General features: G+C 34.0%; 10 protein-coding genes and 4 pseudogenes across 12 annotated transcripts; 11 read left to right on the top strand and 3 right to left on the bottom strand.

The window, feature by feature from the left end:
- The first annotated feature begins 10346 nt into the window (after positions 1-10346).
- Positions 10347-12281, top strand: LOC107634059 (Pentatricopeptide repeat (PPR) superfamily protein). The gene has a single exon (XM_016337643.3). The coding sequence runs from the start codon at positions 10347-10349 to the stop codon at positions 12141-12143; it is 1797 nt and encodes a 598-aa protein (XP_016193129.2). The 3' UTR covers positions 12144-12281.
- Positions 12282-14171: 1890 nt separating this feature from the next.
- On the top strand, positions 14172-24021 carry LOC107628741 (ADP-ribosylation factor GTPase-activating protein AGD2). Of its 3 annotated transcripts, none has more exons than XM_016331324.3 (20): positions 14172-14377; positions 15133-15209; positions 15849-15949; positions 16081-16151; positions 16881-16943; positions 17068-17112; positions 17895-17960; positions 18735-18782; positions 18886-18981; positions 19067-19108; positions 19299-19514; positions 19652-19783; positions 20427-20645; positions 20958-21044; positions 21130-21393; positions 21699-21820; positions 21927-22005; positions 22474-22922; positions 23116-23241; positions 23662-24021. In XM_016331324.3, exons 1-19 carry the CDS (start codon positions 14324-14326, stop codon positions 23228-23230), a joined length of 2346 nt encoding a protein of 781 aa, XP_016186810.1. In that variant the 5' UTR covers positions 14172-14323; the 3' UTR covers positions 23231-23241; positions 23662-24021. The 3 variants fall into 3 exon arrangements, with proteins under 3 accessions (XP_016186810.1, XP_088364610.1, XP_016186811.1); XM_088508484.1 differs by having other exon boundaries at positions 14185-14377; positions 19299-19518; positions 19662-19783; XM_016331325.3 differs by lacking the exons at positions 14172-14377; positions 15133-15209 and having other exon boundaries at positions 15888-15949; positions 16868-16943.
- A 646-nt stretch (positions 24022-24667) lies between these two features.
- Positions 24668-26412, top strand: LOC107634060 (alkane hydroxylase MAH1 pseudogene; annotated as a pseudogene).
- Positions 26413-28689: 2277 nt separating this feature from the next.
- Positions 28690-29187, top strand: LOC107632233 (pathogenesis-related protein 1B-like). The gene has a single exon (XM_016335937.1). It carries the CDS (start codon positions 28690-28692, stop codon positions 29185-29187), a length of 498 nt encoding a protein of 165 aa, XP_016191423.1.
- A 3973-nt stretch (positions 29188-33160) lies between these two features.
- LOC107634062 (pathogenesis-related protein 1-like) lies at positions 33161-33658 on the top strand. The gene has a single exon (XM_016337645.3). The coding sequence runs from the start codon at positions 33161-33163 to the stop codon at positions 33656-33658; it is 498 nt and encodes a 165-aa protein (XP_016193131.1).
- Positions 33659-45500: 11842 nt separating this feature from the next.
- Positions 45501-46010, top strand: LOC107634063 (pathogenesis-related protein 1B-like). The gene has a single exon (XM_016337646.3). The coding sequence runs from the start codon at positions 45501-45503 to the stop codon at positions 46008-46010; it is 510 nt and encodes a 169-aa protein (XP_016193132.1).
- A 2370-nt stretch (positions 46011-48380) lies between these two features.
- On the top strand, positions 48381-48884 carry LOC107634064 (pathogenesis-related protein 1-like). The gene has a single exon (XM_016337647.3). The coding sequence runs from the start codon at positions 48381-48383 to the stop codon at positions 48882-48884; it is 504 nt and encodes a 167-aa protein (XP_016193133.1).
- Positions 48885-51027: 2143 nt separating this feature from the next.
- Positions 51028-51528, top strand: LOC107632234 (pathogenesis-related protein 1B-like). The gene has a single exon (XM_016335938.2). The coding sequence runs from the start codon at positions 51028-51030 to the stop codon at positions 51526-51528; it is 501 nt and encodes a 166-aa protein (XP_016191424.2).
- Positions 51529-58986: 7458 nt separating this feature from the next.
- Positions 58987-60123, bottom strand: LOC107632235 (uncharacterized). Its single transcript, XM_016335940.1, has one exon. The coding sequence runs from the start codon at positions 60121-60123 to the stop codon at positions 58987-58989; it is 1137 nt and encodes a 378-aa protein (XP_016191426.1).
- Positions 60124-65125: 5002 nt separating this feature from the next.
- Positions 65126-66655, top strand: LOC107632236 (alkane hydroxylase MAH1 pseudogene; annotated as a pseudogene).
- A 1026-nt stretch (positions 66656-67681) lies between these two features.
- LOC110269352 (uncharacterized) lies at positions 67682-68821 on the bottom strand. The gene has a single exon (XM_021117139.1). The coding sequence runs from the start codon at positions 68819-68821 to the stop codon at positions 67682-67684; it is 1140 nt and encodes a 379-aa protein (XP_020972798.1).
- Positions 68822-75023: 6202 nt separating this feature from the next.
- On the top strand, positions 75024-76553 carry LOC107632237 (alkane hydroxylase MAH1 pseudogene; annotated as a pseudogene).
- Positions 76554-102533: 25980 nt separating this feature from the next.
- LOC107634065 (alkane hydroxylase MAH1 pseudogene) lies at positions 102534-104273 on the top strand (annotated as a pseudogene).
- Positions 104274-109279: 5006 nt separating this feature from the next.
- On the bottom strand, positions 109280-112250 carry LOC148569785 (uncharacterized). Its single transcript, XM_088507896.1, has 12 exons — positions 112126-112250; positions 111806-111892; positions 111512-111577; positions 111333-111428; positions 111141-111208; positions 110584-111062; positions 110380-110496; positions 110153-110281; positions 109928-110062; positions 109703-109815; positions 109539-109632; positions 109280-109453 (listed from the first exon to the last, which is right to left on the bottom strand). The coding sequence occupies exons 1-12, from the start codon at positions 112248-112250 to the stop codon at positions 109280-109282; spliced, it is 1683 nt and encodes a 560-aa protein (XP_088364022.1).
- Positions 112251-128571: the final 16321 nt, after the last annotated feature.

Below are 128571 nucleotides of genomic sequence, written 5' to 3'. Positions count from 1 at the left end.
TTCTTAAAAAATAGATAAAGTTAATGTTAGTTAACAGAAAAATTTAAAATAGATTAAAAAGAAAATTTTTTTTAAAATTATAAAGGAAAGAAGTATATATTTTACAAATAAAAAAATAGAATGTTATTTAACATTTTTCTAAAAAAAAAAGTGAAATTTTCTCTAAAAATTATTTTAATTTGTCACTTCAATTAAAGTCTCAAACTAAAAAGATATACTTTAAAAATTAAATTTTATAGCATGTTTGACAAGAAAGAGAGAGTTGGGGTGGTTTGTTTGGTTCAAAGTTGTTACGGCCTGGCCCAAACCCCCCGCTGACTTGGGTCGACCCGAGCTCCACCCGACCCGAATGGTCAGGAGTAGGGCGCTCCATCGCCGACCCGGACACGCGTCCGTGACAGCTCACCCATAACTGTGAAGGAAACGTCTCAGGAATAGTGGGCCTGCCTTCACAGGGCCCACCTCTGGCAATATATAAGGGGAAGATTTACTCTTTCCCTGAGGTACGTCAGATATCACATCACCCTTTCCGCAGGCACATTTACTGACAAGGGCGTCGGAGTGTCTTTGCAGGTGGTACCCCCCTTTCACACGAAGTACTCGGGACCTCGCACACCCTTGACCGGCAGTCCACGACCTGACGAGCCCCTACCATCTCCCAGGATCTTCACCCGAACCGACCGGTAACCGACTTACCGAACACTGGCACCGTCTGTGGGGACTCGTCCATGGACTTCGTGCTACTCGAAACGGAGACAGGCCGCGAGGCCGTACCCGGAGGCGACGCCGCCGGGACGGAAACCCGACAACATCCAAGGTCACCCCCGAGGGACGCAACCCAATCACATGAGAGACGCCCCTTTGGGGGGACCGGAGACAACCACGCCAGAATAATGCAAGAGCTATGCCACAGGATGCAAGACTTGGAGCGCCGGCTAGCAGATAGGGAATGCGATCAACACACCCCAGAGCAGAGTCACTCCCGCTCTCGCTCCAGGAGTCGCTCCAGACGCACGCCTAGCCCCCAAGCTGAATCCGAAAGCACCGGGGGGAGAGGGCGCGCGAGAAGACGTCGTGACCCCGTCATTTATGCCAGACGTGAGGGAAGGCGTACCAGGAACCGCGGAGACGAGGACACTCGTCGGGAAAGCGACGAGGGAAGAACGACGGAAACACGGGGACCCGTAATAATGGGAGCGACCCCATTCCACCGTTCCATACTCGAAGTCCGGCTGCCAAAACACTTTGACAAGCCAACGGACATGAGGTACGATGGAACGCAAGACCCGCTGGAACACCTCACGGCCTTTGAGGCCAGGATGAACCTAGAAGGAGTGGGAGACGAGGTAAGGTGCCGCGCTTTCCCGGTCACCCTAGTGGGACCTGCAATACGGTGATTCAATAACCTCCCGCAGGGCTCGGTGACCCAATTCTCCGACATCAGCCACGCCTTCCTGCCCCAGTTCACGACCAGGATCGCCAAAGCTAAGCATCCGATCAATTTGTTGGGAGTGACCCAGAGAGCCGGGAAGCCGACCAGGAAATACCTAGATCGTTTCAACGACGAATGCTTGGAAATTGACGGGCTGACGGACTCGGTGGCGAGTTTGTGCTTAACGAATGGGCTCCTGAATGAAGACTTCAGAAAGCACCTTACCACAAGGCCGGTATGGACCATGCAGGAGATCCAGTGCGTGGCTAAGGAGTACATTAACGACGAAGAAGTCAGCAGGGTCGTGGCTGCCAATAAACGGCAACCCCCCTACAACCAAGCCCGACACTACGAGGGTGGAGAAAAACAGAAGGAACACGCCAGGGACGGCGGTCCGAGCAAGACGCCAAAGCCATTTCCCCAAGTCGGGAAATTCACCAACTATACCCCGCTCACGGCACCGATCACGGAAGTTTACTAACAGATAGCCGAGAAAGGGATACTATCGAGACCCCGACCTCTGAAGGACAGGACGGGGGAAACAAAAGCCTTTACTGCGAATATCACAAGGGATACGGGCACAAAACCCAAGACTGCTTCGATCTAAAGGATGCCCTGGAGCAGGCAATCAGGGATGGAAAGCTTGCCGACTTCTCCCACCTCATAAGGGAACCGAGGAGACAGAATCGGGATCACGATGGCGAGGATAGGTCCCAGGCGACAAGATGACGTCAAGAGCCCGAGGGGGACGACCACGGTCTCACGGTGGTGAACGTAGTAACAGCGAGGAATTCCGCCCCGAGGTCAAAATTGGCGCAGAAAAAAGACGCCAAGGTCCTGGCGGTCTCCTCCTCATCCGCTAGAAGTTCCCGAGGACTCCCATCCATCTCTTTTGGCCCCGAGGACCAATGGTTCGACGACGTACCGGAAAGTCCCCCCATGGTTATCACGGCCAGAGTCGGAACCGGACTCGTCAAACGGATCCTAGTAGACACGGGAGCGGACTCGAACATCATGTTTCGTAACGTTTTTGATGCCTTGGGACTGCATGATGCCGATCTGGTGACCCAACAGCACGGCGTGGTAGGGCTGGGAGACCACTTCATCAAGCCAGATGGGATCATCTCACTCCCGACCTCCCTGGGACAAGGACAAAGGCGAAGGATGGTAATGGCCGATTTTGTTGTCTTACGAGACTCCACAGCTTACAATATCATCCTGGGGAGAAAAACCATCAACGACCTTGGGGCAGCGATTAGTACGAAACTGCTCGTAATGAAGTTTGTTACTGATGACGGATCCGTAAGATCCATCAGAGGAGACTTGGAAACGGCAGTCGCTTGCGACCACGCCAACCTCACTCTTAGGAAAAAGTCCAAAGAAGCATCTGGGGTTTTCCTTGCCGACCTGGATGCCAGAATAGATGACAAGCCCAGACCTGAGCCAGAAGGGGACTTGGAAAAATTTAGGGTCGGTGATGGGGAGGAGAAGTTCACGTTCATAAACAGAAACATCCCCCATGAATTAAAGGAACCCTTGATGGAGATGATCAGAGCCAATGCCGACCTCTTCGCATGGATGCCAGCCGACATGCCAGGGATAGATCCCCAACTCATGTCATACCATCTGGCCATCAAGCCGGAGGCTAAGCCAGTAGCCCAGAGAAGGCGGAAGATGTCACAGGAAAGGGCAGAGGAGGTGGCCAGGCAGACGGCCAGCTTCCTTGAGGCAGGGTTCATCCGAGAACTTGACTACTCGACTTGACTGTCGAACGTGGTCTTGGTAAAAAAGCACAATGGGAGGTGGAGAATGTGTGTAGACTATTCCGACCTCAACAAAGCATGTCCCAAGGACTGCTATCCCCTCCCCAACATTGACGCACTCGTCGACGCGGCGGCGGGGTACCGGTATCTGAGCTTCATGGACGCCTACTCTGGGTACAACCAGATACCGATGCACTGTCCCGACAAGGACAAAACAGCGTTCATAACGCCATGAGGGACCTATTGTTACAAGGTGATGCCATTTGGTCTGAAAAACGCTGGCGCCACGTACCAAAGACTGATGAACAAGATATTTGGTGAGCTCATAGGCAAGACAGTAGAAGTCTACGTGGACGACATCCTTGCGAAGACCACACGTCCCGACGACCTCCTAAGTGACCTGGGGGGCGTATTCGCATCCCTCCGACAACACGGCATGAGGCTCAACCCGCTCAAATGTGCCTTTGCCATGGAGGCTGGAAAGTTATTGGGATTCATGATCACCCAAAGAGGAGTAGAGGCCAACCCCGAGAAGTGTCAAGCGATTCTCCAGATGAAGAGCCCGGGTTGTATCAAAGACGTCCAACGGTTGGCAGGAAGGTTGACGGCATTATCCCGCTTTCTCGGCGCATCAGTAGCAAAAGCCCTGCCCTTCTTCTGTCTGATGAAGAAAGGGATAGCATTTGAATGGACCCCAGCGTGTGAGGAAGCATTCAACCACTTCAAGCAGATTCTAGCAAAGCCTCCGGTGCTCGGGAAGCCCAAGGCCGGAGAGCCACTCTACCTCTACCTAGCAGTAACAGAAGAAGCGCTCGCAACAGTGCTCGTAAGAGAAGAAGGGAAAGCTCAGCAACCGATTTACTTCGTAAGCAGGGCTCTATAAGGAGTAGAGCTGAGATACAGCAAACTGGAAAAACTGGCGCTGACACTCCTAACCTCCTCCCGAAGGTTGAGGCATTACTTCCAGGGTTACCGTGTAGTCGTCAGAACGGATCAAGCAATTCATCAAGTACTCCAAAAACCTGATTTGGCTGGAAGGATGATGACCTGGGCCATCGAACTTTCCCAATATGATTTGCAATATGAGCCCCGGCACGCGATCAAGGCACAGGCAATGGCAGATTTTTTGGTAGAGGTAACGGGGGATCCCCTGAGAAAACGGGCACACGGTGGAGGCTCCACGTAGACGGGGCCTCCAACCAAACATCCAGGGGAGCCGGGGTCATCTTGGAAAGCCCGGCAGGAGTCATTTACGAGCAATCAACCAAGTTCGAGTTCCCTGTGTCGAACAATCAAGCGGAATATGAAGCCCTCTTAGGGGGACTAACATTAGCCCGGGAAGTCGGGGCAATAAGACTGGAAGTATGTAGCGACTCAAAGTGGTCACCTCGCAAGTAAACGGAAGCTATCAAGCCAGAGACCCCCTCCTGCAAAAATATTTGGAAAAGGTTAGAGAATTAACAAGGCAGTTTCAAGAGGTCACGGTCCAACACGTTCCAAGAGAAAGGAACACACGGGCAGACCTCCTGTCTAAACTAGCGAGCACGAAGCCGGGAGCGGGTAACCGGTCTCTCATCCAGGGCATGGTGAAGGAACCAACAGTCGCCCTCCATTTGACGGAGTCAAGCCCCTCTTGGTTGGACCCCATCACAAACTTCTTGGAACTCGGCAGGTTACCTGACGACGAGAAGGCAGCTAAAACATTGAGAAGGGAGGTAGCCAGATACGCAATCATACAGGGACAACTGTTCAGAAAGGGGCTGAGCCAACCCCTATTGAAGTGCTTGCACCCCGACCAGACGGACTATGTACTTAGAGAAGTCCACGAGGGATGTTGCGGCCATCACATCGGGGGCAAGGCCCTAGCGAGGAAGCTCATTCGAGCTGGATATTACTGGCCATCAATGATGAAAGACTCCAGGGAGTTTGTCAGAAAGTGCGTAAAGTGTCAACAAAATGCCAACTTCCACAAAGCGCCGGCTTCCGAGCTGAGTCTGCTGACGTCTACACGACCTTTCGCTCAATAGGGAGTTGACCTTTTAGGACCTTTCCTGGTTGGCCCAGGACAAGTCAAACATCTCATAGTCGCCATCGACTACTACACCAAATGGATAGAGGCTGAGCCATTAGCCAGCATATCTTCCTCCAATTGCAGGAAGTTCATGTGGAGACAGGTGATAACCCGTTTCGGTATCCCGGAGGTCGTCATTTTGGACAATGGGACGCAATTCACTGACAAGAAGTTCACGGAGTTCCTCACCGGCCTAGGGATAAAATAGAAGTTTTCCTCGGTGGAACATCCCCAGACAAACGGGCAAGTGGAGTCCGCGAACAAAGTCATCCTACTCGGCCTCAAGAAGCGCTTAGACAACAAAAAAGGTGCATGGGCCGACGAACTCGCGTCGGTCCTCTGGTCCTACCGAACAACCAAACAAAGCTCTACGGGGGAAACCCCTTTTCGCCTAACATACGGGGTCGACGCAGTGATACCCGTCGAAATCGGCGAACCAAGCCCACGGCTACTACTTGCAGGTGTAGACGAAGCGGTGGAAAAGGACCTGGTGGAAGAGACTAGAGAGATGACCCACTTATCAGAAACAGCATTAAAACAAAGAATAGCTCTGCGCTACAACACTAAATTCCTCAAGAAGGATTTTGAGGAAAGAGACCTCGTCCTACGACGCAACGACGTCGGTTTACCGACCCCAGGAGAAGGAAAACTGGCGGCAAATTGGGAAGGCCCCTACAGAATCAAAGAAGTGCTCGGGAAAGGTGCCTACAAGCTGGAAAGACTCGATGGCAGGGAGATCCCGAGAACTTGGAACGCAGGTAACCTGAGGAGATTCTACTCGTAGCTTGGGCTTACCGGCCAAGCGGCCTGATAAGTTGGGTAGAGTTTTGCCTTTATCAAATGTTAATTCCCAATTATTCACTTTTATCAAATGCCTAATATGTTCACAAACTTTTCTAGCTAGCGACTAATTCTTACTTGTCCAAATTCTTCCATCTTTATCTTCCAATGCGTACCTCACAAAATCATACTCGTAAACGGCAACCCGGGACTGATCACCCCGGGAAGCCAATGGAACCATAGCCATACCAAGCGGCTTCATAAATAAAACCACAATGGTTCTAATCGGGCTACCAACGCAAACGGCAAAACGGGCACAAGCAATAAGCCCGCCCCAAAAGACGGTAACGAAAATAAAACGCCAAACAAGATAAACAACAATAACGACAAGTCAACCAAGCGACCAACTAAGTATAAAAGTAATAAGTTCACAACGAAATTTTCAACAAATCCACACCAACCCAAAGTTACAAGAAATCACTTTCTAGGCATATCGACAATCTTACCGTCCTGGATCATCTTGAAGATCCCAATAGCCGATGTGTCGAAGTCAGGAGCCACGATCTTCACCTGGGCCTTCAGAGCATCCTCAGTCATGGAGATCGCGTTCTTCCCTTGCTCCTTGGTCACTTTAAGCTTCTTCCTGAGCTCCTCAACCTCGGCTTTAGCGGCTCTAGCCGACGAAACGGCTTGGTCACGCTCCTTCTCCAAGGCTGCCACCCGACCCTGAGTGGCATTCAGCTGGCTCTCCAAGGTCATCTCCCGCTCGGCTAAACGGGCCACCGTCTCATTGGAAGCCTTCAATTTCTCCACGGCAGATGTCGTTTTCTCCTCAGAAGCCTTGAGCTTCTCTCCCATCTCGGACAGCTGACTCTGGAGCAGATCGACTTGCACCTTGAAATCATTGTTTGCCTTGCCTGAAGATTCGAGTTTCCTCCGGAGAGCCTGCATTCCCGACAACTCGAACTCAGCCTTTCGGGCTATCACGGCCCCCCGGAGCAGAGTCCGGTACATCCACCTCGCCTGTCCGGCCAGGTCGGTTCCAAGAAAATGCTCCTCCGTCCCAGGGATCAGTTGGGAGTCAATAAACTTTGTAGCATCAAAATTTCTTTCCATAATGGTGAGAGTCCCTTCCGGGCTGGCAGACGCCCTCCGCTTCTTAGGGGTATGGATAAGTTCCACATCATCATCTTTCTGATGGGCAGAGGGCGAATGCCCACCAACGACCACCTTGTCGGGAATGGGGGAAGCTTGCACCCCGGCCGAGTTCTTCTCCGACATAGCGGTGTCCTGGGGAGAGGGCACAGCCAGATCATCCTTCTCCCCGGAAGGGCCCCCCGACTTCCCGGCATCTTTCTCTTCAGTTTTCTCTTCATTACTGTCCTCGAAGAAGGTCTTCATCAAATTTTTAAGCCCCGTTACTGAGGCAGACATCTCCACTGCAGCAAACAAACAAACACATCAGTCGTTAGATCAAGTAAAACAAGCAATGATAAACAAAACAAAGACAAAACAAAACGACTCACGGATATAGCTCCTGGCGGCCTCCCGTTCACCCATAAGGAGATGGGGATTCACGGGGTTCTTCCCAAAGATAGCAAACAACACATCACTATTTTCTTATTTACAGGTGACATCCCTTTGTACGTCACCTTAATAAAAGAATTAGATCCTGCCCCAAAACTCCAGTAAGTTGGGATGAGGCGCTCCCCCTCTAACGATAACCAAAAGGGATGGCGACCTTTAACGGGGCGGACCTTGAAAAATTTGTCTTTGAATCCGTGATAGGAGTCCTCAAACAAACCAAACACCCTCCGACCTTGCGCAGATCGGAAGGACAGGAACCCTTTTCTCGCCTTCCCTTGCTTGGAGGGGTTGGTAAGGTTGAAGAAGAAGAGGAAGACGTTCACCGACACCGGCAGCTCGAGGTATTCGCAAACCATCTCGAAACAGCGGATAGAAGCCCAGCTGTTCGGATGGAGCTGTGACGGCGACACTGATATCCGATTAAGAAGCGCCATCTGGAAATCAGAAAACGGTATCCAGACGCCTACCTGGGTGAACATGGCTTTGTAGAACCAAACCCAATCGGCAACCCGGGGAGCGTGGAAGTTGATCTCATACAATCGCTCACTGGGGGCAGGAACGAAGGTCTCGTAATTGAGCTCCTCGTCTGTCCCACCACAGAGGTACCTGGCTTGCCGAAACTCCGTCAGTTCCTCCAGATCCATTTGATTCGGGGAATCTTTCACATCGGAGGTCACCCATGCATAAGGGTCGTAATTCGCCGCAGAAGTAGAAGTCCGAGCAACGACGCGAGGCATACCTACAGTGGGGTACCACTCCGTTAGACTATGAGATCGGGAGCCCAAAAAACGCCCAGAAACTATGTTCATCCTACTGAGCAGTTAAAATCAAGCATGACCGAAGTTACACCTATCAAGCAAGCCACCTAAAAACCTACCCTGGAATGGTATCCCTCCCCTAACACATCTACCTAAGCACTGGAAGGTCACCCAGTGACAAAAACTAAACGAGACAGCAGGGAACACGAAAGCAAATGCAAGCAACAAACATTCAACAACAAGGTAAAGAAGAGAGAGGCCCAAGGGTTACCTAAATTTGTTGCGAGAGATCAAGAAGGACGAAGGGAAGATGCACGAGGATATTGCGACAATGCTCTGAAATCTTCGAAAGGAGAAGGAGGAGATAGCAAGGAAATAGAAGAAGCAAGAGTGTAAAGAAGAGAGATAAAGCGAAAACAAACCATTTAAAACTGCCTCCCAAGAAGCGCGAAAGACTGGGGGCAGAATAGTCTTTGCGTACGGGATTTCCCAACTCATTATGAGCATTCAATGCTCAGCATGGAGAACGAAGCGATGAACGGTTACCTCAGTAACCAAAAGACACGCGCGCAGGGGGCACGTCCACCCCACGAGCGGCCGATCTGACGACGACGCGTGAAGAAAGAAAAAACGCACCACCAATAGTCCTCACGGCTACCACCGGCGCGTGGGGGCACTGTTACGGCCTGGCCCAAACCCCCCGCTGGCTTGGGCCGACCCGAGCTCCACCCGACCCAAACGGTCAGAAGTAGGGCGCTCCATCGCCGATCCGGACACGCGTCCGTGACAGCTCACCCATAGCTGTGAAGGAAACGTCTCGGGAATAGTGAGCCTGCCTTCATAGGGCCCACCTTTGGCAATATATAAGGGGAAGATTTACTCTTCCCCCGAGGTACGTCAGATATCACATCACCCTTTCTGCAGGCACATTTACTGATAAGGGCGTCGAAGTGTCTTTGCAAGTGGCACCCCCTTTCACACGAAGTACTCGAGACCTCGCACACCCCTGACCGGCAGTCCACGACCTGACGAGCCCCTACCATCTCCCAGGATCTTCACCCGAACCGACCGGTAACCGACTTACCGAACAAAAGTATTTTTCTATGATTTTTTAATTTCTACGTTAATTTATGAAAAATTATGTTTCATTTTGTCATTTTAACTCGTCAAATCTATACTATTGCATATCTTAGATAATTTTCTAAAATTATGTTAATTAATAGGCAAAGGCTCACGTGTGGTTGCATTTATGTAAAGTTAATAATTGAGAATCGTTAAATAATAATTTAGTCAAACTTATCAAATTATTTAACGATGTTCAAATATCAACTTTACATAAAAGTAATTGTATACAATATACACATTTTCTCCAAATTAATATATTTTTCTTCTCATATTTTAGTATAATATTCATTTGGTTTTTTTTCTCATTATACTAAAATAAAACATAAACATACCAACAAGAACACCAAAATTCTTAATAATATTTAAAAAATTATATAAATAGACCAAATTAACTTTATATAAAATGATAAATTTTAATGAGTATTAATATTATTAATAATTTAATTTTAATATAAAATATAAAAAAATTTGTACATACATTCAATTATATATTAATAATAATTATATTTTAAATATTTATATAAATAATTATCTAAAAAAACTGACGTAATTAAATAATTTGGTAAAAGATTTTATATTAACAATATATCAAAAATTAAACTCTTAAAACTATATTTATCTTATTTTCTTCTTCAAATTATATTATATTACAATTATTAAAGATCATGAAGACGACCAAAACATTACAAACGAGATAAAAATTTTAAGAAAATCAACAAAAAGGAAATACAAATAACTGAATAAGTTAGATGTCATGTAAAAAAAAAATCCAAAGGATAAATAAAAGCCGAATCTAGTACTAGGTTATTTATTGTCGTAGGAATCCAACAATGTTGTTAAACATAGCTTCATTACGCAACAGAGTTGTGTCCCTTCTAAACACACACCAAACCTTACAACAATCGAAGCAGATTCAATCCATCATCCTCACTTCTTCTCTCTCACAAGACACAATCTTCCTCTGCAACCTCTTTCATCTCCAATGTCAAAATTCCCATCTTGCCCTTCCCTTCAACACTATCCTCCATGCTCCCACCACTCGCCTCCTCAACAAAATGATCGCAACCTTCTCCCACCTCCCTCAAACCACCTTTCTCTGCTACTCCTCATTGCGATCAAACGGCGTCGTTCCGGACAAACACACCTTCCCTTTGCTCCTCAAGGTTTTCTCTAGCCCCAATATTTTTCGTCAAGACCCATCTATGCTTTTTGCTCAAGTTATCAAATTTGGCTTCAACCTTGATCAATTCGTTTGTAACGGTCTTGTTTCGGCGTTTGCGAATTCTGGGTTTCTTGAGAGTGCACGCAAGGTGTTTGATGAAAGTTCCAGTAGGGACGTTGTTGCTTGGACTGCGTTAATCAATGGGTATGTGAAGAATGAGTATCCTCGGGAGGCACTAGAGTGTTTTGTGAAGATGAGATCTTTGGGGATTGGAGTTGATGGGGTCACTGTTGTTGCCATTCTTCGCGCTGCGTCGTTTGCTGGTGATGCTTCGTTTGGAAAGTGGGTTCATGGATTCTATGTTGTAGCAGGGAGAGTGTGTTTAGATGCTCATGTTTGCAGCGCCCTTGTGGATATGTATTTCAAGTGCGGTCTTTGTGGTGATGCATGCAAAGTATTTGATGAATATCCTTATAGAAATGTAGTATCTTGGACTGTGCTTATAGCTGGTTATGTGCATTGTAAGAGGTTCAAAGACGCGATTCGAGTATTTTGGGACAAGGTTTGGGATGATATTGTGCCTAATGAATTCACGCTAACGAGTGTTCTTAGTGCTTGTGCTCACATAGGAGCATTGGATCACGGAAAGTTGGTTCATCAGTACATAGAGAGTAGTAATAAGGCAAATTTGAATTCAGCAATTGGGACGGCATTGGTGGATATGTATGCAAAATGTGGATGCATAGATGAGGCTTTGAGGATATTCGAAAACTTGCAAGTCAAGAATGTCTTCACTTGGACAGCAATGATTAATGGGATGGCTGTTAACGGGGAAGCCTCAAAAGCGTTGGAGCTCTTCTCGCGCATGTTGACGAGTGGCATTCATCCTAATGAAGTTACCTTCATTGGTGTCCTTGCTGCATGTTCTCATGGCGGTTTTGTAGAGGAAGGGAAAAAGTTATTTGAGTTGATGATCAAAGTGTATCATTTGAAGCCGAAAATGGACCACTATGGTTGCATGGTTGATCTGCTTGGTCGCGCAGGGTACTTAGAAGATGCAAAGCACATAATTGATAACATGCCAATGAAGCCTGGTCCTGGTGTTTTGGGAGCTTTATTTGGTGCCTGCATGATCCACAAGGATTATGAGATGGGTGAAATTATAGGTAAGTCTTTGATAAATTTGCAGCCGAACCATAGTGGAAGATATGCACTTCTGGCAAACTTGTATTCAATGTGTCAAAACTGGGAAGGAGCTGCACTTATGAGGAAGCTCATGAAAGGAACAAAGGTAGAGAAAACTCCAGGGTGCAGTTGGATAGAAGTGAATGGTTTGATTCATGAGTTTAAAGCGTTTGATCATTCACATAACGAATCATCTGATGTATATTCGATGTTGGATAACTTAGTGTTGCAACTGAAACTGGTTCGAGTGTGTGAAGATTTTAGCCTACTTGAATCTTAAAGACATGGTTGGTTAGAGCAACGGATTTTTTTTGGGCTGTGCTAAGTAAAAATGGGAGAAGTGGCTAGTGTTGGTTTAAATGTAAAGCAAAAACAAAGAAAAAGTGTTGACTGCGTAATATTTCTAATTGTTTTCTCATAATCTGTCAGTTGAAGTATAGTTATCAAATTCGAATCCCATTGATCGATTCGATCGAAATATCGGTGAGTTATATCTTAAATCGGTTCGGTCCAAGACCATAACTATTTCAAGTTAAGAACCAAAAAGAACCGGTCAAATTTAGTAAATATCGACCTAACCGAAGTATTCGGGTCGCATATGCGGGTGAACCTACGGCTCTCCAGTGCTTTGCAATAATAATAATTTTTTAATAAATATTTATAATATATAATAATATAATAAATATAAACTAATTAATAAATTATTAAAATTTAAAAATAATAAATATTTTTATAAAAAACAATAAAAATATTTATATAAATTTTTTTTATATAATTATTTAATTATACTGGGTTAACCAATTTAGTTAGTAATTTAACAAATAAATTAGTAATTCAATAATTTATATTTTGGTTGGGTTAATTATCGGTTCGGTTTTGATAATTATGGGTTGAAGAAAAGATATTACCATATTGGATTATATGATCTCCAATGCATATACTTGTTTTGACTTTTGAACAAAAATGATTTATGATTGAGTTAAATATTTGATTAAACTGATATATAATTTGATGATAGTTTCAACAAAAATCCTTAATGAAAGGTGGAATGAGAAGTTTTAACCAATGAAACACAGTTAATGGCCAAATTACAAACCATACTTAGTTAAATATAGTCAGTATCATAGACTTATATTTGATTTATTTTCAGAAGATAGGATTAGAAAACGGAAATATCACTATTACAAAGATAGCTGTGATATGAGGCAATCAATGTTGGTCCCGGATTTGGTTGGAAAAAAACAGATTATTCATTTGCTTTCATGCTTTTTCATAAATTAGTTAAATAATTCAAGTGCGCTGTCATTCTTGGCTTGTTAAATTAAGCGCTAAGCTTTTAGCTTTAATGTCATTATTATGTCACCTATCTCTACCCGTTATAAAATAGAGATTTTCTTATAGGGAGTGCGAGGTAAACAATGATCATTTTAAAGAATATAAATAACCACTAATTAAATAAAAATACATTACATCCTAATTTATTGTTATTAATTAAATTTAAAATTAATTTATTCTTTTAACTCTATTAATTCACATTATTCATACATTATTTAAAAATATTGTTGATTACCTATACTTTTCTTTTTCTTATTAGGCTCAGGCCAAGAGGAGATGCGTATCACATAACGTCATAACCAATGAAAATGACGGATTTAACTCATACTAAGTATATATGCTCATTGTATCAGAAAATGTAATCATACCTACAATGAGTAGTAGTGAAAGCTTAGTTCATGTATTCATGATACGGGTTGAAAAAGAAAAATGCAATCATATACCACGAGAAATGGTAGTTACACTTATATAATTAGCCATTATTATCTATTTAGAGAACATTTTTCTTTTTGTTGATTTATATACTAATATTATAGTATAGTATAATTAAAATTTATAACTATAACTATAACACACATTTTTTTCATAATAAAATCATTAAATATAAAAGTATAATTAAATTTATTACAGCTCTTGAGATAACTAACTATAAGAGAATTTTGTATATTTTCGGAACACATACAGATAAATAATCAACTAGATAAACAAATTCCAAGTGCTAACTATATAATAAGGAAAAGTTTTAGAAAAAAGGATTTTTTTTCTTACAAACATTTAGCTAACTTTATTTTTCTTTCTAAAAAAAAAATTATGTTTGAATTGTTTTATTTCTGTAATTAGTTTACACTTTACAGGGGTGTGGAAAAGGACCAAGTGGTAAGAACTAAGAAGCGAGGGTTTAAGTTTACGGCGGGACAAAATGGTCAATTGATAGAGAAGCATGTGATGTGATAATGAATCATGTTGGCATGATGGGGAAGAAAAAAAAAAAAAAAAAAAACAGTGTGGCATAAGATGGTGTTATTATGTTATGTTAATGTTATGATGCGATCTAACTAAGCCACATACATCGAAACACAACGAACACGAACACCGCAAAACGCAACTCAGAAACGAACACCATCAATGATGGCTTCGGCGTTCGTCAAGCTCGATGATTCTCCAATGTTCCAGAAGCAGGTAAACTATTACTACCTTTACCTGCATCCAGCCTCCATTCTAGTCCTTTTTTCACTTTCTCGCAATCCAATTCGTTAGTTGCATCCAGCTTCATTTCAGATTTGTTTTCATTTTCACTGTTGTGAAAATCTTTTTATGCTATGATTTGAAGGCATGTTGTAGTGTTTCGATTTGTTCTCTGAGATACTGTTTCATAGTGAACCACAACGATATGAGCTGGAATCTTGAATGGTTAGTTAGTTTAGGATTGAATTAGGTGTTGTGGTTTGTGGAAGATTGTGGAATGAGGATTTCGTTTAGGTCCTTTGGGATGAGCATTAGGTTTGCTTGCTCTGCTAATTTTGAAAATTTCTTTTTTAATTTCTATAGTTTTTTCCTTGATTTGGAATGAGTAAGCAAATGAGGATTAATGGAAGTTAATTTATGTAAGGATGGATGACTCTTGTCTGCTCTATGGTGTCAGCTATGTCTTAGTAGGCAATGGGATTGATTGGCTTTTATTAGTAGAAATAAATAAAGATTCATTATTTATTTTTTTTTTTAAAGAAAAAGAACTTGCCTTCTCTTCAATTTATGTGAAGGTAAATTGTCTGTTTCTCCCCTAAAGAAGTATGTGCACTTGCACTTCTCATGTATCGATGTTGATCAAGATTCTTTGATTCATGGATGCTTTAGAAAGGTTAATAGTCATGTACCGAAAGTAGAAAGAATGAAAGATGATTCCTTGCCAATAATTTAGTTTTCTTCGTGGACAGGTATTGTCTCTTGAAGCAAATGCTGATGAGTTAAAGGATCGGTGCCAGAAGCTGTTCAAAGGATGTAAGAAGTTTATGTAAGTTCTTTATGGTATTCCTATATTGGATCTACTATTTTTTTAAATCAATCATTGCCATTGTTATGCAAAAACAGTCTGCCCGAGATTTCAAAGATATAACTTTATACATGAGTGTTTTTTTATTTTTTTATTTTTTTTTTCATATAAGAAGAAATAGGATCTTTTTCTCCTCTGCTCATGATTGTTTCAAGTGAATTTCTATCAATCATATGCAAAAAAATTAAATGTTTTGTTGCATTTGTGGGTGTATAATCTTGGTGTTTTATTTTAATAATTCTTTTTGAGAAAATTTCTTATCCTACTCTCAGGTATCCTTGCTCATCTCTTTGTGAATAAGTGTGCATATATGTAATATGGATTTTGTAATTGTAAATTTGGTTGATGATGTATCGACTCTGTTTATCTATAGTGACATCGATTTTAAGAAAATTTAACTTGGCTTTTGATTTTAAGTCTTTTATGTAGCTTAATTTAGTAAACTGCTAGATCGTTCAGAATAATGACTTGTTGTATGGTCTTCCAAGTGAAAGCTTACTACTGAATGATTATGGTATCTAAAATACGTGGTTTAGCCCATCAGACTATTTTGGAATTGCAAATTAGAAAGTAGTTGATTTTTTATCTGTATCTCCTCAGGACAGCTTTGGGGGAAGCATATAATGGAGAAATTGGCTTTGCTGATTCATTAGAAATATTTGGCGGTGGCCTGGATGACCCTGTTAGCGTGTCAATTGGAGGTTGTTAAAAGTCATGATTTTACATATATTCTGTTTTAAAGGTTCATGTTCTGTATTTTATGTGAGTGCTATATTTTTGTAGGTGTAAGTATTATAGAATCTATTTGCTTTCTCTGTTATCTCTTTTCCAGGACCGGTCATATCTAGATTTGTTACTACATTACGTGAGCTAGCTACTTTTAAAGAGCTTCTTCGTTCGCAGGTAAGCCATTGAACATAATGCTGCACCTTTTTCATGAGGTTTCATGTAGCGATCAAAACTTCCCTTGTGCTAGGTGTATTTTATCATGAATGCAACGGTCTCTGGTCTTTTATTTACTAGCTTAGATCTTTTTTTCCCGCCTCCCCGCGCCGGGGGGGGGGGGGTGTTAGTGTGTGTGTGTGTCTATATATATATATATATATATATCATCTTTTAAATATCAAAGCAAAAACTTGCCATACACATTTAATCATAGTGAGTGTGCCAGGATGATAAGTTGGTTTGTTGTAGTGAAGTACCCATTTACTGATGGTATGCAAAGATCTTTATGGAAATTGTGTGGATTATATATATATATATATATATATATATATATTTTCCTGAATGTAGTAATAGTAAAATGGTTATGTTGCTTTGTTTTGTGTGAGATGCGTCATGCCAAAAGCAGGCCTCACTTGAAGATATAAAAAAATAAATGAAAATTCCTCTAAAAATTTGGAAAATAAATGAAACTTAAATGTTTACACAGAGACAAAATGTTTTGAAGGTTCAAGGAGTGTTTTGTTTGAAAAATAAATTAAAGTAGAGATTTGAGAATCCATTCTTTGTTTAAGTATACTTTTTCTTGAATATTGCGAGATCCAAAGCCGTTTTCCAATCTTCCCCTTTTTTGTTGACAATTGATATCGATTTTTTGTTTGGTAATTATTTGACAGATTTCTTGTATAGGTTGAACATGTGATGATTGACCGGCTCGCAGAGTTTATGAATGTTGATTTGCAAGAGGCAAAGGTTTTTTTTTTAATACCTTTTTGTCTCAAGCATGAATGTTTGCTTCTATGTTTTATTCTTTTTCTCCTTAATAATATGCATGCTGTATACTTTTGTTTAAATTATCCTTTGTTGGCTGTGTCAGGATTCTCGGAAACGTTTTGACAAAGCTATGCATTCTTATGATCAGGTATTTAGAAAATAAAATTATCTTTTATCAAATTGATGACTTTATTCGTCACATTGTTTATATATCAAAATATACAGTATGTTCTTGTCACCTTTTTCTAGCCAATTGTTTTCCTTTTTGTTTTAGAATTAAAAACATCATCATCTCTCTCTCTCTCTCTCTCTCTCTCTCTCTCTCTCTCTCTCTCTCTCTCTCTCTCTCTCTCTCTCTCTCTCTCTCTCTCTCTCTCTCTCGTGCGCGCCCCCCCCACACACAAACACACTTATAGAATTACAGTATATATATAACTAGAGCCTAAAAAAGAAATCTGTTTTCAGCTTTGTTGTGGAAACTGAAAAGAGCAGCTTTTTTAGCTCTATATAAATTGAAGTTATAAACCACTAATTTTAGAATCTGAGAAAAGGCCAGAGTTAGTAATTTCAGTGAATCATATCTATGTTGATAAGTCAATGTTTTGATTGTCCCTGCAATATATATATTCTTCCATTTCAGTGCTTGTGATCCACACTGTCAAGCTGATAATCATTTTCCGTTCTCGCTACCTGAATATTCTTCATGTGATGTCTACTTTATCCTTTTTATTTCACCCCTTTCTTCTTGTTTTAGTTGACTTCTTTTGGTTATATTTTAGCTTTTAGAATTCCTCGGAAGAGTGTTGCACATATGCTTGTAGTCCTTCCTATGGTTAAGCCTATTTGGACCATATTTGAAGTCATTTGTTCACAGTTGCTATTGATTGGTTTCTATTTCTAAAGGTACTCATGTATCTCTTCAATTTTCAGTCACGAGAAAAATTTGTATCTTTGAAGAAAAATACGCCGGAAGACGTTGTTGCTGAATTAGAAGAGGTTTGCCTTATCAATTTATAAATGATTAGATTGTGAAAAGTTGCTTTTTCTTCAAATTCCGTGCATGCATACTAAAGTTTCCGGCCAGAGTGTACATTGATAACTGGTGTAGAATGTATTTCATCACTTTCTGTATAAATCTAAAATTTATTATAGTCATCGTAATGAGTATATGTAAGTGGTTCTTATCTGATCGAAACTTTAGTTGTGTTTTGTGGCAAAATGTTGATAAAGTTATCACTTTTATTTTCTCATCTCTGCCCAAATTGTTTAAACTTATTCTTGGATAGTTCATTGTTCTTTCTTCAATAAGTGATTATTTCAGACGTGACAACCTAAAAAAGTGATGTTAGTTATATATTGTGTTAAACATATAGCTGGTGTACCATGAAAAGGGCAATATTAGTCTGTAATATCAGTCAGGTTGATACTGGCACACACTGAAAGGCAATATTAGTCTGTAATATCAGTCAGGTTGATACTGGCACACGCTGATATCTACATTCATCTGAATCTAAAAGGGTTGATCTGTTGTAATTTGAAGGAGGCCCGAACTTCATTTTTAAGTGTTGGTGTGTATTGCTTATATGACCATGTATCATTTGGAAATATGCATTGCTGCTAGATCTGAAATTTTGGCTTGATTCACAGATGACTCTACATATTTGCTCACATGGTTATCTAATTATACACTTTTATTGTTATATTTGGCATAGTCCTACTGACCGAGTGAAATTAGTTAATCAATTATCTCGCTGTTCTGGTTCATGACAGGATCTACAAAATTCGAAGTCAGCATTTGAAAAAAGTCGCTTCAATCTAGTATGTCTTGTACAATTATGTATCTTTTGTCTTTGTTATTTGTTGGCATCTCTACAATCTTTTTCATATTATGAACCTGGTTATTGGGTTTTAAGGAGTGCAGGTACACTCTCTCATGAATATCGAAGTGAAAAAGAAGTATGAGTTCTTGGAGTCCATTAGTGCGATAATGGATGCTCATCTAAGATACTTTAAGCTGGTCTGTTATTTGGTTTGCTAATTTTTCATTTGTAAACTTTCAGTTTCTTTTCCTTTTGTATTTGACAAGTTCTCTTATACTTTAGGGCTATGAGTTATTGAGCCAAATGGAACCGTATATTCACCAGGTACAAATGGGGTTTTGTTTCATTGTCCAAAAAGCCTTTCATTGAAAATGCGATTTACACTCCACATCTATTTGCAAAATTTGATTAACTTTGAAATAATCTCTTCAATATTTGCTTTTGTAATTTCAATGATTAAAACCCGATTGCACCATGAAATTTCACACAATCTTATATTTTGTCTTGAACATAGGTGTTAACATGTGCACAACAATCTAAAGAACTGGCTAATATTGAACAAGATAAGCTTGCAAAACGAATCCAAGAATACAGAACACAGGCTGAGTTGGAAAGCACACGAGCTTCTAACAACACGGAACCCTTGCCAGGTGCTGATGGCACACATGTTGTAGGTTTGAACACTTACAAAGGCTTTGAAGGAGGGATGCAGCCTGCGGCCAAAGGGGAGGCAAGTAAATGGCCTTTTTCTGGTTAAATATATGAAAGTTCTCCTGCACATGTTATATGCATTGTTACCTCTTCATTTATTTTGTTTATTATTTTTATTTTATGACTTGTAATTCTTTTATTCACCCTTGGTTTTAGGTTCAAACAGTTAAACAGGGCTATCTATTAAAACGCTCTTCAAGCTCACGAGGAGATTGGAAACGGAGGTTCTTTGTACTTGATAACCAGGGGAGTTTATTTTATTACAGCATGAAGGGACCCAAACCCAAGGTAGTTATTTATTTCAAAAACATATTTTGTACTATTAGTCTGGATACTTTGAATTTTGAAATCTATTTCATCCTTTCTTCATATCATTCCATTTGGTTTGTGTTTTCATTTTTTATTTTCAATTTCAATTTCAATTTCACTGTTTTCTATTTTTAAGATTTTGTAAAGAAAAAGTGAAAATAAGAAATAAAAATTGGAAACAAGATTTTATTGTTTTTATTTTTTTCTTCACAAAATCTTGAAAATAGAGAAAATTGGAAATAAAAACACAAACCAACCAAACCCAAGTCACTTATATTACTATTCATTCTAATTAGGGTGGGTCTGTGTATGTCTTCAAATTGTTTGGTGGAAATTGTCTCCTCTCATCAGTCAAAGAAGACAAACAAACAATATAGCTCAAAGCTAATAAGGCAATATATATAATCCTAACATTTTGAAGTTGACACCAGTTTAGCCTTAAAAGAAAATATGATATCTAGTCCGAATGCAGCTGAATTTTGACATCAATTTCATCTTACCATCAAATCATCAATAACTTCACTAACTTCTATTACTGTTTGTACTAATACATATTTGTTTCATATTTTTGTTTTTACCTCTTGATGAACTGTTAATTCTTTTCTTCCAATCTGTCCCCCAGGGTGCTCAGTCATATAATTATAATCGTCCTCCTGAACAAAATAGTGGCATGTTTGGTAGATTTCGATCAAGGCACAACAGGTCATCATCACAAAATGAGGATGCTTTGGGTTGTTGTTCAATTGATCTGTGCACATCCTCTATAAAGATGGATGCAGAGGATACAGATCTACGTCTTTGCTTCCGTATAATTTCTCCCTCAAAAACATATACTCTGCAGGTGACTGGTTGACTTATTTCTTATATTTGAAGTAACGAATCATTAGATATTCCTCTATAATAATGTGTGAGCTTATCATGGTGATAACAAAACATAAATTTCTCTTGCACTTACCTCTCATTCGTGTGAGATAAATTTTTTTCTTGTTTAGAACCTAACGTGGGGATTATGGACATTCTGTTTGTTAAAGTTGTACCATTGAATGTTTTAGGTTTAGTTTCTTCTCTATATCTTGCATCAAAGGCCGTGTGCTGGTTTATTGTAGTTCCATATTGGTTTTTGTTAGTTGACTCTGCATATTGTTTCTATCAGGCAGAAAATGAAGCTGATAGGATGGACTGGGTAAACAAAATTACTGGGGCTGTCACGTCGCTCTTTAATTCTCACTTTCTTCAACAGGTTATCTATTTGCACGTTTTGAAGCATAGCACTATGTATAATGTCCTTATAAGATTTTAACACTATTCCATTGTAATTTCTGCAGCCTCGTTATGATAGAGAAAATAGAAACTCAGCAACTGGTGCTTCGTCAACTAGTCAATCAGAGGATGGTGACAAATATTTGATGGATGACATATATCCAAAGGAAGTCCATAGTGTCTCTAAGATTTTAAGGGGAATTCCTGGGAATGATAAATGTGCTGAATGCAGTGCTGCTGATCCGGACTGGGCATCTTTAAACCTTGGCATATTACTCTGTATAGAATGCTCTGGAGTGCATCGAAATCTTGGAGTTCATATCTCGAAGGTGCATGCTTTAATATATAAAGGAAAACCATTTATTTTACTTCTACTTGGAAATGAGAAAAAATTTATAAACTGGGTGAAATTTGTTTTGAAGTTTACCTTTAATTTTCCTTAGTTTGTGATTTAAAGGTTTTACTTCTTGATCTTAGTTCTCTGGGATGGTCATATGGCAGTATTGCACTACAGTGCTAACATATTTTTGTAGAATCTCTTTCTTTCTGTCTGAAGGACACTTGTTTTCTTTTTTGGTATTAACAAACTGTTACCATTTTCTGAAGTTTATTATATTTTATCTGCCAACCACAGGTGAGATCTATAACATTAGATGTTAAGGTATGGGAGCCTACTATTTTGGAGTTATTTGATAAGTTGGGTAATGCTTATTGTAATTCGATATGGGAAGGCATGCTTCTACTTGGTAATGAAAGGTAAAATTTTGGCTCATTAACCAATGTACATTATGTGCTACATATCTGTTGATTTATTTAGTAGTTGAGCTTGTAATCCTTTCTTTTTGGGAACAATTATCTGCAGAGTAGGTGAATCAAATGGGCCAGCAAAACCATGTTTCATGGATGCCTTCCAAGATAAGGAAAAGTACATACAGGCAAAGGTAAGAATTTCAGTTCAATTTCACTTTTTATCTGCATGTGACTATGTATGTGGATTATGGTAGTAGGAGCAGCTTGATGTGTTAAAATGCAATTTTTATTTTCTCCGTGTAAGATAGGCACAATTTGTCTGTTTTATAAGGTTTTTTAATTTTATGCATTACCTGATTGGTTTTCTAGGCACAGGAAAAATTTTCAAAGAAATATTATTGTTGACTTTATTGAGGTATTTATAGATAATACATCCATAACCACTACCATTTTGGAATCTGTTATAATTGCTTTTGAATGATCCTAAGTCGTAGTTATGTCCAAACGTGTTAGGGAGTTATTATAGACGAAAGAGTGATACTGTTATCAGAACCCTTGCAGCTTGGCATTATGTTATGGATTGATGTACTAGATAAGGAACCCTATGCTTTCTTCAGTTTTTATTCTGATATAATTTTTTTTTTATTTTTTGTAATCAGTATGTACAGAAATCATTAATTATCAGAGAAGAGGATATTCCCGGGAATCCTTCAGTTTCTGTAAGACTCTGGCTAGCAGTTCAAGCTATGGATGTACGAGAAGTATATCGCCTTATTGTAATCTCAAACTCAAATGTAGTAAATACAAAATATGATGATGTGGTTTCCCATGCTGATGCTAAAGCCCTGGACTTAGAATGTATTATATTGGAAGGCCATGAGCAGGATTCTGAATCTTGCCTCAGCATTAAACAGACTAATGAGACACAGAAGTGTTTCCATGGTTGGTCATTATTACATCTAGCATGTCATTCTGAACATGCACTAATGGTTGAGTTGTTACTTCAATTTGCTGCTGATGTAAACATGCAAGACTATCATGGTAGAACTCCCTTGCACCATTGCATCACCGGTGGAAAAAATTCACTGGCGAAGTTTCTGTTGAGAAGGTAATAAACTAATACTTTTTGTTTAAGCCATTGTTTTACTGTGTTTCCATTATTCTCCTTTTATTCTGCCGAGCTTTTCATGTTTTATTTTGCATCAATTACATATACTTATGTGTGCGTGTGAGAGAGAGAGTTGTATTAAGCTTGCTAGTATCTTTATCCTACTTTCAAGACTTACATGCAAATTAATCAGGGGTGCTAGACCGTCAGTTAAAGATGCCGGCGGACTCACTGTACTTGAAAGAGCAATGGAGATGGGGGCAATAACCGACGAAGAACTATTCATCATGCTTGCTGAACACCAGTAAAGATGGAAACGGTATATAAATTGAGTTAACACTTAACGATGTTGAGGATAATCTTTTGTTTATCAAGCACAATGAGTTTATGTCTTATTTAAGTATGTGCCTATGTCTTAACTGAATTTCACCCGAGTCCCCATATTTCTTGCTATTATAGAGAATGCTTCTGATCATCCCATGAACACCTCTAATGAAAATCTTAATATATTCAAGTTACTTACAAAAAGTGTTGCTCTATTTTATGTTCACTTCTTATTTAGAAGAGTTCTGAACATAACATTGAAGGCCGTAGAACCAATAACTATATCTCGCTCTCAGGAAAAAAGATGAATATTGTAATTTATTGATCCCTGTTTATTAGCCTCAAAAAGTCATTTAATTGTGTTGAATTGACCCTTAACCTTTGGCTTCCCATCGGTTTTTCCAATATCTGGCAGGTGGCAGCTAAAACTTTGATATGGTGTGGAATTCGGAGACTAACAGCTCCTTCCTTTTATGAAACCGAACCTCTGCTGATTGCATTTTGAGACTCCAAAATCCAATTTACAAGACAAAAACTGCTTAATTGAGAAATGACAATTATTATAGTAATGTGCTATATCTTATTGTGTACTTTACATTCATTGATTTTTTGGTTTGAAGTTCAATCAGAAAAGCACGTGTACAGATGTGTAAACAAGGCACATTTTGATGCCTTCGTTGGATTAGATGTGAAAACCATTAATGTTTTGCCCTCACTTCAAATTCGAGGTGCTTGATGGAATTTATTAATGTGGAATTATATCGTGTGTGTATTATCTTGTACTTTCAAAAATGTGGAAGACATTTTATGTGGAAAATAAAAAATGCCTAAAAGTTAAAGCAACAAGCTATGCTACAAGCACATGCAAATATACTCCTAAAGTGAAAATTAGATGATCCAATGGTTGTGTTTTAATGTGTAAATGTAGTGAGTGTCTTGGCGCCTAATGGTTAACTTCTAACTTATCTTTCACGAGGGATGGGCTGATTGAGAATGCACATTAAATTCTAGTTAGGAGTTTTGATGGTCCAAGTTATATGTATATTGGTTTAATACTCTGGCCCAAAGTGCACTTCAGGTATTCTACGGTATACATCAGTTCTATTGTTCTGGAGAGCAATTTATTACTCTCATCCGAAAGAGCACTTTAATACACTGGTTTATTATTCGTCCGGCAGTGTAGGTATGTGCAATGGTTTGGTACCTTTAATAATCCTAAAGAGCATTGGGTTCTTTTTTTTTTTTTTTTTTTTAGTAAGGGATTAAATTTGTTTGGTACACTTGATTGTTACTCCTAAACGCTATTTAGGTAAATGGGGTGGTATACATTGGTTTTGTAGTTCAGGTGCAAACTGTTGGGGGTTTAATAGAACACTAATGAATTTACATTTATTCTCAGCGTTATCCTCATTTACAGAATAATGTACCTATATATATTCATCAGAAAATCCACCATTCATGTATCTCAGACACAACTTGAAACACAAGCTCTCAAGGCCACCAAGATGATGAGCTTGCTTGAGTTTGTTATTGTATTTGTAGCCATTCTCTTATTCTTTTTCATCCATCTTTGGAGGTGCAATAGAAATACCCCCCTCACATATTGGCCCTTAATTGGTATGCTACCAGGGATTTTGTGTAATTTGCCCAATATCCATGATCACCTTACCTCAGTCTTGAAACACCATGGAGGTACTTTTAAGTTTAGAGGACCTTGGCTCACAAACATTAACTTTGTCCTCACCAGTGATCCTATGAACGTGCACCACATTACAAGCAAGAACTTTGGCAACTATGGCAAAGGTTCTGAGTTCCACGAGATTTTTGAGATTTTGGGAGACGGAATATTCAATTCTGACTCCCATAAATGGAAGTACAATAGAGATATACTGCAATTATTGTTCAGACAAAACGTCTTTAAGAATGTTGTTCAAAAAGTTAGTCATAAGAAGCTGGAGAGTTGCTTGATTCCACTTCTCAATCATGCTTCAGAATCAGGAACTGTTGTGGACTTGCAAGACATGTTTCAGAGGTTAACCTTTGACAGCATATGCTCCATTGTGTTGGGATTCGATCCTAAATGCCTACCCAACAATCCCACTGAATTCCAAGAGGTTGCTTTTGAGAAAGCTTTCAACAAAATGGAAGATACAATCTTTTACAGACACATTGTCCCAAGGTGTTTGTGGAAGCTACAAAAACGACTCCGAATTGGACAAGAGAAGAACTCCAATGAATCCCAACAAATTGTTGACCAATTCTTGCACCAATGTATATCATCAAGAAATGAAGAGCAAAGCGGAGTCAATTGCGCGAAAGATGATGAATCAAACTTTGATATGCTAAAAGCTCTTGTGGAGGAACGAGGAATCGGACAAATAAACGACAAGTTTCTAAAAGACACGGCGATTAATCTCCTTGCAGCAGGCAGGGACACTATTAGTGCATGTCTTAGTTGGTTCTTTTGGCTTGTTTCAACTCATCCTTTTGTTGAAGCTAAGATCCTTGAAGAAATCAGAGAAAAGTTGAGAACCAATGATGAGAATTGGCTTGCTTCAGGGGTGGAAGATCTTAACAAGCTAGTTTACCTGCATGGAGCTCTATGTGAAACTCTGAGGCTCTTCCCTCCAGTGCCATTTGAGCACAAATGTGCCATCAAATCTGATATACTTCCTAGTGGAGATTCTGTTAGTCCAAATACTATGATATATTACTCTTTGTACTCAATGGGAAGAATGGAACAAACATGGGGAAAAGATTGCTTGGAATTCAAGCCAGAAAGGTGGGTTTCAGAAAAAGGAATCAATATACACATACCATCATACAAGTTCATAGCTTTTAATGCAGGCCCAAGAAGTTGTTTGGGAAAAAGTATAAGCTTCATTCAGATGAAGATCATTGCCATTGCTTTGCTGTGGAACTTTCAGTTTCAGGTGGTGGAAGGTCATAATGTTTGTCCAAGTGTTTCTGTTGTCCTTCACATGAAACATGGCTTGAAGGTCAATGTTACTAAAAGAAGCATTTGATGGATGGAAATGGAAGCATCAAGCATGCATGGGGCTTCATATGATTTATTTGTCTTATTGTTTTCATTTGTGATTGTTTTTAACTTCTTTGATAAATTATGCATTGTTTGATTTATTTATTTATTTATTTTTAAGTTTAACCGTGTGATTTCTTATCTTGAAATATAGTTAAAGACACAATAATAAATTCTATCTTTCTTTGTGAAGATGTTATTCTAATGTTTTCTTCTACTTTTTTTTAAATAATGAATAAATAAATATTTCTAACTATGAAAGATATAAATTTATTTTATACCCATCAAAGACTATAGTAGTTGCACAAAACTACATAACAAATTACTCGTTTTAAATAGTTCGTTTTATATATCAAACCCATTCAATCTTCAAATTAATTTACAAATTTCATTATTAAATATGTCATCATTCAAATTTTTTCAGTTAAAAATAATAATTTATTTAAGGATTTAATTAACTTATACGCTAAGAATACATTTTAAAATATAATAATAAAAAAAATTTAATATAACTGCTAGAACTTCAGAAGGGATTGAATCAAGTTAGCTCAAAATAGAACTTATTATGTTTTGTTTTTGCGAAAGTTAAATATGCAGGAGATTTTTTTGTTTTGTCTCATACTCAAATAGAAACAAAGAAGAAAAGAAGAGATAGAGGCCAGCATGTATCCTGGTTCGATTTCCAAGTGTCATGAAACCTACGTCCAGTCTCCACCACAACTATAGTAGAATTTTCACTATAATCAACCAAATTACAATCACCGATACTAATGAATTATAATCTAATTTATCTAGTATCTACCACTAAGCTTTTTTCACCAAAGCTCAACTTTTCAAGTGCTGTCCCAACTTAGAAGGGGAACCCAAACAGATTCAACACACCACCAAGTGCTCTCCCAACTTGGCAAGGAGAACTAATCCTAGTTCACTAAAACCAAATTACATAGAAACAATTCATTTGACTTTTTTCATGCATCTCTCTAACCTTTTCTCTCATGACTTTTTTTTTTGTTTTACTCACATTATTAGCTTTTTTCTCAATTACGGAAAGATGACACTAGATAAACATAACAATGAAAATCAGAAATGAAGCACAAGTAGAAGAAAAAGAATTCAGCTCAAATATGTTGAGATGATGCTCTTGAATTTTGCTCTATTTTTCTTGTTCTCCAATGGTGAAGTGAGGCCAGATTTATAGATGCATATTGATCTACATATTCTTCTTCATTGCCTCTTCTAATTTCTTGTACCATCTGCTTGTTGAAGCTATCTCCATTGGCATGCAATATTTTTTTCATTCTACTCCACTAACTCAGCTTGTTGAGGAGCTGCTCCACCACCTCTGCTCTTTATGAAATTTTTTCACTACTCTGTTGTCATTGTATTGCTTTTTTGCTTTTGCCTGTTTCATTTTGCTCTTTCTTTTCTATGAATGTTGATCCTCTGATGTCTTTGTAGTAGTGACGTTGTCCTTGTGTTTTGTTTCTTTCCTAGAACTCCAACTGTCTTTGTTATGTTGTTAATGTCCTTTTGTTCCAGAAATGAAGACAAATGCTCCTTTATCACTTTGTTACTTTGCAAATGCAGAACCTTCTTCTTTTGCATTTTTGCTTAACGATGCTTGTGAAAGGTATTGGGCTTATACATTGAATTGAAGTATGAAAGGAATATTCAGGCAATATTATTAGACGAGAAATGAATAATAGGCCTCAATCACTAAAACACATATTAATCCATAATTGGACTTTTAATCCGATAAATATTTTTGACGAAAAAAAAATTCAATAAATATTTGTCATCATAATTTATTTATCAAAATTAATCTAACCTTTGATGTATTCAATACATTAAAAACATAAAAAAAAAAATTAATTTTTATAATAATTTTTATAAAATATTTTCTTTTATAATATGTTCAATTTATACCCTAGGGCACAAATTAGCAAAAGTGCAAAACCCTTTTAATACAAGTTTTCGACATTTAACATTTTAAAATTGTCAGTAAAACACTTATTGACTAAATAATAATAATAATAATAATAATTAGAGAAGCGAATGGCGAAATGATCGAGCTGAAAGGTTAACTACATTTAAGTTAAGTAGTAAAATATATGAGGCTATGACCCTTGCCTTTACTTATTAATTTCACTAATGAATCGGTGGTTCAAAAGCCTTTTTGACCCTCCAAGTAATGAAAGAGTCAAGGTCGTTGGTTATTAATAATTATATGGATTCATAGATATATGCGTACAAAAATTGAAAAATATCAACAACTTAGTATATTAGTTAACTATTAGAAGAAAATCATCTGCCCTCTAAAATTTCTACGGTTATATATATCTGAATTCAAATCACATAACCCAAAGAAAAAAAAAAAAAAGAAAAAGAATGAAAGGGGAGAGAATGGGAAGGTTGCCGATTTTGGCAGTGGTAACAAGTTTTGTAAACATACTTCCATTATGTTTGTTGGCTCAAAACTCTCCACAAGACTATCTTAAAGTTCACAATGCTGCACGTGCAATAGTTGGAGTTGAACCTTTATTATGGGACTCTGAGTTAGAATCATATGCTAACAAATTATTGAGTAGGCATACAGTAGACTGTTTGAGGGTGGAACAGATTCAGTATACTCTCTATGGCCGGAACTTTGCATCATATGATTCCTCATTTGAAAACTTTTCAGGTGCAGATGCCGTGGCATCATGGGTGGAACAGAGACAAAACTATGACTACAAATCCAACTCTTGCATTGATGGTACCCCTACATGTCTTACCTACATTCAGGTTGTTTCCAAGGCATCTACTCATTTAGGGTGTGCTAGAGTCAAGTGCATCAATGGAGACACTCTTGTTGGGTGTTACTATCATCCTGCTCCTATTGCAGGTCAACGCCCCTACTGATTAATTAGTATTTATCAAAGGAGCCACTCAGATAATGATGTCAACAAAAATATTTTTTTTTTAAAGATATTTTTTTAAAAATTAAAATTTAACACATATAATCAATTAAACTGTATTATTTTTATTAAAATTAGATAGGATAAATCAGTTTAACAAAAAAATTAATAAATTAAATTTTGAACCGATATAAATTAATATTTTTTATAAAAAATTACTACAATATCCCTATTATAAAAACACAACTAAAATATCCCTATTTTATATATATATTTTTTGAAAACTTTAAATTCTAACTCTATAACGATAGAGAAGAAAAGAGCTAGAATTTAGGATTCTCAAAATTAATATATATAATAAAAGTATTTTAGTCATTTATATAATAGAGGTATTGTAGTCATTTTTTATAAAAAATAATATTAATTTAGACGGATTCAAAATTTGATTCACTGTTTTTCGGTTAAATTAATTTGTCTGACCTAATTTTGACAAAAATAACATAATTTAAATGATTATATGTGTTAAATTTTAATTATTAAAAAGTATCTTTAAAAAAAGACGTTTTCTACATCTTTTATGGGAGCATCCCCTTTACCAAATAATCCAAATTAAACTCAAAGACTAATACTTCAAATTAATCTTTAACAAATTTTAATTACCAAATCAGACTTTACATTACATTTTTATTTCTTAAACAAATTAATTCTCATATCAAATTGCTCGTATGCGTAATGCGTGGATGGAATTATTTAAGAATTTTTAAAAAATATTATGAGAGTTGGTATTTTTATTAAATAACGATGAAGAATGATTTATATTTTATTTTTTATCCAAGATATGAAGTGTGATTATTTTTTTAATAAAATAAAAAAATTGATGATTGATTTGGTAATTTAAATTTATTATTAAGACTATGTGTCCAATTAAATTCTTTTAAAGACTAATTTGGAGTGTGAATCTAATGTAATCTGGATATGATATATATAAGTTTGTTGCACTTGTACTGCGGTTGTTGGTCTTGCAGTTTTTTTATGGTTATTTTGGTTTACAGTTATATGGTTGTGTATGTTTGTTAAGCCTTGTGTTCTATTTCTATATATGCTGGTATACTTTTTCATGTAATAATTAGAAGAGTTTAATTTTGATACACAGTCATGCAATAACGTTTTTTTTTTTTTTAGATAAATTATCACGTGGTCAATATAAAAAGTAATTATTTTTATTGATATAATATTATGTAATTAAATGTACATGTAAAATTATTTTATATTAATAATGTATTAAAATTAAATTCTAATAATAATAAAAAGTCTTGAATTAGTACTAATAATTTCATGGCGGGGACATATATATACGTTCCACAATCAATATATAATTATTGCGTCAATTTACGATGAAAAGTAGTTTTGACGACCACACAAAACATATATATACATGCGTCAAGTTCATAAACTAGTAAAAACGGTAAGAAGATGGCAAAAGAAACCACTTAAGATTTAAGAATGTTTGGTAATTGGTATACATGGGGTTTGGTGATAGGTGATGATTGTTGAAATGGTTTTGGTGTGACTTATAAAAGTTAGTTTAAGTTATATAAATAGTTATATTTTTAATATATTTTTTTTGTTTGTGTAAATTTTGTATCAATATTATTTTTATTTGTCTTATGATATTTTTATTTTTTGAAATTTAATAAGGATTGAAGAACTAGACTTTTTTGTCATAGAAGATTTGATATTATATTTTAATATTAATTTTTTAAAGTTTAAATTAATAAAAAAAGACACAGAAAGTAGTAATTGTGGTTAAAATGTTGATGGTTATTATGTCATAGTTTTGAAATACCATACAAGTATTATTCGAAATTAATATCTGCTTATTTGTTCTCAGATTTGGTATTTTATAAATATGGAATAATTTATGTTCTGAATAATTTTGGGAGGTTCTCAATATAAGAAAAACGTTGAGTATCGTTAAATTTATTGTCAGAAAAATAAATTGTTACTATCAGATTTACCGTAAAAAAGAATCGTACGGTATAAATTTCGCCGGTAAATAACGGATTATCTGCACGAAAAACTATTCGATGAATTTTTTCGACGATAATATTGGCGCCACAATTAATTGTTTCCTGCACTATTATCATCGAATTATTCCATTAGTAAATCCGACGGTAATGTCAATTTTTTAAAAAAAAAATTGTGAACTAATGGTCAATTTTAATTTTTTATTTAAATTTATTTTTCACACAACTAATGGTCAATTTATAAATAATAGAAACCTATTATTTACAAATAAATTAAAAGTCAAGTAAATTAAATAAATATAATGAAACAATAAAATAAAGCACTAAATAAGTAAATACTAAAGATCCAAGTAGTCGTCCTCGTCGTCGTTTCTGTGGCCCTGATGAGGCGGCGCATAAGGCAGTGATGTTTGTGGGCCATCAATAGCGGTGCTGCCACCAACGAGAATGATGCCACCAGCGGCGCACATCTGATTCTAGTATATTTTTATCTGAGTCTCCATTTGCTGAAATCGCTCTAGCTGTTCCCTCCATTCCAGCCTGAGGTGATATGTGTCTATCACACATATAAAAGACATAATAATAAATTCTATTTTTGTTTGTGAAGATGTTATTCTAATATTTTCTTCCACTTTTTTTTTAAATAATGAATAAATAATAAATAAATATTTTTAACTATAAAAGATATAAATTTATTTTATATCCATGAAAGGCTATAATAGTTATACAAAGCTACATAATAAACTACTCGTTTTAAGTAGTTCGTTCTATATATCAAACCAATTCAATCTTCAAATTAATTTACAAATTTCATTCTTAAAAATGTCATCATTCAAATTTTTAAGTTAGAAATAATAATTTATTTAAAAATTTAACTAACTTGTACGCTAAAAACACATTTTAAAATATAACAATAGAAAATTTCTAATACTTTTGATGTATGCTGCCTTCTTGATCCTTTGGTTAACTAATACACTTACTCAAGTAAGCTGAATACCAACTATGGTATAATTGAACGAATAAAAATCTTGCTAACGAGAATCTTAAAAATATTTAATATTAAGGATATTTAAAATAAAAAATTTAATAGATAATATGATATATTAACAATATAAATCATTTTATATTATTGTCTAATTATGTTCATTCTTTTAATTTAAATGACTATTCATACATGTGTTAATTGTAAAATATAATTATTTTTACTGATATGACGATACGTAATTCATATTGATTATTTTTATATAACTACTTTACACATATTAAAATTAAATTCTATGAATAACTAAATTAAAACATTGCAATATTTTTTCTTTAATGAATGCCTTTACAACATTTTTTTACTAATCTAGAAATAAATATTGTGTATTATTATTATTAGAGTGATAGACGACTAACAAATTTTGTGATTTATAATTATTAATTAGCTATTATTAATATTTTTAATAATGTGAAATTTTATATATTGATATAAAATTACTCATTTTTCTTTTACTGGTTAAGTACTGATAAGATTTTAATAAAAATATTAAAATACTGCTCGTTAAACTTTTTCTTGTTATTATTATTATTATTATTATTATTATTATTATTATTATTATTTGAACTCGGCTAAGTAGATAGTAGTTTCGTAATTAACATAATAGCCCGTCCCTATAGGCTATAGAAGTGTTATAAAATATTAATAATTTATGTATGCACTCTTTATTAATCTGGTGTACTGATTATTCCGATTCATATATACATGTATGATGTATGTATGTAAAAATTGATAAAATATCAACAACTTAATATATTAACTATTAAAAAGAAATCATTTGTCCACTAAAATTTCTCTTACTATACACACACACACACACATATATATATATATATATATATATATATATAAGAATTCGAACACTCTTTTGCAATTATCACATAACCCAAAAAAAAAAAAAAGGAGAGAGAATGAGAAAGTTGCCGATTCTGGCAGTGCTAACAACAAGTTTTGTAAGCATACTTCCATTATGTTTGTTGGGTCAAAACTCTCCACAAGACTATCTTAAAGTTCACAATGTTGAACGTACAAGAGTTGGGGTTAAACCTCTAGTGTGGGATTCTGAGTTAGAATCACATGCTAACAAGTTTTTGAGTAACCACATTGAAGATTGTATGCGGGTCAAATATATCGAATCTAGTCCCTTTGCGCGGAACATGCTTACAAGTGGTCCGACAAAAACCCTTACAGGAGTAGATGCTGTGGCATGGTGGGTGGCACAGAAAAGAAATTATGACTACGAATCCAACTCTTGCATTGATGGTACCCTTCAATGTCTTACCTACACTCAGGTGGTTTCTAAGGCATCTACTTATTTAGGGTGTGCTAGAGTCGAGTGTAACAATAATGGAGGCACCATTGTTATGTGTTACTATGACCCTCCGGGTAACCATGGTCACCCCTACTGATGATTAATTAGTATTTACCAAATAATAATCCAAGTTAAACGCAGCTACATACATATCCCTTAATTACTAAATAAGTTTGTTACACTATGCAATATGGTTCTTGGTATTGCAGTTTTTTATGGTTATTTTGTTTTGCAACTATATGGTTGTGTATGTTTAATTTGTCAAACGCTTTTTGCCCTCTGTTCTATGATCTATATATGTGGGTATACTTTTTCATTTAATAATTAAAAATGTTCTCAATTAGTACTAATAATATCATGGTTCTAAGTTCTAACTTATATTTTCCACAATCAATTTATAATTATTGCGTCATTTTATGATGAAAAGTAGTTTTGACGACCACACAACATAAAGTTGTTTCGGGGTGGTCATTATGGACGGCGGGAAGTAGTAGCTGGTAGTGAATAGATAAAATTGTGATGTTAAAAGGATAGAGAAAAAGTAAAAAAATTAAAAACAATTTTAAAAAACAAGACGATAATGAATTATGTGTGTGTGTGTTTTTTTTAAGAATAGAGAGTTTTTTTTAAGTGATTTTGTAGTATTATGTGTTTTTTTATTTTTTATTTTTATTTTTGTTAAGAGAATAAATTAAAAAGGATTATGAGAAGGTAAAATAACAAAGAGAAGATGAACAAGAAAAAAAAAGAAGAAAAAGAACATAATAATAATGATGAAGAAGAGGAGGAGTTTTGAGTTATGCAAAATTTATCAGAAAATAATACTAAAATTTTGTAAGTGTGATACACAAAATTTTCAATTTTTTTACATCGAAACTTTTTAACCGTAACACAAATTTTCGTTAAGATGGTGAAACAAGAATTATGAAAATGTGAAACAAGAAAAAAAAAAGAAAAAGGAGGATGAAAGAATTATGCTGAATTTATTGAAAAATAACATCAAAATTTTTAATCGTGACACAAAAATTCTTAATTTTAACATAAAAAATTTGCTTGAGAAATTTATCGAAAAATAAAATCAAAATTTTTTAAACATAACACGGAAATTTTTTAATTTTGATATCGAAATTTTACTTAAAAAACACAAAAATATCTTTTTTTAATGCTGCATTTTTTTTTCTGCTTCTTATTATTCTTCTTTCTTTCTTTTTTTTTTCTGTTGCTCTTACTTCTTTTTTTAAGAGCATTGCTTCTTATATTAGACTTAAATGAATATGTTTGCACTATATTACAATCTTATTTAGTTGAATGAATGTATATTCACACTTATTGGATTGAATTCTTGTCAGAAATAAAAATAGTACCGAAATTTATTTAAATTGACATCGAAATTTAAATATAATGATACAGAATGTAAAAAGTAAATCCCATCCTAAAAGATTACTAGACTTTATAAAATAAAATAAGATAGTACTAAAATTATTTAAAATTGACACCAGAAGTTCAGTAATACGACACAAAAAATATTAAATATTTCCAAAACTATTACACATTCAATTAATTGAATGCTTATCTCTAGGGGTGTTCATGGATCGTATTCGATCCGCATATCCGAAGTGTTTATTCGAATCCGATCCGAAAATTGCGGATATGGATCCAATGCGCACACTAATAGGATCGTATTGCGGATTTTGTATAAGTATCCGCATATCTGCGTATTCGCAAAAATAAAGAAATAAATAAGTAAATATTCTTTTTATGTTTTATTTCAACTAATAATTATTATATATGTTGTATTATTTTCATTCATTATTAAGAAAAGTATGTTTAATATTATTTTAAGAGTAAACATATTTAAAAGAATATAAAAAATGAATTTTATTGATATTTTTTAATAAAAATAAACTTTTAAAAATATTTTTGTATTTTGCATATATATATATATATATATATATATATATATATATATATATATCCGATATCCGATCCGATCCGCAAATGTGCGGATCTGCAAATGTGTGGATCAGATCAGATCAGATCCAAACATAAAAAATACGGATATTAGATACGATTCTATGATTTTAGTGCGGATCGGATCGAAATTTTGGTCATATCTGAACTGATCCGCGTTCACCACTACTTATCTCATATATAAAACAACACATAAAAATTTAAAATATAATACCGAAATATCTTATTTAGTTGAATGAATGTAGATTCACACTTATTGGATTAAATTCTTGCAAAAACAAAAATAACATCGAAATGTGTTTACTCTAACACCGAAATACTTTCACTCTAATACCGAAATTTCTAACTAAATGAGGTGGTGGAACTAACAATTTATCTCATAAAGACTTGAGTTACAGATTTACAAATTTTGATTAAAAAAAATAAGTGAAAAAATATGTTGATAACGTAGCGAAATTAACTAGAACAAAGTGAAAAAATGCGACTATAACAATAGCGATAACGATAACGATAATGATAACAATATGTAAGGTTAATGTTCAAATTCGTCCCTGAAAGATCACGCGATCTTCATTTTCGTCCCCAAATGATTTTTTTAATCAAATTAGTCCCTGAAAGATAAACTATTAGTCAAATTAGTCCTTCCGTCAATTAGATGATGACGTGTTACGTTAAATGCCACGTGGCATGATGACGTGACATGCCACGTGTCACTTGATATATAAAAAAGTTTTTTATTAGTCAAAATAGTCCTTAAAAGTCTAGACGTAAGTCATTTTTATCCCTCAAATTTTAAAAATTAGTCAAACTAGTCCTTATATAATTTTTTTATAATATTAAATTTATAATATTTTTTTATACTACTAATTTTAATATTATTTTTTAAATCTTAATAAATAAAATTCTCTTTACATAAAATAATAAAAATAATTAAATTTTTATAAAGTTATTTTGTCATTTGTATTTTAAAATTTTACATTTTCAAATTATAATTTTTTATGTGAATTTTTTTAATTAAATGAGTTTATCAAATTATTGTTGATTATATATTTAAAAATTTTAAATTTTAAATTTTACTAAATAATATAGTAATTATTTTAAATTTTAAATCTTTTAATTTTTTTAAAATTATAACTTTTATTATTATTTAATTTATATAGTAAAACTCAATAATTGAAAAACTGGTTTATGAAATCACTTTTTGAATCTTAATATTCTAATATAATTTTTTAAATATTTCATTTAAAATAAAAGAAATTTTATTTTAATACAAAGCATATCTATTTATATAATGTACTAGTGTGGAGTAGCCTGTGTTATGCATAGGTATAATATTTCCTATTTCATTTTATCTCATTGATTTGTGAAATTAAAAGAAAAATTATATAATCTATCTCAAACATATGAAACACACAAAAATTTAGGGTTAAGTACTGAAATCGTCCCTAAGGTAAGTGGCGAAAATCAAATTCGTCCCCGACGTTTTTTTGCTATTAAAATTATCCCGAACGTTCAGAAACACTTTAAAATCATCCTCAAGCGCATTAAAAAAATTTTAATTCCAATTTTGCTCTTGGCCCAATTGACGCTTGGGGTTATATTCCCGCGAAAGATGTTCCTTCTCTGAGTAACGTTAACCCCAGGAAAACCGATCCTTCACCTTCAATGATGCCCTAACAGAGTGATAGCTCCCTTGAAGTAGAATCGTCACTGCATTTGCATTGCGTGGGAAAGAGTGGGAAAGGAGCTCATTCTCGTGTCAGCCATCTCGAATCAGCTATGTGTGCCGCATTTGTTTCGGTTTTTTTGAGCTTGGACTACATAATCACTCATGGGTATTCGTTAGTTTACAAATGGAATTTGGGTGCGATTTTTGTTTGCAGGGTTTAGGTGATGGGAACCTTTAACCTGAGTGTCTACCATGGTGGTAAATTTGGATATGACAATGGTACATTGGAGTATATAGGTGGAGAAAGGACAGTGATCAAAGATATCGATATGGATTGCTAGTCTCTTTTTGAGGCATATGCTGAGGTAGGACAGTTTGGGTATACAAAGGAAAAGATTTCAATAGTTTTTGGTATAAGGACCCAAATTCTGAATGGTTAGAGAAGGATCTGAAGTTATTTGAGGGAGACAGAAATGCCATTGAGATGTGTAAAATAGCGGGGAATAGTGGTCACGTTGAGCTCTATGTGGTCCATAAGGTTGATGATGCTGAAGATTTTTCTGAGGTAGGGTTTCTTGATGTTGGAGGCCAGAGTGAACATAATCAGGAGGTGGAGAAGGGCAATGATGAAGAGGTACATAATGAGAAGCAGTTGGTGATATTTCAGGGTGAACTGGGTCAGGAGGGGGAAATGGACAATGTGGAGAAGGTTGATGAGGGAGATAAGTATGTTGAGGAGCAGGGCAAATCGAATAGTGACGAGGATAGCGATGATGAGGATTTCATTCCATCTGCTGATGAGGTTGACAATGCAGATGATGTTGTGTTTACTGACAGTGAAGAGGAGTACGATGATGAGAGTGGATTTGATGAAGTAGGAGGTGGGACTGATGGTAATCGGGTTGATAAAGGAAAAGGGGTAGCAGGAGGTGATTTCAGTGATGAGGAAGGGTTCAATAGTGATGAAGTTGATTTGGAATATGAAGTTGGTGGTGGTTCAAAGAAAGAGGACAGTGAGGATGATGATAACCATGAAGCTAGTCGGTATCCAATACATAGGGATGTGAAAGACATGACAACTTACAAATTGGAAGTTGGAAATGTATATGCTTCAAGGGAGGAATTCAAGGACACTGTGACAGCTTATGCAGTGCAAACAAGAAGGGGACTTAGGTATGCGAAGCTGGACTTGGTGAGAGTAAGGGCTATTTGTCAAGAGGGGTGTCTGTTTTGGTTGTACGCAGCAAAAATGAGTGAGGAAGAGACTTGGCAGCTCAGGTCAATGAATCTTAAGCATACCTGTGGCCAGTCACACAGGGTAGGGATACTCCATACTGGTTGGCTGAGTAGGGTTTTTAGGAAGAAAGTGCAAGGTAACCCTAAGGTAAAGATAAAGGATCTGGTCAACAAGGCACAAAGGAAATGGAATTTGACAGTGACAACTTCGATGGCAGCTAGGTCTAGACAAGCTGCATTGGAAGAGATTCAGGGAGCTTACCGAAAGCAGTATAAAAGGATTGCTGACTACTGCTCGGAGCTGCTACGGGCTAATCCAGGGTCATCAGTCACACTCAAGGTCCAGCGGTCCCCTGATTTTGAGGTTGATGACCAGCACCAGAGGTTAAACAATTATTGCATCTTTCAAAGGGTATATGTGTGTCTAGCTGCTTGTAAGAAGAGCTTCCTGTAGTGTAGAAAGTTTCTGGGATTGGATGGCTGTTTTCTAAAGACACCTCAAGGAGGGCAGTTGTTGACAGCCGTTGGGTGAGATCCTAATGATCAAATGCTTCCTATAGCGTACGCTGTTGTGGAGGCAGAGACCAAAGACACCTGGAAGTGGTTTCTCAGGTTGCTAATTGATGATTTTAAAGTAGACATCATTGGGAAAACAATCTTCATGTCTGATCAGCAGAAGGTAAATTGCTTGATAAATATGTTGCTTGCTGAATATATTGATTGATAAATAAATTGTTTGATATGTAAATTGATTGACTGATTAGTTTGGTTACTAAATACATTGAAGATTGATTACATTGTTTGATAAATAATGGGATTTACCTGTTATCTTAGGGACTTTTGCCTGCATTCGATGAAGCCATCCTTGGAGTAGACCATAGGTTCTGTGTCCGCCATCTTTACAGCAACTTCAGGAAGAAATTTCTTGGCCTACAGTTGAAATAGCTGATGTGGAGGTTTGCAAAGGCTACACATTGGAAGGAATGGGAGAAAGAGATGCAAATCATCAGGACCATCAATGTGGATGCACACAAACATCTGAATGCTATTCCTCCAAGATTTTGGAGCAGATCCAGGTTTAATTTTCATTCTAAATGTGACACTCTTGTCAACAACATGTGTGAGAGCTTTAATGGTGCAATAGTAGAGTCTAGGGAGAAACCTATAGTGACAATGTTGGAGGACATCAGGGTTTATTTGATGATTAGATGGGCTGTTAACAGAGAAAGAATTAAAAACTTTAATGGTACACTTCTACCTCGCATTAGGATGAAACTAGAGAGGAGAGGCAGATCTGCTGGTGAGTGGAGGCCTTACTGGTCTGCTGCACAAACGTATGAGGTTGTTAATGGACTGAATAAATTTGCTGTTGATTTTTCTGCTCATGAGTGCTCTTGTAGGAAGTGGCAGCTTAGTGGTATACCATGCACACATGCTATAAGCTGCATCAATTTTAAGGGCCTTGACATAGATGCATTTGTTGATGACTGCTACAAGAAGGCTGCATATGTCAAGTGCTATGATTCAGTCATCAATCCTCTAAATGGACAAGATTTATGGGAGATAACCAAATTTGATGATGTCATGCCCCTCCCTACCGAAAGCCTAGCCACAGACCAGTTAAGAAGAGGAAGAGAGGACCAGATGAAGCCCGGGACAGCAGCCAGTCCCACTTGTCTAGGAGAGGACAAATCCAGCGATGTTTAAACTGTGGTGAATCTGGACACAAGAGGGGAGGATGCAAGAAGCTGTCCCTAGATGTAAGTGTGTGCATTTCATGTATGTTAGGGTTACATTATCATTTATTCATCAACTGCATTCTTTAATGTGTTTCAGGACCAAAATCTTAGTCAACCTGCTAGGAAGAGAACCAGAGGTGGGAGGAAGGCTTCATCCAGCAGACCCATGACCAGTTCTAAGGCTTCATCACAGCCTGTTATGCAATCTGAAAGTGGGGGTCTGTGGAGGTCCACCAGGTCTAGATCATCATCTTAGCCCCAACCAGCCACCACAACATCCAAGCCCAACTCAACCCAATCTGGGTCTAGGCCCACATCATCCTCAACTAGGCCCAAGACAAAGTCCACCAGAAGCAAGACACAGCAACCACCAGCACTAAAGGAGATGGGTGCAGCCAGCTCCAGCCAAGCAGATAGGACTGTCTCCTTCAGCCACAAATTTCCACTTCATGTTTCTCCAAGAAAGCTGAGTCTCATGGCAAAATTTCCTCCAAGACTTTGGGAAAAACTTTAGACTATTATGAAGATTTGTGTTCTGTGCTATTATTAATGTACTTTTGATTGAGTAGACTCAATGTGTGTGACACTTGTTTTGGTTTGTTTGAAACTTATATTTAATGGTTTGTGATACTTTCTTAGTGAGCAACAGTCTTGCTCTATGTTTCTAGATATCCTAGGAATCCAGCTTTTGTTGTTGTTTCCTTAGCTTACAGACTATATTTTGTTCTGTGTCCATGTAATGGAAATCATGGTGACTGAAGTTTCCACCTTTTGGTGTTATATTGCTATGCTTATTAATCAATTACCCATGATTGTGTTCTGGCTAGAATTATTCTGCTTCTGTTTAATCAATTTTCACCTTTAGGTTCATATGCTGTAAAGTTCATTAACACAACTCATCAATGAAAAATTGCAGGCTAACATGAAAAAATTATTCTCCAATTAATTGTCAAATTACAAGGACATCATTTCACTCACATAGTTAATCACCTAAACCCTCAACCAAACCCACATGTTCATTCAACATCCAGTAACACTCAATTTACATTACTCAGACCCAATCAGACAAATCCAAACTGCATCATAAATTCTCCCCTAATTTTATTAACCATACTTCAATGGCATCACACATGCTACCCCCTGTCTCTGACTAAACCAAATCTGCCACAAGAAGCAAAATAGGACTGCCCACCCAAAAATCCCTAACACTGCAGCAACCTTGAACTTCCACTCAACGTCCCTCACTTTTGCTTTCATGGCCGCAACTTTCCTCTTCATCCTTGCAACATGAGGATCGTCACTGTCTGTTTTTGGGTCTGTCCATCGGAAGAAATCACACTCCTCTTGGATTTGCAGCAACCCACTAGAGTCAGTGCCCAGAACGAACAACACATTGCCATCACCCACCTACAGAAACTTAAATCACTGACCTCATAGTAGACACACCCCCAAAATCGTTGCCCAGGGTTGTTCCTCGTTCCAGAAACTCTAAGCACGGGTCTCTCCCCATGCCGACACACAAGCTCCCTTTTCGGCGCAGATGATCTACTCTGACACGACCGTGAGCTCTCGGCAGCCATGGCTTCACTAACCTCCGCAAGCCCTATCTCCTGCACTGCTTCTTTGGTTAGGGATTACAGCTCTGATTTAATCCCAACCCAACCCTCCCCAAACCACCATTTAATATAAATATATAAATAAACAAATAAATTTATTTTATTCATTAAAAGCTGCAACAGACACTTAACGGCTACAAGGGCAAAACTGTCCAAAATATTTGTTTTAAGCAGCGAAGGATGATTTTAAAGTGTTTCTGAACGTTCGGGATGATTTTAATAGCAAAAAAACGTCGGGGACGAATTTGATTTTCGCCACTTACCTTAGAGACGATTTCAGTACTTAACCCCAAAAATTTATTATGATGTTTGCACGTATTACGCTTAAGAAACAATTCATTTATAATAATAATAATAATAATAATAATAATAATAATAATAATAATAATAATAATAATAATAATAATAATAATAATAATAATAATAATAATAATAATAATAATTAACCAACAAATTTTCAATATTTTGTAAAGTTTGGAATTGAAGCAAAATTTGTGGATCTTCTTGAATTTTGACTCTAAGTATCACTACTATTACATCCTATATATAAGTAATATCGTAATGGGGAAAAAAAGATGTAATAGAAAAAAAATAATGGTATAACTTTGTTTAGATTAAAGGATAAGAAAAAGGGTTTAGACTAGAAAAGAATAAGAGAGATTTTGAGAAGAATTAAAGGAGAGAGATAATTTTATGAAGAAAAAATAAAAAAAAAATTATATAAGGACTAGTTTGACTAATTTTTAAAATTTGAGGGATGAAAATGACTTACGTCTGGACTTTCAAGGACTATTTTGACTAATAAAAAACTTTTTTATATGTCAAGTGACACGTGTCACTGACCTGTCACGTGGCGTGTCACGTTATCATGCCGTGTGTCACGTCATCATCTAATTGACGGAAGGACTAATTTAACTAATAGTTTATCTTTCAGGACTAATTTAATTAAAAAAAATCATTCGGGGACGAAAATGAAGATCGTGTGATCTTTCAGGGACGAATTTGAACATTACCCCACAATATATATAAGAAAAAGACAACAATGAGAAAAAAGAAGGAAGAAAATATATTTAAATTAGAAAAGAAGACAAAAGAGATGGTAGTGGTGGTGGGTACGACGAAAATAATAATAAAAAAAAAGTGAAGAAAAAAGAGAAGAAGAAGGGAGAATCGCAGCAACAGAGATGAATAATAATAATAATAATAATAATAATAATAATAATAATAATAATAATAATAATAATAATTTTGGTAATAACTTAATTGGGTTTAGTTAGGTGATATTTTATTTAGTTGTAGAAGTTTATTCTAAGATTATAGAAATTCACTCGTTCAATTATTAATTTTCATTAATACACAAATGAGACTGATCATAATGACGATGAGGAAGAGGCATTCACAAGCCTTTTTGATCCTTCAAGTTATGAAAAGTCAAGGTTCATTGGTTATATATACTTCATCATTCCGTTGCTCTAATAATTAACATACATTAAATTACTTTCATTTCTTACTGCCTTCTCAATTCTTTGATATATTAATACACAAATAGTTTTGCCAGCAAATGTTTTGAAAATATTAATTGAAGATATTAAAAATAAAAAACTGTTTTAATATTGTCAATTATATATATCCAAAATCTATTGCAATATTATCTAACTCTAAACACACTTGCAACAATTATCACACACATAACGAAAAAAACAAAGAATGGGGAGGTTGCATATTGTGGCCGTAGTAACAAGTTTTATAACGGTAATCCCATTATGCTTATTGGCACAAAACTCTCCAAAAGACTATCTTGAAGCTCACAATATTGCACGTGCATTTTAGAAGCATTACTTCTTATTATTAATTTTTTTTTCTGTTGCTCTTACTTCTTCTTTTAGAAACATTACTTTTCATATTAGACTTAAATGAATATGTCTATACTATATTACAATCTTATTTAGCTAAATGAATGTATATTTACACTTATTGGATTGAATTCTTGTCAGAAACAAAAAATAGCACCGAAATTTATTTAAATTGACATCAAAATTTAAATATAATAATACAGAATGTAAAAAGTAAATTCCATACTAAAAGATTACTAGACTTTATAAAATAAAACAAGATAGTACTAAAATGATTTAAAATTGACACCAGAAGTTCAGTAATACGACACAAAAAATATTAAATATTTCCAAAATTACTACACCTTCAATTAATTGAATGCTTATCTCTAGGGATGTTCATGGATCGGATCTGATCCGCATATCCGAAGTGTTTATCCGATTCCGATCCGAAAATTGCGGATATGGATCCAATGCGCACACTAATAGGATCGTATTGCGGATTTTGTGTAAGTATCCGCATATCTGCGTATCCGCAAAAATAAATAAAATAAGTAAATATTCTTTTTATATTTTATTTCAACTAATAATTATTATATATGTTGTATTATTTTTATTCATTATTAAGAAAAGTATGTTTAATATTATTTTAAGAGTAAACATATTTAAAAGAATATAAAAAATGAATTTTATTGATATCTTTTAATAAAATAAACTTTCAAAAATATTTTTGTGTTTTGCGTATATATATCCGATATCTTATTGCGGATCGGATCGGATCAGATCCAAACATAAAAAATGCGGATATTGGATCTGATCCTATGATTTTATTGCGGATCGGATCGAAATTTTGGTCATATCCGAACTGATCCGCGTTCACCCCTACTTATCTCATATATAAAATAACACATAAAAGTTTAAAATATAACACCGAAATATCTTATTTAGTTGAAGGAATGTAGATTCACGCTTATTAGATTAAATTCTTGTAGAAACAAAAATAACATCGAAATGTGTATATTCTAACACCGAAATTTCTAACCAAATGAGGTGGTGGAACTAACATATCTCATAAAGACTTGAGTTACAAATTTACAAATTTTGATAGAAAAAATAAAGTGAAAAAATCTTTTGATAACGTAGCGAAATTAACCAGAAACAAAGTGAAAAAATTCGACTATAACAATAGCGATAACGATAATGATAACAATAATATGTATAAGAAAAAGATAACAATGAGAAAAAAGAAGGAAAAAAATAAATTTAAATTAGAAAAGAAGACAAAAGAGATGGTAGTGGTGGTTACGACGAGAATAAAAAAAATGAGAAAAAAAGAGAAGAAGAGAGAGCCGCAGCAACAAGAGAGATGAATAATAATAATATAATAATAATAATAATAATAATAATTTTTGGTAATAACTTAGTTAGATTTAATTTGGTGATATTTTATTTAGTTGTAGAAGTTTATTCTAAGATTATAGAAATTCACTCGTTCAATTATTAATTTTCATTAATACACAAATGAGACTGATCATAATGACGATGAGGAAGAGGCATTCACAAGCCTTTTTGATCCTTCAATTTATGAAAAGTCAAGGTTCATTGGTTATACTTCATCATTCCGTTGCTCTAATAATTAACATACATTATTAAATTACCTTCATTTGTTACTGCCTTCTCAATTCATTGATATATCAACGCATAAATATTTTTTCCAGCACATGTTTTAAAAATATTAATTGAAGATATTAAAAATAAAAAACTATTTTAATATTGTCAATTATATATATATATATCCAAAATCTATCGCAATATTATCTAACTCTAAACACACTTGCAACCATTATCACACACATAACGAAAAAAAACAAAGAGAATGGGGAGGTTGCATATTGTGGCGGTAGTAACAAGTTTTATAACGGTAATCCCATTATGCTTATTGGCACAAAACTCTCCACAAGACTATCTTGAAGCTCACAATATTGCACGTGCAGAAGTTGGGGTTAATCCTCTGTTGTGGGATAATGAGTTAGAATCACAGGCCAACACGTTTTTGAGTAAACACGTTGTGGATTGCCTTGATAGGGTATCTAAATCCCCTCATCCTATGTACGGTCAAAACATTTGGATTAGTCGTCCATCCAAAAGCTTTACAGTTACAGGAGCATTTGCTGTGGCATATTGGGTGGCACAAAAACAAAATTACGACTACATATCCAACACTTGCATTGGTGGTAACCCTGCTAATTGTTTTGCCTACACTCAAGTTGTTTCCAAGTCATCTACTTATGTAGGATGTGCTAGAGCCATTTGTTATAATGGTGGAACTCTTGTTATTTGTTACTATCACCCTCCAGGCAACATCTTAGGTACTCGCCCCTACTAATTAATTACTAATTAGTAGTTGCCAAATTTAAATTAAACTCACCATCCTCCTTTATTATTACGAAATAAATAAAAATGTTATTCGTATATTAAAATCAGTCACTAAAATTAGTTATTAATGTATTTATGTATAAATACATGTGTGATTTAATTTATTTTTTAATGTGTATTTATATTGCAACATATATATATATTATATACTTGTAGCTTACTTTGATGGTTGATTTTAGTGTATACGTAACATAATCGTAAAATAAATCAAAACGTTAGTTGTGTTATCAATTTTCGGTACAATATATGATAGAATATATTACGAAATTAATATTTTAATGATTAAAAACAGAGAATTAGTTATTGTTTATTTAAATATAAAACAAAAAATTTAAAAAATATTGGTTAGCTAACATTTTTATATATTAAGTATAAACTGTATTTTGTACTATGGTTGTTGGCAGCGTCTTGTAGTTTTTTTTTATGGTTATATTGGTTTACACAACTATGGTATTGTATGTTTGTCAAAGGCTTTTTGCCTTGTGTTCGAGACTTCTATGTGGGTATTTTTTCATAAAAAACTTTCAAGTGTATCCGTACACTAATATTTCAGTAATTTTTCTATGTAATACTTGTCAACAATTTTAGTTTGCCTGCTTGAGACGAGGGAGGAGGTGACAAGATTGGGTAGTGGTGTCTAACATCTTAATGGGGGCGGGGGTTTGTTTTTGGTGACGGTGGCTTATTGCTGCTGTGGTTCACAGAAGAAAAAATAATTAGTATTAGTATATAAAAATATTTGAAAGATAATAAAAAATAATATAAAATAATCTGAAATGATTTTATTTTATATTTTTATAAGTGTATAATTATAAATATTAAATTAAATAAAATAAATTTAAATTATTATCTTCTTGAGAATTACTAGCATCATTACTGTATACTATGGTGGGCTGATCATATTTCATATAAAAACCTCCGATTATATGGATTGATGAAGTGAACTAACCACTTGATTGATTATTATGGTTTGAGAGAAGTGAGTTTTCATTTGTAATTGCTATTAACTTCTTTGATAAATTATGCATTGTTTGATTTATTTATTTATTTATTTTTAAGTTTAACCGTGTGATTTCTTATCTTGAAATATAGTTAAAGACATAATAATAAAGTCTATCTTTATTTGTGAAGATGTTATTCTAATGTTTTAATAAATAAATAAATATTTATAACTATGAAAGATATAAATTTATTTTATATCCATCAAAGACTATAGTAGTTATACAAAACTACTCGTTTTAAGTAGTTCGTTCTATATATCAAACCAATTCAATCTTCAAATTAATTTACAAATTTCATTATTAGATATGTAATCATTCAAATTTTTTAATTAGAAATAATAATTTATTTAAAGATTTAACTAACTTGTATGCTAAAAACACATTTTAAAATATAATAATAAAATTTTTTTAATACTTTTGATGTATACTGCCTTCTTGATCCTTTGGTTAACTAATACACTTACTCAAGTAAGCTGAATACCAAATATGGTATAATTGAACGAATAAAAATCTTGCTAACGAGAATCTTAAAAATATTTAATATTAAAGATATTTAAAATAAAAAATTTAATAGATAATACAAATATGATACATTAATAATATAAATTATTTTATACTGTTGGTCAATTATGTTTATTTTTTTAATTTAGATGACTATCCAGGTATGCTTTGATTGTAAAATATGATTATTTTTACTGATATGACGATACCTAATTCATATTGATTATTTTTGTATAACTACTTTACACTCTTAGTATATTAAAATTAAATTCTATGAATAACTAAATTAAAACTTTTCAATATTTTTTCCTTAATGAATGCCTTTACGACATTTTTTGCTAATCTAGAAATAAATAGTGTATTATTATTATTATTTGAACTCTGCTAAGTAGATAGTAGTTTTGTAATTAACATAATAGCCAGTCCTTATAGAAGTGTTATAAAAAATATAATAATTTATGTATGCACTCTTTATTAATCTGTGTCTATTGTACTAATTATTCCGATTCATATATCCATGTACGTTGTATATATATAAAAAGGTGGAAATTTAGGTGTAGTCGACTTCACGTGAAATTGATAATTGAGAGCTGTTAGATGATTTGACTGATTTGACTAATTTTTCTAACGACTTAATATATATATCAACTTCAACATGTATGTATGTAAAAATTGATAAAATATCAACAACTTAATATATTAACTGTTAAAAAGAAATCATTGTCCTCTAAAATTTCTTACTACACACATATATATAAGAATTCGAACACTCTTTTGCAATGATCACATAACCAAAAAAAAGAAAAAAAGGAGAGAGAATGAGAAAGTTGCCGATTCTGGCAGTGCTAACAACAAGTGTTGTAAGCATACTTCCATTATGTTTGTTGGCTCAAAACTCTCCACAAGACTATCTTAAAGTTCACAATATTGCACGTACAAGAGTTGGGGTTAAACCTCTAGTGTGGGATTCTGAGTTAGAATCACATGCTAACAAGTTTTTGAGTAACCACATTGAAGATTGTATGCGGGTGGATTATATCGACCCTAGTCCGTTTGCGCGGAACATGCTTATTAGTGGTTCGACAGAAAACCTTACAGGAGTAGATGCTGTGGCATGGTGGGTGGCACAGAAACAAAATTATGACTACGAATCCAACTCTTGCATAGATGGTACTCTTCAATGTCTTACCTATACTCAGGTGGTTTCTAAGGCATCTATTTATTTAGGGTGTGCTAGAGACGAGTGTAACAATAATGGAGGCACCATTGTTATTTGTTACTATGACCCCCCGGGTAACGATGATGGTCAACGCCCCTATTGATGATTAATTAGTATTTACCAAATAATAATCCAAGTTAAACGCAGCTACATACATATCCCTTAATTACTAAATAAGTTTGTTGCACTATGTAATATGGTTCTTGGTATTGCAGTTTTTTATGGTTTTTTTTTTTGTTTTGCAACTATATATGGTTGTGTATGTTTAATTTGTCAAACGTTTTTTGCCCTCTGTTCTATAATCTATATATGTGGGTATACTTTTTCATTTAATAATTAAAAATGTCCTCAATTGGTACTCATAATATCATGGTTCTGAGTTCTAATAACGTATATTTTCCATAATCAATTTATAATTATTGCGTCATTTTATGATGAAAAGTAGTTTTGACGACCACACAACATAAAGTTGTTTTGGGGTGGTCATTATGGACGGCGAGAAGTAGTAGTTAAAAGGATAGAGAAGAAGCAAAAAAATTAAAAATAATTTAAAAAAAATACTATAACTATAATGATAACATCAATACTTATAAAAAGAAAGACAATGATGAGAAAAAAGAAGGAAGAGAATAAATTTAAATTAAAAAAAGAAACACAAAGGAGGTGGTGGTGGTGGTTACTACAACGATAATAAAAGAGAAAGATGAAGAAAAATGAGGAGAAGAAGAAGAAACGTCAGCAACAACACAGGTGAATAATAATAATAATAAGAGAAAATTTCACTCCATTTTCATGTGAGATGCTAAAATGATATTTTTCTTTCCTCTATTTATAAAATATACATTTTACTCCCTTATAATTTTTAAAAAACATTCTCTTTAATCTATTTTAAATTTTTTGTGTTAACTAATGTTAATTTTATCCAACTTTCAAGAAAAAAATAAATTATTTTTTACAAAAATACCCTTTAACAAAAATTTTATTTTTTGTCATTAAATTTTACTTACCAAAATACTCTTTAATAAATTATTTTTTTATTGATTAAATTATATTTTTATCAAAATATTTTTTAAAAAAATTTAATAATTAAATTATTTTTTCTAAGATACCCTTCAATATCTTTTTAATTATTAAATTATGATTTTACCAAAATTTTTATTAATATTTTTTTATATTTTACTATTAATTTTTCGATATCAATATATATTATTTTTATATTAAAAAATCTTAATAAAATTATTTTTCAATATTAATATCAATATATATTAATTGTTATACATATTAATAATAGTAAATTTTTTTTATTTAATGTTAAAATAATATACATTGATATAAAAAAATTAATAATAAAATATAAAGAATGTTAACGAAAATTTTGGTAAAATCATAATTTAATAATTAAAAAATTATTGAAGGATATCTTAGAAAAAAATAATTTAATTATTAAATTTTTTAAAAAAATTTTGATAAAAATACAATTTAATCAATAAAAAATAATTTATTAAAGGGTATTTTGGTAAGCAAAATTTAATGACAAAAAAATAAAATTTTTGTTAAAGGGTATTTTTGTAAAAAATAATTTATTTTTCTTGAAAAATGGATAAAGTTAACCTTAGTTAACACAAAAAATTTAAAATAGATTAAAGATGAGGTTTTCTAAAAGTTATAAAGGAGGAGAATGTATATTTTATAAATAGAGAAAAGGGGAGTGTCATCTTAACATCTCGCAGGAGAGAGGAGTAGAATTTTCTCTAATAATAATAATAATAATAATTTAAAATATTTGATAATAACTTAGTTAAATTTAATTAGGTGGTATTTTATTTAGTTATAGAACTTTATTCTAAGATTATAGAATTTACCCATTCAATTATTAATTTTCATTAATACACAAATGAGACTGATCATACTGACGATGAGGAAGAGGCGTTCACAAGCCTTTTCGATCCTTCAAGTTATGAAAAGTCAAGGTTCATTGGTTATACTTCATCATTCCGTTTCTCTAATAATTAACATACATTAAATTACTTTCATTTCTTACTGTCTTCTCAATTCATTGATATATCAACACAAATATTTTTGCCAGCAGATGTTATAAAAATATTAATTGAAGATATTAAAAATAAAAAACTATATTTTAATATTGTCAATTATATATATCCAAAATCTATTGCAATATTATCTAACTCTAAACACATTTCCTTGCAATAATTATCAGACACATAACAACGAAAAAAACAAAGAGAATGGGGAGGTCGCATATTGTGGCGGTAATGACAAGTTTTATAACGCTAATCCCATTATGCTTATTGGCACAAAACTCTCCACAAGACTATCTTGAAGGTCACAATATTGCACGTGCAGAAGTTGGGATTAATCCTCTGTTGTGGGATAATGAGTTAGAATCACATGCCAACACGTTTTTGAGTAAACACATTGTGGATTGCCTTGATAGGGTATCTATATCCCCTCATCCTATGTACGGTCAAAACATTTTGAGTGGTCCATCCAAAAGCCTTACAGGAGCATTTGCTGTGGCAAAGTGGGTGGCACAAAAACAAAATTACGACTACAGATCCAACACTTGCATTGGTGGTAACCCTGCTAATTGTGTTGCCTACACTCAAGTTGTTTCCAAGGCATCTACTTATGTAGGATGTGCTAGAGCCAATTGTCTTAATGGAAGAACTCTTGTTACTTGTTACTATCACCCTCCAGGCAACATCTTAGGTCATCGCCCCTACTAATTAATTACTAATTAGTACTTGCCAAATTTAAATTAAACTCACCATCCTCCTTTAATTACTAATTAGTACTTGCCCCTACATACTCTTGTTGGCAGCGTCTTGTAGTTTTTTTTTTTTATGTTTATTTTGGTTTACACAACTATGGTATTATTGTAGGTTTGTCAAAGGCCTTTTGCCTTGTGTTCTATACTTCTATGTGGATATTTTTTCATGTATATGTAAATAATCTTAAGAATTATGCTACGTGTTAGCCATTAAAATCAGCTATCAGTATTGGTTCGTCTGAACACTAGGGAGGCCGAGCTTGAGCGCTTCCGAGTGAGTTGACATCAAAGAGGAAGAGCTTCACGTCGGCCGGAAGTCAAACACCGCGACGGGAATACCTGCATAAGATACTCCGACGCTCAAGTCAGTAATGATTCTCAGTGAGTGAGTTAAGAGTAAAGAGTAGAAAAATGAGAGTGATAGAACCTGAGACCTAGCCGAGCATATTAGCTAGGTTTTATAGGAGTTGTTTTTTACCCGTTAGTGGATAAGTCCTAGTTTGTAGGTTGGTTATGATATTCTGTTTTGGTGCTATAAACCAGCTGAGCACATTTCTTATTTTCAGTTGGGTGATGCTGCTTCGGTCCTGATCACGTGCTGAGATTTTCGGACGGCTGATACGGGACCGAGCTTTATGATGCACGTGTCTTTTTATTCGAATGGGTGAGGCCGAGCTTATCTGCTCTTGTTCCGAGCTTGTTTAATGTGACGCCAGCCTCAGATATTTACGTGCCGAGTATTCCGGGTGACCGAGGATACAGGTAACGTATCATAGCCCCCAAGCTTGCCTTGGTGTGGACAGGACTAAGGCGAGCTTTCGGACCAAGAGTACTGGATCCTCGGTTGCCGATTTTGTTTGTCGCATATGGTCCTTGTAGCCCCCAAGCTCGGCTTGGTTTTGTTTGGACTACGAAACGGTTTTTTATGTGTTTAATACTTGCTTCGTTCTTCGCGCCATTTGACATGATTGACGTGAAACGTGCCCCGCATCCCCAGGCACCCCTGTCCGTTGGATTTCGTGGTCATTAAATGCCTCTCTTTTTTGACGACGAGGATTTAATGCGGGGTTTTGTGTAACCGTTTAGGTTACTGGGCTTACTCCTTTATTACCTTTGCTTTTTGTAATTCCTATTTGCTGCTGTTTTTTGGAAAAAAAAGGAGTTTTGGTTTGGTTTCCTGTCTGAGAATGTCTAGCAAAGGTCAGTGCTGAATTCACATTTTCTTCTACCTTTTTGAGCTTTATTTTTCTTTCTTTGTCTGCAATGGAGAACTGTGATGTGGTTGATCCGTGTGGGTGGGTTGATTCCAGGGTGAGGGAATATGCATCTCAGTTTGATGATGAGGAGTCAGTAAAGTTAATGGGGTCGGATTTGTGGGTTAGAAAAGGTAGTAACATTAGGATAGAGTTGTTGCCGTGTGGTAAAGAGGACCGAGTCTGTGACCAGTTGAGGGATTGGTCTTTCTTTTATATGTATAGCTGTTTGTTTACTGAATTGGGGGTCAAACTGCCTTTTACCGAATTTGAATGTGGGGTCTTATACTGGTTGAACTGCGCCCCTACCCAGCTGCACCCGAATTCTTGGGGTTTTGTACGGGCTTTCGAGGTATTGATGGAGTTATTAGATTACCCCCTTCTCTGAGGCTTTTCTTCTCGTTGTTTCAGGCTAAGGGGGTGGGACGTGGGTTGTGGGTAAATCTTAGCAGTTATCCGCGTCGGGCTATCTTTGGTCTGTATAAATCTTCGTTTAAGGATTTTAAGTCGATGTTTGTTAAGGTGAGGAGTGTACCCGAGGAGTTTCCCTTCTATTTGAATGAGCACTTGGTCGAAAAATTTCCCTTGTCTTGGTGTCCCGAACCTTATCAGGTATTAGACGTAGATGATAGGCATCCAGATGATGATATTATGATGAGCTTCTTATTTAAATCATTGGGTCCGAAGGGGTTGTTATCGATTGCCGAGATGTTGAAATGGGATACTAATAGACAGGCTGTTTATGATCACATAGGTAACTTAATTTGTCATGCTTCTGTCTTTCCTTTATAAGGTGCTCTTTCTGGTTTTTATTCGCTTGTCTTTGTTCTGCAGCCGAGAGGGCTCCTGCGATTACAACTGCGGGCCTGAAATCTTTCTTCAACCAGCGCAAGAAAGGTGAAAAGGAGGTGTCTTCGAATGCTGGGAAAGGTTTAGCTGCCTTGATTCATCATGGGCCGAAACATAAGAGGAAGAGGGGACAAGCCCAGGGCAGCCTTGCCGAGGTTTTGGAGGGTAAGGGGGAGTCTTCTATGATTTTGGAGAAGGTTGAGTCTGCATATGAGTCGCAGAAAAGGCTTCACGGTTATGACGAGAATGAGCACGCTAGGTCTCTGTGGGCAAAGTTGTATCCTTTCAGTACTATGGCTGACGAACTGTGTTGCTTTCCGGACGATATGAAAATGATTGAGGAAGTTGGCCGAGCTGGTGTTAGTCGGTTTCTACAGGTATAGGTTATTTTGTTTGAGGTTGTGGCCTTTTGTTGATGTCTCTTATTTCGTTATTTTATTTTCGTAGGTGATTGGTGCTCGGATTGTTGCCATTGGCCGAGCACAGGAGCTTGCCCTGGATCGGGAGCAGACTGAAGTTTCCCGTGTAGAAGAGCTGTCTGGGATCATTCAGGAAAAAGATCAGAAAATTGCTGAGCTTGCTGCTTCTATGGAGAAAAAGGAGTTGGAGTTGGCCGATGAGAAAAAACTTCAAAAGTCCTCGTCTGAAAAATTGAAGGTTGTGGAATCTGAGAATGATCAGCTCTCTGCCCGGGTCAAAGAGTTGGAAGGCAGAGTTTATGAGGCCTTTGCCCAAGGGTTTGACCGTGCTGTCTCCCAGGTCAAGGTGGTGTATCCGGAAGCTGATCCTTCGAAACTTGATGTCATGAAAGTGGTTGTTAATGGTGAACTTGTCGAAGATGAAGGTGCTGCTGAGAGTGAGGGATCTAGCATAGGTGATAAGGCAGACTAGGCTTTTAGTATTTGATCTTGTTTATTTTGTATATTTGTAGCATGCTTGAAACTTGTGGCTGATTTATCTTGAACTCTGTTTTCGAATATTTGGCGATAACGTTTTGGGTACCGAGTATGTAATTCGGTTGCGATACTTTTGTTTTCCGAGCATATAGCTCGGCTTAGTTATGACTTTGTAAAAACTGATATTTTGGATGAATTCATGATTATGTGTTGGTGACAGTTGCAACTGTTTCTTGATTGTTGGTAAAGAGAGCAGTAGCTCTAATACAAGGGTTATGGCTGGTTGATCTCTTGGGACTTGTTTAAATATTTTGATGTTTGTTGTATTTTTTCCGAGTATTATGCTCGGTATGTGCATTTAGAATTCCGAGTATGAAGCTCGGACTAGTTTGTTCATTGGGAAAAACTTTGACTCGTTCTTATGATCGAGGTTTTCCGAGGAATAAGCTCGGCTCGTGATGTTAGGGTTCCGAGGATTATGCTCGGATAATTTGAAGTGTTTATGAACTGAAGTGTATGTTAACTGTCAGAATGAGAACTGTTTTGATTGCACATTGAGTTGTGTGGGTACAATGATTTGTTGCGTCTGGCCTCGTTAAAACCCTTCCCGAGTAAAACCCATATGTTTTGGGAAAAAACCTTCGGAGTGAAAAAAGAGTACCATCATTCGCTATTTTGCATACTATGTTATGACTGATATTTCTTTAGAGAGGAGAAATTCCATGTTCCCGGTAGCTGGTCTCCTTTGAGGGTTTCTAGTTTGTAAGCCCCCTTTCCGAGATTGTGAAGAACTCGGAAAGGACCTTCCCAATTTGCTGCTAATTTGCCATGTGCTGGTGGTTTCCGAGCATCTTCTATTCGTCTGAGTACAAGGTCTCCATTGTTGAAAGACCTGTGAATTACTCTTTTGTTGTGTCTTCGCTCTAGGTATCGTTTTCTGGCTCGTTGCTTTATGGCGGAAATGTCTCTGTCTTCTTCTACAAGATCCAATTCGGCTGTCCGAGCTTGCAAATTATTGGATTGATCGTAGAGGTCGGTCCTTAATGTTGGGACGCTGACTTCTACTGGAATGAGTGCTTCTGCGCCATATACCAGTTTGAAAGAAGTTTCTCCCGTGGCGGACTGAATGCTGGTATTATAGCTCCATAGGATTTCTGGGATGAGATCGGCCCACTCTCCTTTAGCATCGCCGAGCTTTTTCTTTAATCCCTGCAAGATAATTCTGTTAGCCGATTCAACCTGTCCGTTAGTTTGCGGGTGCTCTACTGAGCTGAAATGATGTTTGATGTTAAAGTTTGTTAGAAAGGTAGCGAGCTTATGATCTGTAAATTGTCTCCCGTTATCCGAGATTATCTCTCTTGGGATACCAAATCTGCATATGATATTTTTCCATAGAAAAGATCGCACTTTCTCTGCTGTTATGTGCGCTAGTGGTTGTGCTTCTATCAACTTAGAGAAATAGTCAATTGACACTAAAAGAAACTTTACCTGGCCTGGCGCTTTCGGAAAGGGTCCGAGGATATCCAGTCCCCACCTATCGAAAGGCCAGCTTACCTCTATGGTATGGAGCTCCTCGGCCGGGGTCTCTGAGAGGGTGGCGTGCTTTTGACAATTATCACATGCTTTGACTTTTGTGATGTAGTCTTGTTTTATCGTCGGCCAATAGTATCCTGTTCGCAAGATCTTTGCTGCTAATGCTCGGCCGCCGATGTGGTTTCCACAGACTCCTTCATGCGTTTCAGCCATAACCTCCTCGGCTTCCTCTCTGCTGATGCACTTGAGCAGTGGTTGTGAATGTCCTCGCCTGTATAGGGTGTTTCCGAGCACTGTATAGAAGCTTGCTCTTCTTCGGAAGAGCGGCAAGTTCGGTTCGTCATTTGGTATAGTGCCTGTGTTTATGTAATTGAGAAAAGGTGTTCGCCAATCTGGGACCTGTGTTATACTCAAAATTGTACCCTGCTCAAAACTCGGTTTGTCAAGTGTTAGCTGGGACAGTGTCGATGTGTTTTTGGCTTGCCGAGTCGTGGCCAACTTAGATAACACATCGGCCCTGGTGTTTTGTTCTCGGTTTACATGAATAATATCGAATTCTTTAAATTTTGAAATTAGATCCTTTGTTATGAGCCAATATTTCTCTAACAAAGGATCTTTTACCTGGAATTCGCCCTTTATTTGATGTACCACTAACGAAGAGTCGCAGTAGGCTGTTATTCGAGGTATCTGTAGTTGTAGGGCGAGCTTTAGTCCAGCAAGTAGGGCCTCATATTCTACCTGATTGTTGCTTGTGTTGAAGCGGAACTGTAGTGACTGTTCGGCCACCACTTTGTCTCCTTCTTTTAGTAGTATCCTTGCCCCACTGCCTTCTGTGTTTGACGCTCCATCCACATGTATGCTCCAACTGGCCTCTGTATTATGTGTGTCATTAGTCATCTCCGATATAAAGTCGGCTAGCACCTGTGACTTCAGTGTTTTCCTTGATTCGTACTGGATGTCGAACTCGGAGAGCTCGACCGACCATTTTATCAATCTGCCGGCGAGCTCGGGTCTGGTTAATATCTGCCTTAGCGGTTGGTCTGTTCGTACTATGATTGTGTGGCTCTGAAAATAGTGCCGCAGTCTTCTTACTGTGGTAATTAGTGCTAGCGCCAGTTGTTCTATCTTCGGGTACCTTGTTTCTGTTGGCTGTAGCACCCTACTGATGAAGTATACTGGGCTTTGCTTTCTTCCTGTTTCTGTTACTAAAACCGAGCTTATAGCATGGTTAGATACTGATAGGTATAAGTACAGTGGGTTACCTGTCTCTGGTCTTTGGAGGATTGGTGGTGATGTCAAGTGTTGTTTTAAGTTCGGTAAAAGCATTTTCGCATTCGTCTGTCCAGTTGAACTTCCTGCCTTTAGAGAATGTCTGGAAAAAGTGATAAGATCGGTTTGCCACTGCAGGTAGGAAACGTGACAGGGCAGCTATTCGTCCTGCAAGTTGCTGGACTTCCTTTACTGTTTTTGGGCTTGTCATGTTCAGTACGGCCTTGCACTTTTCTGGGTTGGCCTCGATGCCTCGAGATGTTAACATGAATCCCAGGAACTTCCCTCCTTGTACTCCGAACGCACATTTGTCTTGATTGAGTCTCATGTTATATGTTCGGAGTTGTCTGAAGATTTCTGCTAAGTCGTCGCAGTGTGACCTCTGCATAGGTGTTTTTGCTACCATGTCATCTACATAGACCTCCATATGGCGTCCTATCTGTTGTTGGAATACCTTGTCCATTAGCCTTTGATATGTCGCACCTGCATTCTTTAGGCCGAAGGGCATTACCTTGTAACAAAAATTCCCATGTTCTGTTATAAAAGCTGTTTTGCTTTGGTCTTCTGGGTGCATTAGAATCTGGTTATAGCCAGAGTATGCATCCATAAAACTCAAAGCTTTGAAACCAGAGGCGTTATCAACTAATTTATCAATGCAAGGCAGTGGATATGCATCTTTAGGGCAAGCTTTATTTAAGTTTGTAAAGTCGACGCACATGCGCCATTTACCTGAGCTCTTCCTTACCATTACCACGTTGGACAACCATGTGGTGAAGCGAATTTCTCTGATGAAGCCTGCATTGAGGAGCTTCTGGGTTTCTTCGAGTGCTGCTTGTTTTTTCTCTTCTCCGAGGTTCCTTTTCTTCTGTGCAACTGGTCGGATTGTTTTGTCGATTGCTAGCTTGTGGCAGATGACTTCTGGGTTGATTCCGGGCATGTCATCTGGTGTCCATGCAAAAAGGTCGGCGTTCTGACGCAGTATGTGAATGAGTTTTGCTCGGTCTGCCCCTTCTAATGCTTCTCCAACATATGTGCATTGTTTGTCGTCTGATGTCAGTGTTACTTGTTGAAGATTGTCCATTGGCCGAGGTTTTTCGCCGAGGTCTTCCCTTGGGTCGAGATCGGCTAGTGTCGTTGTGTTGGCAGACGTGTGGATTGCTTGAACCTGGGGCCGAGCTTCCTGTTTTGTTTGTACTGATTTTAGACCAGCGTTATAGCATTGCCGAGCTTCTTGATGGTCGGCATACACCGTAGCTATCTTGTTTTCCTGCACTGGAAACTTGACACACAGATGTAATGTGGAAACCACTGCCCTGAATATATTCAGGGCGGGTCTCCCAAGTATAATATTGTAAGGGCTGTAACAGTTTACTATTAGGTATTGAATATCAATCGACTTTGACATAGGAATTTCTCCCATTGTGGTCTTTAGCCATATGTGTCCCATGATGGGGACTCTCTCTCCGGAGAACCCAATTAGCTCTCCGGAGGAGGGTTGTATCAATTTTTCTGATAATTTCATTTTTGTAAAAGTAGAGTAAAATAAAACATCAGCACTACTACCTGGATCTAACAATGTTTTTCTTACCAACAGTTCTCTGACCTGGATTGAAATTACCACGGGATCGTCGAGGTTAGGGCTTGCCGATTTGAAGTCTGCTTGGTTGAAGGATATTGTGACATCTGGTTCTTTGTCCTTCTTTGGTTGTATAGTTCCTTCGATTGCCAGCATCGCTCTATAGCTTCGTTTCCTGGCCGAGCTTGTTTCTCCTCCGCCTGCGAATCCCCTGATATGTGGTTGATGACTCCTCTTGGTGGATCAGGAGTCGTCCTCTCTTTTTTGTCGTCGGCGATTGTTTGCTTATGTTCTACCCTGTCCAAGTTTCCTCCTCTGCCTTTCCGGGTCTCGATGTATTTGTCCAGGAGCCCTTGGCGTGCCAACCTTTCCAGGAGGTCCTTCGCAACGATGCAGTCATCCGTAGTATGACTGAACTTCCGGTGGAAGGCACAATGCTTCGTCTTGTCCACGAACCGTTGATCATGGTAGTTCCCTGCTCGGGCTGGTGGCTTTATGATTTTGGCGTTGAGGATTTCTCTGATGATGTTCTCTCTTCTGGTGTTGAATCTGGTGTATGTGTTGTACTTTGACGCGGGCTTAGAAGGTTTCTTAGTGTCCATGTTGCTTGGCGATCTGAAAGTCCTTTCTTCGTCTCTCCGATGTGGTTGTTTGTCCGACTTTTGGGCTTCTCGGAGCTCTTTGATCTCCATTTGACCTGCCGCCCTTTCTCGGAATTCCTCTAGCGTCTTCGGCTTTGTTATGGCAATGGTCTCCCGAAATTTTCCAAGCCTAAGGCCGGCCTTGAGAGCGTGCAGGTGAACGGCTGGGTCCAAGTCTTGGATCTCCATAGTGGCGTCAGCGAATCTGGTCATGTAGTCTTTCAGGCTCTCGTGCTGACCTTGTTTGATGGTGCCGAGATAGTCCGAGCCATGTACGTAGATTCTTGATGCAGCAAAATAATCAATGAATGATTTGGCGAGGTCTTCAAAGGAGGAAATCGAACCTGCAGAAAGTTTAGAAAACCAGAGTAACGCAGCACCATCTAGGTACGTGGGGAATGCTCGGCAGAGGACGGGCTCATTGTTAGGGCCGTTGAAAAACATCATTGATTGGAACTTCTTCGCATGGGCCCGAGGGTCGCCGAACCCCTTGTATGGTTCTAGCGCGGTGGGCAGCGTAAAGTTTTTCGGCATCTGGTAGTTTGTGATCTCCTCGGAGAAAGGGTTGTCAAGGGTGAGCTTCTCCTTTAGCGGGACGATGTTTAAAGGGTTCGCCGCACTTTGAGCCGAGCCTTTGGAGTTCTCTCCATTGTTCTGTGTTGAGAGCTCGGCTATTCTTCGTACCTCCGCTTGAAGCTCGGCGATTTGAGCCAGGAGGTCGTCCTATGAGAGTTGTGGATTTTCCTTGTCAGCCATGTCCGAGGATCGGGAATCCTACAAAATAAAGTAGAAGACTAAACGAAGGGAAAATGGGGTTAGATGTACTCCGGGCCCCACGGTGGGCGCCAAGTGGTTCGTCCGAACACTAGGGAGGCCGAGCTTGAGTGCTTCCGAGTGAGTTGACACCAAAGAGGAAGAGCTTCACGTCGGCCGGAAGTCAAACACCGCGGCGGGAATACCTGCACAAGATACTCCGACGCTCAAGTCAGTAATGATTCTCAGTGAGTGAGTTAAGAGTAAAGAGTAGAAAAATGAGAGTGATAGAACCTGAGACCTAGCCGAGCATATTAGCTAGGTTTTATAGGAGTTGGTTTTTACCCGTTAGTGGATAAGTCCTAGTTTGTAGGTTGGTTATGATATTCTGTTTTGGTGCTATAAACCAGCTGAGCACGTTTCTTATTTTCAGTTGGGTGATGCTGCTTCGGTCCTGATCACGTGCCGAGATTTTCGGACGGCTGATACGGGACCGAGCTTTATGATGCACGTGTCTTTTTATTCGAATGGGTGAGGCCGAGCTTATCTGCTCTTGTTCCGAGCTTGTTTAATGTGACGCCAGCCTCAGATATTTACGTGCCGAGTATTTCGGGCGACCGAGGATACAGGTAACGTATCAAGTATAAAATACATGTTGAAATATAAATACACATTAAAAATAAATTAAATTATATATGTATTTATATATAAATATATTGATGACTGATTTTAGTAGTTGATTTTGATGTATAAATAGTATTTCTGTAATCTTTTTATTTTCTTAAAAAGTCTACTACTGTAGTTAGTACTTGTGGCCTATATGTATATAGGTCATGGATCGATTACATAATCAAATTAAAATAATTAGTGCGGATTCTCTCGGAAATAGTTAATTTTTCACAACATAAAACATCAAATTTACAAAATAATAAAAACTATTAAAAAGCGATAATAAAAAGTCAACCACTAAATTAAAAAATGTTTGGCACAATGCTTCTTAACAATTTTAATTTGCCTGCTTGAGACGACGGAGGAGGTGACAAGATTGGGTAGTGGTGTCTAACAGCCTAATGGGGGCCGGGGTTTGTTTTTGGTGACGGTGGCTTACTACTGCTGTGGTCACAGAAGAAAAAATAATTAGTATTATTATACAAAAATATTTGAAAGATAATAAAAAATAATATAAAATATTCTAAAATTATTTTTTTCTATTTTTATAAATGTATAATTATAAATATTAAATTAAATACAATAATTTTAAATTATTATCTTCCTGAGAATTACCGGCGGTTACTATATACTATGGTTGGCTGATCATATTTCATATAAAAACCTCTGATTATATGGGTTGATCAAGTTAACTAACCACTTGATTGATTATATGGTTTGAGAGAAGTGAGTTTCAACTTACATTTATACTGACTACCATAAATAAATGATCCTCATCGATTTAAGATCTTCATTTGCAGAGTAGGTGCCTATAATAATGGAGCAGACAAAAGCTAAAGGTTAATTTTATGGTATTTTTGTTTGGTGTCTAATTTTTGTTTAAATTATTTTTTATAATAATTTTAAAATATTTAAAATTTTTTAATTTTTAAATTTAAAATTAATTATTTAACCTATTTTAGCCATTAAACAATATTTTTTACACACCATAATATAAATATCAAAGCTGAAATGTGTCCCTATTTATATTATATTTTTTTAATATAGGCAATTTGGCATGTGTCATTATTAGTTCTAGCATTACATAACTTTTTAATTGGTAGTTAGTATGATATTATCCAAGATACACAGGTGCTAAAAGTTATTCATTATTGAAAGTGATGAACAATCTAGTGAGTGGTTACTATTAATATAAGTAACTAATTAAATAAACTAATTATGGCTTATTGAATAGCTTTAATATAATACATTATTCTTTATTTTTTTAGAGCTGACCACTCAACTATAAATAACACATTTTTATAATAACAACTCATCTAGAATTTTTCATGACTCGCTTTGAGCATAGCTAACTTAGCTTTAACTTGAAAAAGGATATAGATTATATGAATACTTGGAAACAAACATCAATTTTGGACCGCCACAATTCCTCTCCAAATCTTTAATTTCTTATAATTCATAGCAGCTTTTCTTTTTCTCTCCTTTATATATATATATATATATATATATATATATATTTGGTGTCCAATCCTAAAGTAATAATGGATTGATAACCTAGAGACTTTAAAGTGGCTGGTACCCTACGTATAAACTCATTTATTGCTTCTCTGTATGCCATAGATAGATGAAACATATGTTCGATCGAATGCTAGAATAATTGATGTTTTTACTATATTATTAGACATTTGATTTATTACAATTACTATTTTTTATTTTTTTTTAATCCTACATTCAATTCAATAAATGTCTCAAATAAAAATTTATATCATGTGAGCAAATACATTACCAAAGTTAGAAATAAATAATTCGAATATAATTAGTTTCTGCTGTTTTTTTAATTCATAAAATTAAAAAATTCGGAAAATAAAATAGAAACACTTTACATGCAGTTCTAAGGGTGAATTCGTGCATACATGCAAGTGGATTTAATTATTATTGGATGTGCATAAGGAAATTTTTTATGAAAAGCGAATTAAGTAAAAAATGAAAATTTTTAATAAATTTATTAATTTATAAAAAATATATAACATTACACACATGACTTTTTGTGATTGTTTTTAATAAAAAAATAATATGTACTCTTTATTAAAAGATACAATAATACACCATACCATAATCGTCCTAAATTACGGTACTTTTCAATAATATTTGTGCATATGCATATCAAACATATCAAAATTTAAGAGATGATAATTGCATCTTTTACATTTTTTTAAATATTTTGTATAGTATAAAAAATAACCGCAACCAGTAATACAAGAATTCTCATTGAGTCTATTTATTTAAAGAGAAATACTAGATAATTATTAAAATTTATTATTTTTTGGTTATTGATTTTAGTTATTAATTCAATTTTTTTAGTTTAATAATCTAATAAAATACTTTAATTCATACGTTCAAATATTGATGTGTAACTACGGACCAAAAAAAAAAATAAATTTTAATAGTCTTTTAGTATTTTTTTTATTTAAACAAATATTAACATTGTTTTAGTTGATAATTAATAATTCATGAGCTAGTTATTACTATGTATATAACTTTATTATCTACAAGCTTAATTATATTATACATAGAAAGCTTAATTAGAATTATATAAGCTTATAATTATATTATACCAAATGTCAAAATGGTTTAGTTTTTGTCTTGAATGTGAAAAAAAAAATTAAAAATTTAAAGCAATGATCCTACTTATCAAAATATCTATAAATCAATGAGAGATTAATTAGTCTAATAGTCCCAATCACAATAAACAAAAAAGCATGTAATGAAGATTCAACCATATCACTGATTACTTTCATTAAAGATAAGTAATAATTGGCAAATTTTATGGATATACGGAAAGAGGGCTTGTTTTGGCATGTAAACCGTCACTATCATGTGGTGTGACTTTAAAGCTCTTCTGGATATTTTTCTTTAGATAATTTACATTATTAAACCAACATTCATTTAATTTTACGCAAAATAGATTGTTTTGAATGACTATGGCCTCATCTGCATGACTAAATCAAAACACTATCTTTAGATTTATTAGGATATCATGTATACATATATAAATTAAAGTATAAATTAAAATAAGTTGATTAGATTTATTAAGATATTATATAAAAATGTATATATTAAATTTGACTATTTTAATTTATGTAAAGACTTAATTAAATTTAATCTTTCTGTTTTGATTTGCATAAAGATGTGATTAAAGTGATTCACATTACGTTTTTTATTTTAAATGATTCGCATAAAATTAAATAAATGTTAGTTTAATAACCTAAATTACCCTTCCTCTTAGATAATATTTTCTGTCTCTTTTGTCTTTTTCTAGTATATAATATTAGAGAAATGTTATTTCAAAATTTATTGATTTTATTACTTACTCAACAACTCAATTATTTTAGAATAATTTTTTAATTTAATAATTAAGAATGAAAATAAGTCAGATAACTTAATAAGGACGTATAATCTAACTTGCATTTGGTTTAATCTAGTCTGACTTATCATAAAATAATTTTAAATTTAAACTAATTTAAAAACTTAATTTTGTTAATAAATCAGACTCAACACTAGTCACCAAAAAAAAAAATCAGACTCAACACTTATAAAATAGTCTAATAAGTTTATCAAATTTATTTAAGTCTGTTAAAATATAAATAAATATTTTTTTATATTTTAAATACTTTAAAAATTTAAATATTATTATAAAATTAAATTTAACATATTACATATAAATATTTTTTATTTTTTATTTTAATAAAAATTATATATATCAAATTTTTTATCAGGTTTTAAGTTAAGTCAACTCAAATTCTGTTATAAAGTTTGATTTAGTCTATTTTCACTTTTACTAACAACATATTTTATTTCATATTTTTAAATATTAATAACTAAGTGATGATATAAAATAATAAATTTTAATAATTTTTTAACATTTTTTATAATATTATTATCTAAAAAACTAATATAATTTATTATTACTAATTCTGCTCTGCTCATCTTATCTTCATCATTACAAACATTGTGCGCCTATATATAAGTATACGATCAGAACCTTCATCACGCATATATCACAGGTTATCACTTAAAACAAACCCAAAAAATAAGGCCATATATATATATCTTGATGGACTCCTTAGAGTTTATTGCTATTGTTGCTGCCATTCTCTCATTCTTCTTTATCCATACTTGGAGGTCTAATAGAAATAGCCCCGTTACTAATTGGCCCTTCTTTGGTATGCTACCAGGGGTTTTATGTAATCTTTCTGATATCCATGATCAAACAACAACCACTTTGAAGCAATGTGGAGGTACTTTTTTGTTCAAAGGTCCCTGCCTCACAAATCTCAACTTTCTCATCACCAGTGATCCTATGAATGTGCACCACATTACTAGCAAGAACTTTGACAACTACATCAAAGGCTCTGAGTTCTATGAGATTTTTGAAATACTTGGAGATGGCATCTTTAACACTGATTCCCACAAATGGAAGCATAATAGGAACATACTACATTCATTGTTCAGACAAAACTCGTTTGAGAGTTTAGTTGTGAAAACCATTCACAAGAAGCTTGAGAGTTGCTTAGTTCCACTTCTCAATAATACATCGGAACTAGGAACTGTTGTGGACTTGCAAGACATCTTTCAGAGATTCAGTTTTGACAACATCTGCTCCATAGTGTTGGGATTTGATCCTAACTCCCTTCCTAACAAGCTCAAAGAGTTCCCGGAAGTTGCATTCGAGAAAGCTTTCAACAAGATGGAGGATACAATGTTCTACCGACACATTGTCCCAAGATTTTTGTGGAAGCTTCAAAAACGGCTCCAAATTGGACAAGAGAAGAGCTATAGTGAATGTGAAAAAATAATTGACCAATTCTTGCATCAATGTATATCATCCACTTTCCAAGAGCAAAGTAAAGTCACCTGCACCAAAGATGATGATGAACCAAATTTTAACATGCTCAAAGCTATTGTGGAGGAAAGTGAAATGGAAAAAATAGATCGCAAGTTTTTAAGAGACAATGCTATTAGTCTCTTATTAGCAGGAAGGGATACAATTAGTTCAGGTCTCAGTTGGTTTTTCTGGCTAGTTTCAACCCACCCTGTTGTTGAAGCCAAGATCCTTGAAGAAATCAGAGCAAACTTCATAACCAATGAAGAAAATTGGGTCATCACTTCAAGGTTAGAAAATCTTAACAAGCTAGTTTACCTGCATGGAGCTTTGTGTGAAGCATTGAGACTTTTCCCTCCGGTTCCTTTCGAGCACAAATCTGCAGTTAAATCTGATATACTCCCCAGTGGGCATCGTGTTAATGCAAATAGTATGGTGATTTACTCTCTATACTCAATGGGAAGAATGGAACAAATATGGGGAGAAGATTGCTTGGAGTTTAAGCCAGAAAGGTGGATTTCTGAAAAGGGAAGCATCATACACATACCATCTTACAAGTTCATAGCTTTTCAAGCAGGCCCAAGAAGTTGTTTGGGTAAAAATATAAGCTTTATTCAGATGAAAATAATCGCCATTACTTTGCTGTGGAATTTTCAATTGGAGGTGGTGGAAGGGCATAATAATGTGTGCCCAAGTGTATCTGTTGTGCTTCACATGAAGCATGGCTTGAAGGTCAAGGTTACTAAAAGAGGTATTAATTAGAATATATTTAAGGGGTATCTATATATATATATGGGTCCATTATTGTTGTACGTTTTATATATCATCTTGTCATCTGTATGAGATAATTAAGTGAACAAGTAATAAGCATATTATCAGCTGTATTTCTTCGTCATCGATCTTTAACTTACAAACTTTGTATTTGATATATACATATACTAGTATTCAAAATAAAAGGCAAATAGAAGAGTTTAAAGTTTATAATATTCTTGAACCATAAGAAGAGAAACATGAAAAAATAAGAACATATATAACTGTAATAATAGTATGTCAATTTTATATTAAATTTTATATTAAAAGGCTAATAAAAATTTATCGACAATCTAGTATCTTACTAACTTCAATAGAAAAGCAATTGGCATATGATGTACTTCTTGTTACACATTTCATCTCAAATCTGAAAACAAAATTATAGATAAATTTGTTATATCTATAGTAAATATTTATATAAAAGTGTAAATCATAACATGCTATTAAAATAAAAATAATATTATTTATCTAAATATTATTAAAAACTTCTTTAAACACGACATTTGTTGTTGATGACTTTGGATTGCCATCTTTGTCTAGAATTAAAACCCTGAAGCCACTGCGACTCTTAACTCTTGACAAAGTAACATAAAGTTGTCCATAGGTGAACACTGATTTTGGCAAGTAAAGTCCTACATGTGATAATGATTGACCCTGACTCTTGTTAATGGTCATTGCAAAGCATATTGTTAATGGAAATTGTCTCCGTTGAAACTTAAATGGCAATCCTAAATTTAAAGGAATCAAGTTCATTCTTAGAATGTACACTTTATCTCCAATATTTCTACCGGTCACTACCGTCGCTCCAATTATGTTGCTGCCAAGTTCGTTAACTATTAATCTTGTCCCGTTGCATAAACCTGAAGTCTAGTCTATGTTTCGCAGTAGCATTACAGCGACTCCTGGCTTCAAAGTCAACTTGTGATTGGGTAGTCCTGAACATTTGATGTCATTTAAGAACTCTGGTGTGAACCACTCTTATTGTACATCTTCATTCTCATCAGCTTGACATGTATTAGAACTCAAATACTCCTTTTCCATCCCTGAAAAGATTGTCAAGATAAAATCGTTTACTTTCTCGACACTCTCAAGCGTGGGTGTAAGAATTGCCCTACTTTGAAAATACATGTAATCTGACATACTTTGCAACAAATTTGGATATGCAAAGTCTATCAAATGAAAGAGAGGGTCATCAATAGTTGTAATCAATAGATCATCTGAAATTTTAATTTCTGATTCATCACCAACAACAAAACCAATATTTCCATTTCTAACATCAAGTATCCAATTAACAAATCTCTTCATTTCACCTTCATCTTGATCTGAAGAAGACATTAGAAGCCTCATGTTCGTATGCAGTTTCAGAACCTTACAAAACGACCACAGATGGGATGAGTTAATAAATGATATTAATATATCGTGTCTACTCCCTTTCGGTATCACCGGAAGTATCTGTCTGAAATTACCTCCTAGAACAACAACCTTACCACCAAATAGTTGATGTGTCTTATGTTGATCGGTAACTGACATAAGATTCTTGAGCGTCCGATCAAGTGCTTCAAAGCACATTTTATTGAGCATTGGAGCTTCATCCCAAATTATTAAGCTACTTTGGATGAGCAGCTCAACCTTCAAACTGCTATAATTAATATTGCAAGTAAATTCATCAGTAATTGTAATGGGTATTGAAAATCTAGAATGAGCCGTTCTGCCACCAAATAGGAGTAAAGACGCAATTCTACTGGATGCGACATTTAAAACAATCTTTCCTCTAGACCGAATACCAGAAGAAAGTCCATTCCAAATAAATGTCTTACCACACCCACTATGCCCATAAAGGAAGTAAAAACCACCAGAGTCTGTAATAACAGCATTGAGTATCTCATCGAATACTAACCTTTGCTCATGAGTCATCTTTTGTTCCGTATATAAGTTTGTATGAGTCAACTCATTTGTGTCATATGCTAACTCCTCCTCTATTAGCTTATTCTGAAAAAGGCGAACATCAGACATCTCAGGATATGACATTGATTGATAATCTCTTAAAGATCTCGCATTGCTGTTGAGTATCTTCTCAATCTCAAAAAGGCAGAAGTTTTTCAATTTGTCATCAGTCATATTTAGTCCTAGTAAAAGCACATGGTGGTTTTATGAAATATTTAATAAGTAATTCCAAAATAAAACTATTAATATTATTAATAAAAATAAAAATAATAAGAGAATACAATCTTGATATTAAAAAAAGACGTAGTAAAATACCTTGATTTTTCAAAACTTTTCTCCTCTCATATAGTATTCCATCAGCTAATAACATTCAAGTTGCATTTCAAACACGCTCTGGATTGCTAATGCTATTAAATATCAGTAGTATTGTAAATAATTTTTTCAATTGATGACCAGATGCAAGTTCAGCTACCTCATTAATAGGTGTAATGAATTTTCTATCATCGCATAGTAGTCCCATAGAATATCAAGCATCTTGGAAGCTAGAATATGTAATTTCATTAACTGTCCTAATAGACTCATATGTTGTGCAACCTCTCTGAACAACTAACAAAATTCTCATATAATAAATATTACTTGTACCCGATGGAACATAGTTTAACCTCCCGATATAATACTCTTGTTTGCGTGGATGTCATTCCCTTGCTTCTCTATCATAAACAAATTGATTTGGAAATTCAGTATATGTCAAAATTTGACCTTATTCAAATTTTTTATTGGCCTCCATCCATGCTAAGAACATCGTACATTTTTTTTTCTCTTCTTCCACGATTTTCTGAAGATCATCATCGTCTTTAAAGATGATATTTTGCTCTCCAGGCAAATGAAAGGTTAATCTCATCACTGAAGACCAATCTAATTCAATTTGTGTGCTATAATGAATCTATAATAATTATATAGCATATACCAAAGATTGTTTTTAATAGACCAATTGAAAATTTAAATGTTTGATCTTTAGGTAATAAAAGCATATTAACATAAGCTGGCTTTGTAACTGGTCGATATTATTTAATGTTTGTTGAAGCTGTTGTTGACTTGTTTGATGACATATGCTATCATATACTCCACGTGTGATACCCGAATTACTAATACTATTAATATTGGTACATTGTTCTTTTTCACCTACAAAGTGTGGATTAGTAGTTGGAGATCTTGGTCGATATGGTGTTGGGTTATTACTTAAATAAGATAATTCGAGACATTAGTTTTGAACAGATTTTCTGTTAAAGTTTATAATTGAATAAATGGTAGGAAAATCAAAATACATAAAGTGGATGCATATTCACATAAGCAAGTTTTAGAAAAAAAATTCATCCAAAAATCAACCTGTATTGATGCTGCTATTTGTAATGTCCAACAACACCGATTCAAAATGCACACCATTGGAACTATCACTCGGATTTCCTGTAAATTTTTTATAAACAAATTTAATAAAATATTACGAAGACAATATAAACTAATAATTTATTACTTGTCAATAGCTAAATAATGTATAGAAAATATTGTAATTTTCTTTTCATTCTCATTTATTTAATTACGTAAATATATTTTACGAAAAATAATATATATTTTTTCACAAAAATTTCTTTTTTTAAATAAATATAAGTTTAATCTCCCAGTCAATAAATTCAACTAATAGTTAAAATCTTTTTATTCATTTCTTTGAATAAAGAAATTGAAAATGAATAGCTTATAATTAAAAAGAGAGAAAAAGATGAAAGCACCTCTATTGTTGTACAGAGACAATCTAAAAAATAACAATGTAAATAGAGTAAAGAGAAAGTTATAAATGTGACAAATAAAAAAATTAAATTTAAAAATCGAAACAGTTCACTTAATTAGAAATTAGTATTAGAATTTCAAATTTCAATTTTTTAAATAGAGTTTACTAATTAGCTAGTGCAAATTTTAAATTTTTAAATAAAATTTTTTAATTAAAATGTTCGTTGTTCATCAGGAATATAGAAATTTGTTAATTTAAAAATAATTTTATTAGTTTCATCATAAATAGTGTCAATCCTATTATTTGTCAATAAAAATAAATAAAATTAAATACAATCTAAAAATTAATAACCTTATAAATTACGTAAATTTAGAAAAAATATTTAAAAAGAGAAAAAAATGAAAGTACTTCTATTGTGCAGAAACAATTTAAAAGATAACAATATAAATTGAGTAAAGAAAAAATTTATAAATGTGGCAAGTAAACAAATTTAAATTTAAAAATCGAAACGGTTAAGAAGTCACTTAATTAGGAATTAGTATTAGAATTTCAAATTTTAAATTTTTAAATAAAATTTTATAAATTAATTCAATTTTGTCGGAGTAACATTAGAAACAGAATTAAATATAGAAAAATGTCAAATTAAAATTTTCTTTTAAATAGTATAAATAACCGCACATTTTAATAAGACTGGTAATTCTATTTACTTTAATATAATCTTTTGTAATTAGCATAATAACTTATAAATTATATAAAATTTTAAAAAATATTCTCAAACCCAATTGCTTACTTAAAAATTCAAAAAAAAAGTTTATTTGAATTTAAATTTAAAATTTTAAACATAATACTTTAATTAAAAATTATAATTAGATTTTTTTAAAAAATAAATACACATTAAAAATCAATAACTAACTTAATTATATCAATAATAATTCATATGAGAAATTTATAACTTTATGACATTAAATACTAAATTAGAAATTAATAGAATATCAACAGTGTGAATCGAATTAAAAATAAAATCATAAGTAATAACCAAATAACTTCAATTTATATTTAAAAAAATTCTAAATTCCGAACATAAAAATCCAAAAGAACCAAAAGAAAAATAACAACTCAAGAAAAGACAATGTTTCCACCAAAACAAACATATGCTTGGCATTATTTTATTAGATATACTCTAAAAGGGATTCTAAAACATGTGCATCCAAATTCTCAACTCTCAAGTTTCATTCTCAATCGTGATCTTCTTATAAGTTGAGGTATCTCCTTGCACCTTCGAATCTTCCGACTCCGAGTATAGTCGCTTGGTTGGTGTAAAAGCATTTTCCAATACTTCGAATTCATCATTGTCTGCAACTTCATTGGAGAATTTAAGTAACAAATTCTATACAAAATACTACGTTAAATTAAAGACTTCCTTCTCACCTTTGATTTTATCTCAATAATATTTTTTTAATAAAATAAAGATCTAACTTTGAGAAAATAAACAAACAAAAAATTCATTTTTTTAACAAATACCTCAACACTTTCTACTTTTTTCCCTTCAATGATTGATGAAGCCTTTGAAGTTGGAAACAAACCACCGGTGTAGTCAACATCCTAAAATTATAATTAGTTATTAATTATTATTTATAAATTAGATACTACTAATGATCAAGGAAGAGAAAAATAAACTTCTTTTTAACGGAGAGTACACTTATAGCTGTACTCACAATTTGAATAGAGTGAGTTTTTTTGAATTTATTTATAAGGTCCACATTATGAGTCATCTTCTTAACTTTATAAAAAGGTGAAAAATGTGGATTATCAGATATTTAAACTTCAACAATGAAGAGAAAGATCTTATCTATTAGATTGAGAAAAAGTGTAGGTGTATCCGATAGATCTCCTTTCTGCATGGTATTACATAATATATTAATAATAAATAATATAAAAATTAACATTAAAAATATTTTCACTAATATTTTTAGAAATAAATATTAGTTAGAACTTACCAATAGAAGTGGATCAAGTATCTCTACACAAAAATCAAAGCACAATTAGATGGGAATAAACAAACAAATTTAAAATATAAATAATATAAATTTAAAATAAAATAAAAAAATATTAGTAGAAAACTCACGTTTTCATCCAACCAAACCATCTCAATTGAGTATGACAACGAAGAATTATCGTAATTTTATAGCGTCCATAACCGTATCACTCGTATACGTACACACAAATTGTCGATTGTAGGTTTGATTTCTGCGATTTTGTAAATAGCATCCATTGGAATAAGTAGAGAAATTTTAGACTTTGGATGTATGTAAAGAAAGGGTTTGATGTACTTTAAATTGTGGTGCTACACATATCTCATAACTTATATTTTTATAGTTGACTCATAGCTAAAATTTTTTAAATTTGATTGATTTTAATTTAAATTTGAATTAAAGTAAATAAATATATTAACAATTTTTAAAATTCTAAATTAATGTAAATATATATTTAAATTTAGGTATGTAGCTGTAATTTTTGAAAAAAATCTATAAAAATTTAAAAAATAGTGCTAAAAAAATCAACAAATTTTTAAAAAATAGTATTAAAATTTAAAAAATAACAACTTAAGTAAAATAATTTAAAATTTAAAAAATAACAACCTAAGTATAACAACCCAAATAAATAATTTAAAATTTGAAAATAACAACCTAAGCAAATAATAATTTATAATTTATAAATATAAATCTAAAAATTTCTAGTGACGACACCTAAGCAAATAGACTTCCAGACTCAACGTATGAACACCACGTCAGCATATGAGCTCTCCATTTGTATTACTATAAAGATAAAGATAAAGATATAATTGGTGTAACTATCTACTTGTGTTGGAGGAATATGATGACGGGAGGCTTTAATCAGACAGGAGTGCTAGGTAAACAATGACTATTTTGAACAATATGAACAATCACCAATCAAATGAAAATACAATACACCCTAATTTAATACTACTAATTAAATTTACTTTTTTAATCTTATTAATTCACATTGTTTATACATTGTTCAAAAATATTGTTGGTTACCTATACTTTTTCTAATAAGATTTATATATTGTTGGTCATCCGAATTATATGTTGTTTTTGACCATTAGATCATTAATATTTTAAAATATAGAATAAAGTATGTTATTAAATTATTAAATTAAAAATATTAAATTAAAAAATTAAATTAATAAAAAATAATAAATTATGATGCTTCTAATATTTCTCTTAAGTAATAATGTGTTGGGTAAAATAAAAAAGATAATAATCTTTTATAATTTATAAAAAAGTTGAGTAATAGAAATAATGTTTCATAGGAGAAAAAAATACTATTACCAATAGAAAGAGTAATTGGTAAAAAAAATAAATTCTTTTAATATATATGTCTTTTTACAATGAATAAGTTATAAAATATAAAAATAAGTAAAATAAAAAAAAATTATATTTTTTTAATAAATTAAAAAAATATTTACGATTATATAATTGATGGTGGATATAACTATTAGATAATAAATTACAAAAAAATATTAATAGAAATATTAAATTTGATTATAAAATATAAAAAATATAAATAATAAATAAAAATTTAAAATTTAAAATCAAAATATTTAAGATAAAAAAAATAAAGAAAAAATTTTGGTAAATAACGACTTAAATATTAATATGATAAAAAAATTGAATCAAATTTGAATTAATTAAATTAAATCATTGATATAAAAAATTAGTTATAATTATTTGACTCAATAAAATAAGTTAAATAAATAAAAGATATCTTATAAATATGGTATGTAAAAATTATAACATTTTTAAAAATTATTAATCAAAATACATAAGAGACAAAAAAATTAATGCAAGTTAAAATAAAATAATTTATTTATTATAGTTAAATCAAATAATTAATATAATTGATTAGTTATAGTTAATGTCGTTAAATAAAATATTAAAAAATTTGATATTTATCTAAATCAAATTAAATAAATAATTAATTATAATATATATTTTTAAAAATTATTAATTAAAAAATATAAGGCAAAAAAATTAATGTAAATTAAAGCAAAATCAATTTATTTATTTCAGTCAAATCAAATAATTAATATAACTAATTAGTTATAGTTAATATGGTTAAATAAAATATTAAATAATTTGATATCTATCTCAATTAAATAAAAATTAATATAATTAATTAGTTATAATAAATAACTTAATGTGGTCAAAAAAATATTCAATAATCTAATATTTTTTCGATCAAATCAAATAAATCATTAATTGTTTTGGCATTTAAATCGTTGCTAATGTGGTATGAATTTTAAATTTCTTTCTATTCATATCTTCTGACTTCGATTGTATCTTTTTTTCGAGTTGTATATTAAAATTAATTATTAAAATAAAATAATATATTAAATATAAAATATACGTTAAAAATAAAATAAATAAATAATAAGTAATTTTGATAAGTAATTTTGGTGTATAAATATTTTTTTTTTCAGTATAATATTATCTTTATTAGAAGCATTGTGCGCCTATATAAGTTTAGCATTGTCAGAAACCTCGTCAATGGTCATGCATATAGATCTTGATGGACTTCTTAGAGCTTATTGCTATTCTTGCAGCCATTGTCTCATTCTTCTTTATCCACACATGGAGGTCTAATAGAAATAACCGCCTCACCAATTGGCCCTTCTTTGGTATGCTTCCAGGGACTTTATGTAATCTTTCCAATATCCATGATCACACAACAACCAATTTGAAGCAATGTGGAGGTACTTTTTTGTTCAAAGGCCCCTGGTTCACAAACCACAACTTTCTCATCACCAGTGATCCTATGAATGTGCACCACATTACTAGCAAGAACTTTGACAACTACATCAAAGGCTCTGAGTTCTATGAGATCTTTGAAATACTCGGAGATGGTATCTTTAACACTGATTCCCACAAATGGAAGCATAATAGGAACATACTACATTCATTGTTCAGACAAAACTCGTTTGAGAGTTTAGTGGTCAAAACCATTCATAAGAAGCTCCACAGTTGCCTAGTTCCACTTCTCAATGATGTATCAGAATCAGGAACTGTTGTGGACTTGCAAGACATCTTTCAGAGAATCAGTTTTGACAACATCTGCTCCATAGTGTTGGGGTTTGATCCTAAATCCCTTCCTAACAAGCTCATCGAGTTCCCGGAAGTTGCTTTCGAGAAAGCTTTCAACATGATGGAGGATGTAATGTTTTACAGACACATTGTCCCAAGATTTGTGTGGAAGCTTCAGAAATGGCTCCAAATTGGACGAGGGAAGAGCTACACTGAATGTGAAAAAATAATTGACCAATTCTTGCATCAGTGTATATCATCTACATTCCAAGAGAAAAGCAAAGTCAATTGCACCAAAGATGATGATGAACCAACATTTAACATGCTCAAAGCTCTTGTGGAGGAAAGTGGAATGGAACAAATAGATCGCAAGTTTCTAAGAGACAATGCATTGACTCTGTTAGCAGCAGGAAGGGATACAATTAGTTCAAGTCTCAGTTGGTTTTTCTGGCTAGTTTCAACCCACCCTGTTGTTGAAGCCAAAATCCTTGAAGAAATCAGAGCAAACTTTATAACCAAAGAAGAATATTGGCTCATCACTTCAAGATTAGAAAATCTTAACAAGCTAGTTTACCTGCATGGAGCTTTGTGTGAAGCATTGAGACTTTTTCCTGCAGTTCCTTTTGAGCACAAATGTGCAGTTAAATCTGATGTACTCCCTAGTGGACATCGTGTTAATGCAAATACTATTGTAATTTACTCTCCATATTCAATGGGAAGAATGGAACAAATATGGGGAGAAGATTGCTTGGAGTTTAAGCCAGAGAGGTGGATTTCTGAAAAGGGAAGCATCATACACATACCATCTTACAAGTTCATAGCTTTCAATGCAGGCCCAAGAAGTTGTTTGGGTAAAAATATAACCTTTATTCAGATGAAGATCATCGCCATTGCTTTGCTCTGCAATTTTCAGTTTGAGGTGGTGGAAGGGCATAATGTGTGTCCATGTGTTTCTATTATTCTTCACATGAAACATGGCTTGAAGGTCAAGGTTACTAAAAGAGGTATTAATAATTAGATTTAGGGGCATCTACATGTTATGGACTCCATTATTCTACGAACATTATATTTCATCTTACAAAAATGTTATTTGTACATTAAAGTCGGCTATTAAAATCAGCCACCAATATATTTGTGTATAAATACATGTATAGTTTAATTTATTTTCGAAATGTATTTATATTCTATATTTTATACTGTTGAGTCTGCAGCGGAATTTTGACTTCTAATAGCTACAAAGTAATATGAAATTGAACACTACTCACAATAATGCACTCGCTATATAATTACTAAAGAGAAAAAAAAAAGGAAAGAAAATGAATAATTGCTATGGATATGTGAATTCCTTTGATTTTTATTTTTTTTTTTTGAATTGAATACATTTTGATTTCACTCATTTATATAGTTTTTTAACTTCTATAAATAAAATAGTTTCCTATAAAAGCTCTTTAACTATCCACCATTTTCTCTCTTCCATCCTTTATTTGCCTCCTTTGTTTTCTCTCTTCCGTTCTTTTATTCTCACAATTCTCCACCTCGTTCACAATTTGAAATCTACTCAAATTTTGGACGATCAAAGTATAGTATTCATATCTGGTTGCGTCAATTTTACAGTGACTGCCTACGTACCCTTGTTCAGGATCAAACCAATCGTAGTTCCTCTATTTCTCCATGTAATGCCTAACATGAAGCAATATTGAGCAATTCCAAACAGTGTTGGAACTTGTTTCCTGACACTACTTTAGTCAACATATCAGCAGGGTTTTCATCTGTGTGTACTTTTATAAGAGAAATGTTACCTTTCTCTATAACATCGCGCACGAAGTGATATCTTACATCAATATGCTTGGTACGAGCATGATGAACCTGATTTTTAGCCAAATGAATTGCACTTTGACTATCACAACTCAGATTCACGCAATCTTGCTTCAACCCCAAATCATCTAGAAGACCCCTTAGCCACAATGCTTCTTTCACCCCTTCTGCTACTGCCATGTACTCAGCTTCTGTAGTAGATAGTGCCACTGTAGCTTGTAACATCGATCGCCAACTAACTGGAGCACCTTGTATTTTATATACATAACCAGTCATAGAACGTCTTCTATCTAGATCACCAGCATAATCAGAATCAACAAAGCCGCTAATTTGACATGATTTTCCACTAAAGCATAAACCTGTGTCAATGGTACCCTTCAAGTATCTTAATATCCACTTGACTGCTTCCCAGTGTGCCTTACCCGGGTTTGCCATGAACCTGCTAACAACACTGACTGCCTGTGAAATATCTGGGCGTGTACACACCATAGCATACATTAGGCTACCGACTGCACTAGCATAAGGTACATTTTCCATGTAAGCCTTATCCTCTGCTGTTGTGGGAGATTGTTTACCAGAGAGCCTAAAATGTGGAGCCAACGGCGTTACCACCGATTTAGCATTTTTCATTTCAAATCTTTCAATGACGCGCTCAATGTATCCTCTTTGGCTCAAGAACAATTTTTGGCTTGATCTCTCTCTTTTAATTTCCATGCCTAATATTTTTCGTGCAGCACCCAAGTCTTTTGTTTCAAATTCTTTACCAAGTTGAACCTTTAACATATCTATCTCTACCTTGCTCTTAGAGGCAATAAGCATGTCATCCACATACAATAGAAGATAGATATAATCACCTCCAGGAAGCTTACGAATGTATACACAACAATCATAATTACTTCTGGAAAAACCTTGTTTTAACATAAAGGAGTCAAATCGCTTATACCATTGCCGAGGAGATTGTTTTAATCCATATAGCGATTTCCTCAAGCGACATACCTGACTTTCTTTACCCTCAACCTTGAAACCCTCAGGTTGATACATGTAGATTTCTTCCTCTAAGTCACCGTGTAAGAATGCAGTCTTCACGTCTAGTTGTTCCAACTCAAGATTACCATGAGCGACAAGACTTAAAAGCACCCGTATGGAAGTGTGTTTCACCACAGGAGAAAATATCTCATTGTAATCAACACCTTCTTTCTGTGCAAATCCCTTTGCTACTAACCTAGCTTTGAATCTTGTACCATCTGACTTAGTAGGATCTTCTTTTCTTTTATACACCCACTTACAACCAATTGCAGTCTTTCCCACGGGCAATGGGACCACATCCCATGTCTTGTTCTTATGAAGAGATTGCATCTCTTCCTCCATAGCGACCAACTAACTTTCTCTATCTTTGTCTTTGATAGCATGTTTGAAGGTGACCGGCTCATCATCCTCCACTGAGAGTGCATAATCTACCAAGTTTAGCTGCCCATAATGTCTCAAAGGCTTGTCTGACCCGAACTTCTGAACAAATTTATAATTCCTCTTTGGCCTAGTAGATGCCAAAGAATCCTGCTGCTGCTGTTGTAATGCATGTGCATTTTCTCGCTGAATTTCCTCATGATCAAGTTCATCCTCTGCGTCATCTCGAGTAGCATTAGGATGCTCCACCTGAACATTATTAGAGTCTATTTGTTGGTATTTAGACTCTATCTCCACCACTTGAGTATTTGAACTTTTTCCAACATCACCATCATCTAGCACCACATCTTTAGACAAAGCTACCATAGATTGTTCATCAAAGGTAACATCCCTGCTAATTACAAACTTAGAATCATTTACACTCCAAAGGCGATAGCCTTGAACCCCTCTTGGATACCCCAAAAAGATTGCCTTCTTAGCTCTATCATCAAGCTTATTATCTTTGACATGATAATAGGCTGTGCATCCAAAGACTCTGAGTTTCTCGTAATCTGCATGTTCTCCTGACCATACCTTATAAGGTGTGTCTCCATCTAGAGAAGAATGTGGGGATCGATTCACTATGTAGCAAGCTGTAGCAACCGATTCTGCCCACCATTCTCTGCCTAACCCGGAATTAGAGTGCATACACCTTGCCTTCTCAAGTAGCGTACGATTCAGTCGTTCGGCGACTCCATTCTGTTGTGGTGTTTCTCTAACTGTCCAGTGTCTTGTAATGCCTTCTCGGTCACAGAACTCCTTGAAAGCCCCATCCGTGTACTCTGTGCCATTATCAGATCGTAGAGTTTTCAGCTTCCTACCTGTTCGGTTTTCAACCATTGCTCTCCATCGCTTAAAAGTATCGAATACCTCATTCTTATGTTTGAGGAAGTAAATCCAAACATACCTGGAATAATCATCAACAAAAGTAACAAAATACCTGGAACCACCCTTGGAAGTAACTTTAGCCGGGCCCCAAACATCAGTATGCACGTAGTCTAACAACCCTCTGCTTTTATGCTTGCTTGTAGAAAACTTCACCCTATGTGCCTTTCCATACACACAATGCTCACAAAATTTTATTTGTGGTTTCTTCATATTCTTCAGCAAACCTTGTCCACAAAGCAATGATAGACCTTTCTCTGACATATGTCCAAGCCGCATGTGCCATATTCTCGTGCAATCTGTTTGATCTCTACTTCCACCGATTCCAACTGCTAACTCACCTATAACCGTTGTCCCTAAAAGAGAATAAAGATTACCGTGACGAACTCCTTTCATCACTACCAAAGAACCACGAACAACTTTCAGTACCCCATTTTCCGCAACTATTTTGCAACCATTTTTCTCCAACAAACCTATGGAGATTAGATTTTTCCGCAAGTCTGGAATATGTCTCACATCCTTTAAGGTTCTTACGACACCATCATGCATCTTGATTCTTACAGTACCCAACCCCACAGTTTTACAAGCATGATCATTGCCCATTAAAACTGTGCCACCATTTATGCTTTCATAGGTAGTAAACCACTTCCTATTTGGACACATATGGTGAGAGGCTCCTGAATCAAGAATCCACTTATCGAAGATTTCATAAGATTGTTCTGTCACAGAGTAACAATCTTCCTCATCATTTGAGACGTAGCTTGCTTCTTGCTTTTCTTTTGGGTTTTCGTTGTTCTGTTTCTTGAAAGCTATCTTCTTATTTGGACAATTTGCTTTGAAATGTCCAGCTTCACCACATTTAAAGCATGTTTTCTCCGCGTGAGGTCTAGATTTTGTCCTAGACTTTCCACGGTTATTACCTTTTCCTCTTTCATTAGTCCTTCCTCTAGCCGCGAATAATCCTTGTGCTTGATCATTATACTCTCTTCCATTTGAAGATGACATTACACTTGTAGCAACCTTACGTAGATCATCTGCTAAAAGTGATGCCCTCGTCTCATCCATGGTCAGAGTGTCACCCACCAGCATCAATGTCTGCACCAGATTTTCATAGGACTTCGGTAATGAAAGTAACAATATGAGTGCCTGGTCTTCATCATCAACCTTCACATCTATATCCTTTAAGTTTGATATGATCCTATCAAACTTATTGATATATTCTCGGATTGAGGTGCCTTCCTCCATCTTGCATGTATACAATTTGGATTTTAAGTAGATCCTGTTAGTTAGAGTCTTTGTCATGAAGTTACTCTCTAACTTTAACCAGACGCCTGCTGCAGTTGCTTCTTCGTTCACCAAGAAAGCAACATCCCTCTCAAGGCATAAGATTATTGCAGCCCGTGCCTCAAGATCTAATTCTTCCCAATCCTCATCTTCCATTCCTTCCGGCTTTTTCTCTTTTCCCGCTAGTGCCTTGTGTAACTTTTGTGATATAAGCAGATTTTTCATCTGCATCCTCCAATAGGAAAAATCATTTTTTCCATTGAACTTCTCGATTTCATATTTGCCTACTTTGACATTACTACTAGTAGAAGCCATTATATTCAAAATTGAATTTTACCACTCAAATAATGAATAATATAATGTTGGCTCTTGATACCAATTGTTGAGTCTGCAGCGGAATTTTGACTTCTAATAGCTACAAAGTAATATGAAATTGAACACTACTCACAATAATGCACTCGCTATATAATTACTAAAGAGAAAAAAAAAAGGAAAGAAAATGAATAATTGCTATGGATATGTGAATTCCTTTGATTTTTTTTTTTTTTTTTTGAATTGAATACATTTTGATTTCACTCATTTATATAGTTTTCTAACTTCTATAAATAAAATAGTTTCCTATAAAAGCTCTTTAACTATCCACCATTTTCTCTCTTCCATCCTTTATTTGCCTCCTTTGTTTTCTCTCTTCCGTTCTTTTATTCTCACATATACTAATGACTAATTTTGGTGACTGATTTTGGTGTACACATAACATACCTCTTCATCTTATATTCTGTATAAGATAAATAACTTAAGAAGTAATTAGCATATCATTAGCTGATCCGGTCTTTCATCATGGATCTTCACAAAGTTTGTATTTGATATTGGTCATATATAATATGAAAAATACAGCAAGGTGCATATTAAAATCAATGACAAAAATCATTTATCAGTATAAAATATATATAAAAATATAAAATACAAACTTAAAAAAATAAACTATATATATATTTATATATAAATATATAATAATAAATTTTAGTAACTAATTTTAGTGTGCAAATAGCATTTTTATCAAGATTCTGAAAATTAGATCGGACCGGTCGGTTCGATTTGGTTAACCAAGAACTGATCATTTGTCCGGTTCGATTAATATCTAAAATCGACCTACAAATAATTGATAAAAAAAGGGCCAAACCGGTGATTAACCGGTGAACCAGACGAACCGAACGGTTTTTTAATGTCCGATTCTCCCACCCAGCTCCAAACGGCATCGTTTTGGTTTGAAAAAAACAAAAAACAAAAAACAAAAAACAAAACGTGCACCCCCAAATGCCTGAATCCTAGGGGTGTCCGCGGATCTGATCGGATCGGATATGGTCAAAAATTCGATCCGATCCGCACAATTTCCAGATTGGATCGGATATGATATCCACACTTTTTAGTGCCGGATCCGATCCGATCCGATCTGATCCACACATTTGCGGATCGGATCGGATATCGGATATATCCGCATAATTAAACATTCTCTTTTTAATCATATTTCTATGTAAAAGAATTCGATAAAAATATTTTTTTCATACTTTTAAACTTATTTATTCCTAAAATATTTTTAATCAAACTCTCTCTAAATAACAAAAATAAAATAATACAATATATGAATAATAATTACTAACTAAAACATACAAACAAGTAAATATAATACCAAACATATATATATTTATTTATTTTTTAATTATTATAGTGCGGATCTGCAGATCGGATATGCAGATGTAGAGCAGATATCCGCAATCCGATCCGCACCATCAATTTGCGGATCGGATCGTATCCGCAATTTTTGGATCGGATGCAGATATTTACCGCGGATCTGCGGATACGATCCGATCCATGAACACCCCTACTGAATCCCCTTTTTCTTCTCTCTCACTCTCAGTCTCACCAAAATGCTACATCCCTAATTTCAAAGGTGGCAGCTTTGAAGAGCAGCGGAAGAATGGTCGAAGCCCTTGTTGGAGACGGCAGTGGCGGAGGAAGGAGGCGGTGGAGCTGTCTCTGAAGGTTGATATGCATGGCTTCTTCCATTGTTGCAGTGTCTCTCATGGTTACTGCAAAACAAGCTACAAAATCCCCCAATCTCTCTCACTCTCACTCTCAGTCGCCGCCACTCTTCTCATCCTCACCGTCTTTGTGCTCGTCGTGAAGCCCGCTTCTGTCCTCGCCGTCGTCGACCGCCTCTTTCTCGTCGTAAAAAACGCCTCTGTCTCCGAGCTATCTCTCTCTCTGTGTCAAGCACCACTCTCTGTGCAACCTGTGCCGCCGTGGACGATTCGCCGTCGCCGTGAGTTTTTCAGTCTTCGCTGTCCCTCAACATCTTCTTCGTGGTCTTCTTTATTTTCACTGATTTCTTCCTTTTTCACTTTAGTTTTTTATTTGTTTCTTCTGTTGTGTGTGGAACGAGTCATTGATTATTCGTTATTTTTATTTATTCTGATTTCTGAGTTGCTTCACTTGCTTGTTGCTGATTTTTTTTATTGTCAGTTGATAGTACTATAATGCATTGCTTCACTGCATTGTTTATGGAAATTCGTAATCTTCTTTATGTTTCTGTTAACAGAATACAAGGGTATCAGGGTATAGAGAATAAATGTTGAAAACTAGTGATCACGTATTTTGGAATTCTATATTCTGTAATGTATTCTTCTAATAATCCTCCTAATTTTGATATAATTTTGAATTCTGAATTTTGAATGCTGAATAGAATTACCATAATAGAATATTAAAATATCAAGTATAAAAAAATAAAGTCTCACAATAGTTGAAAATGGATTATTTAATAATAAAAAATCATTAATTTAAAATTTTGGGTTAAAATGTGATGTCTAACACATTGTTATTTAAACTGATGTTCTATTGTTTCCGAAATATTTTTGTTATTTAATCTATTAGTTAGTTAAAGTCTCTCGGATTGTTAGTGCAACACAAGTAGTTGGACAATTACGCCAATTATATAATATAGTCATTTTTTTATAAAAATGTTATTGATACACTAAAATCAATTACTAAAATTTATTATTATTTATTTATATATAAATATATATAATTTATTTTATTTTTAGTGTGTATTTTATATTTTATTTTTATATATATTTTATATTGGTAAATAATTTATATATGATAATATCAAATACAAACTTTGTGAAGATCCACGCGATGAAAAACTACATCAGCTAATGATATGCTTATTACTTCTTCACTTATTTATCTTATACAATAGATGACAAGATGATATATAATGTCCGTACAATATATAATAGAGTCCATACCATGTAGATGCCCCTAAATCTAATTAATAATGCCTCTATTACTAACCTTTAAGCCATGTTTCATGTGAAGCACAATAGAAACACATAGACACATTTTTATGCCCTTCCACCACACCTCAAACTGAAAATTGCACGGCAAAGCAATGGCGATATGATCTTCATGTGAATAAAGGTTATATTTTCACTTATTCGCTTAAGTAGATATCGGAAGTTCAAATTTCGTCTTGTACATACAGTAATTCATTGACCAGCGACAAATTCTTAAATAGAGCTCAGATCTGCGACGGATTAGTCCTTAATCTGTCGAGTTAGGAGATACCGTGGATAACAAAAAAAAATATACATATAAAATAGTAATATATATATATATATATATATATATATATATTAATGATTTTAATTATTTTTTATATATAATTTTGATGTAAGACATAAATAAAAAATTTATAATTTATTGATAGATAGAGAATATATAAAATTAATCTTTTTAAATATTTTTTAAATATATAAGTTATAATTTATTAGTATAGAATTATAGATTATGTAGTTCTTATTATTTGAGCCAACTCGTGAGCTCAAGCTAGCTCATGAGCTTTCGGTGAGCCGAATTTGAGTTTAAAAAATAAGTTTGACTGTTAATGAATCGAGTCGTGAACCAAGCCCAAATTTTGTGTACCAAACTTAAACTTGATTCCTTATTAGCTCAACTCAATTGACTTCCAGTCCTAAATTGACAACGTAAACTCTTTTGCTTCGCAATTTAATTAAATAATTGACGACTTCTCAATAATATTACATGTAGTGACGCTTATAAATTTTGACATATATCTTGATTTTATTGCCACATTCTTTTGAAAATGTGTAAAAGTATATATATATATACAAATATTTATTAGTAATTGATTCGATGATTTGTTATTTATAGAGTATTTTATATTCCCTTGATACCTTAAATGAGATAGATTAAATATTCTATGAATTTAGACTGTTATATATGTATCCAAATATATTAAAAAAGACTTACCACAATAGAATATTAAAATATTAAGTATAAAAAATAAAGTCTCACAATAGTTCAAAATGAATTATTAAATAATAAAAAAATCATAAAACTCATTAATTTAAAACTTTGGGTTAAAATGTGATGTCTAACACATTGTTATTTATGCTGATGTTTTATCGTCTCTGAAATATTTTGTTATTTAATCCATTAATAGTTAAAGTCTTTCGCATTGTTACTACAACAAAAGGAGACAGTTACGCAAATTATATAATATAGTTCGTTTTTTATAAAAATCAACGAGAACCGAATCGGTCATTGAACCAATCAAATAATTAGTTTAATAGTTTAATGGTTTAATAGTTCAACCGTAATTAAACCGATTTTGTTAAATATAAAATAAAATTATTAAAGATACAATATAAATTTTTTAAAATTTAAATTCAATCATTCATGGCATAAAATTCTATATCCATATTCAATCAATAATCAACAACAATCAATAATAATGTCAACAATTACTTAATTAGACAAAACTCACTCAATTGATGCCAAATTACTAATTAGAAATACCTATGAACCAATCTCAACAATAAAAATTGATACAACCTCAAAGAAGAAAAGTCTAAAACCCAACTTCATATTTCAGTTGCAGTTACAACTTACAACATAGCATACCTTCAACGATCATAAAACAAAGGGACAAAACAGAACCAAATTACAAATGTACATACAGCAATTACAGCAAAATAAAACCTCAGCTATTACAGTAATTATAGAAAAATTCAGAATTACAGCAATTCAAAATCCAAAACTATATCAATTCTGTTCAACATTATAAAATTAGATCAAAATTCGGTAATGTTTTTTTTTATAGATTTGGATACTACGTAACGATCTAAATTCATAGAATATTTAATCTATCTCATTTAAGGTATCAAGGAAATATAAAATTCTCTATAAATAACAAATCATCAAATTAATCCTAAATATTTCTATATATTTATTTGTATTAGTATTTTTATCCGTAATAATATTACGGAAATATAAATATTTTAAAATTATAGTCTACTTTGTTTTGACAGTATAGATTATGCATGGTACAAAAGATTTATAAAATCAAACTACTTTTATAAAAAAAAAATCGTAGGTTGATAAAAGTCTTTGACTAAAAAGACCAAAGTATCTGTAGATAAAAAATTAAATAATAAGATTTTTAGTTATTATTTTTATATAAAAAAGTCTAATTTTTTATTAATAATTAATTTTAATATTCCTTATCTAAAATTTAAAACAATTTAACCTACATACTTTTACATTTAATTAGGTGTTAACTGTTAAGTCTGTTGCAAAATAGAAATAATTGATTTTTATACTTGCTATTTAAAAATAATATTTTTTCTCTCTATTTATATAAAAATATAATTAGATATTAGCATAAAAAAATTATACTGATAGTTATAAAATTAACTCAAAATTATTTTTTTAAATAATTGAATCTTGATTCTAACTTTTAATTATAATAACATTAGTATTCTCTCAAAATTATATGTAATAAATATTTGAAAGAAGAGAAATGAAAATATAGATTAAAAAGATAAGCGGTGAAAATTTAAAACTAAATAAAAAACTAAAAAACTATGTATATAATAACAATAATAATATTTTTATTTAAATTATATTATTTTGTTAATTTCGTTTTCTGTAGAAGAAAAAAATAGAAAAATAGAGAATGAGAGAAAAGAGAGAAATAAAAGATAAAGATGAAGAATTAGAGTGATAGTGAGAGTGAGAGTTTGTTAATTTTTGAAGAAAAATTTTTATTTTAATTGTAAAAAAATATCGAATGACATATTTTGAGTTGTCAAATTACTAATATAAAATATAAATTATATATAGAGTAAAAATAGTAGAGAGAAATAGAAAAATGGAGAGAGGTAGATGAGAGAATTTAGGAAGGAAGTTTATTAATTTTGAAAAAAAATATTTTCTCTCAATTTTAATAAGAGAGTATCATGTGACACATTTGATTATTAAATTAGATAGTAATATATGATACATAATATAGGTATATTTCAATTTCAATTTTAATATTTTAATTTCAATTTTAATGCGATTATAGAATGTCATGTTGCACATTTTGATTGTCAAATTAGTAATTAATCATTGATATTGATAAAGATATATAAAATAGATAGAGTGTTGAAGGAATGAGAGAAATAGAGGAAGGAAGAGGGAAGAGGGAAGAGGGAGGGGGGAAGAACTCTTTAATTTTGGAGTGAAAGATTTTATTTCAATTGCAATGAGGGAGTGACATGTGGCACATATTGGTTGTAAAATTAGTAAGGAGGAGGGAAGAATTCTTTAATTTTAGAGGGAAGGATTTAATTTTAATTACAATGAGAGTGATATGTGGCACATTTTGGTTGTAAAATTAGTAAGGAGGAAAGGAGAATTCTTTAATTTTAGAGGAAAAAGATTTGATTCCAATTACAATGAAAAAGTGACATGTCACATTTTGCCTCTAAAATTAGAGATATATAACAGATTTTACTATTTTACATATTTTCAAAAAATGTGACAATAAGATCAAGATATCATGGGTAAACGCAGATTGGATCGAATTAGATATGACCAAAATTTCGATCCGATTTGCATTAAAATCATCGAATCCAATATCTGCAGTTTTTAAATTTGGATCCGATCCGATTTACACATTTGCAGATCGGATATCAGATATCGGATATATCCGCAAAACACGAAAATATTTTTAAAATCTTATTTTTATTAATAAAATTCCTATTTTTTACTCTTTTAAATATTTTTATTTTTAAAATAATATTTAACATAATTTTTTAAATAATAAAATTAAAATAATATAACATATATGATCATTATTAGTTGAAATAAAACATAAGAAGAATATTTAATTATTTATTTGGGAGTCACTTAGATAAAGATCTCTAAATATTTTTTTTAAAGATGTTTTTTAATAATTAAAATTTAACATATATAATTGATTAAATTATGTTATTTTTGTCAAAATTAGGCTAGATAAATTGATTTAACCGAAAAAATGGTGAATCAAATTTTGAACTGGTCTAAATTAATATTATTTTTTTTATAAAAAATGACTATAATACTTTTATTATTATAGAAAATGATTAAAATACTCTTATTATATATATATATATAACCCTACGATAGAAAAATAAATGACTAAAATTTAGGATTCTCAAAATTAATATATATAATAGAAGTATTTTAGTCATTTTCTATAAAAAATAATATTAATTTAGACCAGTTCAAGATTTAATTCACCATTTTTCGGTCAAATCAATTTGTCTAGTCTAATTTTGACAAAAATAACACGATTTAATCGATTATATGTGTCAAATTTTAATTATTAAAAAATACCTTTATAAAAAGACGTTTTTAGCGTCTTTATTTGAATGGCTCCCTATTTATTTATTTATTTTTGCGGATCCGCGGATATGCCCATAAAATCCGCAATTAGAGCCTATAAGTGTGCGGGTTTGATCTGATCCGATCCGATAGCCTTGCGGATCAGATCTATATCTACAATTCTCATATTGAATTCAAATAAATACCGTAGATATGCAAATCGGATCCATGAATCCCTTGGATATATGTCAGGAATTTCAAAGCGTCAGTACATGTGATCCTCTCTATTCTTTTGAATACTTGAGAGAATACAATGTGATTTCTCACCTTTAATTTTATAAATGAGACCAAAATTAAATAAGAGAAAGAGTAATAAATGGTAGAATTAAACACTATACACAATCTAATTTTTTTCTCAATCCACTCCCATATTATTGAGAAGTCGGCAGTCATTCAATTAAATTGCGAAACAGAAGAGATTAAGCTGTCATGCAATATTTTGGGATGTGTAGATCAATTAATTTACCGATCCGTTATCGGAAAATTCCATTAAGAGCGAACCTGAAGAGGGTGAAAACATGAAATCCAGTTATTAAAAAGAGTGGAGGAAAGGCTCCAGGGTTGGAAGGGGAGGTACTTGACAAAAGCAAAAAAATTAAAAAACTAGTGCTGATTAAATTGGTTCTCAATAATTTGTCAATGTATTACTTGAGCATGTTTACAATTCAAAGGTAGTGGCGGCAATGCTTATGGCATTGCGATCAAGGTTCTTTTGGGTAAGTCGAACCGTGGGAGGGGAATGTCAACTATATGGGGTTTAACAAAGAATATGGGTGCTCGTGTTGAAGAATATGGGTCTTTTGCTTAAGAGGTGATAGAGGTTTAACAAAGAGGAGTGTTTGTTGTAAAAGAAAGTAGTGTGATCGTGTAATAACTTTAATGGAAGTAGGCCTATTGAAAATCAATTAATAAGAAAGAAAGGAGTGTGTGGCGGATATTGGTGGCTTGAAGCATAAAGAGGGTAGAGTTGTTTGAGTTATATAAAGTGGGTTTGTAGGTTCAGGTTGGTGATGGAATGAAAGTGGACTCTCTTGTTTGAAGACACCATTAAAAAAAAGTAATTTTTTTGTTAAATATTTTTTTTTATTAAAGATAGAAAATTCGAATCACTAACCTCTTAAATGAATATGAAAAGATTATACCATTTGAGTTATAATTGATTGGTTTATTAGATCTTTTTTACATGTGGTGTATAAAGAGTTATTAGGAGTGGAACCTAATATGTTTAGTTTTACCAAAAAGTTTTGAAAAGAGTTAGTTCCTCGTGTTGAGCTTCTTGTGTGGTTTGTTGTTTTGGAAAAATTGAACATTAGAAAAAGCTAAGACTTGCTATATTTGAAATTAATTTGTTTTTTGGATGTCATAAGCCTTGGGGAGTATTTTAAATCGCTGGAGGGTACCGTGTGTGGAAATGGATCATCTCCAGTTTTTTTAACACTTGATAAGATATAGTGTGATTTCTTACTTTTGATTCTACAAGTGCGACCAGAAATAAATAAGAGAGAGAATAATAAATAGTTAGATTAAGCACTGGATACCATCCAGTTTTTTTTCACTGGAGATGATCCACTCCATACCGTGTGTTGGGTGGGGCCGAATGATGTAAAAATTTGTTTTGAATTATGGATGGAGAGAAGTCTAAAAAGGGATGAAAAAGAGGTGCCCATGACATTGTTCTTCGCTGTTACATGATGTATTTGGAAGGTGAGAAATAATAAAACTTTTAGAAAAGGGGAAATTAACTTTGACCTATTGAAAAATGAGGTTATAAATTGTGTTGCATTATAGACTAGGGAAAGGACTGAACGGCGGTTTGAAGAGTATAAGGATATGAGTATGATGTATATTCCTGTATGTGGTTTGCAGCAGGGCACGAGGATGGTTCTCATGGAGGCTTTATGCTATGATAGTGATGTGATTTAGTATTATTCAGTTTCCTGTTCATTGATTGGTATCTTTGCTTTAGCTTTGTGTTGTTTTGTATTCTGTTCTTGGACTTGTTTGGTCTCACGTCCCTGTTCTTGGGAGTTTGTAAGTGTCATTCATATAAGAATTTGTTATTATTAGATTGGTTAGGTATGATCGTGAATTTGTTGATGGTCAATATGTGAAAGTGCAATTTGTTATTTGTTATCATCATAATAAGGAGTTATCGTTGAGAATGAGAACGGGGGGCTACAATATGGATCTCTATCTTGAGCTAATTAAGAAAGCGAACCACAACTATATAGGAGTGCAACTGCTGAGTGCAGAGGAAGGCATGGAATAATTGCTCGAATGTTTTTTGAGTTAGAGGAAAAAAAAACCTCAAAATTTGTTTTATTTAAGATTTATTAATTATTGTAATAATTAATAAATTTACAATAATTAATAAATATTAAATAAGATAAGTTCTAACTATTTTTGGTTGATTTTGTTTTATTATTTAATATTTCTATTTGGGTTATTGCATTTTATATGAGGGTAGTTTGGTGTGTTTTCGGTATGGAGTCACTTAGATAAAGACGCTTAAAATGTCTTTTTTTTTAAATGTTTTTCAACAATTAAAATTTAACATATGTAATCAATTAAATTGTATTATTTATATCATAATTAGATCGAACAAATCAATTTGACAAAAAAACCGATGATCCAAATTTTAAATCGGTATAAATTATTATTTTTCTTATAAAAAATGACTACAATGCTTCTATTATAAAAAATAATTAAAAAAATATATATATAATAAGAATATTTTGTCATTTTTTATAATAAGGATATTGTAGTTATTTTCTATAAAAAAATATTAATTTAAACCAATTCAAGATTTAGTTTATTGATTTTTTAGCCAAATCAATTTGTCTAATCCAATTTTGATAAAAATAATACGATTTAATTAGTTATTTATATTAAATTTTAATTACTAAAAAATATATTTAAAAAAGGGATAAGTATTGTTTTGGTCCCTGATGTTGAGGGTCCGAATCGAAACCGTCCCCATTATAATTTTGGATTTAAAATCATCCTTAACGTTTTTTTTTCGTATTAAAATCGTCTTTTTAATTTTTTTGGACAAAAATACCCTCACCACTACCAACACAATTACCTCCTCCACCACCACCACCACCAACACCACCACCATCACCACCACCAACACCACCACCAACACCACAACCACCACCACCAACACAAACACCACCACCAACACCAACCACCAACACCAAGAACACCAAACAACAGCAACAACACCAAACAACACCAAACCAAGAAGCAAAAACAGAAAACAAGAAAGCAGAAGCAAGAAAGCAGGAAACAGAAAGCAAGAAAGCAGAAGCAAGAAAACAGGGGGCGAGGTTGCAAGGCGGAGGCGGCGAGGCGGAGGCGGCAAAGCTGAGGCGGCGAGGCGGCGAGGCGGTGAGGTTGCGAGGCGGCCGCCGTCCCCCTCCCCCCTTCCCCTTCCCCCCACCCACCCCGCGTCCTTTCCCCTTCCCGCCACCCCGAACCCGCGTCCCCTTCCTCTTCTTCTCTGACTTCTTCCACTTTCCCTCCCCTCTCCTCCATCACCACCACCACAGAGCCGCCGTCGCCGTCCCCCCTTTCCCCTTCCCCCCACCCCGAACCCGTGTCCCCTTCCTCTTCTTCTCTGGCTTCTTCCACTTCCCCTCCCCTCTCCTTCATCACCACCACCACAGAGCCGCCGTCGTCGTCCCCCCTCCCCCTTCCCCTTCCCCCTTCCCCCTTTCCCTCCCCTTCCCCTTCGTATACCCTTTCCCTCCCCCATCCAAACGCGTTTTTTTTAATTTTATAATTTTTTTAATATAGTAGGGTTGTTTATGAATAAATTAAAAAATTTTATTAGAAAGGACGATTTTAAAATAAAATGCAATATTAAGGACGATTTTATGTCAAAAATTACATCAGGGACGGTTTTGATTCTGACCCTCAACGTTAGGGACCAAAACAATACTTATCCCTTTAAAAAAGACGTTTTAAACGTCTTTATCTGAATGGTTCTCTTTGGGTAGGGGGTATTTTGGTGTAATTGTTAGGACTTGTTAAAAATTTATGATCTATAATTTATTTTTTACGACAATATTAAAAGGGATAAATACGAATCAAATAATAATGTTTTTTCTTCATCTGATTAAATAGATCGACTCGACATACTTGATGCTATTTTAATTACCCTAAACGAGTCAGTTACAACGAAGAGAACATATTTTGGATTTAGAACACATATTATAAATATTTAAAGAATCACTAGATGTATTTAATTTGTTGTATTTCCCGTTTAATCAAATTTTTTTATTGAAAAATCTAACTAAATAAGCAACAAAAAAATAAAAAATATATAAATCTCATTTATATTCCTTTTCTAATTGTAATACTTGTTGATTATGTTATATGTATATTAAAATCAGCCACTAAAATCAGCCATTACTATAAAATATATGTTAGAATATAAATACACATTGAAAATAAATTAAATTACACATATATTTATGCACAAATATATTAGTGACTGATTTTAGTGGCTGATTTTAATATAGGAATAACATTTTGAATACTTGTATGGCATATCTTATCACACAAGCTCTACCAATGTCAACTAATTTAAATTCGCAATGTATAGAAAATCACAGTATATTTTATACTAATCTTATTTTTTCTATTGGTAATTAAATATAATCTCATCTAAACTATCATCACCATTTACTTCAACAACAATCTAGGAATAATCTAATCGAATAAATATGATGAAAATGCCTAAAATAGAAAAAATATCCGACATCTTCATTTTTGAAACATGCATGCCACATGAGAAATGTCATCTAACCGATAGAATGAATCTAGCTAAATGGATGCATGTTTCAGTGTCTTAGTGAAGATAATAAATTGCTACCACCTTTAGGGTTTTAGTGAGTTGAATATGTCTCTTACTATATTGTTGCAGGCTTCTACATTTAGTTGTTTGGCCTTTTATGCTAAATCATGGTGTGTCGTCTTTAATTAGTAGGCTAATAGCCAATAATCTGTGTTCCACAGCGCACGGTTTCATAGGCGTAATCCATTAAAACAATAAAACATCAGAATACCAAAATGTTATAGGTGACAACTATGTATCTGTATTCTGTAGTAATTTACATAAATAAGAAGAGGATAATTTATAATAAAAATTCTTTTGGAATAATCTAAAAAGTTTGTTTTCTAATAATTATTTTATATACTTAAAAAATCCTAAATTTCGCCATCTCATTTATTAATTTTCGTTAATATACACAAATGAAACTTATTATGTGGGTTGTGACTTGGGAGAGGCGAGTTTCAACTACTGATTTTAAGTATTTTTTTTCAGCATTGATGCCTATAATAATAGAGCAGGCAAAAGTTGGAATGTGTCACTATTTTATTGCAGTTCGACATGTGTTGGAATAACATTTGGATATTATTTAGATTAGAATTTATACTTAAATTTAAATTAGATAATTAGTTTTGTGATTTTATTTTATTTGTTTTACATATATAAATAAGTGGTACTTTTTATTTATTATATGCGACACATACTAAATACATAGTAAATATACAGATCCTTTCTCTAACATGGTATAATATGTTATTTAAAGGGTTAAGTACGATTTTGATCTCTAAGGTATAAGTTGAAAATATTTTGTTTTTAACTTTTTTTTTCATATAAAATCGTCCCTAAAGTTTAACGTGGTTTTAAAATCGTCTTTCGAACTAAAATACCCTTTTTCTTCACCAAAATACTTAATTTCTATTTTTTTTCTTTTTCTTCGTCACAGCAGCATCTCTCTTTTTCTTTTTTTCTTCTTCTTTCTCACAGCATTAACAACAACAACAATAAAATCAGAAATAGAACTAATGTAATAAACATAAAAAATAAAATCACAAAATAGAAATAGAAACAGAAGTGAAAAAACAAATCTGTATTTCAAATATTGAAGAATCAAAACACAATTCATTTCAACCAACTTGAGTTTGTCGAGTGGTCAGGGGTTTGAATCCCGCCTTGTGCATGCAGCGACCCATTGGCCAGCGGCAGACCCTTAAATGGAGCTCAGATCTACGACGGATTAGTCCTTGACCTATCGGGTTGGGACATACCGTGGAAAACAAAAAAAAAAAAAAGCACAATTCATTTCAACTAGCAGCAACAACAAAAGAGAAGAAAAGAGAAATCATTACCATCTCTCTCAACTCCAAAGAACACAACAAAAATAGAAACAGAAGCAAAAAAATTGGATCAAAGTCAGAATCAAAACCAAAAAATAACAAAATCAACAAATCAAAATCAGAATTAGAACTTTAGGGAGGAGCAGCGGCGAGCGGGGAGTGGCGAGGAGCAGCAGCAAATGGCGAGCTAGCGAGAAGGAGGAACAGAAACGGCGACGCGGCAGATGTATGTCTTTCCTCGCCGATCTGCTAGCGTCGACGTCCGTCCTCTCTCAGCGGCGTTGTTACCACCTTCCCTTCCCCCTTCTTCTTCTTCTCTTCTCCATGATTCTCTTTTTCTCTCTCAACGTCCGTTCTCTTTCTCTTTTATTTTTTTGTTAGAGATAATTTGGTCCTAAATTTTAAGATTTAAGTAAAAAAGACAATTTTAAAACCAAAATAAATTTTAGAGACGATTTTGTATGCAAAAAAAAAATTAAGAACGAAAAAATTGTTTAACCTATATTTTAAAGACCAAAATTATACTTAATTACTCTATTTGAAAATATTTGATAAATAATAAAAAATTAATTTAAAGTAATTTAAAATTATTTTATTTTATATTTTTAATTATTATCAGAATAATTGAACTAAATAACATAACTTTGAATACTATCTCGCTAACATACATTACGACATGTTAGTTATTATTATTTCTAGACTTCTAGCATTATACATTTTTCTAATTGCTAGGTAGTATTAGGTGGTTTTTCGCATACAAAATTTTTTATGCCATAATCATAATTAAGATATTTTTTGGTGACTAATTAAGATATAAACATATATTATGTTAAATATATTAAGTTATTTAATAATATCAATTATTATTTTTATATAAAGATATCTTTATATAAATAATTACGTTAACATTAATAACATTCAAATTTATTAAGAAACATAAATTTTTAACAAATTTATTCCAATAAAAATAATAAGAGAAAATGATACTTTTTTCTCTTGTGTTAAAATATATATTAAATAATAAGAGAAAAATAATTTTCATTTTTTTTATTTTTAAAATATACACCCTCTTTTCATACAGGAGTTAATATAACATACATTTTAATTTATTTGACTAAACTACTCTTCAATTTAATAATTATAATTATATATACAAATAAGTAATAATTATTTGATAATTTAAAAAAATAACATAATATATATTTATTTATTACTGTAATAAATTTAATTTATTTTCTAATATTTTATCTTGCTAAAAATATATTATTATCATAGAAAAATAATAATATAAAAATATATAAGTATTACTCTAATATGTTTTTAAAATTTTAAATTAATTATTTTTATAACAAGTAAAAATATTGTATATTATTTAATAGTATATATATATATATATATATACCCCGTTGAAGTGATAAATTTTATTTATTTTAAATATTTTACCATTAATCATGAAATATGTAAAAAATTTTAAAGTAAATATTTTTTGTAACAAGTAAAACGTACACACTCTGATCTTATCTTATAAAAATTAAATAACATATATTTTAGTAAATTTGACGAAAATACCCTTTAATAATTATTATAATTATATATAATAGTAATAATAATATAAAATATATTATTATAATAAAGAGTAAAATATATTTTTTATTTTTAAAATTTGTTAAACATTTTAAAAATAACCTTAAGTTTTATTTTGTTTTAATTTTAAAAAAGTATAGATAAATAATAAAAATACTAAACAATGTGGACAATAGATATATCAGATGTTTATTTTACTAGGTATACGATGGTTATTTTAATATTAAGATTTATGTGGGTAATTTGGTGGTGTAGTGTGTTTTTATTTGATTGGTGATTGTTCATGTTGTTCGAGATAGTCATTATTTACCTAACACTCCCCTTTAATTTTATCCTAAAAGTTTTCGATTTGCATCAAATATACTCCAGACAGTTAAATTTTCAGAAAGTTTAGGAACAATCTAACAATAATGCATGACATCTATGTCTAATTTGATTGTGTTAAAGGTTGTTTTTGTGAAATTATTGCTAAATTCATCCTAAATTTTCTGAAAAAAATTAACTGCCAGGAATATATTTAATGCAAAGTGAAAACTTTTGAGACAAAATTAAAACAACATAAAACTTAGAAATATTTCTAAACCCTTTAACAAATTTTAAGGACAAAAAATATATTTTACTCTTTATAATAATAATATATTTTATGTTCTGGACCCGATTTCTAGATCCCTAATCGGAGCAGCTACGACCCGGTTATCCGGGCCACCATCGCGGCCCAAACTGACCCGCTATCTATAAAATTCTATCCAATATTCAAATTCAAATACTTTCCTTATCTTATCCGACAAGATAAAATAACAACTTTAAACTATAAAAAGGAAGCCAAAAGCTCTCTTAGGTACGTTACATATTCCTAACTTTCACTTATACCTCTTAGATCCATTCTGACTTGAACGTTGGAGTGCCTTTGCAGGTATCACTCTCCGCCATTTCAAAAATATAGTCCTGTAACAGTGTCACCACCTTGACCGACGAGTCCCTAATCCATCTCACAATTCTTACTAGTGAAGTTTTATACATTTTATATTATTATTACTTATATATATAATTACAATAATTATTAAAAAATATCTTAGTCAAATTTACTAAAGTATATGTTATTTAATTTTGAATAAAGTATTGTTTTTGTTCTTAATGTTTGAAGTAAGTCCTAAAATTCTCCCTAACGTTTAAATCGTCCTAGTTAAGTTCTTGACGTTTTAAAATCGTTTCAATGTTGTTTTGCCGTTAATGATCTATTAATAGAATTGATGGTGGGATAAAATTGAGACGATTTTAAAATGTTAAGGACTTAAATAGGACGAAAATGTTGGGGATAAAAACAATACATTACGAATTCAAGATTTTTACTCATAATAAAATATTTGTAGAATGACTAGTAGTTAACTTTCGAAAAAAATGAATATGATACATAATAAAGTATAAATTATATCTTTTTGAAATAAAATTTAATTTTATCATTCAATAATATTAATTTTTTTATAATACATAGTTATTCAATTATTTTTTAATCACATCTAAGTAAATTACTCTTAATCACATTACTTTTATTTTAAGTAAATTTATCTTTTTTTTTTTAATTTTACTCTTAAAAATTTTTACTCATCATAAAATTTTTATAGAATGAATACGCATAAACTTACAGAAAAGAAAAAAAAGCAAAGTACTTATACAATAAAATATAAATGATACCCTTTTAATTAAGAAAAAAATTAAAAAATAAATTAAATAATTATCTATAATAAAAAAATTCAAATAATTAAAAAAATTAAAATTTATTTAAAATTTAAAAATAAAGTTTAATTAAATTAAACATTAAAGACGTTCAATATATTAAAGAGTAAAGGTATCAATTATAATTTATTATATATGTATCATGCTCTTTTTTTCCCTAAATGTTTATATATTAGCCATTTTATAAATATGAGTAAAAATCTTGAATTCGTAATATAATTCATTCCATTAAAATTTACTGTCATTTTATTTGATTTGATAATTCTTCTAAGAGTAATGTATCATTTTTTTTATGTAACATTTCTGTCCTATTTAAATTTATAACGTTTTAAAATCATCTCAATTTTGTCCCACCATTAATTCTGTTAACAGATCACTAACGGCAGGACAACATTGAGACGATTTTGAAATATTAGTTGGACTTTGCTAGGTAGACAATGACTTTTGTGAACAATATGAACTATAGACTCTAAAATTGGTCCAATAAAGTAAAACACACTACACCCCCCAAATTATCCACTTAAATTTTAATATTAGAATAACCATCTGCACACCTAATGAATTGAACATCCGATATATCCATTGTTCACATTGTTTAGTATTTTAATTGTGTACCTATACTTTTTCATGTTAAAACTTAAATAAGACAATTTAAATGTTATGGACAATTTTAAAATTTATCCTAAATATTTCGGACAAAACAATACTTTACTCTTTAATTTTTATAGGATAAAAGTGTGTATGTTTTAAAAATAAAAAGTATTATGTGTATACCAAAAAATTATATATAAATACATATATTATTTAATTTATTTTTAATATATATTTTATATTTTAATATATATTTTACATTAATAATTAATTTAGTGATTAATTTTTAATATAATATAATTATTTAAAAATAATAGAAGAAAAATTATCATTATGATACCCTGAAAGAAAAAGAAGAACGTCATTTTCTCAAATAATAATTACAAAACTAAAATAAAATAAAATTAAGATACATAATAAATTTATTATTAATAGAATATTTTAAATTTTTGTATTTAACATAGGTAAAATAAACACATTAAAAATTTAAATTTTTTGTATTTTTAATAAAATTAAAACTTTTTCAATTTATAAATTTAAGACCTATTCTTAAGATAAACTAAAAAAAAAAGAGGAATGCTAGGGGCAGCAATTTTGGTGTTTTGTAATTATTAACTGGCCATCAATAGTGTTTTTAATAGTGTGAGATTACATTTAATAGTAAAAAATCACTCACTTTTATTTTGATGGTTAAGTATTGGCCAAAAAATACAAAAATTGCTGTGCCCTAGACTTTTCCAAAAAAAAAAATCTCCCTATCCTAACGAAATTTCTAATCCCCCACTCCACCTTGCCTGGCCTCCACCCGCAAATCTACCCAACCTCCAACAACCCACCCCCTCATAGTGACCGTCAACCCCCAACTCCCAACACTAAAACCCTTATCTTGGAGCTTTGGTGAAACTTTATGTTCTCGGATTTACGTACTCAGAGTCCGACCATGATATGCAGGAAACCATCTTTCCACTTCAAATATGTTCCCATAACAAAGTATCACATATTTACATATATATATCAATACATACATTATTCACGTGGGTACTTAGTGCGTGTACGTGGAACCTGAATATGCAAATTAGAGAAAACCCACCATTTCTTCCTTCTAGAATCAATCCTATTTTTTGTCATTTCGATTCAAATTCTTAGATGGGAATGTCCCACACCTCATCGATCACGAAACCATCAAATTTGAGACTTCAAACTACAAGCTAATTAAGAAAGCTTGAAAACTACACAAAGCAGTAAACCCCACCGTTTCTTACATCCTAGAATCAGTACAATTTTTTTTTTTTTTTTCCATTTCCATTCCAGCCCTTAAATGGGAACGTTCCAGGTTCCACCACTTCGCTAAAACAGGCGGCAAAGCTTAAAACTTTAAGCTAATCAAAAGGGGGGCAAAAAAAAGAAGAGTAGAATTTTGCGACTTCTTCAAATCTTTTAATTATTTATTTATTTTTATTTCGGGAGCCATGGTTCATGAATGGTTTAGTTACCACTGAGTTATCGATTTTCACGGGAATTTCTGGCATGGCGAAGGAGGTTGAGGTGGCGAGACGCCCATTTGGCAAGGGCTTTGCGGAGCTTGAACGACGGAGAGAGCGGATGGTGAGGTTTAACTAAAGGAGGGATTTGTCAAAAAATAAAGTTTTTTAAGAGAATAACAGTTTTAAAAATTTATTATAGCAATAATTAAAAATGATTTTTAAAACAATTTTAATTTTTTTTAAAAATCATTGAATTAATATAACAATTTATTTAAGAGCCGATTATTCAAAATGGGTGATTCTACGTGACTAAATAATTTTGATAATTAAGTTTAACTAAATTAATTTAATAATTTACTGATACAATATAAATTAATTGAAAAAAAAAGGAAGAGATGCATATATAAAAGGAAGAAAAAATAATTTGATTAAACTTAGTTATAAACCAATCATGCTAGGTTAATTAAGGTATTAGTAAATAATAACTAACTATTAGTTGAGTTACAAATAAGTTAATAAAAATATTTAAAATTAGATGGAAAAAATATTTAAAATTAAAAAATATATATCTAAAATCAAATAAAAACAAACTTCTAAAATTATTATTGTAAAAAGAATATTCAAAATCTAACAAAAAAAAATATTTAAAATCTAAACATAATAAAAATGCTTTTAATTATGATAAAAAAAAAAAATCACTTTTGCAGGTTTCTTATACTTAAATTTCAAATATTTAAAGTTTAGATGTTTCAGATATTTTTTTTGAGGATGTACAATAAAAAATAAATAAAAAATATTTAAAAAAAACATCATTTCAAATATTTTTTATATCCAAATTTTGGATGTTTATATTTTAGAGGTAGATGTTTTTTCTCTAAGAATGTATCCATTGTTATTGTCAATGTGTCCACATGGTGTTTTATCATCCGTCACCGACCATTCTTTTGCCTCACTATTTAAAAGAAACATCCAAAAAAGCACGACAGATAACATCTAAAATTATTATGAAAAGAAAATACAAATAAAACATAGTAAAAAAGAAACTTCTAAAACTTAATAAAAATTGTAAAATATTAAAAAATTTAAAACTATTAAAAAAAGAACATCTAAAATTTAATAAAAGAAACATCCGAAACCAAATTAAAAAGAGATATCTAAAATTATTTTAAAAATATCCAAAATCTAATAAAATGAAAATCTAAAATTATTAAAAAAAATATTCAAAACATAACAAAGAATGTTTTAAAATATATAAAAAAGAAATATTTGAAAATTAATTTAAAAAATCATTAAAAATCTAAAAAAAAATCTAAAACAAAAAAGTCCAAAACCTATAAAAAAATTTAAAATTATTAAAAATAATAATTCAAAACTTAAAAAGAAGAAGAAAAAGAGCACGGAAATTATTTCGAAGAACAAGAAGACAAGAAATAGTGGTAAGAAGCAGCGAAAAACATTGCAACTTCAGCATTTTTTGGATAGAGGCGAAGGAGAATAGAAATGGCATATGTTTTATAGAATTTTAAAGTTAGAATCTTTTTAAAAAAATTGGCTGGTATATTAATAAATGGGCTGCATATAGAATTGATTTTCTATATTTTTTCGTTACTAAAATATCTTCTTCAAATAATATTTTTCGTACATATATTTTTTACAATTATTATAAAAAAGTAAATAATAAAATACAAAAATATAAATATTTTTAAATTCACACGTTTAAGTATGGAATTGATTTTACTTATTTTTTTAAGTAACTATTCAAATGAAGATGGTAAAAATATATTTTTATAAAGATATTTTATTTAAAAGTGTGACTTATTTATTTAACTACATTTTAAATAAAGACAACACTTTTATAAATATTAAAATTTAACCATACAATTCATCATCCAAGGGTCAAAAAGAAATATTTTCAGATGAAAATAATTATAAAATCTTTATTGTAATATCCACTTTTTTTTATATAATATTAAAAAAGTCTAGAGACTAGCAACTTTATTAAATTTTGGTCATCATATAACCAACAAAAAAAAAAGTGAGTAATCCCACACCATTGAATAAAATCTTACACCATTAAAAATATCATTAACGACTACTTAATACCTACAAATCATAAAAGTTGCTGAATCTAGCATTCCTCTGTACTATTATCTTCACCGTTAGAAAGCATCACGGACCTGTATAAATTTATGATCAAAGAAACCACATCATGCATATATCACACATCACTCAAAACAAGACCTCCAAATAAGGCCAAATCTTGATGGACTTCTTAGATTTTATTCTTATTTTTGTAGCCATTGCCTCATTCTTATTCATCCACACTTGGAGGTCTAATAGAAAAAATCCCATAATTAATTTGCGCTTCTTTGGTATGCTACCATCAGTTTTATGTAATCTTTCCAATATCCATGATCACGCAACAACCACTTTGAAGCAATGTGGAGGTACTTTTTTGTTCAAAGGTCCCTGGTTCACAAACCTCAACTTTCTCATCACCAGTGATCCTATGAATGTGCACCACATTACTAGCAAGAACTTTGACAACTACATCAAAGGCTCTGAGTATTATGAGATCTTTGAAATACTCGGAGATGGCATCTTTAACACTGATTCTCACAAATGGAAGCATAGCAGGAACATACTTCATTCATTGTTCAGACAAAACTCGTTTGAGAGTTTAGTTGTGAAAACCATTCATAAGAAGCTCCACAGTTGCCTAGTTCCACTTCTCAACGATGTATCAGAATCAGGAACTGTTGTGGACTTGCAAGACATCTTTCAGAGAATCAGTTTTGACAACATCTGCTCCATAGTGTTGGGGTTTGATCCTAAATCCCTTCCTAACAAGCTCATCGAGTTCCCGGAAGTTGCTTTCGAGAAAGCTTTCAACATGGCAGAGGATGCAATATTCTACAGACACCTTGTCCCAAGGTTTTTATGGAAGCTTCAGAAATGGCTCCAAATTGGACAAGGGAAGACCTATACTGAATGTGAAAAGATAGTTGACCAATTCTTGCATCAGTGTATATCATCCACATTCCAAGAGAAAAGCCAAGTCAAGTGCACCAAAGATGATGATGAACCAACATTTAACATGCTCAAAGCTCTTGTGGAGGAAAGTGGAATGGAACAAATAGATCGCAAGTTTCTAAGAGATAATGCATTGACTCTGTTAGTAGCTGGAAGGGATACAATTAGTTCAAGTCTCAGTTGGTTTTTCTGGCTAGTTTCAACCCACCCTGTTGTTGAAGCCAAGATCCTTGAAGAAATCAGAGCAAACTTTATAACCAAAGAAGAATATTGGCTCATCACTTCAAGGGTAGAAAATCTTAACAAGCTAGTTTACCTGCATGGAGCTATGTGTGAAGCATTGAGACTTTTTCCTCCAGTTCCTTTCGAGCACAAATCTGCAGTTAAATCTGATATACTCCCTAGTGGACATCGTGTTAATGCAAATAGTATGGTAATTTACTCTCTATATTCAATGGGAAGAATGGAACAAACATGGGGAGAAGATTGCTTGGAGTTCAAGCCAGAAAGGTGGGTTTCTGAAAAGGGAAGCATCATACACATACCATCTTACAAGTTCATAGCTTTCAATGCAGGACCAAGAAGTTGTTTGGGTAAAAATATAACCTTTATTCAGATGAAGATCATGGCCATTGCTTTGCTGTGCAATTTTCAGTTTGAGGTGGTGGAAGGGCATAATAATGTGTGTCCATGTGTTTCTGTTGTGCTTCACATGAAACATGGCTTGAAGGTCAAGGTTACTAAAAGAGGCATTATTAATTAGATTTAGGGGCATCTTCTATAATCTATATGATTGGATTCCATTGTTGTACGAACATTATATATCATCTTGTCATGTGTATAAGATAATTAAGTGAAGAAGTAAAAAGCATATCGTCAGCTGATGTATTTCTTTTCATCATCTTTACAGAGTTTGTATTTGATATATATATATGTCACGTCTCTGGTAGCCGCAGCTTTGGTGGCTTTCTATTGACCGTCAAGTGACGTTAGTGTTAGTTAAGTTAATTTTTGTTTTAAGTGATTAACTACAGTAACTCTTATCTCTTTTACCGTGGATATTAGTGGAAATTGTTATCTTTTAGCAAGGGTATGAATGTCAATGGGTTCAATGGGTATTGGCGAGAGACGGCACCGCTGTCGGCCGCAGGAAATAGTGTCGTTCGTTATAGGACCAGCGTGTTATAGTTAGTCATCAGGTGTGCTTCAGCCTCCGGAGCAGAAGGTAGTAACTACTAACTTGGAGGCGATGTATGAACCGAACACCAACTTGCTCCACCCATAACGCTCCACCCATGCTTTTGAAGACACTCTCCACCAACACTAACAACGTCACACTATCAGTGACAACTCCTCCTCCACATGGCCACCAAGTCGCTCATAGAAAAGAAGAATCCCCTATGGCAAATAGGCTCACGAGCAGCACAACAAAAGTATAATTCATTTTTTTCCAAATCAAATACTTAATAAAAATTTAATTTTCTTTTAATTTTTTTTGGGTGAATTTTTTTTTAATTCAGTTTTAACCAAAAAATATTAGCCAAAAACAGCCATAATTTTCCTTATTTAGCATCCATTAATTATCGCAACAATTAATGAATGCTAAATAAAGAAATTTTTGGCTGTTTTTTTTGTCTACCTAGCATTACCCATATTTTTGTGTTTCATTAACAATTTTACTGTCATTGACAAAGTTAAACCGAGAGTTAAGCCACCTCCAACTCTCCAAGTGTCAGACACCTGCTGATTCAGAGAGCTTAGCAATTGTAACCATTAAACCTTAACTGCCACTATAGACGGCACCATATATGCCATCTATTTGTGTTGGTGGAATATATAAACGAGAGATTTTAGCCTAGATTAAGATTGCCTTGGACATCATATTTTGATCCAAAATTTTAAATTAACGAGTTTATGGGTCTTTTATATTATATATCTTTTACTTAATCCATTTTCAACTGTTAAGATTTCATTTCTTATTCTTTATATTTTAACATTTTGTTATGGTAAAATTTTCTATATTTGGATATATATAACAGTTTAGAATATGTAATTTTGTTTATATAATATTTAATCTATTTCGTTTAATAACATTGAATCTAAATCAACCATCATATATATAACTTATGGAAAAGCTCTGCATACAAGCCATTAAGGCTTGTGTGCTTTACAAGTTCATTAAACAATAAAACCAAAATACGCGCTGCTCCACATACATTGATTACACGCGCTATATAAGATCCCGCGTATATCTAACTACCAAATTTAAAATATTTGTTTCCTTCTTCGTTTTCGTTATTTTGAGATTTGGTTGTTCTTCTTCTCGCCCGTCTTCCCTCCTTCTTCTCCATCGTTCTTTTCCTCTCCTTTTCTCACTGGTATGTTCTTCGTTTACGTTACTTTTTTCTCTCTCTGCAACTCGAGCTTCGTTTTCTATTTTGATTTGTTGTTTTCTGAAATCAAAGTTTGAACTCGTTTTGAAGATAATGGATCATTCAACCTCAGATTGTCAGCTGAATCCAGGCGAAGTGGATTATGAATTTGAATCTAACGAAGTTCCTGAGGTTTGATTTACATAATGAATTTTCTTTCAGTAATTTCTATAGCATTGTGTAGTTGAAAAATTGCTGAACATATACTGTGAAAGTAACATGTTAACATGAATCTGTCGATTCAATGTATTAATTGTGATTAATTATCTGGAATTTATAGCAAACGCTCGGGTGCATTTACACTTTACTGGTTTTTTGTTATTTTAATTGAGTTGTTGTTGTTCAAGTGTATTATATCAGACATGATTGGGTGTGTTTTTAGTTTTTGACATGGTGTATTCTGCAGCCTGTGTATTTACAGTTTATGGCTTTAAAGGTCATTCTGTAGTTGAGTTGTTGCGGTTCTGGTGTATCATATTAGACATGATTGGGTGTATTTGAATCATATCTATGGGTGTATTCACAGTTTCTGACATGGTGTATTGTGCAGCCTCTCTCGGTTGTTGATGACGAGCTTGTTCCGAAGGTTGGAATGACCTTTACCACCCTTGAAGATGCTGAAAAATTTTATAGGAACTACGCCAAGGCTGCAGGTTTCTCTACAAGAGTTCGGTGCACAAATAGGAAGGGAAACGAGATTAAGAATCAACTGATTACATGTAGCAGAGAGGGAAAATGGAAATCTAAAATATCTCCGACCGAGAAGACCAATCCGACAGCCGGTCTAAACTGTCCTGCAAGAATTTATATACACACATTGAAGGATATCGGTGCTTGGATCATTTCAAAGGTTGTGCTGGATCATTCACACCCCTGCTATCCAAGTAAAACAGATATGCTCAAACAGCACAGGGAACTAAGCATATCCATTCGTCGTACGATAGAGAATAACGAGGAGGCCGGTATCAGACCAAGCAAAACCTACCAATCATTTGTCGCGGCTGCCGGGGGTCACCGCGAGTTAAATTTTATCGAAAAGGACGTGAGGAATTACATTACCAGGGAAGTGCGGAATGTTTCCGAACAAGAAGATGCAAAGGAATTCGGAAAATATTTCTTAAGAATGAAAGAGAAGAATCCGAATTTCTTTTTTAAGCTCGAACTCGAGGAGGATCAATCGATTAAGCTGGCTTTTTGGGCCGATGCAAGAAGCAGAGCCGCCTTTGAGTATTTCGGAGACGTCATTTCATTCGACACCACCTACAATACAAACAAGTAACAAACTACCCCTGTTTATGATGCTAAATTAATTTATTTTTACGAATCTACAGCAGAGGTGTATATTGGCTGTTCCATTGGGTGTATACGAAGCATTTGTTGGGGTGTACCTAATGATTTTGCATTCTGGACTATGGTAATTTGTTTCAGGTATAATTTGGTATGTGGTTCTTTTGTCGGGGTGAATCACTACGGTCAGTCAACACTTCTCGGATGCTCTTTGATGAAGAACGAAGAAATTGAATCATTCAAATGGTTATTTCAATGCTGGCTTCGTTGCATGGGAGGAAACGCTCCGAAAGGGTTTCTCACCGATCAGTGCGCGTCAATGAAAAGGGCTTTAGAGGCCTGTATGCCAACGACAATTCACCGTTGGTGTATTTGGCACATCATGAAGAAGATTCCAAGCAAATTAAACGGGTACAAGGGACATGCCGATATTGAACAAGAAATGAGCCAAGTTGTTTGGAACTCTCATAGCAAAGACTCATTCGATAGGAATTGAAATGATTTTCTTCTGAATTTTGGTCTTGCGGACAACAAGTGGCTTTCAGGTAATGTCTTTTTAAAATCTGCAGCAGAGGTGTATATTGCATGTTCTCTCGGGTGTATTTATAGTCTGTGTTTGGGTGTATTATGCAGATCTGTACGAAGACCGTCACATATGGGTTCCTATCTATCTGGATCACCACTTCTGGGCAGGGATGAGAAGCACACAAAGGAGCGAGAGCATGCATTCATTTTTTAACAAGTATATCACCCGGAACAGCTCGCTTATTCAGTTCGTCAAACAATACGATAATTGCCTCGGAAGCAGGGAGCAAGCAGAGAGAGAATCAGATGCTGCAGATTTTCATACGGTCATACCGTGTGCAACCAAATCCTCCATTGAAGCTCAGTTTCAAGATGCGTACACTCATGCCAAGTTTAGGGAAGTCCAAGCGCAATTCAGAGGAAAGGCGAATTGCATCACCAGATTAAAGAATTCCGCTCTAGGCTATTCAGTATACGAAGTCGGAGAACAAGTTTCCAGCTCAATATTCAACAAGTTCGTGGTTACTTACGACTCAGTTGCAGCCGAGGTAAAATGCCAATGCTTATTATTCGAGTCGAGAGGGATACTGTGCCGTCACGCACTAAGCGTGTTAAGCTTCGAACAAGTAAGCCAAGTGTCACCTAGATATATACTGGAACGATGGAGCAAGAAGGTAAAAAGGCGACACACACACATCAAGAGCAGCCACGACGAGCCACTAATGGAGCCAAGAAGCAAGAGGTTCGACCAATTGGTTTTTCGTTCGCAAAATATTTGCGAATTTGCATCCGAATCGGAGGAGCTGACTGCAATTCTGCACCGTGCGTACGATAACGTCATGGCCGAGATGGAATCATTAAAAGCCAAAAGGAAGGGGACATCTTCTTTATCCCACGAAGATGCCAACTTAGAATCCGTTAACGAGCTTCAAAGCCCGCCAAGGATTCGAACAAGAGGACGTCCAAAAAATAGGCTAGGTTCAAAGCTGGACAAACAGATTGCAAATGCCACAAAGAAGAAGAAGACGAAAGTTTTAAGCGAGGTAAAAGTAATGTTCTTTAAATTTGTGGCGATTGAGTTTATTTTTCTCGTTAATAGTTTAGCTAATATGTGAGTGTTATATTCAGATAAACTTGTTTGATGCTGCATCAGCGGTGCATTCAAATTCCAGCCAATATCAAGGACACGTTATGAATTATCAGTTCAGGGTACCAGCAGCAGGGGATAACTCTTTGGGTGTATAGTTTTAGAGAATATGGGTGTAAAAGCACGGTTCTTTTGGGTGTATTTTTGTTCATTGACAATTTACATATAGATACATATATAGATACTTATAGAACAAAAGCTGTAAAAATTCGCAGGTTATGGGTGTATATTTGATTTGATGTTTTTCTTCATATTTTAGTACTTGTAATTCATACATTTTGAATACAGCACAGAGAGTTTGGGTGTATATTTTATGCAATCTTGGGTGTATTATTAGACCTGCGTTGGGTGTAACAGATTATAATTTGCGTTTATATATGCTTTGATTTTTTCCTTCATATTTTACCACCTGTGATACAGCTTTTGAATACAGCACAGACAGTTTAACAGCACAGATAGTTTAACTATGGAAAAAAATATACATGGAATAGAAGTTGTTGATAAATGGCAAATATTTACAGCATTTGTTCAATTTACAAACTACCCAGCAGTTGGATTACGCAGTTTCTATATCAGCAGAATTTATCTGACAAAACGGACTCAATAATACAGAGGATGGCTTTGACAGCCTTATAGCATTACTCTCTCTAATTGCCTGATCTCTCTCCTTATTCATCTCATTGAATAGTATCCGTGAAGCATACTCCACTCTATAGTGGTCCACCTCCTCCTACAATTAAAAAGTATATTCTGTTTAAACAACAATATTAATTCAGTAAAGTAATACAGAGTTATATAGTTCTAAAGACAGTTACCTGTGGCCAATTATCCCATTCATACTTCCCCTTTTTAATGTTTTCCGGCTCAATTAACTCAAGCCACTTCATAACGTAGATAGCGCAGTCATAGCTGAAAACGAAGAAAATAAATTACAAATCTCATTTACGAAAGTTTAATGTTCAGAGTCACAAATTTATACCTTATTTTTTGGCCTGATATTTTAACATATGATGCTTTAATTTCCTTCTCCTTCTCGTCTTTCTGAAGAGGTTCTCCGCCGGCATATGCTCTCAATCTTGAAAATACATATCCCTTAAATACCAAAACAAATCAGTAATACACCCGATTGAATGGACAACATACACCCAACACAACTAACGAAATAGACCTATCTATTAAAGTAAAGAAGACAGAGGCAACTTACAATGAATTTATTAATCTGCTTTCTCTCATCGCTTGGAGCTTTTTTGTGTAGCGGGTCAAGTATATGACATTTCCGCTTCGTTGTATTTATCAGCCATAACCACCAATGCCCCGAGTGGCAAACAGGTGCAAAAATCTGAAGGATTGCCACATTTCAACAGTGCGTTATTTTATTTGGCATATAAGTAAATAAGCGTACTAACAAATTTAGCAAACGAAAACTTACATATGGATGCGAAGTTAATTTTTTTCTATCTATGAAGGGAATAAAACTCGGGTAGTCTTCCACCCTAAATTCCTTATTCGTTTTCAGTGATATAAATTCCCCATTTGGGTGATCCGAAAGTGCCATGCTCTGCAAGAATTGCGAAACAAGAAATGAAATACTGAAAATACACAACTTACATCCAATCGAACGTAAAAAATACACCCAATTCAATACAGAAAATACACCCAAAGTTCGAAGAAGTAACACTTACCACAATATCGGGGGGGGGGGAGACAGTATATTTGTTCTTGAAACCTCTTTTCATTTTTCTGGTTGAGGATGAGGCAGATGGCAGATACAATCTAGAAATATATGCCGAAATCAATTTTACATTAATAAATATTGCAGTTGACTTTGGTGTAAAAACATTAATGTTATTCTAATATTACCTGAGATTCTATATCACTTTTTGCCTGGAGGGATGCAAGGTGCATTCTCATCAAAATGTATTCATCTTGGGCAATAAGAGTGCACATCTCCTCATACTCGTTAGTATTGCCATCTGCGTCTTCCTTCAGTCTCGTCCCCCAGATGTAGCACTTTTGTTTCATATCATCCGTAATCTGATTTGTTGCCCCAGGAGTTTCAAACTTCCCAGAACATTCTCCCCCAGTCTCCCTCTGAATTTGTGGACTTTTGTTTTTTCCCTTCGCACTGCTTGCTATTTTTTGGACCAAATCGTCCAATTGTTCTATCAAATTTGCAGCTTCTGGAGATTTTGCCCTTTCTGTCTCCTGCGTTGACGCCCCCTCCTGGCTTGAATCAGTCAATCCAAGGCTGAATGATGGCACCCCTGGATCTGTTTTAGGAACATAGGTTGCTGTTCGTGCCATCATCAACAGGGCAGCAGCGTCTTCTACGGCTGGATGATTGCGTCATCATGTATAAGAATAAGAATAAAAATATACGGATGATAAGCAAAGATTGATTTTAGTCTGATGAACTTACATTTTAGTTGGAGCTGGGGGAAGCGTGGGTGTGGTTTCTTGAAGTTGTTTGGGGGTTTCAGGAGTGCTGCACAGTTACACAAAATTAATCATGGCATCAAAAGAAATTAATCAGGAACAATATACACCCAAACTGTTAGCAAATATACACCCAAACTCTAAACAAATATACACCCAATACTATTTCTTACATTTCTGTAGTCCTTTCAATCTGTAGCATAGGGGTTGGTTCAAAATCTGTCTCAGTGGTTGTTTGGGATGCTGGCACAAAAACCTGAATCGGGACTCTAAACAAGAAGAAAAAAGAAGGGTTAACAACGCTTTTGAAAATAATAAGGTTATAAGGTTTAAATATTCTTGGAAAACTCACATTGCAAGCGCATCCGACGGTGTCTGTTCCCTCACAACCATCACATTCAAATCAGCCGGACTCAACCTAAAATACACCCAAAGAAAGTAAAAAAATACACCCGAACAATTCAAAAAGAAGACAGGCTTTGTTTTTTGAGAACTTACATACTTGCAGTTTTTGCTTTTTTTTCCTGCCTTTTTTTTCTTGAATAAAATAATAAAGAGCTTTTTTTCTAAAAAAAAATATATACATAATTAGAAGTAGAAGGGTAATAGAAGAACAAAAGTAACGGTTATTTGAAAGAGAAATTACATGCTCTGTGACGGCTGGTTTACACTACTCTGTTCTGTGCGTCCTTGAGAGGAAGGATCATCACTTCCCAAGTTCACAGCCGGTATTCTAAAACAGATTTCATGTTATTTAGACAAAATAAGATACAGGTATAAAATACACTCAAATGAATGCACAAGATACAACCAATCGAATGGACAATATACACCCAACACAACAAACGAAATATCCCAACTTAATAAACAACATACACCCAACTTGATCAACACAATACACCGAAATGGTTCCACAAAATACACCCAAATCATGATAACAAGATTTTATTAAATAAAGCTTCTTACGTTTCAGAGGACACATAGCAACCTTCTGTCGATCGTAGGTCAGCTTGGTTCTCCCTGCGAAATAAGAAACAATTATTAGCATACAAAACACACCAAAATCTGAAGTAGACACCCCACCAAGACATACCCCTCTGCAACAGATTTATCAACGTTTTGCCTTAGCCATTTATCCAGTTCATCACTTGATATTTCATATCTCTCACTACATTCATAAAAGAAGATGTTAACAAAAATAATTACGATGATAGACGGTAATATAGCTTACGAGGTACTGTACCCATCAAAGTATTGATCTTCTTCAAGAGGTGAATCCTCCATAACAACTTTTTTCTTTTTTGGTTGTGTTCTGGGTGGAAAAAAAAAGAGTACCAATCAGAAATAAAAAATTAATTTTATCACAGAATATTATCCAAAGAAGTGCTTACTTTTTTGGTGATGTTTTTGTCTTTTTCTTTTTCTTTTCCTTCTCCACCGGTGATGATTCTTCGCTCCTATAAGTTAATAAGAGACATTTCAGTTAATACACGAAATCTTTATAATGAAGGCAAAAGAAAGGAGTAATAATTTCAGGACATTACTCATCACTTGATTCAGATTCAGATTCTGAATCAGAATCTGACTCCTCTTGACTCTTCTTTCTTTTTCTGGAGTCCATTCTGGAAGGCAAACAATCATCATTTAGAACATACTAAAAAATACACGCAAATGAATGCACAAGATACACCCAACTGAATATACAATATACACCCAACGCAGCAAACGAAACACACCCAGCTTAATAAACTACATACACCCAACGTGATCAACAAAATACACCTAACTCGAAAAAGAAATTACACCCAAGTATGGTACTTACTTTTTCCCCTTTTTGCTGCGGTGTTTTCTTCCTGAATCCCCTGAGTCTTCTTGAGTCTCAGCCTCAGAGGTAGAAGTGTCACTATCAGTAGTTGTTTCTTTCTCCGAAGACGATGTTGAACTCGCCTTCTTTTTTTTTGTTTTTTTTATTTCTTGTTTTTTTTCTTTTTTTTTTCTTTTTTTTTCATTTTTTCTCTTGCTCTTGTCTCTGCCATCTTCACAATCCCCTGAAATATTAGATATTTTAGCTAGCAGCATTCAGGTAAATAAAATACAAGCAACATATTATGTTTACTTACCAAAATTTCCTCTCTTTCTGCAGTCATTCTTTCCACCAACTGCTCCTTAGTCCAGTTGGCAATCCAGGGCTTTGGTGGTCTTTCAGCCCTCTTCTTGCCTTTGTTTTTTGAAAGATGAAAGTAAATTATCATCAGGGCGAAGAGGCAGCCATCAATTGCCTTCTTCTTTTTCTCCTTGTAGTCTGTGATGCCCTTTACCATGAAGGTCAAAACATGCCCCCCCAGTTTCTCTCCGATATGCCGTCCATCTTAAAAATTGGGGCCAAGTGCACAGGCGATATTTTGTTTATCGTCGTTGGCAAAAGGAACGCCATCTGTATATAGAGGATGAATATCTTCTTGAACATCAGGCGTTCCTCTTCGTTGCCAACGCCGATTTCTATCATCTCATTGACAAACCCTATTTTGACGGTTTATCTTGTATTGATTTTAAGGGATTTTATCACCTTTTACCCACATGTATTCAATGAAATAGCATGGTTTTGTGATTGTCTCCTTATTTGTACCTAGATGTGAAAACATGCTTTTAGACCCTTAATTTGATGGTTTTTCATTCACCTTTGATTCCATAAGATGCCTTGATATATTTGTTAGTGATTTCAGATTGAAAAGGCTAGGAATGGATCAAAGGAGTGAAGAGGAAAGCATACAAAGTGGAGAAATCATGAAAAGTCAAAGAAGTTGAACTCGCCCATGGACGCGCGCGCACACCTGGCGCTTGCGCGCACCTGCGAATCACCCTATGGACGCGTACGCGTGCTGTGCGCGTACGCGTCGGTGCTGGTTTATGATTTTTTAATGAAAACGTGACCAACGAATTCTCAGGGGTTATGGGGCCCAATCCCAACCAACTTTGGCGCCAAAGATGCTATTTAAAGCCAAGGATTGAAGAGCAAGGGGGATTCCATTCATTACACACACATTAGGATTAGTTTAGAAGTAGTTTCTAGAGAGAGAAGCTCTCACTTCTCTCTAGAATTAGGATTAGGATTAGGATTAGTTCTTAGATCTAGGGTTTAATCTTTGCTTTCTTCTACTTCTACATTTCAATTCTTTGTTGTTAGATTCATCTTCTTCTACTCTTTTGTTGTAATTTCCTTTATGTTGTTCTTATATTTTGTTATAGATCTAGTATTGTTCCTTCTACATTCTTCCAATTCAATAAGAGGTAATTCATAATAATTGTTCTTCTTTGCTTTTCTATTGTTGATCTCTTGCCTTTGTAGTTGTAGATTCCTTTAATTCTTGCAATTAATAATGTTTACTTCTATTGCACTCTATGTGTTTGTTGAAATGCCTCTTCTAGATATAGTGTAGATTTTGTTCCTCTTGGCTATGGTAGAGCAATTAGTGACGCTTGAGTTATCTAATTCCTTTGTTGATTGGCAATTGGAGAGATTGCTAATTGGTTTGGAGTGCACTAAAGCTAGTCTTTCCTTGGGAGTTGGCTAGGACTTGTGGCTCAAGTCAATTCATCCACTTGACTTTCCTTTAATTAGTAAGGGTTGACTAAGTGGTAGTAATGAACAATTCTCATCACAATTGAGAAGGATAACTAGGATAGGACTTCTAATTTTCATACCAAACCAAGAGCCTTTTTTAGTTGTTAGTTTATTTTCATTGCCATTTACTTTTCATGCTTCTTATCCAAAACCCCAAAATAACTCATAACCAATAACAAGACACTTTATTGTAATTCCTAGGGAGAACGACCCGAGGTTTGAATACTTCGGTTTATAGATTTTAGGGGTTTGTACTTGTGACAAACAAATTTTTGCATGAAAGGATTATTGTTGGTTTAGAAGCTATACTTTACAACGAGATTTCAATTGTGAATTCTAAGCCACATCAAAAATCCATTCATCAAAATGGCGCCGTTGCCGGGGAATTGCAATGGTGTTATGTTATTGGTTATTGTACATATGTGAATAGTGTGAATATCTTGCTTTTTGCTCTATTTGCTAGTTGTAGAATTTTGTTTCTTTTGTTTTCTATTAGCTTTATTGTCCCACTTGAGTATGGCTTGCTTGAAACGGATGGTCAACTTAGGATCCTTTGTGGGATGAAGCGTAAGCGAAAGATGTTTCGTGGTTGGCGTTGCAAATCAAGGCTCATTATGGTTGATGCATCAAACATGAGATATAAAGGTTGGAGTAGTGCTCAAATAGATGGGTCTAGGAGGATTGTTGGGCATTTCATAGAGAATTCATCTTGTTCACCACCCGGATGGATTAATAATGATGATCAACTTCAAGACGGGTGTGAAAACAAAGTGTGGGATCCCGGATTACAAGAAGAGGATCAACTTTGGGAGCCCCAAGCTTGTGAAGAACTCCATCAAGACTTGGCTCAATCCATGAAGAATCTTGGGGCACAATGGAGAACCAAGCATTGGTGGGAGTTCCAAGATGAATACAAGCACAAGCCACCTTGATGAGGAGCTCCCCATAAGTCCAACTTAAGGACAATAAACAAAAGTGCTAGGTGGGAGACAACCCACCATGGTAAAATCCTTTCATTTTCTCTTTTGTATATATTGGTAGAATTAGCTTAATTTCATGTTTTGTTTAGTTAGTTGAGTATGTTTGGTAGTTTAAGTATGTTAAATAAGGTTTTATGGTGTTTTGGTAGCTGCTTGGAGGTTTGGAATGCTTGGATTGGTGCAAAAACATAGAAAATTTTTTTTTTTTGAAAAACAGAGCACCATCCACGCGTACGCGTACATGGCGCGTACGCGCACTTACAGCATTTCCGACCATCTACGCGCGCGCGCCATGCGTGCGTACGCGCGGATTGAGAAGTTCCAACCTCCATACATTTTCCAGAGAGTTGTGCCTGCGCCGCGCCAACGTTGTGCCTCTGGCACAAACCCCACTTGCGCACATGCGCACATGACGCGTACGCGTCACTCTCGAAATAAGCCATCCGCGCGCGCGCGCCATGTGTGCGTACGCGCGGATTTCTTTCTCCCATCCACTTTTCTTTTCTTCTCCTCTTTCCAATTCTTTCCTTCTCCTTTCTTCTTCCCTTCTCCTACCCCTCATCCAACACTTCCAAACACCATGCATTACCATTTATTTTAGTTAGTTAATTAGTTAGTTGGTTAGTTGATTAGTTAGTTTTAGTTTAGTTTTCATTTTATTTTCTCTCTTTTCATCATAAGTGTTGGATTATTGACTTTGTTTACTATACATTGCTATATCCCTTATTGCCTAAATGCTATTTTAGCATGAATGTTTTTAGATAATCTTTGTTGGATTCTATGATTGAGGTTATATTTTGTTACTTGGTTTTGAGTTCTTCATGCTTACCTTTTGAAAAATACCAAGGATGAGAATTGTCTTCGAGCTTATAACCCTTTTGAATTGCATGTTGTAGCTAGCCACCATGTGATTTGAACCGTATTCTTTGATTAGGCAATCTCTTGATGGATAATGTTGAGCATTTACCTTAATGCATTGTATTTCATGATTATATCCATCCATATGTTTGACTTGAATGCTTTCATGCTTCTCTAATGCTTGTCTTACCTTACAAGCTTACTTAAAGCATCTCAAGCACACTAGGATAAGTGAAGTGCATGCTTCTTTTGTGACATACCTTTTATGCTAATGTGTATTCTAAACCGCGCAATTTAGAATTCACAGACCTAATATTTCTTAATGTCACACTAATTCACTCACCTCATTCTAGTGATTTACCTCATTCCAACAATGTATGCTTCCTTGCTTTTATATCTTCTCATCTTATGGTGTTATATTTTTGTTTTTCATAACGAATGCACCACAAGCAACCGTGGAAGTGGAAGAAAGAACACATAGCAATCCGGAGAGTCGCTGCACCCCCTTGCTCATCTTTGAGTGCACCGAGGACGGTGCAAACTTTTAAGTGTGGGGAGGTCGTCCGACCGATCGGCAATCTTGGGTGACAAATTTCTAATCCCAACACTTTTGCATTTCATTTTAGGATTTTAGGATTTTTACTTGCATTTTCTTATTTTTGCATATGCATACACAATAAGCTTAGTCAAAATAATGAGAATTTTTCAAGATTTCTATCTATAGGGCATGTCAATTGATTTGAGTGAAAACTTTTCATAGAACTTGCTTGAATTATATATTGTGGAACATGTTTTGAGCTAAGAACACAAGCTTGTGAGATTTGAGCCTAACGGTGTGGTTACATCTTACAACCACTTATTTTTCCTTCTTGTGTGCATTATTCTCTTTCTATGATTGTAATCTTTGATTTGCTTGATTCTTTATGTCCATTATTTTGTGTATTCATGCATTTATATGATTGAGGCCATCATTTTATTAGCTCACTTACCCAAATAGCCTTACCTTTTATCTTCCTTTGTTAGCCAAATTTGACCCTACGCTTAACCCACTTATTCTTAATTTAGCACATTACAAGCCTTAAAGCGAAAAACAATAAATGTCCTTATTTGGATCTTTGATTAGCTTAGGCTAGAGTGTGTGTATCATTCAAGTGTGGGAACCTTGGGACATTGGATGAATAAAAGGGTAGTTTTGTATTATTATTGTAAATATTGGGAATTGGGTACATGCTCATGTATTGATTAAATGTATAGACCTTATGCATTGGTACTCTTGTATATAGTTTGAAAGAAAGAAAAAATGAGAAAAACAAAAAAAAATATGAAAAGTATAGAAAAAAATGGAAAAAGAAAGAAAACGAAAAAGAAAGAAATAAAAAGGGGACAAAATGCCCCAAAGCGAAGCTCAATAAGATCAATGCATAAGTGTTGTGAAATAAAAAGGGATGCATGAGTATGTGAAAAAGTGAGTAGAATGGGCAGTTAGAGTAGAATCTAATTGTATAGGTTATTATATGGGTTAAGTGGAAAGTTTAAGCTTATCAAAGATTCAAATTCCAAGCTCACTTGACCATATATGCATCCTACCTTGACCCTAGCCCCATTACAACCAATGAAAAGACCTCATGATACTTGTATGCATGCATGAAATAAATGTTGATTGTTAGAAGAAAAACAAATCTTGGAAAGCATGAAATAGAGGAGAATTGAGAGAATCGACCCTAAACACTTGAGCGAATAGAGTGCAAACACTACCGGTGAGGGTTTGATGCTCGATTACATGTCTCCACCTATGATCATCTCCTTTCATGCAAGTTTGTGAAAATATTTAATAGCTCAATTCAATTGTGGATTAGACTTGCTAGTCCTTAGCCCTTGTGCATATATGCTTCTTGGGAATTGATTTATTTCGACCAAGCAATTGTATTCATTTAGATAGTTGCATTTAGGTAGATTGCACTTAGTAGTTTCCATTAAATAAATGCCATGCCCTTTACTTCATTCTTGGTTTAAGCATGAGAACATGCTTGGTTTAAGTGTGGGGAGGTTGACAAACCCTATTTTGACGGTTTATCTTGTATTGATTTTAAGGGATTTTATCACCTTTTACCCACATGTATTCAATGAAATAGCATGGTTTTGTGATTGTCTCCTTATTTGTACCTAGATGTGAAAACATGCTTTTAGACCCTTAATTTGATGGTTTTTCATTCACCTTTGATTCCATAAGATGCCTTGATATATTTGTTAGTGATTTCAGATTGAAAAGGCTAGGAATGGATCAAAGGAGTGAAGAGGAAAGCATACAAAGTGGAGAAATCATGAAAAGTCAAAGAAGTTGAACTCGCCCATGGACGCGCGCGCACACCTGGCGCTTGCGCGCACCTGCGAATCACCCCATGGACGCGTACGCGTGCTGTGCGCGTACGCGTCGGTGCTGGTTTATGATTTTTTAATGAAAACGTGACCAACGAATTCTCAGGGGTTATGGGGCCCAATCCCAACCAACTTTGGCGCCAAAGATGCTATTTAAAGCCAAGGATTGAAGAGCAAGGGGGATTCCATTCATTACACACACATTAGGATTAGTTTAGAAGTAGTTTCTAGAGAGAGAAGCTCTCACTTCTCTCTAGAATTAGGATTAGGATTAGGATTAGTTCTTAGATCTAGGGTTTAATCTTTGCTTTCTTCTACTTCTACATTTCAATTCTTTGTTGTTAGATTCATCTTCTTCTACTCTTTTGTTGTAATTTCCTTTATGTTGTTCTTACATTTTGTTGTAGATCTACTTTTGCTCCTTCTATTTTCTTTCAATTCAATTAGAGGTAATTCATAATAATTGTGTTCCTTTTGATTGTTGTTGTTAATCCATTGCCATAATTGTTGTTAGATTCTATTTTTGTTATCAATTTACTTTGCTTTTCTTTTATGCCTTCCAAGTGTTTGATGGAATGCTTGGTTGGATTTTAGTATAGATTTTGTTCCTCTTGGCTATGGTAGAGTAATTAGTGACGCTTGAGTTATCTAATGTCTTTGTTGATTGATAATTAGAAGTTGCTAATTGATTTGGATACCACTAAAGCTAGTCTTTCCCTTGGGAGTTGGCTAGGACTTGTGGAATCAAGTTAATTCATCCACTTGACTTTCCTCCATTATTAGAGGTTAACTAAGTGGTAGCAATGGACAATTGTGGTCACAATCGAGGAGGATAACTAGGATAGGACTTCTAATTCTCACAACCTTGCCAAGTGCTTTTTAGTTGTTAGTTTATTTTCATTGTCATTTACATTTCATGTCTCTTATCCCAAAACCCCAAAATACAATCCATAACCAATAACAACACTTCATTGTAATTCCTAGGGAGAACGACCCGAGGTTTGAATACTTCGGTTATTAATTTTAGGGGTTTGTTACTTGTGACAAACAATCTTTTGTATGAAAGGATTATTGTTTGGTTTAGAAACTATACTTGCAACGAGAATTCATTTGTGAAATTCTAAACCATCGAAAATCCATTCATCAAAATGATTCCTCTTGGCTATGGTAGAGTAATTAGTGATGCTTGAGTTATCTAATGTCTTTGTTGATTGATAATTAGAAGTTGCTAATTGATTTAGATACCACTAAAGCTAGTCTTTCCCTTGGGAGTTGGCTAGGACTTGTGGAATCAAGTTGATTCATCCACTTGACTTTCCTCCATGGTTAGAGGTTGACTAAGTGGGAGCAATGAACAATTCTCATCATAATTGAGAAGGATAACTAGGATAGGACTTCTAATTCTCACAACCTTGCCAAGTGCTTTTTAGTTGTTAGTTTATTTTCATTGTCATTTACATTTCATGTCTCTTATCCCAAAACCCCAAAATACAATCCATAACCAATAACAAGACACTTTATTGTAATTCCTAGGGAGAACGACCCGAGGTTTGAATACTTCGGTTATTAATTTTAGGGGTTTGTTACTTGTGACAAACAATCTTTTGTATGAAAGGATTATTGTTTGGTTTAGGAACTATACTTGCAACGAGAATTCATTTGTGAAATTCTAAACCATCAAAAATCCAATCGTCAAAATGGCGCCGTTGCCGGGGAATTGCAATGGTGTTATGTTATTGGTTATTGTACATATGTGAATAGTGTGAATATCTTGCTTTTTGCTTTATTTGCTAGTTGTAGAATTTTATTTCTCTTATTTTCCATTATCTTTTGATTTTTGTTTTCTCTTTCCATTATGAATTCTCATTTTGGCTATGAGTGTGATTACAACTATGTTGTAGGTGATGAGGACTATAATGGAGATGTGTATCAAGGATGGGACAACCAAAGGTGGGAAGAGCCATATGCTTATGATCAATCATCATGGCAACAACCCCCACCAATGCACTATGAGGAAGAGCCATTCTTTGATGCATATCAATCAAATGGCTATGGTGGATCTCCTTGTGATTTCCAAGAACCACCACTATATGCCTATGAGTCATATCCTCAACATGACCCTCAACCACACTCACAAGCCTATTTTCAACAAACACCTCCACATGACCATGATCCTTACCCACCATACCAACCTCCTTTTGAACCATATGAGCCATACATGGAACCACAATTCCAAGATTACTACTCCCAAGAACCACTTCAATACACACCACCACCTCATCGAGAAGAACCACCTTCCTATAATGAACCCTTTCTCCAAGACAATGAACCTTCTTATCCACTCCAACCTCTAATGGATGGAACCCTTGGTGTTCTTCTTCAAGGACATGAGGAGATGACAAGGGATGTGCAACAATTCATGACCGCCTTGGATGCGGTGGTAAACCGGTTAGCATCCCAACTTTTGGACACTCAAGGAACTCCCATGGCTCAAGAAGAGCATAGCATGAAGGAGAGATTGGAAACTCCGGTGGAAAAGGAGGAAGGCTACTTTGTGTTAGAACAATTGGAGGAACCTATGACCATTGAAGAAGAGGAAGAAGTGGTTGAAGACTTAGGAGATGCGGAACTTCCATGGGAAGCTAAAATCAAAGAAAATCCCTCCAAGAAGAGTAAATTTGATGTTGAGGAGGAATGTGCACAACCTCCAAGGCATATTCTATATGAAGACTTGGAGAGAATGAAGCAAGAATTGAGTTCCCTTGGTGATGAAGATCATGCATCCAATCTTCTTGGTGAAGAATCCTTTGAATTTGAAGAATCCTCTCCCAATGAATTTAAAAGTGATGTGGAGGTAGATTTCTCTCAACCTCCCATTTATGACTTGAGTGATGGAGACGAGCTAGATGAAGTTGATGAACAAAGGATTGAGAATGAAGAAGTTTATGAAGAGGTGGAGATTGACAAGGAAGAACACAAGGGAGTGAAGCTTGCTAGCACATTGGAGATACCTCTCCCCAAGCCACCACCATCCATTCTCTCATTCAAGTGGGTAAATTCCTTATGCTCAAGCTCTATTATTCCCCTTGAATATGGTTTGCTTAAGACGGATGGTCAACTAAGACATATTTGTGGCTTTAAGAGTAAAAAGGAGATGGTTAGTGGTTTGAAATATCATTCTAGGTTCATTATGGTTGCATGCTCAAAGCTTAATTGTAAGAGTTGGTGTAGAACTAGATCGCTTGGATCTAGAAGGATGTTTGGTCATTTCCTTGAGAATTCACTTTGCTCACCACCCACATGGATTAATGATAATCAACTTGGAGATGGGTGTGAAAACAAAATATGGGATCCGGGAACACATGAGGATCAACATTGGGAGCCCCAAGCTTGTGAAGAACTCCATCAAGACTTGGCTCAATCCATGAAGAATCTTGGGGCACAATGGAGAACCAAGCATTGGTGGGAGTTCCAAGATGAATACAAGCACAAGCCACCTTGATGAGGAGCTCTCCATAAGTCCAACTTAAGGACAATAAACAAAAGTGCTAGGTGGGAGACAACCCACCATGGTAAAATCCTTTCATTTTCTCTTTTGTACATATTGATAAAATTAGTTTAATTTCATGTTTTGTTTAGATAGTTGAGTTTAATTGGTAGTTTAGTATGTTAAATAAGGTTTTAGGGTGTTTTGGTAGCTGTCTGGAGGTCTGGAATGCTTGGATTGGTGCAAAAACATAGAAATTTTTTTTTTTGAAAAACAGAGCACCATCCACGCGTACGCGTACATGGCGCGTACGCGCACTTCCAGCATTTTCGACCATCCACGCGTGCGCGCCATGCGTGCGTACGCGTGGATTGAGAAGTTCCAACCTCCATACATTTTCCAGAGAGTTGTGCCTGCACCGCGCCAACGTTGTGCCTCTGGCACAAACCCCACTTGCGCACACGCGCACATGACGCGTACGCGCCACTCTCAAAATAAGCCAACGACGCGCGCGCGCCATGCGTGCGTACGCGCAGATTTCTTTCTCCCATCCACTTTTCTTTTCTTCTCCTCTTTCCAATTCTTTCCTTCTCCTTTCTTCTTCCCTCCTCCTACCCCTCATCCAACACTTCCAAACACCATTGACAACCATTTATTTTAGTTAACAAATTAGTTAGTTGGTTAGTTAATTAGTTAGTTTTAGTTTAGTTTTCATTTTATTTTCTCTCTTTTCATCATAAGTGTTGGAGTATTGACTTTGTTTACTATACATTGCTATATCCCTTATTGCCTAAATGCTATTTTAGCATGAATGTTTTTAGATAATCTTTGTTGGATTCTATGATTGAGGTTATATTTTGTTACTTGGTTTTGAGTTCTTCATGCTTACCTTTTGAAAAAAATACCAAGTGATGAGAATTGTCTTCAAGCTTATAACTCTTTTGAATTGCATGTTGTAGCTAGCCACCATGTGATTTGGATCCTTTTCCCTCGATTAGGCAACCTCTTGATGGATGATGTTGTGCATTTACCTTAATGCATTGTGTTCATGATTATATCCATCCATATGTTTGACTTGAATGCTTTCATGCTTCTCTAATGCTTGTCTTACCTTACAAGCTTACTTAAAGCATCTCAAGCCCACTAGAATGAGTACAGTGCATGCTTCTTTTGTGACATAGCTCTTTATACTAATGTGTGTTCTAAACCGCGCAATTTAGAATTCACACACCTAATATTTCTTAATGTCACACTAATTCACTCACCTCATTCTAGTGATTTACCTCATTCCAACAATGTATGCTTCCTTGCTTTTATATCTTCTCATCTTATGGTGTTATATTTTTGTTTTTCATAACGAATACACCACAAGCAACCATGGAAGCGGAAGAAAGAACACATAGCAATCCGGAGAGTCGTCGTACCCCATTGCTCATCTTTGAGTGCACCGAGGACGGTGCAAACTTTTAAGTGTGGGGAGGTCGTCCGACCGATCGGCGATTTTGGGTGACAAATTTCTAATCCCAACACTTTTGCATTTTATTTTAGGTTTTTTGGATTTTTGTTGCATTTTCTTATTTTTGCATATATATACACAATAAGCTTAGTCAAAATAATGAGAATTTTTCAAGATTTCTATCTATAGGGCATGTCAATTGATTTGAGTGAAAACTTTTCATAGAACTTGCTTGAATTATATATATTATGGATCATGTTCTGAGCTAAGAACACAAGCTTGTGAGATTTGAGCCTAACGGTGTGGTTACATCTTATAACCACTTATTTTTCCTTCTTGTGTGCATTATTCTCTTTCTATGATTGTAATCTTTGATTTGTTTGATTCTTTATGTCCATTATTTTGTGTATTCATGCATTTATGTGATTGAGGCCATCATTTTATTAGCTCACTTACCCAAATAGCCTTACCTTTTATCTTCCATTGTTAGCCAAATTTGAGCCTACGATTAACCCACTTGTTCTTAATTTAGCACATTACAAGCCTTAAAGCGAAAAACAATAAATGTCCTTATTTGGATCTTTGATTAGCTTAGGCTAGAGTGTGTGTATCATTCAAGTGTGGGAACCTTGGGACATTGGGTGAATAAAAGGGTAGTTTTGTATTATTATTGTAAATATTGGGAATTGGGTACATGCTCATGTATTGATTAAATGTATAGACCTTATGCATTGGTACTCTTGTATATAGTTTGAAAGAAAGAAAAAATGAGAAAAACAAAAAAAAAATATGAAAAGTATAGAAAAAAATGGAAAAAGAAAGAAAACGAAAAAGAAAGAAATAAAAAGGGGACAAAATGCTCCAAAGCGAAGCTCAATAAGATCAATGCATAAGTGTTGTGAAATAAAAAGGGATGCATGAGTATGTGAAAAAGTGAGTAGAATGGGCAGTTAGAGTAGAATCTAATTGTATAGGTTATTATATGGGTTAAGTGGAAAGTTTAAGCTTATCAAAGATTCAAATTCCAAGCTCACTTGACCATATATGCATCCTACCTTGACCCTAGCCCCATTACAACCAATGAAAAGACCTCATGATACTTGTATGCATGCATGAAATAAATGTTGATTGTTAGAAGAAAAACAAATCTTGGAAAGCATGAAATAGAGGAGAATTGAGAGAATCGACCCTAAACACTTGAGCGAATAGAGTGCAAACACTACCGGTGAGGGTTTGATGCTCGATTACATGTCTCCACCTATGATCATCTCCTTTCATGCAAGTTTGTGAAAATATTTAATAGCTCAATTCAATTGTGGATTAGACTTGCTAGTCCTTAGCCCTTGTGCATATATGCTTCTTGGGAATTGATTTATTTCGACCAAGCAATTGTATTCATTTAGATAGTTGCATTTAGGTAGATTGCACTTAGTAGTTTCCATTAAATAAATGCCATGCCCTTTACTTCATTCTTGGTTTAAGCATGAGAACATGCTTGGTTTAAGTGTGGGGAGGTTGACAAACCCTATTTTGACGGTTTATCTTGTATTGATTTTAAGGGATTTTATCACCTTTTACCCACATGTATTCAATGAAATAGCATGGTTTTGTGATTGTCTCCTTATTTGTACCTAGATGTGAAAACATGCTTTTAGACCCTTAATTTGATGGTTTTTCATTCACCTTTGATTCCATAAGATGCCTTGATATATTTGTTAGTGATTTCAGATTGAAAAGGCTAGGAATGGATCAAAGGAGTGAAGAGGAAAGCATACAAAGTGGAGAAATCATGAAAAGTCAAAGAAGTTGAACTCGCCCATGGACGCGCGCGCACACCTGGCGCTTGCGCGCACCTGCGAATCACCCCATGGACGCGTACGCGTGCTGTGCGCGTACGCGTCGGTGCTGGTTTATGATTTTTTAATGAAAACGTGACCAACGAATTCTCAGGGGTTATGGGGCCCAATCCCAACCAACTTTGGCGCCAAAGATGCTATTTAAAGCCAAGGATTGAAGAGCAAGGGGGATTCCATTCATTACACACACATTAGGATTAGTTTAGAAGTAGTTTCTAGAGAGAGAAGCTCTCACTTCTCTCTAGAATTAGGATTAGGATTAGGATTAGTTCTTAGATCTAGGGTTTAATCTTTGCTTTCTTCTACTTCTACATTTCAATTCTTTGTTGTTAGATTCATCTTCTTCTACTCTTTTGTTGTAATTTCCTTTATGTTGTTCTTATATTTTGTTATAGATCTAGTATTGTTCCTTCTACATTCTTCCAATTCAATAAGAGGTAATTCATAATAATTGTTCTTCTTTGCTTTTCTATTGTTGATCTCTTGCCTTTGTAGTTGTAGATTCCTTTAATTCTTGCAATTAATAATGTTTACTTCTATTGCACTCTATGTGTTTGTTGAAATGCCTCTTCTAGATATAGTGTAGATTTTGTTCCTCTTGGCTATGGTAGAGCAATTAGTGACGCTTGAGTTATCTAATTCCTTTGTTGATTGGCAATTGGAGAGATTGCTAATTGGTTTGGAGTGCACTAAAGCTAGTCTTTCCTTGGGAGTTGGCTAGGACTTGTGGCTCAAGTCAATTCATCCACTTGACTTTCCTTTAATTAGTAAGGGTTGACTAAGTGGTAGCAATGAACAATTCTCATCACAATTGAGAAGGATAACTAGGATAGGACTTCTAATTTTCATACCAAACCAAGAGCCTTTTTTAGTTGTTAGTTTATTTTCATTGCCATTTACTTTTCATGCTTCTTATCCAAAACCCCAAAATAACTCATAACCAATAACAAGACACTTTATTGTAATTCCTAGGGAGAACGACCCGAGGTTTGAATACTTTGGTTTATAGATTTTAGGGGTTTGTACTTGTGACAAACAAATTTTTGCATGAAAGGATTATTGTTGGTTTAGAAGCTATACTTTACAACGAGATTTCAATTGTGAATTCTAAGCCACATCAAAAATCCATTCATCACTCATCGGTAAGACTTTTGAGGGTCTTACCTTGGAATCTTCTAAAAATTATTTTGTCATCATCAGAAAGTTTCTTATACTCAACTTTCTCAGGAAATAGATCTCCTACAAAAAGGAAAACAACAAAGTATCCAAGTCGGTTCAAATACACCCAAGCATCAACCTAAATACACCCAAGCATCAACTTAATATACACCTATAATTTTAAGCTAGTTACCTGTTGCATTGATGCCAAGCGCATGACCTATTGTTTTTGGTGTTATTTGGAAAGAACCATATCCTGTTTTCAGTCTGTTCTCCCCAAGTTTAAAGTTGTTTGCCAGCTCCCTTAACAGTTGGTGATCCACCCTCAGTGGTGGGATGTGCATCAACCCACCGAATTCGAGATCCCTCACAATCGCCTTCTTCTCCTCACTCATGTTTCTGAACTTATCACTTAGGAGATGTGTGGCACACTTAAGGTCTTTTGTTTGGTTTCTTGCTGCCATTTTCTCTGAAACGAAAAATACACCCAAAGATATCAGTAAGATACACCCATATATAAGAATCAGATACACCCATATGTAAAAATCAGATACACCCATTGATAACAGTAAGATACACCGATATGTAAGAATCAGATACACCCATTGATAACAGTGAGATACTCCCATAGATATGATTCAGATATTATATCCATATATATCAGTCAGATATCACTCAAACATGCTTCAATATCAAGCCACATTACAAGGTCAAGTAGTATACACCCCCCAATCTACGGAATAAACTCCCAAAAATCAGTTACCAGAAGATCTAGAACAACAAGAATAACAGGATAACTTAGAACAACAACGTAGAAGAACAGTGTAACAAAGAAGCAAGAGTAACAGTAAACCCTAGAACGACGACGTAGAAGGAAAGCAAAACGTAGTTTGTAATATGGAAAATATAAAGGAATCTTAATGAACTTACGTTGAGTATTGTTGCTTTGTTTTCTCTTCAGATTTTTGATGGAGAGTTTGATGGTGTTTTGACGGAGGTTTCGAACAATGACTTGTATATTTTGAACTTTGATTTTCGCTCGAAAATGGAAGGGTTTCCTTGTTTTCGAAGCATTTTGAGAAGTGGAAGAAGTGGAAGAGTTTGCCATACGTAACCGTTTGAGTGTTGAGCGCGTGAAGGTGACGCTCCATGTAATCTCTCTTGATGCGCGTGACTTGTATTTGGGCTGGGCCAACTTGTAAGCTTGTAAGCTTATATGTGTAGCAGATCCCTATAACTTATTGTTTCACATCATTTTAAAAAAGCGTGGAAATAAGATCAAGCAAGACATATGTCATACTTTAAAGGGTCACAAGCAATTTTAATTTATATTCGTTAATATTTTTAGTTATCAGTCTAATATTTTTAGATTAATAATTTAGGTCACCAAGTCATTACTCTCATTTTTATGAGAGAATAATATTAACCAAAATAAAAATATTTACGGATTGAACCCATTATTTTAATTTTGAAAAAAACTAATAATTAGAATTTTGTCTCTCTAACTTTTATTTTACACATTTTTCCAATCCTTTAATCACAATTTCAAAGATGAGACAGTTGTTTTTGCTAAATTTTTTTTACCAATATTCATGTTCTCATCCCATTTCTGTAATTAT

The sequence above is a fragment of the Arachis ipaensis genome, chromosome B3, assembly GCF_059453495.1.
Source record: "Arachis ipaensis isolate K30076 ecotype BB chromosome B3, ASM5945349v1, whole genome shotgun sequence".
In the NCBI taxonomy this organism is placed as follows: Eukaryota; Viridiplantae; Streptophyta; class Magnoliopsida; order Fabales; family Fabaceae; genus Arachis; species Arachis ipaensis.
Note: the sequence above shows the minus strand (reverse complement) of the source record. Positions and strands in the feature narration are given on the sequence as shown.

What these genes read in the sequence shown, in the direction of transcription:
- LOC107634059 (XM_016337643.3), top strand. Translation starts at nt 10,347, where the DNA reads ATGTTGTTAAACATAGCTTCATTACGCAACAGAGTTGTGTCCCTTCTA.
- LOC107628741 (XM_016331324.3), top strand. Translation starts at nt 14,324, where the DNA reads ATGATGGCTTCGGCGTTCGTCAAGCTCGATGATTCTCCAATGTTCCAG. An exon ending in AGCCTGCGGCCAAAGGGGAG is followed by an intron (nt 19,515 to 19,651) that starts GCAAGTAAATGG and finishes CCTTGGTTTTAG; the next exon opens with GTTCAAACAGTTAAACAGGG. An exon ending in CTTCTACTTGGTAATGAAAG is followed by an intron (nt 21,821 to 21,926) that starts GTAAAATTTTGG and finishes AATTATCTGCAG; the next exon opens with AGTAGGTGAATCAAATGGGC.
- LOC107632233 (XM_016335937.1), top strand. Translation starts at nt 28,690, where the DNA reads ATGGGAAGGTTGCCGATTTTGGCAGTGGTAACAAGTTTTGTAAACATA.
- LOC107634062 (XM_016337645.3), top strand. Translation starts at nt 33,161, where the DNA reads ATGAGAAAGTTGCCGATTCTGGCAGTGCTAACAACAAGTTTTGTAAGC.
- LOC107634063 (XM_016337646.3), top strand. Translation starts at nt 45,501, where the DNA reads ATGGGGAGGTTGCATATTGTGGCGGTAGTAACAAGTTTTATAACGGTA.
- LOC107634064 (XM_016337647.3), top strand. Translation starts at nt 48,381, where the DNA reads ATGAGAAAGTTGCCGATTCTGGCAGTGCTAACAACAAGTGTTGTAAGC.
- LOC107632234 (XM_016335938.2), top strand. Translation starts at nt 51,028, where the DNA reads ATGGGGAGGTCGCATATTGTGGCGGTAATGACAAGTTTTATAACGCTA.
- LOC107632235 (XM_016335940.1), bottom strand. Translation starts at nt 60,123, where the DNA reads ATGCCGAAAAACTTTACGCTGCCCACCGCGCTAGAACCATACAAGGGG.
- LOC110269352 (XM_021117139.1), bottom strand. Translation starts at nt 68,821, where the DNA reads ATGACTGATGACAAATTGAAAAACTTCTGCCTTTTTGAGATTGAGAAG.
- LOC148569785 (XM_088507896.1), bottom strand. Translation starts at nt 112,250, where the DNA reads ATGTCTTGGTGGGGTGTCTACTTCAGATTTTGGTGTGTTTTGTATGCT. An exon ending in AAAGTGATATAGAATCTCAG is followed by an intron (nt 110,497 to 110,583) that starts GTAATATTAGAA and finishes ATATATTTCTAG; the next exon opens with ATTGTATCTGCCATCTGCCT. An exon ending in ATATCAGGCCAAAAAATAAG is followed by an intron (nt 109,633 to 109,702) that starts GTATAAATTTGT and finishes CTTCGTTTTCAG; the next exon opens with CTATGACTGCGCTATCTACG.